The sequence below is a fragment of the Physcomitrium patens genome, chromosome 1 (assembly GCF_059467195.1).
Source record: "Physcomitrium patens ecotype Gransden chromosome 1, ASM5946719v1, whole genome shotgun sequence".
Taxonomy (NCBI): Eukaryota; Viridiplantae; Streptophyta; class Bryopsida; order Funariales; family Funariaceae; genus Physcomitrium; species Physcomitrium patens.
Window position 1 is genome coordinate 17,312,846 of NC_143410.1, and position 124,444 is coordinate 17,437,289.

Here is a 124,444-nt window from a genome sequence, read left to right on the forward strand (position 1 = left end):
TATTCACCAAACCAAAAACACAGACATCTAAAATCCATGTTTCAAAATCAGCCCTTCCAAAATAATGAACTAAGAATACTAAATACAACACATTCACATAACACACATGATTCCCTACTAATAAAGAAAATCATCCCCATGCCCCTTTGTTCCATATCCCCCATCACCATGAGCTTTGTCTCCCCTACCCCGACAAAATAAATAAATAAATAAATAATCAATATTAGTAAATTTTAAATATAAAAAATTCAACCCCGTAGAAGGACACGAGACAAGACAACATCAATACAACATTCAATTCATGAATTTATTATTAATTGAAATCATATTTACATACAAAAAGGATCTTATAATGTTCATACAAGAAAAGTGGCACTTTTGGAATATGCCTCAAAACCCAAACTCATGAATGTAGGAGCTTGACATGAGTCGCACACCAACATCCATTTCTGCTGGCTTTGTCATCATCATCCCCATGCACTCTTTCATAGATCCTTTCCTTTGCTTCCCTTTGTCCCAGTCTCTTGTACACGTCACCCTGAATGAATGAAGGAGAGGGAGAGGAAGATTCCACATCCTTCTTGGTCTTCCAGTTCCATACAATGGAGATTTATTTCTTCCTTTCAAAACGAAATCTCCATTCAAACTGTTGAGATCATTAAATGTAGCCAGTGCTCTCCATAACATTTATTGTGGACTACAGTAAATACCATAGCTACAATATTTAAAGTCTAGTGGAGAAGTACTGTTTATCCTCTCCCCTTTTTCTTCTTGTATACGAGTACAGCCAGATCAATAGAATTTTACGTGTGAAGCTCGCTCTCCTTAAAAACCCTCTTGTGTGTATGACTTACTACTACTCTTGTGAGTGTGTATTACTTACTATTACTCGTGTCTTTCTAAACATTCTCAACACAAACTAACAATGACAAATGGGGGCTTTCCTGTTTTGTGTTCCCAAAGGTTCCTGCCACTATGAGATCTCATGGGAACTTGTTCCACTTATATTATTCCAAGCCTTTGTTTTCCAAGCCTTGAATGTGTCATGGGACATGGGCAGGTGAGGAACAAACGTTTCATTCATTCTGGGTGGCACATGGATCACCTGGAGCTTACAACTGACAGCATGAAATACCATATATATACATATATTTATATTAAATATACATGGTAGATGCATACTTAATATAAAAAAAAATGTTAAAAAATTGTGTATTTAAAATTTAAAAAATTACAAAACTATACATGTGTATATACAAGGTTGTGTATTTAAAATTAACTTGAAAGTTTCATGGTCCTAAGTTTATTTAATTTTATTTAAAATGTTTAACATGATATATCTGATATTTAAATTGCAGGTTTTATAAAACATGCAATTTACTCATATGTGGTAATGTAGCTGAAATTCGTATTACTATACAAAAAAGTAAGTTGTATGTTCACAAAAATCAAAATTGGCAGTAAATAGTATAATTCAAAATTAAAGTACCATTAAAATCATGCTAAAAATGAATAAGAGAAGGATATAATAATCCTACAACAGATTATATACTATTTTCAAATATGGTCCTAGAAAAATTTCTGGGATGCGAAGCGTTTTATTTATTTATTTATTTATTTTGGCAATATATACTAATGAAAACACATTATGTCTAAAGAATGAATATATATATATATATATGCACATATAGAATGCTAGGGCTGCACAGCACTGTTCAAACAGAGGTTTCTGGTTTCGACACATCGACCGCCCAAGTAAGAAGTTCTAAAGTGAACTTTCCTCTTTCTTGTCTCTCTTTCTTTCCCATTCCTCAAATGACGTGTCAGGGCCTTCCAAGTCAGCACCAAGTGTGTCCCGGAACCCATTCCTCCTGCCTTTTACTTTCTTACCATTTTTCCAAATTCTCACTTACTTTACTTTGACAAGGTGAGTGGGTCTCTCTCTAGCTAGCTTTCTTTACTCGGTGCTCAGGCAATTGCTCCACTCCCCAACTACGATGCCCTACAATTTCTACCAACCTCAGAAACGCTCACACATACACACACCCCCACCATGAGAGTGAAAAGAGAGCGACAGAGAGAGTGGGCAGCAGCAACAGAGGATCATGGCCACCAATATATGAGCAGCAGCAGCTCAAAGGAAGAGGGCGACAAAATTGCGTGTGCCCAAATCAGCCTCCTCGGATTTCCCGCAGTAAATCCCACGTCGGCCACCGTGACATCCTTGCTCACCTCACTCTCACCGCAAAGAACGTTGACTTTGGAACCAACCCTGCGGGAGGATTTCCCAGAATGGAGTGAGACCTACCTATGTATCTACGTATTTTACCGTATATATATTAACACGTGTGTTAATGTTACTGCCGCGGGGACTGCTCTTCCTCTCCTCTGTTCCTCCTCCTTTGGCCGCCTCCACGGATTATCCCACGGCTGAGATTTCACGATCCATCCTTGACTGCGATCCCCCTGTTCCCACACTTTGTTCCCATCCTACTGTTCCCATATCGTGACCACGTCAGCCGCGAATCAGAGGCGATGAAGGTTTGTGTTGTTCTGTGCAATTGGAATTGGAATAATATATGGTTCCCAATCTGACGTGATTTAGATGAATTCTTTGCATTAGCACTGGGATATTTTAGGAGGATTTGATGTAACCATGAAACATAGAAAGTGATGTCAGTGATAATAATAATCAATCTACTTGTTATTAGGGCTAGTTAAATGGGGGGACCACTAAGACAATTGAAGTCGTAGAGTTTTCTGTTCTTGGCCTTGAACCAGCAAGCTAATATAATTTTTCGGAGGATTGAGCTAAATGTAATATTTCCATGGTGTTTGAAAATTTGGCATTCAAATGGCATTGGTCGTTATTGTGCATGCAATGAATGAATAAATACATTTAATAATTCGTTGTAAAATTCAAGAATTATAACTTATAAGAATAGAAATAAAATCTGTTATGAAATTGAAAACGACTTTTTAAAATCATAGATATAATAAAATTTTCATTCAAATACAGTTATAAGAATATATATATATATATATATATATATTGAATCTTTTGTGGTAATATTTTTTTTTTAATACTTACATTCTTTATTTTCAATATTTTTTTACTAAATGTTGGGAAGAAATAATTTTCATCCATGAAAGTAGGTTTTAATAATCAAATAATATAAACCATGGTATTGCAGCATAATGATTCATATGATGATTATTGTTTTTTTGGATTTTAAAATGATCCTCATAGAGAGTATAAAAGAATAAAAATAAGATTTTAGTTTTATTTTTTATGATGTGGATTTATAAAGTCACAATATGAATATTTATTAGATGGTGTGTGTAATGATGGACCTTTGTTTTCCTAAGTTCAAATGGATCTCACATGAAATATGACTTAATTCTATTTAAATACTATTCAACAATTCTTTGTAGAATTCAAATGCAAATAGTCTTTTAGTATGAGTAATTTAAATTGAACTTAACTAATGCAAGAATTATATAATCATGGTGTCAATTTTTTTTTTTATGTGGATAGAATTTAGATGGCATTAATGACACTTGGATTTGAAAAAAATTCCCTGTAGTTTTGAACAAGCACTATGGTGAATCATGAAATTGTCATATAGATTGATTACTTATGGAAGTTCAATATAATATTTTTAGAATGTATAATGTTGATACAATGTGATTTTTGGCTGTGCAAATTGGTTTTTGTACACAATATTATCAATTCAATCTTCAATCCATACAATATTGTTGTATTATGTGTATTCTTATTTGAGAATGCACTAGGCTTCTAGTTATGGATGATTAGTAGAAATACAAAAACAATCCTATCAAGTCTAATAGAATCTTAAATAACCTTAAGTAGACCTTAATAATCCTAAAAAAAATTTAACCAATCCAAAATAAATTTAAAAGAAGTTATAAAAGATATACAAAGGAGTCTCAAACTAATTCCAAAGAAAAATAATAAGAAATCTTAAAGAAATATAAAAATAAATCTTTAAAGAAATAAAAATAATCTTAAAGAAATATTAGAAATAAAAATCTTTAAAGAAATAATAAAGAATCCTAAAGAAATACTAAAAATAAAATATTAATATAATCTTAATTAAAATTTTAATTGAACCTTAATCAAATCTTAGTTCTAATCCTAATTGAAATCTCAATCGAACCTTAATGAAATCTTATGTCAAATTTTAATGAAATCCTAATAAAATTCTAAATCCTAGACAAATCCTATTCAATCCCTAGTCAAGTTCTAAATCAAACTCCAAGCAAAGCCTAATCCTAATCAAATCCTAGACCAAATCCTAAGCCCTAACCAAACCATAGACAAACCCTAAATCAAATCCTATAGCAATTTGGAACCTCAACAACTAATAATCAAATCATTGATATCAACTCAAAATTCGTATACTTCTTAATATCTTAGTTAGAAACAAGCACTAGAAAGATGAAATCAATTACAATTATGAATTGAAAGAAATGCAAGATAATCCAATTGAGTATTGAGTGGCATCCTACTCCTACCTAAATGCTGAAATTTAAGCACCAATACCTCTATTTTCAAGTCTTCAATTGCTTTCAAATTTCACCTAAATATTAGAAATCAAGTCTAGTATTTACACAAATTCACTTCAATTCAATTGAATTTTTTTTGAAGATCTTAAAAATACTCATTGAACTTCAATCTCTAATTTTTGAAACTTCAACCTACAAAAACCTTTATATACTATGATCGAATTGTTTGATTGACTTCAAAATTTGCATACACATTTATAACTAACATACCAATATACTTCCTAAAATTCATTTATATTCACCTTACAAAACTCAAAAAATTATCAAATTTAAAAACATATTTTTATTTTTTAAAATCTAAACCAATCAAAAACATTACAAACCTTGAAAATCCCTCAAAAACTCAATATTGATTCAATTGACATAAAACTAATCCTCAAAAATATCCCTTCAAGTTTTTCTTCAAAAATTGATCTTTGGTCTACTAAAGAACTCTAAAGTCACCATATGTATATGGTTTTGTCCCTTGAGATCTAATTTTGATCTAGGTTGATAATCAATTCTCTCTAAGTATCAATTTTTGGCTTCTTGATGTAAAATACAATAAAATCTATTCTTAATTCTTTCCTACATATTTTTATATTATTTAATTTTCTAATCTATTTTATTTTACCTATAAAGTAAGTAAAAGCATATTTTATAAAAAGAAATATTAACACCTTTTAATTTTATTATCTTTTTGAATATTATCTATATTTTTAAGATAATTTGTTATAATATTTTAAAATTAAATCTTCTATAATATAATGTTTTCTTCTCTCTTTCATTCAGTAGTCATATTACATCACAATATCCACCTCCCTTGAACATGTCCTTCTTGCAACATGTGCCAAGTTTTTTTTTCATTATATTGATATAGGGTATTTTGCATCTCCATGAAATTCTTAATCTTTAATTTGTTCATCTTCTTCCATTTCAATGTCCCATAATAGATTTTATTCTTCATTAAAAAAAATATCTTCACCTCTTTGTTCAAATAACTTTATTTATTTGTCTACTATAGGTATCTTCAATTTTATACCATCAAGTTCTTGTAACAAGTATGTTCTATTATTATATACTTATTTGACAACATAATGTCCAAACAATCTCTTTGCAAATTTTTTTGTTGTGCAATATTGATTGTCTAAGCTATTATCATAAATTAACATCCAATCGCCAACTTCAATTGTCTTAGGTTATAATTGATGTTTCTCTTATCAAATATTTCTTTATTATTTTTCCTTTCTTCTTTCAACCTCTTTATTATTGCTTCAATATCATTAGATCTTCTTTTTAATCATTGAATCCATAATGCTAAAAATTCCTTTTCATTGAAATCATCCTTTTAAGGTAATATATTCCATGTATGTACTATCTCTTCTATTGGCATCTTCAATTTTTATCTATGTATTAATTTAGAAGGCATAAAACATGTTACTGAGCTATAAGTTATTCAATCAACTCATAATACAAGTAGTAGTAGTCTGGGCCATTCATATGCTTTGCCATTGCATGTCTTTACTAATGCCTTAATAATAGATGAATGTCTACGCTCACGCTTACCATTACCTTACGAATTATATGTTTTTTTTAATAAAAAGTTTAATTCTCATTTCGCTAAAACATTCTTGTATTTTTCTTCCATCCAATTCACTCCTTTCAACTATTATTTTTTTTAATACAACTATAGCAATAAATAATATCTTTCAATAAAAATCAGCATACACCTTTAGTATTCTTTGTTTTTAATGCTTGTCTTTCAACCATATTGGATAAATCTTCTTGTGCAAGTATCAAATACTTCATTTGTCCAAGTTTCATAGGCATGTGCATTTTATATTAAACTAAGGTACTAAATCTACCATCTACTTAAAATGTAAAGCTAAAAGATAAGTTGGATGTAATCCATCTCAATGCCATATGTTTGAATATATTTGGTAACTTTCACAAGATCATATAAAATTTGCTATACCTTTGTGCATGCCCTTTCACTAATATTTTACTTTCAATTTAATAAATGTTGTCCAAATATCCCCATACCATGTTCATAAACTTTTATAAAATTCCTTAATAATCTTTTATTGAGCTTCTAAACCACATATCTCCTATTGTAGTACTTCTCTTCTTCACTTTAAATGCTTTTATAAATATCCATCATGTAAAAAATATTCATAGGCTTTCTTACGGATTTTCTTAAATTCTTGATTTTTCCATTCTTCTTGTCACTTTAATGTGCTTAAATACTCCTCAACATCTTTCCATTTTCCTTCATGTAAATCTCTTGAAAATATTTCTAATGATGTATTTAAATATATACCTTCTTCTTTTGATAATAAATTAGTATAAAAATTTGTATCCACATCATCTTCTAAATCAATCATATTTTCTTCATTGTAGTACCTTAGTCTTGATAACATATCTACAACTAAATTTTCTTTTCCTAAAATATATTTAAATTCTAGATTCATAGATTTGATAGTTACTATCTATCTAAATATAGTAATATTAAAAATTTAATAATTTGTAATTATGTTCAATAAAGATAGAAAATATATTTTTATAATTACTAATGCATCAATCAAGTATTTTTAAAATTTTTCATAGTTATTATTATATCCCATAATTTTTTTATTGATTTGTACATACGTCCTTTTCTTAACATTCAAAATCTTTGTTTCAAACTTTACTACATATCTATTCTCTTATTCATCATCTTATCCAATTGCTCAACCTATTCCAATTAGACTTGTATCAATTGTTAATATCACTAGCCTTCTATATTTGTAATTAATTTTCTTCAAAGTTAGAGATTAAAAAAAAAAATCTTTTAATTTTTTCATTATTTTTTTATTCTTTTTTTTATTAATTTTTTTATTCTTTCTAAATAATTCATATAATAGATTTATTACATGTGTAAAATAAGGTATTTATATATAATAGAAAATATATGCTCCTAAAAATCTTTTAATTTTTGTTGTATTTGTACATTCTTTCATTTTTTTAATAATATCAATCTTTCCTATATTAGGCTTATATCTATATAATCTATACATATTAAAATAAGATTGAATATTCTAAAAGATCTAAAACCCTTCTAGCCTATAGCAACATAAATTCCATCACAAAATAGGACAAGATGGACCAAAAGAAAATTAAGAAAAACTAAACAAAATAAAATATGAAAGAGAAAGTAAAGCTAAAAGAGATAGAACAAAACATAACAAAAAATACAAAGATCACTTTACCAAGAAAAAGAGACCAAAGTCATACTTAACCAAATATCTCAAATGGTCTCAATCAATCCTATTTAAACTTTGTTGAACTATTCTAGAATTTTCTAGAATATCCCTAATGATAGGTCCTACCAAGTTAACCACCCTTTTAGAAGATTCTAGAGGTGGATCCTATCTTGATAACCACCCTCCTAAAAGGTTCTAGAAATGGACTCCACCTAAATAACTACCCTTACTTCTTTTAGGATGTTCCATAGTAGATCCTACATGGACCATCAACCAAATCCCAATTCTAAAACTTCTAAAAACTTTCCAAAAACAGCCCTAATTACCTCCCTCTATATCTCAATAATACAATTATCTTATCCATGCTCCATTATGGTTAATCCTCCTCTACAAAAGCAAAACGTCCTTGTTTTGCTCCCGATGGTACCTCTAGATTGTTTCTTGGTAATGGATGAAATTCTATATAAGTTTCTATGTTGCATCTTGAATAGAATAGCCTTTCTAGAAGATCTTTTATTGAAGTTGTAGACATCTATGACCACAAAGAAGATAGCGATGCTACAAAATGTTGTCTACTTCATACTCTTATTGGTTATCAATCACAATTAGTGGTTGTGGTGGTTGATGTCCCTCTGAGAAGTACCTTAGTTTAATATAAAATTCTTTTAGTTGCAAAATATGGAAGATTAGATGGATCCAAATATGTGGCAAAAGTTGAAGGCAATATATAATATCAAAAATCATTGCAAAAATGTAGAAAGATATAAGCCATTGAGATGCCAACTTATGGACTTAGATTGATGTAGCAAGTAGAAAATTAGCATTAAAAAATAATAATTGATCACCATTTTAGAAGGTCTTATATTGTCGATTGTTATCCGCATATGGCTTCAATTAATTCTATGTGATTAGGAGGTAGTATCGTGCTTCCTACAAGGCAGTTGTAAGTCATTGTATAAACTTTTTTGTTGTTAAGTTATTGGTGTAGATGAGGCAATAAAGAGTTGCTAGCATAATTGGATATTGACCAATGTTAAGGAAGATTGGTGAATAATTGGTACTTGCTTCAATACTATCATTGTAAAAAAATTTCAATAGCATCAAATATTCATTCCAGTCATTATGATGAATTGCCACAAATGTCCATAGCATATCATCTAAGGTTTCAATTGTATGCTCTATTTGTCTATCCATTTGAGGATAGAAGGCCGTAGATATGGCAAGTTGTGTATCCAATAGCTTAGATAATGTCTGCCAAAAATTCTCTATAAAATACAAATTTTGATTTAAAATGATGATACGACATAATTCATGGTGAAAAAAAATAGTATCAAAGAAGATCCATATAAGTGTATTGGTATCAATATCAAATTTTACCATAGCCAAATAAAGTTGCTTCAAGAGTTGGTCCATAAAGAGAGCAATCGTTGTGTAATTATGAGGCGTTTGTGGCAAACACATATTGAGTTCTATGATCACTTGCTCTTAATATGCCATAAATAGTAGAATTAGCTCTAATAGCTTAAGAGATGTCATGTTGCATGCTTTATTACATTGACTTGATTTGCAAGAGTCCACAAATGCTTGAATATTACAGTCCAAACTTTTCTAAAATCACTTCTTTGAGATTTGTTTTAGAGTCTTTCTATGCCTTAAATACTAAGATATTGGAATTTTGTATCTCTCTTAAAGTATCCATATTTAGAATATAGCATCGTTACATATATATATATATATATATATCTATTTTTTAAAATAAAATAAGCCATTAATAAGATTATGATTTTAATACTATAATCAATTGTTAATCATCTTGAAATAAGCATCCTAATATGTAACTTCCTTCTATTTTATCTCTTTGATTAGGTTTAAAATTATACTATTAATAGTAAAAACTTTTATCTTGTTCTCTAATTTGGCCTTTAAGTCTAGTCTTCACAATAAGTTATTGCATAATATGTTATTGCTCTTATTTGGATTCAAGCTAAATATTAAAAAGTTGCAATTGTTCTTCCTAACAATAATATCATGATTTCATATTTTCTAAATATAAATCATATAGCAAGAATTGATTGTCAGTCCAAACAATCACTAGCTTTTTCAGTAAATAATATGGTTACATTTTTGTAGCATGTATAAGTACTAATTTTTCTTAATTACATATAGAAAAATTAAGCTTTGTCTTTTTGAGCTTGCATGATTCAAATGCCACAAGTTGAAGGCCCTTATCAAAGTCTTATTGAAAGACTGCTCTAATAGCAAAGTTGAAAGTATTAATATCAAGTGTACATAGAAGATTGGGATCATACAATTGTAATATTGGAATAATAATCAGTGTCTCCTTTAATCTATCAAAGACACTTTGCTGCTCCAATTTCCATTCAAATGAGGAACTTTTTTCCAATAGGCTTATCAATGAGGTAGTAATGTATACAAATTTCTAAATAAAATGATAATAATATCCAATAAAACCTAAAAATGAGTAGACTTCAAAAGCATCCTAAGAAATTGGCCAATCTTTTATTATTTTTATCTTATCCTATTCTATGCGCATGCCCTCAAAAGACACTATATGCCCTAATAACATGACCTTTGACTTTCAAATTTTATACTTTGACTAGTTGTAATAGAAGTAACTATCTTATAGTTGATACAACACTTCTTGTAGGTATTACTCATACTCATTAAGAATTTTTCTATAGACTAAGATATCATCAATAAATACAATTATATACTCATCTAAAAAGTCTCAAAAGAATCTATTCATGTGATCCATGAAAGAAGCCAGAGTATTGGTGAGGCCAAAAGGTAAACAAGCCATTCAAAATGTCCATAGAACATATTGAATGCCATCTTTTTTATATCCTTGTTTACAAAAAGTGTTTGCCAATAGCCAATGCAAGTTCCAATTTCCTAAAGATGGTTGTATTTTGAAGTTGGTCAAGAAGATCATCCATCCTTAAAAGTGGATGTTTATTCTTAATAGTTTGCTTATTGAGGCCTCGACAACCGATGCAAAGCCAAAGTCTACCATCTTTTTTAGGTGCAAAGAATATAGGTACTTTCCATAGTGACGTGCATTTTAAAATAAGGTCCTTCTCTAAGAGTTCTTCTAATATCTTTTGTAGCTCTTTAAGTTCATTTAATGCTAGGCGATAAATTGGCTGACTTCTTTGTTTAGGTTGATGCAATAATTATATATGAAAAGAGACACCTCAATCAGGTAGCATACTATAAGGTAAGTCAATTAGAAAAATATCTTGATATTCACTTATGATTTGTTCTACACGTTCTATTCTTTTGATTGTCTTTCCTACCATTGAGGTAAGATTTGGAACCATCATATATATATATATATATATATATATATATATATTGATTGATTGCTTATATTATAATTTCTTCTTCATAAAGATCATTCTTATAAATAAGCTTTTAGCCTCAAATCATTTTATTACTTTACTCCATATAGAGATACAAAGAATCACCTTGCATCTATTGTCTTTGAAAGAGATCATTCTTGCTATCCAATTAGCTTGCTTATTTTTGACCTTTAGCTATGGCATACCAAAGATAATGTCATATCTGAGCTTTATTACCATGAACTTCTCTCTTAACGCATAGATATTATTCAACCTTAAGATTTTTTCTTCACATGATTTATTTTATACAATCTCTTGATCATCAATTAGATGTATATTTCTTCCTTTCATCACCGTGATTTTAATCCCAAATCAATTAGCAATCTCAATCTCATTTGAGCCTGTATTTGGGATGATTCTACCATATCTCTCATGCTGCAATTTCTTTGCCAAATTTTGTTATCATAATGCCTTCTATCCTTCCAATTGATTTCTTAAGAGTAGCTTGTAGTAGCCCCAAAATAATAATCAATATGACTACAACAACTAATCTCTAACTACACAATGATTATTAATATATTACTAAAGAATAGACTATCATTTGCTTTAATACAAGTGAAATGGGATTAAATTCTCTTAAAGATATAAAACCCTTTTAGTATATAGCAATATAAATTCTATCAAAAAATAGGACAAAATGGACGAGAAAAAAATTAAGCAGAATTAAAAATAAAGATAAAACAAAGTAAAAATAAATAAAACAAAATAAAACAAAATAAAATAAAAAATGTAAACCAACCTTTACTAAGACAAAGGAATTAAAGCCATACTTGACTAAATGCCCTAAATTATCTTGATTAATCCTATTTATACTTTATCCAACCATCTTCGAACTTTTTAGAATGTCCTTAATGATGGATCCTACCAAGATAATCGTCCTTCTAGAAGATTCTAGAAATGGATTCTATCTAGATAATTGCCTTTAATTCTTCTTATATTTTCTATGGTGGATCCTATATAAACCACCAACTTAGCCCCAATTCTAAAAAAATTTCAAAAATGGCCCTAATTATGTATTTTTACATGTCAATAATATAATTATTTTATCCATGCCTTGTTACATATGTGTTCTACTACCAAATCTTCTTTTACTTGAAATAATAATTTTGTCCTTGATAAGGTTAAAATAACTTCTCCTAACCTTATCAAAATCTTCTCACAATCATCAATATGATCCACCACAAACTTCTTACATCTCTTTGAATCCAATGTCTCATCTTTTCTTTCTTCTTTACATTATTTAATTAGCTTATCATTTAGGAAAGATATTTTTATATTTAGAATAAATTTTCTTAATATCTTATTCATTCCATTCATCATATGTGCTACAAAATTTATAACCCTTTGTAATAAGGTATACATTTTGCCCAATCTTAATAGTATCTTCATAGTTATTAAATCTCTACTATGCATTTTCAATTGAAATTGATCATATCTCAAATAAAGATCTCTCATAGAATAAAATTTTCTCTCAATTCAACCACAGATGCCATTACAAATTCATCCACAATTGGACTTGAATCCATATTATGTCATTTATTGGTTGCATATCTTGAATAATCTTCAATATTCTATTCTTATTACATACTAAAAACCATCAATTAAAATATGATGTAATAAACTATTCTATAATTTCTATTATAATATTTTCATTGAGTAATTTGACTAGAATTGCCCTCAAATTCTATGGTTCATGTGGAATTGTGAAAACAACCATAGGTACTACAATACTTAGATCAATGCACCCTATTTCATGTGATTCAAATAAAAATATCTTATCATATCATAAAAGCATATCTTTGAAACATTTCCCTTTATTTCTTATCAAAAATTCTTCACATCCAACTTTTAAATCATCTAATGTTAATTCATCTTTGAATTCATGACCTATTTTTTTGGGATTCCTTGAATTATGTTGCATAAAAGCCTTCTCAATCTATTATTTAAAATCCAATGGTAGTAGAAATACCACTATTTTAATCTTTTTTGAAACAATTTTATATTTTGCATTCATTATCATTTCATACTTATTCATATATTCTTTCATTACATCATAAAATTGCTTAGAATGGATGTTTATTATCTTATCACCACCTTCAAAATCCAAATCTAATAACATTTAAAAATTATCTATAGTATCATTAAAGCAAGATTCTTCAAATATTCCTAATATGTATTCATCTTCATCAATTATTCTATATTTCTTCAACTCATATTTTATATTTTTTACATTTTTTTTTCTATCTTTTTCAAATTATTTATATTTTTTAATAAAATATATCCATTCCATAATAATCCTATAATGGCCTCATTTCTTTTACTAGATAGAAAGCCATCACCCTTTGCACTATTGCAAGTCCACTTTATAATGGCCTTTAGTCAAAAAATCCTTTGAGTCATTAAGATCTTTAAATTCTTTGTGTATCCTTGATAAAGGATGCTCTCTCAAACTATCTCAATTTCTTTTGTAATTTGCACAAACGGTTAAAAATTACATGACCTTCTTTCAAGCTTAACTTCTTACATAGGCCAAACCATCATCTAAAACTTTTGTTTCCATTCACGTGGCAATAATATAACGGTTGTCCTAATATAACAGGATATGTAGACATATCTTGTGCTAAGAAATTTTATTCATAAATAACATCTCCTATTGTCACTTTGATATTAGGACAAGGTCCATACAAATCCTTCTTTGAATTTTTTATTTTTCTTATAATCTTTCTATGTTCAATATCAATAAGTCATTTTTTTTCTTTTATGTAATTCTTTTGAAATTAAATTAATTTCAAAACCATGATCAATTAATGCCACAATTGGTTCTTCTAAATCTTCTAATTTTACCAAACTTTCTATAGTAGTCATAGTTCAATGACTTCAAGAATAATGAATAAAAGCTTGAATCACATCATCTTTTTTTTATAAATCTTACTAGCAAGATGTCTCCAAAAAATTGCATTTCATCTTCTTCATCTTTATTTCTTTCCATTGCTCTTGTTTATTGTACATTTAATGTCATAATATCTTTAATAGATAGTCATTTTTTCTTTATTATATCAATAATAACTTCATAAAATTCACGCTTTGCAATTCCTAGAATTTTACCAATTATGAATTCAATCTTTTTATTTATAATCTAATCCTCTAATACTTTCTTCAAATCAATAGCAACTTCAATATTGGATTGTAATTTATAAGTAAGAGCCTTTGCTTTTTCTTTCATATATATATATATATATATATATATATATATATTTTTTTTTTTGTAGAAATATTCTCTATTCTCTCATAATGTATAGGATTCTTTTCTTATTGTGTTTTTTCTCCCCTTATAGTTTTTTTTGATAGTCCTTCTTTATTTTCATCTCTTCTTTGTTTTTCTTCTATTAATCTTCATGTTGACTCCTTGCAATATAAGCATGTACCTATAATCCATCTACTGGATCATCCAACCTAGTAATTTGCTAAATATTATTGCCAACATGTTTTAAATAATCTCTAATAATTTTTTTCCTTTTCAGCATAATTCATTTCATTTAATCCCAAAGAACTAGATTCTTCAAAAAATTCAAGATTTATGCTTAAATGTTTGCTTAGATTTGCTTAGATTTGCTTCCATCCAATATGTTGATGCTTCATTCTTTGAGATTTTAAATGCTTTCTTTGTAAGCACCTTTATCCTCTTTTTATCAAAGTTTGTCTCTAATTTTTTTCCACTCTCTTTTAAGTATATCATACCATCTTTAAAAAAAAAAAAAAAAAAACTCCTTTACGTAATGCCTTTATAAAAACTTTACATTTTCTTCTTAAATGATCTAAGCTATTACATCACATGAACCTATGTACTACAACTTCCATTGGTCTTGATTTTTATTTTATTGATATTTTTTATGATTGACTCATCTCTTCAAGTTTTGTAAATTTTATTTGTAAATCTCTCATCCATGGTATGATTTCATCAATGTCCATTTTTTTCTTTTTTTGATGTAACCATTGAAGATTGAATCATAGACAAAGAATAATTAATAGGCATTTTTACTTTAGATGTTTGCAATGGTTTTTAAACACTTACTTTTTCTTTTATCCTTTTTATCTTTATAAGCAATCCTATTGCCTCTTCTACTTCCTTCTAATTTGTTATCAATCTTTCTTCTTCTTCTTTATCTTGAAGAAAAATTTGCAACTTCCCTTATAACTCTTCATCAGTCACTTGAAGAAATAATTCCACTTTGCTTAAATCTAATAATTATCTTTTTTTCTTTGATAAATAAGAATATTATCTTTCAAACTCTCTAAATAATTTTGTTTCTTAAAGATCTTTTTCAATCTACTCAAAAAACTTCTATGTAATACAATTACTATTTTCCAAAAAAAATTCATTCTTTAATGCTTGAAAAAAAAATTCCATAAACCTCCAAAATGTCCTATGATGGACTTTACTTGATTTCTTATCTCTGATGCAAAGACTAATTCAAATAATTAAACCATCTCGTTTTCAAAAACATGCATCAATCCCATTTTTTTTACATAATACATTAAATATTTTATAATATTCTTCTCTTCAAATTGATCAATCTTAACCACAACTACTTGTAATACTTTGTTTTCTATAGCCTCTTTGCATTCTTTAACTTGTTGTTGCATGAATAGGAAAAAAGCCTCAAACATACTTATAGAATTGAGATCAAAATATTTACTTTGTCTTCCACTTGAAGTACCAAATAAAGTACCATCTAAAACCTTTCTTTCCATTTCCTTCTCTTTCTTCTTCATAATTCAAATAAATCAAAAAAAATAATCAAAAGAAATAAAAAAAAAATCTAAATACCTTTCACCTCAAGCTTTTCATTTGAGATTCACCAAATTATGTCATATTATATGCATTCTTGCTTAAGAATACACTCAGTACTTTGTTGTGGAAGATAAGCAAAAAGCAACAACAATCCTACTAAACATAATAGTCTTAAATAAACTTTAAGTAATCCTTAAGGTTTACTTTAAGGTTTCAATTTAATTCTAATCAATTTTTAATCAATTGAAAATTTATTTAAAAGATATTATAAAATAAATACAAAGAAGTCTTATTATAACCTTAAAAAAAATAACAAAAGAATCTTAAAGAAATAAAAAAATAAACCTTTAAAGAATTAATAATAAATTTTAAAAAATGTGAAAAATAAAAACTTTAAAGAAATAACAAAGAACATTACAAAAGTACTAAAAAAATTCTAAATAAATCCTAAATAAATCCTAAATAAATCCTAAAAAATCCTAATTTAATCTTAATTAAAACCTTAATAAATATTAATCAAACCTTAAATCAAATCTTAATTGAAACCCTAAATGAATCTTAATAAAGCTTAACCAATTCCTATGTCAAGTCCTCATTGAAATCCTAATTAAAATCCTAATGAAACTCTAATGAACCATAACCAAATTTTAAATCAAATCCAAATTAAAATCCTAATTGAAATCCTAATGAACCTTAATCAAATCATAGATCAAATACTAATTGAAATCCTAATTAAATCTTAATAAAACTTAATCAAATCCTAGTAATTGCCATCACATGGTACATATCACCAGTGTACTAATTGAAGTTCCTTTGCTTGATTCTTCTAAAGTAAAACATTTTCCATCAAACTCCAATGTTGCACTTTCTTCATAGTTTCATAAGACACGGAGGCAGCTGATGAAGACAAGCTATCAAAATTCTCAAACATTGATATCTTTTCCTACCATATCTGTCTATCATCCTCATGTAGCTAGATAGTTGAGCTTCTCTTATCCTTCTACTTGTCAAGGTCTGCTCAATTTTCATCCATAAATTAATGTTTGAAGAAACACACCAATTCAAATAATCTTTTTTAATACAAAATGCTAGTTTTGATCATTTCAATGTATTTATTTTTAATGAGTTGACCTTATGAAATGTGGATGGTGCTGCCATCAGGGTTATTTAAATACATCTTAATGTGGGGCATTACCTCTTCTACATGTGTTTCTTTCCCTCTGAAATTATCGTATATTGCAATTGATTACTTATTGAGATCAACGCTTTGTCATTGGGCATTTTCAGGGTTGGAGTTGTAGGAGAACCAGAAATAACCAAAGCCCAAGAACCAAGAGACTGCAATCAAAAATCACATCAAATTTTAGAACTTCAAAAGAAACCAACATGTTGCCATCAACGCCAATTGGTATTAGGTTTGCACATTTAAAACCTTGATAGTATGGTTAGTTGACCTTTGTGATTGTTTAATTTAACAAATGTATGGAAGTATATTAGGCCAAGAGTACATTAGATGGATTACAGGGTGGGATTGTTTATTAGTACAAAATGTTTGATGTGTCAAATTTAAATATATACATATATATATATATATATATATATATATTCTGTTATCTTTCTGGAGCTAATGTATTGTACGACTCATTGTGTGATACTAGTGTTTTTTTTGTATCTGATTCAATTTTTGAAGTTGACTTATCTTCTAATCATTGGTTCTTAGTTTATCTTTAAAGTTTATGGAGAGGACACTGTAATTTTTTTTTAAATACTCATTTCGTTAATTATTTTGATACTAAATAATAGATAGCAATTTCTTATGTAAATAAAGTTAGTTTGATTGAATGATTTATTTTTATACTTCTATTCTACTACAGACAGCACAAAATCTAATTCAAAAATGTGATTGTAATGCTCATTTTTGTAGCATTGCATAAAAATGCTCTTTATCAACAAAAGTGATTAGCAGGGAATAATTGTTAAATTTTTTCTAACAAGCTGACACATAACTAAGGAGAAACTAAGATTCTAACAAAAATGATAATAATCCTAAAATTAATGACACGTGACTTCCACAGTCAGAAGCATCATGGCCCTGCTAAAATTTCCTCAACTCCAGGCCTACGATCCAAAGTTTGCACATAGGGTTAGGTACTCATTGTGCCATTGGTATCCAAATCCAGTGCATAAACCAATAGGGTGTTGTACACTGCAGAATCGTTAATCCAATTCAATCATAGACTCAAGATTTGCATCAAATCAAGAGCTTAAGTAATACAATACAGTTCCAATGACCCTGATTACTTCAATTTGGACGATGTCAGTCATGCTGTATTCTATGCAAAGTAATTAATGGTATCATGACTTGTGCATAAAATTTCTTATTACATCTACAATCCCTAAGCATGATCTGAGCTGCATTAAAAACCAAAACACCAAATCTGTTGCACGTACCTAACAAAATTTCTCCCATCCTTAACATCTTACAAGCATCAACCGATTCCAAGGTCGAAGAAATCCACACACTGTACTCTGCACAACGGACATTACAATCCAAAATGTGCACACTCTACCTGGCCCAGGGGAGGAATTGGGTTCCGTGGATTTCGGCAGAGGATGAGAAGTTACCATAACTACTGTCGTTACTCGCAGAACCTTCCAAAGCTATGGCACCCGTCAGCTCCAGCACCACTTCGTTGATCGTTGGCCTATGTTTGCTTCTGGGCTCCACGCTTTGCAACGCAATCTCAGCAACTTTCCAAAGCGCATCGACATTCGGATGAGACGCTCTCACCGCAGGATCCAGTATAGCCTCGATATTCCCTTGCGCCAGACTCGCCCGAACCTGAACATAACAACATGCCTCAGAATTGCCCCAGTGCATTGTTTCTGCCCCAGAAAGGTCACACTCCGCTTGCATATGCTACAAACGATGCTGCTCATTGCTGCGTCAACTTTGGTGCTCGCGAATAAAATTACCCAGTCACAGATGTTCCATTCCGTCGGCTTCGACCGGTCGACGGGCAGACGTCCTGTGATCAATTCCAGAAGTACCACTCCGAAGCTAAAGACGTCGCTCTTGGCAGAGAGCACATTTGTGGAGAAGTACCTGGACAGTTGCATTGCATGAATTCAGTCCTTCATACTCAAGCCTTCCTCAACAGACTGCTACATCCAACTTCTGGTGCGTCGCCCTCCACTCATTGTCGAATCACAACGGCATCTACGGAGTGAAACAAGAACTGAAACCTGAAAAGTACGATTGCAGATGTATGGCTTACTCTGGATCCAGGTACCCAGCTGTGCCCTTGACAAACGTGACGACCTTTGTTATGTCCTCATCACCAACGAGCCTTGACAGCCCAAAGTCTGTCAGTCTCCCTTCGTATTTGGTGGTGATGAGGATGTTGCTGCTCTTCACATCACGGTGTATCAAACTCGGACTGCACCCTTTGTGTAGGTACTCCAACCCTGCAATCATTCCACGAGGACCAGAGAATTATGCGCAAGCTGTGCACTCCACTTTGGTGCAGCATATCACATCAAAGGAAATTGCTTCAAGTGCATTCCGGCACAATACCTGATGCTGCATGGAGGGCAATGTTAAGTCGGGTCTTCCAGTCCAGCACATCCGGTCCAGAATTGGCAGAGCCCTCTGTTGTCAATCGAGACCTATGAGCCGTTAGCGTTCAAAATGTTCACGAACGTCGAGGTACGTGAAAGCAAGTGGAGTAGGTCAAAGCTTATGGGAGGAATCGGAAAACGTCGCTGGTCATGGCCTATCCTGAACCAGTCGAGACAGGATGTTCAAAGCTCACCAGATGTGACTGTACCACTGAGATGGTCTCGCAGGGAGCCCCTGTGGATATACTCGTAGATCAACATCATCTGCATCCCTGGTACTCTGCAATATCCTACAAGATTTACAAGATGCTTGTGGTGGACTCTGGACAGAATGTCGACTTCGTTGAGGAACTCTGTCTCCCCTTGGCGAGATTCTTTATCGAGGACCTTCACTGCAACTTCTCTGCCATCCGTCAACCTGCCGTAGTACACGGGGCCGAAGCCTCCTCTCCCGATCACCTTCTTGTAGTTGGCCGTTGCAGCAACGATCTCGTCGGGAGAGAATTTTCGGGCACCTGTGGTCATAGATTGTAAGTGCCTGCTTCCATCTTCCAGCTATATTGCTGCGTGAGAGTAAATGAGTCGTTGACCAACAGCTGCACGCGGTACAATTCATCGCTGCTTTAGGGTGTAGGGTGTGAGATAAAGCTAACAACTGACCTCCATGAATGTTTGAAGTTAGGTTGATGTTGATCTCCTTGCTTACAATGTTTGGATTCGAATTTCCAACTATTAGGGTGTCCATATCTTTTGCAGGACGACGATTTCGACGGCAAACTAAGTAGTACACAAGAGCAACCACGATCGCCACAAATGCCACTCCTCCTGCCACTCCACCTACAATGGCTGCAGTATTGGTTGAAGGCGATGCTGGCAGTGTCGCATTCAAGAGCGGATTTCCGTAGTAGCTAACAAAGAGTTGCACAAACGCGCTTGAGTTAGGAAGTATGTACGTTGCTGTTGTGACGTCACACAGCTATGGGCCTGTAAGTTGCTAGATGATGTTGGAACAAGGGACAGTATCTTACGTGAAATTCCAATTCTTGCTCGAGAACGCTGAGGGGATTTTGCCACTGAAGTTGTTGTTCTGCACAATCCTGCAACTCGGAAAGGGACATGACCACAATGATGACAAAAGCTCTGTGATAATCAGCGGGGTTTGTGGTAAATGTTGATTACACTATGGTTTGGTAAGAGTGGGTCAAGAGTGCTCACAACTCGCGAAGCTTTGGTAGAAAAGCAAGCCACTCTGGAAGCGGTCCACTCAGTGCGTTGTCTTGTAAATGTCTGGACATAGACACAAACGCGTAGGTTAGTGCCAATTTGCTGCGGAATGTGAATTGGATTCGTATTTTGGAACCACCAAATAGTTAGGAACTCACAATGTTTTCAAGTTCGTCAAGGCACTCAAGTCAGGTAGTTGCCCCGTCAGAGAGTTGCCATCCAACTTCCTGCACATGGAAAGGACGTCCCAACCTCAGCCATATGGAATGGCGCGGGAAATTGATCGGCATGGAAGGGTGTTCAACTGGCTACAGGAGGGGGCTCAGGACGTTTGTACACTTACAAGGTGGTGAGGTCTAGAAGGTCGTTGAAGCTGGGTGAGATGGCTCCAGTTAAGTTTTCTGCTGATAGTACTCTGGGAAGGTTGATTCAGAATTGGAACCAGGTCAGAATTGAAATGGCTACTTTCCAGCATGATTGGATCAACCTGCAGAGTAAAGTGCAAACGTGAGGAAACGATAAACGCAAACATCTTACACTGTAAGAACGGCTGGATTTTCCGTTTTGTCCACTGAACTACAATTGATCCAATGGTGAGGTTTTGGGAGACAAGGGTCGCCTCGCCAACTTGTCAAATTCATGTCCACCTTGATGCTCTCGATTGCAGCCCAGTCCCGATCGTTTGTAGGTGCAACCAGTGGGTCGCAAATTTTGTAGATCTCCATGGCGGTCAGTATGGGACCTTTCATCGATGTTCGGAACGGATCGGGATAGAAGAAATTTTTCGACCCAGGTCCAATATTGGCGCTATCGTTATAAACACCATATAGCTTTAATGTTTCTCTTGTTCGATTTACCACATTCACCAGGAAAGGCTCAGTTTCTCCAGGTCCAACTAGGTAGAAGCTTCGATCCGTTTTGTTGGTTGTCAAGTCGAGCTCTACAAAGTAATATTGTATATATGCTTTGAAAGATACGCTTGAGTCCAAGTCAATTGTGAGGTTCCCGTTGGTTGTCATCCCACTACGCAAAACGTCTTGAGGGGTTTCACTCAGATAAATTGGAACCGAAGATGTGCCAATTCTCGTGTCACTTTTTGCTTGAATACCAACTGGCGTAGAAGTACATGAAATAATACTGGCATACCTCATCGGATAAGAATTTGTGTAGGATCCATTGGCGGATGGATACCAGTACCGATCGTAAGGATCGCCAAGGTGCCTGGAATGCGGTCGTCACGAAAAGCGTATTCATAAGTTAGAAACATTGACTCAAGGAGAGGCAGACGTTTTCACCAGTGGCAAACCCAAAGCGTCATATTGAAACTTACTTTATGATATTTTTGTTAATTTGTGAGCCGCCAAGATAGAAACGGGTCTGGGTGGTCACTATCTGGTTAGTATCCAACCAACCAGTTATAAACTCAGATACCATCGATTTCTCAATAGCACGGAGTGCAATATTAGAGATGAAGGGGGTACTACCACTTGGATCCTGCACAAGGCAAAGCGATGTTTCGTTCCTAGCCGCAGTCTGAAATGTCACCTCATGTATGAACCTATCAGACACATCTAGAATTGAGACAGTCTCGAAAATTGTGGAATCCAAGCCTAATTGAAAGCTAGGTGGGGACATGGATTTGTCGTAGCCTCCATGATAGAATCCAAGTCTCATAATATAAATACTTCTGGGTTTTACTGGAAGTGTGAAGCAATTCTTGGTACGGGATTCTCCTTTGAAGTAGCGAAGAGCCTTTTCCTCTGGCCAGTCGGTGTTGGGTAGATTGCGCGCGATTTTTCCAGTTGATACGAAAGCATCATCTGGATGCCATGTTATGCCATGCTTATCTGTGTACTCTTTTGAGGCGCCACAGTCGAGGTGCAGGAAGTCTGAGCCAATTTGAAACAACTCACAGCGTTGGTGCCTCCGAGGACTTCACGGCGGATGGAAGAAGTCTAATAGACTCGTAAGGACAGACCAACATCCTATGTGTGATATTGGATCGGGGAGCCGGAAAGGAATGGACACAACAATAAAAACCTCTCGAAAACTAAAGCATCACAAACTTACCAGTTTTAGGATCTACCACACTCCACGCACCAGGAACACTGACCATGCAGAATAGCAGTGCCAACACTCCCCATAGCGAGTCCATCAAGATGAACGCACTAGTTGGTGTGACCCAAAATCTCCTCCGACACTTCACACGCTTAGAACAGCGTCCCTGTGCTCACTTCTGGAACCCGACTTGTAGTCACCCCTTCTCACTCTGCACCTGCCTCCCTGCTGCAGCAATTGAGTTGGGGTGGACACATTGTGCGTGATGAAGTTGGGACATTGTCGGCAAGAGACTGGTGGTTTACCGACCGGGCAAAACGTATACCGATTTCTTGGTCAGTTTGTTTATTGTCAAGATACTTCGGAGAATCAAGGATTGAAATACTCACCCCACATTTTTGTTGGGTAGCTAATTTTAGTAGTGGAAAATGAACATTATGAGCCCTTCATTTAGTCCTTTAATGGTGAACTACACAGGCGAGAAAGTCTAACGTAAAAAGTTAAAACTGGTGTCAACAGGATATTGATTCAATCGACGTGTATAAATAACTCTATTTAACTTTTGTATCTACCTGTTATGTGATCAATCAATTTGTATAAGTATAAATTGTGAGCAGGTGGAAATTTAATTATTTCTTATTACACCAATATCTGTAATTAGTGTTAACCACTCTATTTGCAACATGTAGAAACAAATTTATTAATGTATTGAGTTACTTTCTTAACTTCTTTGTTTCATGTTAATCCAATTGTTGAATCTTTTTGTGGTTGCATTTTGCATAACAATATCTAAACTAATATCCAAATAGTGATATACAATAAATATGGATATTGATGTAGATTGCATAATTTTAATAAGGTGATTACAAGAATTATACAATAAAGTAGAGTAAGGCAATCTTATCTTTGATCATGTAACTAGCTTGATGACGTTCATCTTCTTTTAGCTTTTACTTTTATGATTCTTCTTCTAAAGACTAAATACTTAAAATACTAAATATAGAAATAGTAATTGAATCTTAATCAAATTCTAATCAAATCCTAGATCGAACCTTAATCAAATCCTAATCAAATCTTAATTAAATTCTAACCTAATCTTAGACCAAATCCTAATCAAATCCTAACCAAATTCTTAATAAGCCTTACACTAGTTTGAATTTCAAATAACTGATGATTGAATTGTTGATTTCAACTTAAAATTTGCATAATTTTCAATAACTAATCTGGCAATAAGCACAAAAGTTTTGAAGAAAATCAAACATATCAAATAAAAGTTAATCCCAAAATTCTACTTGAATGTTGGCTTGCCTCTTCTAACCTTGATTTTGATATTCTATTAAAGTCAAGTTCACTATTTGTGCATAGAATTTTATTTCAATTTAAATAGTAGATTGACAAATATCATAGAAATCCTCATTGATCCTCTATATTACAATTCCTAAGAGCTTAATATGTTTGAGCTTCAATAAAATTTAAATAAACCATAAGATCAAGCTCAAACTTGCAATACAAACTACACACAGTAATACTTACAATCACAAAATTTCATCTATAGATCATCTACAAAACTCACATAATTGTCCAAAGTACAATTCTTTGAATTTTTCAAAATCAAAATTAACTTAGAAACAACCCTAATTTTGCAAAGCCTTTACAAAGTTGTTACAAACTCAAATCATTGAAATCTAATGCTCAAAAAACCTCTCTTAAGTCTCTTATCAAAGTCTACTCGCCGATTGACCAAAGAACTCCAAAGTTGCTGTAGGTCTATGGTTTTGTGCCCCATGGTCTAATTTCAACTTTGGTTCACAACTAGTCCTCTTTGGATATCAATTCTTAGTATTTTGAAGGAATTTTGCTAAAATCTACTTTTAATCTTTTCTTAAATATACTTATATCAAATAATTATTTTATTTGCTTTGATTTGGCTCATTTATGGTAATACAAAGTAAATAAAAGTCTCTTATATAAAAAATCAACATTAAGACTAAAGTTTTTATTACCTTCTTATTATTTATCATTATTTTTCTACTATATCTTTCTACTAGGCTCATCTATAATAAAATAATTTCTTTCTTCTTCCACCTAATGGTTGTATTACTACACAACATCTATCTCCTCTATAATTTATACATCCTCTGGCTTGTTTCAATAATTCTTAAATATGTTGATGTATGAGGTTCTTCATCTTAGTCAAATTCTTAGTCTTCAATTTGCTTCTTTACTCCTATTTTTATATCACTTAATAGATTTTGTTCTTCATCAAAATATGTCCATACATCTCTTTGTCTAAATAATTTGACCAACTTGCATGCTATAGGTGTCTTCAATTTTGTTCCATCAAGTTTCTATAAAAAATATGTATCATTGTCATAGACTTCTATTATAATATATGGTCCAAACCAATGTTTAGAAATTTTTTGTAATATACTATTTTGGTTATCCAAACTATTATTATAGACTAAGACCCAATCACTTTCTTCAATTGTTTTAGGCCATAGTCAATGTATTTTATAAAATCTTTTCTGATTCTTTTTTCTTGCTTCTTTCAACTTTTCTATTGTTACTTCAATATCCCAAACAAAGGAGGATTTAGAGCACACATCAATGTCAATATAGAATCAAATACAAAGAATCATTTTATAAGATCAAGTTGAAGTACATCAAAGATGCACGTGAGTTATTTTTGCAATGGCAAGCATATTGCACAAGAGTTAGAGCCTTGCAAAAAGATTTATGTTATTACAAGGAATAGATTATCAATTTGAGATTACTAAAACCGTAGCAAGGAAAGTTTGAACCTTAGAATATCTAATTATATTAGATCATTTAATTTTAGTAGTAGAGACATAATAGTTGGGAAGAAATATCAGGAGTTAAATCTTAAAGAGTGGCTGAAGGAGACAATTGAGGAGGTTTTGCATTGGAGAATGTAGCTATTGTGAAGGAGATGGCACCTAATTTTGCACAAATATTACTTTACATGAAGAGATTGTTTAGATGACTCTCAATTCAAATTGAAGTCATCATTGTTAAGAGACTTTGTCAATTTGCTTTCAACTTCCAACAAGAAAGGAGAGTCATTTGACAATCCATGTACACTACAAAAGTAGAAACCTAGCATTAATCAAACTGTGGTGCTTTCCGACCTTGTTTTGACTTGTAATCAATCTTCTCATTTTGTAAGACATTCAAACTAAGTTACATATAAACCAACTATTATACTTAATTATCATGATCAATTTAAATTGAATTGGATAAATTAAGTTTTGAATTGGATGATAAATTATAGATGAAGTATAATTGAAATAGGACGACTTTTTATTTATGGATGAAAAATTATTTGTGGAAAAATATTCATTCATATATGGAAATTTATCTTAGATGAATTTTGAATTTTGGATGAATTTTGAATTTTTAATACTAGATCAAAATAAAAATTTAAATTTTAAAAACATTATATAGACTTAAATTAATTCATATAAAAAATTGTCTTAATAGTGTGTATTTTTGTTGAGTTATTTGAGCACCTTGTATTATTTTTGTGATGTATGAGAGTGCTTTTTATCAATTAAAAGTATTAAAAATTTAAGACGAAGTAGAAGACAACTTAAGTAATTAAATTAAAAGACAATTAATAGTTGTGAATTAGAGTAGACTTTCAACCAATGGGGGTTAAATTTACTTCAAACAATCTAAATAAAATAAAATTAAATTAAATTAAAGAAAGAAAGAAAGAGAGAAAGAAAAAAAAGAGAAAAAAAGAGGAGGAGATGGAAAAGAAAAACAAAAACAAAAAACAAAAGGAAAAGTAAAAAAAAAAAAAAAATATGATCATGTTGAGAATGTTTAGAAAGACACAAGAGCAATAGTAAGTCATACACACACACAAGAAGGTTTCTAAGGAGAAAGAGCTTCACACATGAAAATCTATTGATCTGGTTGTGTCTCGTATACAAGAAGAGAAAAGAGGAGAGGATAAACAGTATTTCTCCACTAGACTCTAAATATTGTAGCTATGGTATTTACTGTAGTCTACAGTAAATATTATGGAGAGTGCCAACTACATTTAATGATCTCAACACTCCTCCTCGCTCATCATAATATTTACATAATATAAAATTTGTATAGAATTATGATCTATACTTTTTTGTGATCTTGCAAGATCAACAATTGTTGCCTCATTAAAATCTTATCTAAAAAAATCTTATTTTATTTAAGAAAAAAACAAAAGATGAAGGAAAAAGAGTACAACATTATTTTCTTTAATTATTTAAAGAGCTCATCAACTTTCTTATTCAAGAAAAATAAGTCGCCGCATACCAATGCGATAAGTAAGTCGATGATGGTTGCTTAATGAAAGAGCTTTGGTGAAGAGATCAGCAAGGTTATTTCTAGATTCAATTTTTTTAATTATAAGTACTTGATCAGTAATCAAGTCATGGATATAACTAAAATACTTTGGATCAATATGCTTTGTCATGTCTCCTTTAATGAAACCAACTTGCATTTGTGTAATATAAGCACTATTATCTTCATGCAAAATAGTTGGAGAATCATCATATAAAAATCCACAGGTTGTTTGAATGAATTTGTCAATTGATCGCAATCAAATACATTCTCGAGATACTTCATGTAAGGCAATCATTTCTACATGGTTGAATGAAGTTGCAGTTATTGTTTGTTTCACTGATTTCCATGATATTGCAGTTCCATGTCTTAAAAATACATATCATGTTTGAGATTTAGCTATTGCAGTATCAGATTTATATCTTGCATCATAATATCCAACCAATTTTGGATTTGCGGATTGTGTGTAGTATAATCTCAAGTCTTCAGTACCTTTTAAATAACGTAATAAATGTTTGATGCCACTCCAATGTCATAGTAATGGACATGCACTATGTCTTCCAAGAACACTAAGTGCAAATGCAATATCTGGTCTTCTAGATGTAGCTAAATACAAAAGTAATCCAACCATTGCAAGGTATGGATATTGATCTCCCAATATTTCCTCCTCCTCCTCGCATGGATGATATGGATCATGACCATCATGACCACGTCCAACCATTGGTGTGGACAATGGATAAGCATCAATCATATTAAATCTTTACATGATTCATCTAATATACATTAGTTGGTAGAGAAAAATACTACCATCTGTTAGATGCATAATCTGAAGAACAATGCAAAAAGTTATTTTTCCTAGCATTTTCATCTCAAATGCACATATAAGTAGGTTTGTAGCTGTAACACATACAGACGTAATGCCCACTAGGTTAAGATCATCAACATATACAGCGATGATCACAAAACCAGTTTTATCTCGTTTGATAAACAAACAAGGGATTAGTAGATCACTTATAAAATTATTTGTAATTAAATAATCTTAAAGATGTTGATATCACATGCATCTAGATTATTTTAAACCATACAAGGCCTTACATAATTTAATACCACAATATTTTCTTGAAGCGTGTCGATTTGGAGTTCTTGTTTCTAAGCCAAGTGGAACTTTCATATAAATATTTGCATTAAGAGAACCATATAGATATGCAGTTACTACATCCATCAGGTGCATCTCCAGGGTAGTATGAACTATCATTCCAATAATATATCGAAATGTAATTGAATCCATAACTGGAGAATATGTAGATTCATAATCAATGCCAAATCGTTGAGTAAATCCTTGAGCAGCAAGACGAGCTTTGTAGTAGGTTATTTGGCCTTGAGCATCTCGCTTGCATATTAATATTATTTTATATTCCACATGGCGAGATGTAAGAATGTTTACAATTGGACAAAAGACTTTCTTCTTACGCAAAGAGGCATACTCCTCCTCAATAGCAGTTTTCCATTTTGACCAATTTGAGCGATGCATCGCCTCCTCGATGGTTTGAGGTTCAAGATTATCTTCCTTGCAAGAAAGGGCTTCTATAATCATATATGCAAATGATTCATCTACCATAATAGATGGTTTGTCCCAAATATCATGTGTAGTACAATACAGAATAGATAATTTTGTATTCAACTTGTTCTTATTCCTTCCAATTCTAAGATTGTTTTTCATAAGAATTGAAGGTACATTATGCATGGATATATCATCATGAATTGGTAGTCCTACAAGATGAGTGAAAATTTCTTGAGAAATAATACCAAGATTAGTTAATTTTATAGCTTTCTTCTTACGTGGTTGCTTATCTGGTCCACGAGTTTTTTTAGTTGTTGTTGTTATAACTTGAGGTATTATAATCAATGGCACTACAATGTGAGCACGTGCATTCTGAGCCTCATTAATAGGAACTCCTGTAATTCTAGGTGCATCATTGAAGCCATCAGGTGTTTCATCCGCGATCCGTTTTAGATGCAAAATCTTAGAAACTTCAATTTCTGCCAAAGATGTCATAGGATCGGGATTCATTGTAAATGTTTCTGGTGCTATAAATATGAGTACTTTATTTCTTTCTTGATTGGATACTCCTCTTTGAAGAGATGAGAATATATTTTCTTCAAAACGACAATTTTGTAAACATGCACAAAATAATGTTCGAGTTGATGGATCAATAATATGAATAATGCTTGGTGAATCAAAACCAACATATATGTTTTCTTGTCGATGAACTTTAATGGTATGCCATTGAGGTTCTGGTACTAGAATCCAAGCGTTGCAACCAAATACTCTTAAGTGAGATACATTTAGAACACGACCCGAAATGAGCTCATGTGGTAAAACAATTTCAAGAGAAGAAGGGTGGATGTGTATTAATGTTGCAACATGTAAAACTGCATGATCCCACATAGATGCAAGTAATTTTGCTTCAAGAAGGAGTGGCCAAATAACAAGTTGTTTATGCTTTATAAATGACTCTGCAAGTCTATTTTGAACATGTTCATATGGAACACAATATGTCAACTCGATTCCTGTTGTAGTATAATAGTCTTCAAAAGACTTTGATGCAAATTCCTTTGAATTATCTATACGCAATGTTTTTATAGGATAATCAAGAAAATGTGCCTGAAAACGAATAAGCATAGATATAAGATTGGTAAACACCATGTTTTGAGTTGATAATAATGAAACATGTATTTGTTTACTTGATGCATCAACAAGGACCAAAAAATAATGAAATGGTCCTGATATTGGATTAATAGGACCGCAAATATCACCATGCAATCTTTCAAGTATTAGTGGTAATTCTTGTGAAAGTTTTCAAATTGAAGATCAAGTAAACATTTTACCTTCCACGCATGCACGAAATAATTCCATAGAGTCTACATCCACAGGCTTTAAATTGTGATGAGTTATACATGGAATGATCTTTCTAAATAATCTAGATCTTGGATGTCCCAATCGTCCATGCCAGAGAGAAATACGACTCTCTGTGATAGATGATGCAAAATTAAATATAATAGGAGGCCGAATCACAATTCGATGTAAATCATTTTTTGTAGCAAAAGCTTTTTCAATAATTTTATGGTTCTTCGCAAGAATCAAAACCTCTTTTCTATTTAAAGTGGCAATCGCAAGGTAATAACCATTAATATGCACATCTCAATAGCTGATCAGACTCTAAGGTGCTGATGGTGCAAACATTGCATGTTTACATTTTATGATGGAATCCGCAAGTAATTTTACCATTGCTATGTCTTCTTGGAAACAAAACGCATTTGTTCCAGCCATGGTCATTATACTTTTAGTTTGCCAAGTTTAAGATTTTTCAATAAAAAATCGTCTATCTCGTAAGATAGTATGTGTTGTTACAGAATCAATGAGCGCATCATTTGATTCATCATTAGAGGTTTTATCATTCATATAAGCCTCTAAGTCATCAACATCAATCCATGGACGCATCCATGGTATGAATTTCACGAACCTCAACTCACAGTTTCTTATTTTCTTGGAACATTTTAATAAAATATTATGGAGTATGGCATGCATGTACTAAATGTCCAATTATTCCACATTTATGGCAAGAATACATCTCTAATTTTTTTTTTCTACTATAATTAATATTAGAATATTTATTCTTTCCATATGGGTAGAAATGGTCATGACTATGACTACCCTGATACTTATGAGCACATTTCCCATGTTTATATAATTTCTTCTTAGACTTTGAAATATTTAGTGCATGAGATTCTAGAACTGTAGTTCCAATAAGACGAGCTTCCGCATTGCGCAAGAGTAGCTCATTTTGCTTTTCCGCAAGAAGTAGATAGGACATGAGATCAGAATAACTCTGAAATTTCATATTCTTGTATTCTTGTGCAAGCACAACAGATACATGAGGAAATGTAGAGAGAGTTTTCTCAATCATTTCTTCTTCAGAAATGCTTTGTCTACATAATCATAATTGTGAGACAATACTATACATTTCACTATTGAAAGCATTTAAATTTGGAAAATCCAAGACACATAAATGTGTCCAATTATGACGTGCACATAGAAAAAAATAGTCTTTTGATGATCAAACATGGATTTAAGATTCTTCCAAAGTTTTCGAGGATCTTCCATTTCTAAATATTGATGTTGTAATGTAGGTATAAGATGATGACAAAGGAGAAGTAGTGCTTTCCAACGAACAGCTGGAGGTATAGAAATACTTATTATAGGAGATTTTTCAAACATAATGGCATCCGAGAGTTGTTCAGCAAATAAATTTGCTTTTGCTATTTTTTCCCATAATAAATAATTATTTCTATCCATAGTCAATGGTGGAAATAAAAGAGCTTGAAAATGTTGGGATGCACTAGTAATAGTTGAAACCATAGTAGAAGCAAGTGAAGATATTGAAGCACTCATTATAAATAAATATATAAAAAAAATACAAGATCAAATAGAAAAGTTGAATAAAACATACCTTAAAATATAAAGTCAAATAAAATGATAAACTTGAACTTGAAAAAACGAATATATATATATATATATATATATATATATGAAGGAGATTGTGGATTAAGGCAGTAGAACAGTAATAAGATGGTGGCAACAATAGGCAACGATAGGGCGGCAACGACGGTGGGCCGTAGCGTCAATAGTGACAGGGTGGCAACGATGACTGTTTGGCGGCAAGCGCATGGCACAACAGGGAGCAAGGAGCAAGTTGGGGTGGAGTTGAACTCGATGAAGTATTCTAAACAAATATTCTAAACAAGCAAGGCAGAAAGTGGAACAAGTACTCTAAGCAAGCAGCTAATGTGTGAGGGGCCAACAAGAAGAACAAGATCATGAGGCAAACACTGAACAAGAGTAGCAACAGATTTGAAGAGTCAAGACTAGAGCAAAAAAATTGTGATAGTGTATAGAAGAGAGTCGTGTTGATAACATGTTGAGAATGTTTAGAAAGACACAAGAGTAGTAGTAAGTCATACATACAAGAGGGTTTCTAAGGAGAGAGAACTTCACACATGAAAATCTATTGATCTGATTATGTCTCATATACAAGAAGAGAAAAGAGGAAAGGATATATAGTACTTCTCCACTAGACTCTAAATACTGTAGCTATGGTATTTACTATAGTCTACAGTAAATATTATGGAGAGCGTCGGCTACATTTAATGATCTCAACAGATCACAATAGGCTGCCCAGGATCTCCAACAACCTCCTGCCCAATAGGGATCTGGGCCGCCTAGGATTCTCCTTCATGTTTTTTGATGTTTTTTTCTGGGAGGCGTTGGAAAAGCTCCGACTGTTACAGAGGTCTTCTGGGTTTACTTTTTGCTACGGGTGTATGAGACATAGGCACGGACTAGCTCCTGCTAAGGTGCTGTGGCGCAGCCTCTTGTTTTTTCGTGATCAGTAAGTCGGTTTTCCTGTGCGGCGGTTCTTTGGCGCCATGGAGTTGCTAATCTGGTGGCGGCGGCAGCTGTTCAGAAGTGTCGAAGGAGCGGCGTTGTGGAGTGGCGGTGCAGCTCCATCTTTTGTTTTATTGGTGTCAACGTTCTACGTTCGTGGGTTGAGGGCGCCTAGCTACGAGGTCAGATCAGTGCGAGGTTGGCATTCGGGTTCCTTCGACGTGTGAAGTCTTTGCGGAATGGTGTGATCGTGCTGGGGGCCTAGTCAACTTGTGGTGTTGTTTCGTGGAAGACTTCGTCGCCGATTCTTGACCTGTAGCGGTGTGCGGGAGTTACTTCTGTGTTTTTCCTCTTGATTGTGTTTGTTCAATTTCCTTCGGCGGTTGCTAATTCTGATCAGGCATTGCTTTGCTTGGGAAAAGTAGTCGAGGCTTGTAATTGCCCTCGAGGGCCTCCAGTGTCAGCATCCCGAACGATCAAGAACCTCATAAAATATATGGCGTGTTGGATATCCCGCACAACCAATTCGAATAGCTTCTAACACTCCTCCACATCGAAGTTGTTGGATGACATTCAGATTTTCAAATCGACCAGGCTTGTGCACCATGTTAGGTTTCACACATTGAATGTAGTGCAGTTCCGTCGTATTCAAGCTTTCCATTATAGCTCCCAATTGTTGCGTGAAACGAGCATCGATTGAAGTAAACTTGTATGAGGATTTAGAGCCTTGATCGGGAAAGCTGGGGAAGAGGCTTGCAACGAAGGGAAGGTTGTTGGTCGAGCGGCTGTTGGACTCTAGATGATGTCGCTGCTGCGGAATTGGTGTACGCATCGCAGGTTGCTTGACGTCTTCCAGCAGCAAGGCAGCTGGTGCTGGGATTTGGTCATGGAAGACTAGTGGATGATAGCTGAGTGACCAGCCTGGTGATGGATCAAAACGCTCGGTTGAATAAGGACGCAAGGTGGCTATCTAGCGCAGGATCCGATAGGTGGTAAATCTATTTGGGTTTAGATTTTTGTTTGTTTGAGCTTCGTGGTCCTTGATTGTCGACGCATCAGATTCAACGGTTCTTCCCGGTTTGGCCACATTACTGTATGTGCACTCACGAAACATTACAGAGCCGCGCAACATGGGTTCTTGGTGAAGAAGCAAGCGACGGAGACGTAGGAGCTTCGCAACGACGATTATCAAGGGTGTTGTTTCCATCAGGATTGATTTTACTCAGGGTTGAGTATCAAGCGAGAACAAATTCTTCCCGTCTTGTCCACAGTTCAGAGTACAATTGTGCCAAGCTGGTGAAGGCAGTGTAACAATGCGGTGGTGCTGGAGTGTAGCTAAATTTTGGTGTTCGACACCTGATAGTTAGGTCGAGACGTAGTCAAGGGCTGCAGTACGGTGTTACCTCGATAGAGGCTGAACATTAATAAAAACAAAATTGCTGACAGACCGCACGAGATGAACAGTGCAGCTGGAGCATCCAGCATCGCAACAGCATTCCTTCAATTCGATTTTTCCTGGCGAAGAGGTTACAGGGGGAGTCAAGCTGCGATTGGAGTTGGAGCTTGTCGCAGGTAGGTGTAATCAACACTCCTTGCAGTAAAAATTCCAAATTGGATTATTTAGGCGGAGGAATTACAGTGGATTAACTTTGTGGAATGATGTTAGGTTAGGGTTTAAACAATTTAGGGTTTGAACAAATTAAGGCTTGGACAAATTGATTTGGATGAATTATTCAAAGATGAGATATTATTCAATGATGATTTTTTGTTAATGGATGAACTTTAATTAAATTAATAATTAATTAACCAAATTATCTAACTATAAATATAAAAAAAAGAGTTTTGTATGGTATGTTGTTTTTGAGTGATTAATTATTGTGAGTATGAGTAGTGGTAGAGATTTTGCTTAATAACTTGGGTGTTTTAAGAAGAGTACAGAGTGGTTTAATTAGGATTTAAGAATAGTAGCTATAACTTCTTAAATTACATAGTAATTCACTTGTTGTGAATCAAAATAAACTTCTAATTAGTAGAGGGTTTATTTTAGTTTACATCAAAGAATCCCACTTTCTACAACTAAGATTGCTGCTTCTTGGATTGTTGGCAAGGTGGACTCTACTTTGACAAAAATCCAAACCAACATTGCCGCATTAATAGCAATACATTCTACATCATTGGCTTGAGCAATTATCTTAAAAGATTAGTAGCTCAAGACAACTTCCATCATTGTTTTTGTAGTAAAAGATTATTCTTTCTCATGCTATAATAGATCTTATAAAAATCTAGATTAATTTAAAAGACCTATATAAATTTGATTCCATGAACTATTGTTTGACTTTAAAATCTCAGCTTTACAATTATAAAATGATAGAAAAAATTAGCATAGAATCTCATCTTAGAATTATAAGCACCTTATTGGAATAGTTAGTCAACATCAATGTATCTATATATTAAGATTGTTCAATGAGACAAGTAGTGGCTCTCATTCATTACATGTACTGCTCTTGGTTTTCATCAAAAATATTAACATTGTTTGGAATTTGAAAAGAAGCAAAAGCTTGACCTAAACTCAAGCAAAGTTCATATAGAGTTCATAGGGCTTATTTCTTATTTGCAATTTTGCAACTAAATACACTCAAGCGAAGTTCACAAGGAGTTTACATGGTTCATTTAGGTGAACCAATGTTCATAATAACATGTTATGAACTTGTTATGACATCAAGAAAATGTCATAACATTAATATGACATTATAATCTAAAATCTAATGTATAATTGAATCAAATATATAATATGTAATGTTACATTAATGTCTTCATAGTATATTTTGATATATTAATATTATGACATGATAATATTAATATATATCATATAATAATATTATATTATATCATAATATTAATAATATTTATATATCATAATATTAATAATATTTATATATCATAATATTAATAATATTTATATATCATAATATTAATAATATTTATATATCATAATATATGTTATATAATTATTTTATATTATAATATATTAATATATAATATTAAATTTATAATGTATTATATATATATATATATATATATATATTAAGATTGTTCAAAGAGACAAGTAGTGGCTGTCATTCACCGCATGGATTAGTCTTTGTTTTTATCAAAAAAGTTCATATTTTGTAGAGTTTCCATAGCATTTGATAATTCATCATTGCATTTTGCAGTTAATTGAGAAGTTTCCAAGGATTCAAGTAGTAATTCTTAATGGTTGCATGGATGGATCTTCATTTTCATCAAAAAACTTTGCCTTTTTTAAAGTTCATAGGACATTCCATAGGATATTTTACAAATAATAAGGGCATTCTATAGGATGTTTTATAATTGATCAAGGCATATCACAAGAGATCATAAATTAGAAAAAATGGCTTGAAGCTTTGAGAGACACTTCGACTGACGAGCAATAATAACTTTTGATTCACATGGCCTCAGAGTCTCACTAAAATTACCTAAATAAAAAGTATTTAACAAAGATTGGATCTATCAAGCACCTAATCATTTTAGTCTCAAGGCTCACAATACATGTAGCACAATGCAATGCAAACTAAAGATAAAATAGCCAAGACAAATAGTGGTTCTCATTTGTTGCATGAATTCATCATTGCTAAAGTTTAATTGAATGTGTAATATTAGAATTTAACTCAATGTGGAGGAGTTTAGCAATATATATTATTTTTAGCATGCATGCAATGCAATTGAAGGTAAATTTTGGTCCTTGATGAAGAAGAAGGCATAATTATAGTTTTTTTATATTTTCTTAAAGTTGCACTCTACAATCGCAATAAACATCTCCCAAAAGTTTTTATTTTTTATATATTGGATATCTATGCATTATATTTGAGCTTCTGTCAAAGAACTTGTCAAAGAATTTGTGAATGAGAATATAAAACAAAGATAAGTTTATAATTTGACTTGAAAGAAAAACTTGACAGAACTTCAAAGATTTCAAAAACCATGCTCTCCATTCTTTTTAAATCATATTACCAAGCTTTGTATTGCAAAGTAAGTATATTTTTAGATATTTCAAAAGATTCAAAAATTTATATGTATTTTCATTGTATTGCATTTTAAAATTTTTATTATGATTTACATTGTAGAATATTATAAAAAAAATTATACAAAAAAAAAAATATATATATATATATATATATATATATATAATTTTTGAAATACACAAAAATTTCATGGTGCTTTGCATTGCAGAGTAAGTGTATTAAGGTGGAATGGTTTGAATGTTGTGTGCTTTGTTATTTTGATAGTTAATTATTTAGATTTAGAAATAATATATGAACAATCAAGTGAAAGTTGATTATTGAGAGTTACTATGGCAATATATATTATTGTGGCATTGCAGAAAGTTTGGAAATTATTTGATTCTTAATTTAAGATCTTTTAATTTGAGGTATTCAAAGTAGCTTCAAGTCATATACCTTTTGTATTAATTGACTTATATGAAAAGTATAAGATTAGAGGCATTTTAAGACATTGTGTATAGAAGTAATAAGAATGATTTTTACTATTAAAAACTTAGAATTTGTCAATAGTTGGAGAAGAAAGAACCTAACAATTGAAGAGCAAAGCTTATTTTTATTTTTATTTTTGTTTTTTTTTTTCACTTCAACTTCTATGTCATCTTTGTAGAATTGATTGCAAGCTAAATGAATTCATTGTCTTATTGTAAGCAAGAAGCTATTATTCAAGAGTGGAGCAATGAAATTCATTGAAAGTGGGCCAATGCAAGAAACATCATGCAATTCATTCAATTTTGAAGGCACTTTTATTATCCTTGGTAATAACATAGTAAGGTACAATGGAATAAAGAATCATCTAAAATTGCAGCAAGGAGTTGTGATGAAGCAAGTGTTATTTTCTAGCTTGAATTCAATCAAATTTATTTGAATAGACTGCATTCATATCATCTCGATGTTACTTTCATGAAGATAAACTGATTTCCAAACTTCCACTTGTTTCTAAACTATTATGAATTATTCTTCAAGAACCATGAAATCTTAATTGTTTATTCTTGAAGTGGATTCTATGGATAAAAAGACTCTCAATATATTTTTTTATTTTATTTTTTCAATCTTTATAGTTTTATAGTTTATACTTTAATAGTATTATAGTTTTTTCAAATATCTACATAGTTTTATAATTTTATATTTATAGAATGAATTTATACAATGAAGTGATTTATTAACAATATTATAATAAATTACTTCATATCTTTTAAATTTGACTTTAATACATCTTTAAATGTCTTATTACACTTTATAATTTTTTAATGTAATGTAATTTATTTATTTTTTTAATATTTTCACAAATAGTTCCTTGAATAAAATTAACTACTTGTTTTGCATATTATGTATGACAATGGCAGAGGTTTAACCATCCTTCTTCATAGCTAAAAGCTCTATGGTAAATTTTATTTATTTCTTTTCTAAAAAAAAATTAAAAATATTCATTAGATTACAAACATGTATTTTAAAATAAATACTTTATGTGAGTCAACAACAACATAGATTCATCTAATTAATTTTTTGTAACAACATAGATTCATCTAGTTAATTTTTAATGAGGAACTTGTAGAGTATTAATAAGCCTTCGACCTAGCTCAAGTATCTTTTGTGAAATAATTTCTTGTAGAGAATGGTCGCCATCCTTTAAAGAACTAAAGAACTTACCCAAGAAGACGACATCCGCTCAAGAAACAATGAGAGCAAAGATGGTGAGCACTCCCTTGCATTTCACCATGATATAGCCTAGTTTGCAGAATTTGGAGCAAACCGACACTACCCACGACATTTATTCCCACGACATTTTGGCCGCTTCAACTCCAAAGCGCAAGACCATAATTTTTTCCCAAACCAAGGTAGCAATTTATGCCAAAAGCATGCACAGGATACCAACGTTCAAACTTCTACGGCAACAAAACTCTACACACCCAATTCTAGCATGACATCAGAGACTTCAAAAGTTGCTGCCATGTCTGTGGTAGCCCATACCACTATACAGGCAAGTGTGAGATCTGAATTCTTCAAGACAAGATTTGCAATCTTAAACTAAGCTCCGGCTCAAATCCATCACGTTGGCGCCCAAATCATCCCTTGAACCTAGTAGAATTTGAACAAAAAGCCACTAAGCAGAAGTCAATTGAAGATGCAGCCTTGATAGAAGTATTTGAAGTATGTGCAGCAGAGGTACAGAACCAACACCAATCTAAGGAATGGTTCATAGATAGTGGAGCCACAACGCTTGTCACTAGCAATTTGGATTTACTCTCCCATGTAAAAAATGCTCTTAAATCTGCCATGACCACAACAAGTAGAAATCTGCTTCTTATTACAGGAAAGGGTAGCGCAACAATTGATGCTAATAAAGCAATTGACAATGTTTATTACGTACTTGATACGGTAAAAATTCTCTTGTTCGTAGGAAATTTGTCAACTTTAGATATTACTAACTCTTTAGCCCTAGAAATTGTTGAATATTTTTGAGTTCTAATCCTCTTTGAATTATCTACACTGGCACCAGAGAACGCAGTAACAATCTTTAATGGTTGGATACTTCAATTATTGGAAAGGCACAATACACACCATCAAACCCATTAGTCAACATGGCCACCACAAAGCAAATCAAAGCAGCACATTTCTAGCACATGCGTGTAGCAGACCTTAACTTTTAGTCACCCTACAAGTTGTCTCACAGGAAAATAGTAACGGGAATACTTAACCTCCTCTTATTACAATCCAACTGTGAAGCATACATTTTTGGCAAACACCATTGATACCTTATTCCTAGAGTAAGCTTTACTCCCACCTCCAGACCACTTCAGTTAATTTATTCCGACCTCTGCGGACCACTTCTATGCTCACTTTCCGTTTCATACCATATACTAACCTTCATAGATGACTTCAGCCAACGCTCTTGGATTTATTTTTTCAACCAAAGATCTGAAACATTTGACACCTTCAAGATCTTCTATGGTTGAAAAGGAGACAGGTCGCAAGATATCATGTCTCAGGACAGACAGTGGAGGAGAATACCAATTAACCAGATTCAATCTGTATTGCAAACAAATAGGAATTAGATGGCATCTCACAATTGCCTGTACTCCTCAAGAAAACGGCATTTCAAAATATAAGAATTGCTCCTCTTCAAAACCAGACGGAGTCTCCTATTTGAATTTGATCTACCAAGCTATCTCTGGGAAGAAGTTGTCTAAACAACAAATTACATATCTAACAGAGTATCTCACTGAGCACTATATAGAATTACACCATTACAATTCTACTCTGGACAGGTACCGGATCTTTTTATCTTTGGATGTGTGGTTGCTCTGCATTCACACATATCTAAAACACAAAGATATTAAAACCAAAAGCTAGAAAAATAATCTTGGTTGGATACAATGACCAATCCAAGGCCTATAAGTATTTTGACTATACAACTAAAAAATTCATTGTCTCCAGGGATGTTTACTTTTTAGAAATCCAACTAGGAATTCCAGATCAGACACAATCCTCATCAACTAACAATGACATTCTCAAGTCCTTTTTAAATTTGAATGCTCTCTCTCCTACTTATCCAACTTCAGATCCCTCTACTGACCAATCCAATATCTTTCCCACCACTTCCTCACCTCATATTCAACCACCCTCTTTCTCCACCACAACTAACACTCTACCAAGCCTTTTAGCTCGGAGTTCAAATCCCTCAACACAACTAGCCAATTCTACAAACTTACACCCCTTACTTGACATCTTTGACCCTCTTGCACCTATTAGACGCTTCTCTTGGTTTCGTTAAGAGAATGTCAGATTAAAGGATTATATACTCACTATTACCTCGGCGAACTTTGACAAATGTCTATCTAAAATTAGCACAAATATCCAAGGGTACAACGTTGGTTTAGAAAATGCACTCACCAAACCAAAATTGACTGCAGCCACGCAAGACACTAAATTCTATAGCAAAAAATAAAACCTGAGATTTAGTCACGTTACCTCTTGGAAAAAAACCATCAGCGCATGGTAGGTGTTTAAAGTGAAACCAGGATTAAACTGACATCATCCACACCACAAAGCTCGTCTCGTAGCTAGAGATTACGAATAAAAGTTTGGCATTGACTTTGAAGAAGTTTTTGCCCCAGTAGTTAAGTGGTCCACTATCCAATCTCTAGCTGCAAAAGTAGCACACAAAGGACATCAAATTCATCACCTTAACATTGAAACAACATTCTTATATGACAATTTCAAGGAAGTATATATGAAACAACCCCAAGGTTACGCACAAACTGGTAAGGAGCACCTAGTCTGTAAACTCAACAAATTCCTCTACGGCTTGGGGCAGAGCTCACAAATGTGGCACAAACGTATTGATGCATATCTCAGGTCCCTCGAAATGACAAGGAGCAAAAGTGATCACAATCTTTACTACACATGAAACAGAGAAGGATGCGTAAATTTTCTTGTTTACGTTGATGACTTCTTTCTGACATGAGGGAACGAAGAAAAAATCCACTGGCTCAAACAGCAACTCAAACAAGAACTTGACCTGACTGATTTAAGACCCGTCACAAAGTACTTAGGAGTAGAATTTATAAAAACAAACCAAGGACTTTTTCTCACTCAGTACTGATATGCCCTTGACACACTAAAGGAATTCAGAATAGGAAACTCCAAGACTAAAAACGTTCTCCTATCAGCCGGTCTAGTATTAATCTTACACTGAACTCAATTCCAGTTGACATATATCATTATTGTAGGAAGATTAGAAAACTCATTTTCTTAACTACAACTTGCCTCGATCTAGCCTTTGCTATAAGCTTTGTGTCTTGATTTATGGCCAAACCACATCTTAACCTTAAAGTCGTCCACCACATTCTCAAATATGTCAACAAAATAGATGATTTTGGACTCCTCTACGCATCAGGCCAATATTATAACAACAGAGGCTTCACCGATGCCAGCTGGGCAGCTTGTCCTAAAACTCAGAGATCAACAGAACGGTATTGTTTTATAATGACGGGAGCTACCATCACCAGGCAATCTAAACGATAAAAAAAACTGTAGCTAAATCTTCTGTAGAATCTTACATGAGCCTCTCCACAGGAACATCAAAGGTAGTTTGGTTGTACCGACTTTTGCAAAAAAACAAGTGTGTTCAGTCCCAGAACACCATCTTTTCTTCTCACCACAAATAGCATTGTTATCAAATCAAACGTAGAGCCATCCATCCTAAGCATCCACTGCAATAATCAATCTGCAATCAAGTTAGCAAAGAACCATGTATTCCACGCACATACCAAACATATAGCAGTTCACCACCACTTTATCAGAGAGAAAGTCAAATTAGGAGAAATCAAATTACATTGTGTCTCCACAGATGCACAATCTATGGATATTTTTATAAAAAACTTGAGATGACTCAAATTTGAACTACACCGATCAGAACTAGGTCTCACTAGCTTGTCCTCATTAGCTTGTTAACACTCTCAAATTTACCCCACTTTGTCAAGGTTTGAAGCTCGGTAAAACTGTATATCTCTCTACCTTTGTCTATCTACCTTCTTCTTTTCCATAAATTCAATAGCCTCCTCAACCTTGTCCTAAACCTTTTAAACTTTGCTCCCAAAAAATACCTGACCACGTCTTTGCACTCTTTTCAAGTAGAATAAATTCCAGTTTTTACTTCTTTCTTCATTGCATAGAACGTCACCTCCTTAGCCAATCCTTTCCCCGAAACCAAACCTCAATCACAAATTACTTCATCGCAATTCCTGCACCTTGCCTAAAGCCATACTGCATCACCAATTACAACCAGGCGTTACAACCTGTAGTCTCTAGCGAGGATAGCAATGCAATTTGGTGAAGGAAGATACACAAATGCACCAACAACCTTTACCTCTGTTGCAAAAAGGACAGGAGAAATAACCTACCACCAACTCCAGCCTTGACTCTAACTTGTTTGCTTGACTACGAACCACTGTCGCATTCACCAAATCAAATAACAACGCAATTGCTCTTACGCACTCCCACAACGCAATTGCTCTTACGCACTCCCACACCGCAACAACTTGCGTCCAAGAACACAACCAATCAAGCACATACCTAAAGATAATCAAATACATGGCTTTACAAAGGATCTCCTCACTCACCAGAGTTGTCGAATGGCGCATCGCTGCCGGCTTTGCTTTTCCATATTCAATCTACTGCTGCATCAGCAGCTTATTTCAACACTCTGAACCTGCCACCACGCTGCAGCAGTAATGTTGGAGTGGACACATTGTGCTTAATGAATTTGTGACATTGTGTAAGAGACTGGTGGTTTACCGACGGAGACAAAGCATTACCGATTTTGGTCTGTTTGTTCATTGTCAGCGTGCTCTGGACAATGCAGGCTTAGAATCCCCACCCCACATCTTTGTCTGATGAACGTTTCTAAAAGAAGAAATTGGACACTAAAAAATGCCATTCAGAGAAAGTGGACAATACATGTGGGAAAGTATTTAAATTTTATTAAATAATAAAGTCATGGGTGGATATCTTTTCTATCTAGTGAAGGAAAAGGAAAAAATAAATATAAATAAATAAATAAATAAATAAATAAATAACTTCAAACTGAAAATTTTAAAGTATACTTTCTAAACATGCAAAATATAAAATCTTATTTTGGTATTAATTGGAAGATATATCCTTGTAAAATAGATGTATATTAAAACATTTGTTTATTTGTGATGATGGTGCAAATATTTTTCAAATCAAATATGAAAAATTCAACAAAACATTAATAAGCACACTTCAAAACATGTTTGAGGATTATTAATAGATAACAATAAATCTACTCATTGCTTTTAGCCTTGTAAATCAGGGTAAGAATCTAATATTGTACCCAATTCTATTGTCTTTTTCTATACAATAAAAGCTTAATATTTTAAATATTAAAATGCTTTGTTTATTATTTAAAAAAATAATAAATCCAATAACAATAATTATTATTATTATACAGAAAAACCTTAATTTTTACTTGATAATTTGGTATATTTATAAAGATTTAAGACTAGATTGAAGTCTAACCCTATAAATAAATAAAACACTTCTTTAGTAATAAAAAGAAATCACTTGTTATCAAATGAATATGGTTTGAATAAAAATGTAGATTTAAACATTGTAAAGACAATATCTAACAAAAGAAAGTTGGAGATAAATTAATTTATTTGAAAGAAAAGTAAAATAATATAATCCATAGATATAGATATATATATATATATATATATATCATCATCATCATTGTCATCAATTAAACAATGTATGATAGTGAATGATTTAGCTAATTGATGTGATATAAATTGAAAGCTACAAAAATTTAAATTTAAAATTTAGCAACCATTCTATAATTAAATACACTAATATCATGGACATTACCATTAATACTAATGTATTGAATGCTAATAAAAAATAAAAAATAATATCAACTTGATAAATTTAATTAAATTTATTTGAGTAATATAGGAAGAAAAGATAAATATCCTCTTATAAATTTAGATCTTAAGTTGTATTCTTTGAAATACAAACAAGCCAAAAAAATAAATAAGATAAGATAAAGAAGAAATGGGCAACAAATCTATTAGAAGTAGAGTTGAGCAATTGAGATAGAAAAATACAATATAATATAAAAGAACTACATAAAAACTCAAAGAAAAATTTTAAAAACTAAAAGTATTATATTTGAAAAAATAAAATAAAATAAAATAAAAAACTTGTAAAATACTATTGAAAATAGAATATGGATGATTGATAAAGTCTTAAGTAATCGTGTTAAAAAGGTGTTGATTTGATGTGCAATGAAAATTCAAATTTGACAAGTCAACAGAGCTGATGTAAATTAAACAACTTACTTAGAAAAATATAAATCATGCTATTATTTTTATGCTTTCAAAAGAATTCAATCAAAAAATTCAATTGATAAATGTGCTCTTTGATAAATATTTATTAATTAATAAATTTATATTATTATTGCTAGAAGTAAAAAATAATAATAATGATTTTTTCTGGCTAAATTTTCATACTAATATTTTATCCATAAAGTTTTATACCTTATAAAACACATTGACCAAATCTGGTATAAAGAATAATTTTAATCTATAAAAAATATAAAATTTAAAAAAACTAATATAATGTATTTAATTAAATAAAATATAAATAATATCATATTATATTATTTCAATATAATAAAAGAAATATTTATAATTTATTATTATTTAAAAGTTTTTAAAGAAACATTATAAGTCACTGTATTTTTTCTAAAGAACTAACAATTTTTTTCTTATCTTCAAAATAATATTATTCTCATTATCTTTTATCTTATTTATTTATTTATTTATTTATTTACTATTGCTACAAAAACAACCAGCAATCTCATTTAATAAGCAAAAGTAATTGTATTTTTTAGCTTATTAATGTTTGTGGCCATAATAATATTTACAACTTTCAGCAATTCAAAGTGACAAAGTCAAATCTTTATAATTGCCTCTTTTTTATGTTTATCTTATTTGGTACTATCTAGTCATTTATCATCATGTATAATACTTTATTATTAGAAATACGAATAATTTACTTGGTTGCATGTTATCATTTTTTTAAATACAAACCATTTCTTAGATGCTAATTACATTCACAAGTTTTTTGATGGACTTGTCACTCTAAATTTTAGAATTTTGACGTGTTTTTCAAACTTCAATATTTAATGAGTAAGTTGTGTTTTTTCCTATTTTAATATGTTATTTCAATCTTTTCTTGTAAACAATAGATGCTTCAAATGTAAATCTTGAATGAAAAAACTCCAATTCTTAAATAAAGTAAATCAACTACAAGTTTATTTTACATAATAATAACAAAAATAAAAACAAAAAAAATAAATATAAAATTTATTATTATCATACCAATTCAAAGATAAGAATATATTTTAATTAATAACCAAGTTATAATAATTTTAATTTTTTGAAAAAAAGAAGATTAGAGATCTAAAAACCACAATGATAAAAAAAATACTAAAAAAAATATTTATATTTATAAAATCAAAATACAATTGAATTTAGTAAGCAATGAAGGTTCATAGATCACAACTAATAACCACAATAGGCTTTAATAATAAAATATCTCTATCTTATTTAAAATTTTAACTATGTTAAAAAAAATTACTACTAGAACATTTTCTCCTTTTCACTTCTTATATTATTAGTTTCTCATATATGTCACAATTTTCATATCTTAAGCCTCTTTTTTAGTAAACGTTAAAAAATAATATCCATGCTAGCTAGACATTATTTTCTATTTACATTGGCTAGATTTTGTTCCACCTAACTTAAATATTTTAAAGTGAGCAAAATAAATTTATGTAAAGAAACTTTGTATAATATATATGCAAATTAGTGACATGTTTTGAATGCTTCTAATATATATTAATATATTAATATATATTAATATATTAATATATATTAATATATGTAAATTTAACGATATATTTCTTATATAAAATAGCTTGGGAAGGGACAAATATACAAGATAAATTGGGGAGACAAAACAACCTACTAATTGATTGTATGTCTCATTTTTTTCATCAAAAAAGTAAACCAAATTTGAAGTTTACAAGGCCCATTAATGTTGATCATATCAAAAAAATACATTCAAAAAAATCCTAAGTAATAATCCTTGGTTGCTGCAATTATAAGCATATTATAAACCTTGCACAATTGTAACTTGGTCTGATTGTTGTAGGGAGGTTACATATGGAGACCAACTTCTCAAAGGTCTATGTGAAGAGGTTAATATGTCAAGACTCATTGTAGTACTCATGTACATAGCTTTGTAGTAGAACAAAGTGTTTTTGTCTACAATTACTAGATTTGATACTTGAGCTTTTGCATGCTTTTAATAATGTTATTCTTCCTACAATTATATTTGTTGTTGCTTTGTAAATTTAACTTTAATTAGGTGGTTTATTTCTAAGGTGGTTTTGACAAGGCTTAGTTAATGGAAATTCTTGATACAACTTAATACAAGCATAAAGTTGGAACTCTTCTATAAGTGAAAATTTTATTTTTTTCCAAATTTCTATTGAAAAATGTCAATAGTAAGACAAATATCTTGGCATGCAAATACAATCTAGACTTTTCAATTTGCTGACAAACTTAGTCTATGCAAGTTGAGGATGTGAATTACATTGAAGCAAGTGATGAATATTAAAAAGCACCACAAAATTTATATAAATCAATGATGCAATTGAATGAGAGTATTTCTTAGATGGAAATTGTATTTCTAAAATAGTTTTTGATTCTAAAATCGCCTTAAAAGTTTTCTTTGAGTAATACTTTTAGGCATATTTCAATATTTTATTTACTTTCTTATAGCAAATAGAAAAAGATATAGTATATTAAACACCATAGAAAGTTTTGAAACCTTCTATGCAATGTTATATGGTGAAGAATATCTTAAATATCTCTTGATTTTGTTTAGTTTTATATATTTTGTACTTCTAAAATAATTAAATATGAGTTAAAAACCTAGTCAAAATAAAATATAAATTAAATTGTAATAATAAATTGTGATAATAAATTGTGATAATAAATTTAAACAATTCAAGAATTTATATTTATGTGTTTGTATGTTAATTCAATTAAAATTTTCATTTATTTGAAATAAAATTTTAAAATAAATTTATTTAAAAAATAAAAAATAGACATATGATAATAAATACGAATCATAAAAATTCAAAATTTATCTATGTTTGAGATAAAAGTCAAATTCTTTTCCTAATACTATGTGAAATTGTCATTGATACATGAAAATTGGGAAATATTTATCATACATCATGTGGTTGGTATTCTATATAATTGATAAAGTTAATTTTTAACTATCAAAAACTTTTAATTTATAAAATGATAAAATTTCTTTATAAGAAATATAAATATCTATAATGTATAGTATTTTTATATATAGGTTTGAAAATCTATTGAAAAATCAACATATATCTATATTAGTTTGATATGCTTAAAAAGCTTAATTTTTGAAATTTAATTTAGAAATGTTTTATTTTTAAAAAGTAGTATAAATGTGAATACTTAAGTATTTTTGATAGAAGAAATCTTTCTTATTGACACCAACAATGAAATAAATAATAAAAAAAAAAATGTGTTATTGATTCATGTTATTGATTTTACGTTAAGCCCATGACCTGATTTGTAAAAGGTGAATTTTCTCCTATAATATTTTTTCAATCTACCAATTTTTTTTGTTTCTAGACTTTGTTATTATATTAATGTAAAATTAATTCTAAAGAACTTAATTGTAGAATTTTCCTACTAATTCACAAGGCAAAATGCTTAAGAAGTGAGATCTTGATACCAACAAACTAAACTTTTTGGTGAAAACAATGAAGCAAAAGTTTCATTGAAAACTTGATTGAGTGATGTACCAAAGCATTTTCAATCATGATTCTTTTTGTTCTTAATTACTTTGCTATAGTAGCTTTGTGCCTCCTTTTGAACTTTGAGCCATGGTAGGCAAACACTACAATGCATAGTTTTGTTCTTTTTAGCACTTTCACTGCATATCTTCAAGAGATTTGGCATACCTAGGGTTCAATAATGATGAGGTGGATATCTTCTTTTTATTAGAGTTTTTCTGAAACCATCTCACATGTAGTTTATCATAAATCAATTGTTCTAAATATGATACCATGGCGATTCTAAAATAACACAAGTATGTATTGTCATTAATTAACAACAACATTCATTAAGTATATGTTTAAAAGTATGTATACATATACATATCTAAAAGCTCAATTTTACAACATTGCTTCATTATTATTGTTATTGGAGATGTCCCCAATCTCTATTATAAAACATTTTTGCATATTTTTTGTGACAATGACAGGGATTCAGCTAGCATATTTCTATATATATATTTCTAAATAAACACATAATTATTTTTAGATGGATAACACATATAAAGAATGTAAATAATTTATTTTTAGATGGCATTTAATCTCTATGTTGACATACCAGGACGACGAAAGTAAATGGATGGTGACACAAGGCTGGGAACGCGAGATCCAAAAGTCATAAACCAAGTTCCCCATCGAGAAAAAAGCTAAAGGCACCACTATCTGAAAGGAATGGTGTCGAAGGGCGGAAAGCATATGCGGTGGGTGTCCTTTTAATCAACCGAACTGGGAACACGGGAACTTTCAACGGAGTTCATGAGAACTTTTCTCATCCATTTGCATCATTCATCACCAGAAGTTAGTTCAGGGGAACGTTTTCACAAGGGAGAGTGTGATCAGGAGGAGAAGCGCGCTTGGGAACTTCAAGCTCGTTCAGGATCGAGGCAGTCATTGTTTCATAGAAGCCGTGATGGCGCTCCTCAATGGCTTCAGCGAAGTGTGTCATCGTGGTGTAATTGTCATTGTTGGCATGTTGAGGCTTCTTTATTAAGTGCTTACTGGTTTCACGCAAAATGCGATCAAGCAGAAGAACGGGAGATGTTTGGAACGAAGCGGAGGTTTAGAAGGTAGGTCGATTGGTTTTCGGTGGCGAAGGCGATTGTGGAGAGGTGGTGGAAATTTATATGGTTAGGGGCATTGTGCTACTGTCGTGATCTGATGCGGGGTGCAGATTGTAGGTCTAGGGACTATGCCGTTGAGTGAGGACGCAAATTCTTTACACTTTATGTCGGGTGTTGTGTAATCGCATTCTTGGGGATGCTAGTGAGGCGAGTTGTATTCGTATTGGTTGCGTTTTAGTTCTGTTGATGGAGCGTTGTGTGGTGAGGAGTTGGTTGTAGTGGCAGCAGATCAGTTTGAAAGCCGCACTTGGTTACGACCCTTGTCTTCCTTTGTCTGATTTCTTTTGGACGTGGGGAATTCACGTCATTGGCTTGCATTCGGGGTCCTTGAGTGCGAATTAGTAGGTTTAGTCCTTTTAATTTCGAAACATATTGAGGGCATTATTTGCAGGCTGATGCTGCCCTGCCGCAGAACTATTTCATCATGAGATTTGTAGGGCTAATCCCTCGATTCTCCTTTCAATCTGTATCTTTCATTGGTTTATATCGACAGAGCCGAGTGTGATGTTCGTCTAGAGTAACAGAATCCTTGCTGGATCGGTCCAGGCATCAGTTAGATCCTGCGTAGCGATTGCGAGGCTGCCCCCCGCCATTTCTTTAGCGTTTGCGAGATTTTGGTTGATATCATAGGCTGCTTACGTCGCATTGGAAAAACATTATCTTGGTAATGCACTACTACATTAACGTCGAGGCATGGCTTGGCCACATGCCTACATGGTTACGATTGTGAAAATTTCCTGTTCATCTTGTTTTTCCATACTTCAATTGGCTGAGATTCTTCACAATCCTGAAGAGTCTAGTTATTTTATTGCCGTACTTTACCAAATTGATAGATATTGTTGATCTATCTTAGAATTATGGCTCTAAATAGTTTTGTCACCTCTTATCCTATCGCAGCCTATCTTTTATTGCCTGGACAAGCTTAAGCAAGGGTATGTCAGGAATTGGGGTATTTAGTTAAGCCCTCTGTTTTGTGGCTGTGAAGGGTTCGTTGCTTGACAGATCTTGGCTTGCTTTCTCATTTCTTGTCCTAAGTTACACTGTAGTATTTCACGCTACACTAATGTGCAGCTACTATGTGCCTTAGGTTTCCATGTTAGCGTAGTGAGCAACTGCTTTTTTGTTAGACCAAGTTATCTATTAAGCCCTGCTTACTCCTCAGAATAGTTTTTAAGAGAGAAGAGGGAATATGTAGATTTTAGCGAAGGTCTAATAGAAAAAGTTCCTTGGATTTTCGGACTCAGGTCTACCTAACCTTAGTTCCCTCCTTTCTATTAACCAGAGGAATTTAGCGGGTTGAGTTCACTCATGCTAGGGTGTATGGTTTTGATGTGTAACTATATTAACCCAAGCACATTTTTCTTTGTATTTTTTGAGTGTACTCGTATTTCCTTACGTTGTTTGAGAGCTTAAGCTCTTTGCCCCTCATGCGTTGGTTTCATGCATCTTTCATTTGTCATCTCCATTCTGTGTGCTCACTTTTGAAAGCAGTTGCACTACCGGAATTGATAGTCTCGTTCTTTGAGCAGCGTGAACAACTTTGAATAAGCTTTCACCGGACGTGGTCCTGCTTGAAGTATGTGGCGCAGAGCTTATTTAGCCGTGTGTAGGAAATCATGACGTATTGATGACGGTTTCGTTTAGGAATTGTCTACTAGAACACTAGGTTGAAAGCCATATTCAGACACTTTCATCCAAAGAGACATACAATGTGCCTGTTGAGTGAAGGCCATTCGGGATTTTATTGAATTGAGCTATTTTGAATGAATTAACTATGCTCATGTGATCCTTTCTCTCGACATATTCTTTGTAGTTCAGCAAGTTTGTACGCTACACTAACACATTTTTCTTCGTTTTCTTCTTTTTCTTCTATAGGGCGTTTCTATAGTGGACTTCTCAGACTCTGAGAACTTCATCTCCCTTGGCTATTCCCTGCCATTTGATGTACCATCTCCTGGCGGATTCTTGTCATGACCATGGCTCCTACGGTATGCCCGTCTCTTCATGTGCTGGAAGGTCATTGCGAATATTGTGGTGAACTGTGTGACAGTACGCAGGGTGAACTCAATGCTCTTGTTTGCACATTTGAAGGGTGCCCATCACCAACAATCTACCACCAGCACTGCATTGAAGCGTATTTTAAAACCATACGGCTTGACAAGTATGTTGATCCTTAGCTTGCGGAAATTGCAGTTTTATTGTTAAAATGTGTGTTAATTGCTATATGTTTTGTTACTGGTATGGTCTTTTCTGGTTTGAACCTGACATTTGATCTGTACATGGATTATTTTCTGTATAGTTGGATGTCTTTCTAAACAGGGTTTTAACTTATCTGCCTTATTTGGTCCGTGCATGTCCTTTTGTGTTGTTTTTAGAGATTGGTATAAGGACTCTTTTTGTAACTAAGTACAATTGTCTAAAGACTGGAAATTCGTAATCGATGTCCGATCAACTAATCACTCTGCACTTGATTATGAGTTGAGAAAATATGGTTGTTGGGAATTAACTTCTTTCTGTTGATAGTTCTTGTGAATGTTTTAACGATTTACGTCTCACAATCGCACTTGAACTTCTTGGGTGGCCTCAACGGTTGCGGGGTGCATTTATTGGTGGAAATATGGAAGTTTTTATTCTTCTATTAGCGTGATCTGTGGTGTAGTCTCACTCCATGCCTTGGGACTGCAATCCTGTTTGAGATACTTCCACTCTATAATTTCGGGAACGTTGTTGTTTGTCGTCAGAAAGCAGCGCAAAAATAGATTTCAATGCCCAAGAGGGCGTGGCAAAGGCTCCAAAACTGACAAACCTTGTCTTGGTCGAGTAAGCAACTTGCACTTATCAATTTCATTGGTTGTAAGACTCATGACACGAACTTGGGTTCCCCTCATTGCGTAATGTGTGAAATATTTGTAAAACTTGTTGAGGTCAAGTAGTTCCTTGTGGGCTTTTTGATATTTATTGGCATAGGTGGTGAAATAGATATTCATTCAGTGAAATAGATATTCATTGCATTGTACAGGTGACTAAATCACATTCATTTCATTCTCGCATTGATAGTAGGTATGTAACATCTCATTGAAAACATCTTATTTACAATATGCTACATGAAGCTCTTTGTTTAGTGTGGCGTCCTTTGCTATCTCATAAGAGCCATTGCGGATTAAGCAAGTGGTGAACATTGGATCTTCTCCTAGGTAGAACTTTTGACTAGGGTTTAGGGTTTAGGGCTAGATTTAGATGAGACTCACTGAACAAGAAATTGCCGTGCTCCAGTAAGAAGTGGAGGAATTGCAAACTTCCTGAAATATCTCCTCCAACGATTACTCCGACCACTCTTACTAAGAAGGAGAAAGAGGATAACCCTCAACCATTGAGCGCATCGAAGTCTGTCAAAATAGAGGAGAATGATGAATTTGATACTACACCAAAGCTTCTAATCTTGAATCGAGCATCAGCGTTTCCTTCATTAAGTGGGAATAATGGAAACACTTCTGAAAGCATTAGTGTGAGTGGCAGTTCTAGTAACACGTCTAGTGGGGTTAAAGTATTGTCAAGAGAATCAACTTTAGCAGCCATTGCGGCAGCTAGGTCTGAGATAGCTGCTAATAAAAGGGGTCCGAGTGTGAAGAATAATACCGAGACTTATGCGAGTGGACGATTAGATCATAGTATCACATCTCTTAACAATCGTTTAGCTCAGAATTCAAAAAGTGATGATGATAGTTCACGACAATTTATGAACTCAAAAGATTTCAGAAAAGTTCTTTCAGTTGGCAGGGGAGAAGTGGAGAAGACCCTTGTTACTAATGCATGGGCACGTGGACGTTGCAACGAGCTCCTGAATGGATTCAAGGTATTTTCCAGCTGCGCATTTAGCTATCAACATCAAAATATGCGATATATATACTACTTTTCAATATGGACATCAGCAATGTGGTGCATGTGTTTTTGCATAGACTAAATTAACCTGACTTGATTTTCATTTTGTGCTCGAATACTGGGTATTGATGCTAATGTTCACGAAAATACGGTTGAGACTGACTCAAACAGTAGTTTATCAATCAAGATGCATACCAAAAGCTACTCTTTTGTTCAGTTCCTCGGGTTGGTACCTCAAATTTGAATTTTTCATTTGATCTTTAACCTTGCAATGTATCCTGTGCAGCAAAATGTCTCAAAGATACCTCCGCTATTAGACTCACTCAATTCATCACAAGACGTGAATGTGTCAACATCTTCTACCTCAGTTGCACGGCCTCCAGTCAGACAACCAACAGTTACTGAACGTCTAGGACTTGGTGAAGGAGAGGATGATGATTTGGAAGCTCGTCGACTAAAGTATGTTGCACATTTCTACTTTATTCTGTAGTGCATCATCCTTTCATATTCTTTGCGGGCACGTAATTTATATTGACTTTCTCTAAAAGTATGTTTGATAAGGACTGACTTTATCATGATGCATCCTTAGGGCACGCACAAAAAATGAAAAGAAGCACTTGCAACGTGCAGCTAGGGCACGAGAGAAACGAGAAGCAGAGGAGGCTACCTTAGTTGTCAGCACTGCGATACACAGTACATGTCAATCTAAGCAACATGGTTCCGAGGCTAACTTTAAGCCATGGAATGAAAGCCTCACAAGTGTTATTCGTCACAACAAGTTTCACTCTCTTGTCAAACAACTACAAGAGTGAGTATTTCGGGAATGTTTTGAAGTATTAATGAGTTTGATTCTCCCATGTTGTGGCAGAGCACTACCTAAACTGCGGTCGATTGCCTGTGTTCATCTGAATTTTCTTAACATGTTACATGATCGCGACCAACTAGAGATTTTTGTGAAGAGTTTGTTTTGGCAGCACACGACTATGTTGTAGTAATTGCACCTTTTTCTAAGTTGACACGGCTGTTGAAAGACTACTAGCTTAGTGGACTCCTGTTGTGATGGGGGGATGATCTGCTACGCTTTGTTAATAATCGCAAGGTTGCCTTCCAATTCCTTTTGCAGAAGATTTATTCATATGTTGCATATTTTCTCGTTATTGCACTGGTTCTGTGGAGCATAATATTTAGAACGTTGTTGGTTGACTTTGCTTCTATTATCTGTAGGTATGGATTTGCTGACTGGCAATCCAATTTGGCTGTACGCATATGTGGTAATGATGTGGAGCAATGCTTAGACTGGCTTCTTCGGAATAGCTCCTCCATGCAAGCAGATATGCGTGCTAAGCGGGAAGAGATAATGGTGGGAATTATTGATCTCACATGTGATTTGTCAATGTGGTTGATATTCATTGACATTGTTTTCTCTTTATAGTCAAGACACTTGATGTGTAAGCAAGCTGAAAGTTGAGGATGTGCCGGTAATAGTTGAGATATTGAAAACCTGATTCTTAAATGTCTTCTGCTATTCAGCGGAAGGTATGCTTTTTCATTTTTCTCTCACTCTTGGCATGAAAGCTCTTCTAAATAGCGCGTACCTGAGTATACAGGACATAACTCTGGAGTTGAATGTATTGAAAGGGGTTCTTATTTCTGAAGGTTTTTCACAGGTTTGTGGATTTGTCATAATTTTAAGACCGGAAATTTCGCTATCCTTGTTTTACAAACTTGTGAAGGACGTGATATTTAGTTGGCAGTGTTGGCGAGATTCCCTGTTTCTTTTAAATCTTATGAAGGATAACTTTATGGCATATCATCTTTCACTTATTGGAGGACATGTCTGTGCAGGAGCAAGTAGAAGTGGCGGTTATAAGTACTGATGGTGACATTAATGAAGCTGTGAAAGTGTTAAGATCTTCACGTTCATATTTGAACTCACCACAAGAATCAAGCCAGGTTGTTGATTCGGTTGCAGTGACTGCCACCGTATCTTTTTGTAATTCAAAGTCAAAAATGAATATGAATGTGGTCTTGGTAATTGTCAAACCCTATGCAGAGGTTCTGTACTGTTCTGTTGACTTCCTAACCGATTTATTTTTCGTCATCACTATAACGGAAATTTCAAACCAAACTTACCTCTTGCTCCAAAGGGAGGTAAAGAATATCAGAAATAGAATCTGACTACTCTGTCTTTTTCAGGATTCCTATCATGTTGTGGTTTCCCCGCGCCGTTCGTTTGGTCAACCAATTCCCCAAAGCTCTAGTGACCTGGCTGCTGGATGGGACGGAGTGCTGAATGACACCACAGATGACCGAAAGCTTTCACCACTGTCCGGCACTATCAATGGTGCTGATCCTCAGCAAAATCTTGGTCTATTTTCTGAAGAATTTATTTCAGACGTTGCAAGGTGCAATTCAAAACTGGGTCTAGATAATTTTCAACCCCCAAGGGATACCATACCAAACAATGGATCATCAAGTGTGGAGACTCGGGATCAATCACAGGTGCTTCGTGCCACATCCGTATCTCAAAGAAATGCTGGATATTTTGAAGCATTATCTGGGGGACTACAAAGTCATCTACATAACAGCTTTGAATTGACAACGTCGACGGTTACCAGTGTTGCAGCAGCGGTTTTGAGTGACACGTTTGGTTTTGACGAGCAGATGATTTCACGTATGATGGATCTTATAACTGTCAATGAAGCGCCGTTAAACTCGACCGTTAATACTGCTGCCCTATCGCTCAATGGTATATGGAGCTCTCCTTCCTCTATATTCACTAGTTTTGCTGCCAACAAAGAGGTAACAAATAATTCCTTTCCAGAATCCCTTTCTTACATGCCATCCAATAAAACGCTTGATGGACGACCTTTTATTAATTCTCCTCTAGGAGCATTTGGAGAGAGACCCACTGAAGTGAATTCTGATTTAAAAAGAACTCCTTTGAAAAATGGTTATAGTCACGCAGGTCCACTGGATACATTCTTATGGGAACAACAGTCCATGAAATTAAATGATGAGGCAGAGCAGGATCTTCTGATGTCGGAGCTCTTGTCACAATTACTTGTTTGACTTTCTCGTGGTAAAGAAAGAGAATTCAATCGTTGCAGTGTCATTTGGCTCTATGGGTTGGAACGTAAGTAATTTTATTTTGGCTATCATTTAACATGCTGAATTGCCCACTATTGTTTACGTCGTCATGTCTCTTAGTAATGGAATTTGTACAGTGTTTATCGGTTCTGAGTCACCGCTTTCAATCAATATAATCCATACTGTAACATCTCACACACGTATTAACAATCAAGTCTTAAAGAATGAGTTGCAATGTCACATGTAGTTCTTTTATATAACAATTTAGAGTACTTCAGAAACCTCATCTTTCATGTTCCCCGTGAGGGTTGTTCACTAACTAATTCAACTGAAATAAACACAGTTTGAAACTTAAAATAGATGTACATCATACGCATGTGAGTTCCGTGTCATAAAATTCATGTGTTCCATAACCTTAAACTAAATTTGTAAAAGTTCATACTAAAAAATTAAATGCCTTTTTGTCATACATGTGACTGAAACAAATTGACTATGACTCGACTTGATAAATCTAAATAGTGGCTAAAACTACTTGGACTTGATCAAAAAAATTAATTAGTTGAACAAAACTTCTTCATTAAAGATTGTATCACCTGGTTAATTTATTCCATATTGGGTTAATTGTGTGCTTTGGAATTTATTAGTCATTGTGATTGAACCAGATATTTTATAAGTCAACTTGAAATAGGTTTCAAATGAAAGATTATTGAATAGAGAAATGAGGCTCTATCAGCAATCTGGGTAAATCAACAAGCAATAAAAAGTTTCAAATACGAAATACTTACATGATATGATTGCACATGATTTAAACATCAATAAAATCAAATCAAAAGACCAATCTATGAGGCATCGACTATGCACATCCCCAAGTTTTGCTGCCTTGGAATGAAGTTGTTTCAACTTTCAGAATTATTGATGTTGAAAGGATTAACCATGGTATTAAAATATATATGTGTGTGTATATATATAAAAATATATTAACATATATACATACACACATAAAATTTTCTCATTCCTCTTCTTTTTATAATTGGGTTTCTGAACATGGTCAAAATAATTCTTGAATACCCAACCTTCTTTTTTTAAAATTAAATTTTTTCAGGTTGAATTTTGTGATGTGTAGGTGCAAGTCTATATATATATATATATATATAACCTTACAGCTAAACAATTGTAGGTAATGAATTAGTTTATGAACCAATCTATGGAGCATATATTGTCCGGAACATTTAAAGAATAATAGAGTTGAAACATACTTGAATACATAAATAGCTGCAAAATATATAGTATATTGAGTGGCATAAGTATAGTTTGAAAATTGGATTGGTTTTGTGGTCACATCTTCTATAATTGTGTGGAAGAAGTTAAATAGTACTTTTTAAATATTGACATTGGCTTTGAAGAATGCACAGTTTTTCAACAATGATGTCCAATATCACACAAACATAATGAAAACAATGATCCAGTGTATTTGTTTTGTTTTTCCGTTTTTTGTTTGTTTGTTTGTTTGTTCGTTTTTTTTTTTTTTTTTTTTTTTTAACCTAAAGTGAAAGATTTACAAGTCTATATACAGACCACATATCTCGATTAAATTCCTTTCATGACCTATGGCTTAGTAAAGTAACATAAAAATTTATAAAAACAAGTAAACAAATAATCTAAAGTTGAGTTTCTATTATTGCTGTTATTTATGAACATTAGTTCATTAAAAAAAATCAAAGATATTTATAAGGATTGTTAAGGTTTAATTTTCAAAATGCTAGGAGTCAATGGCCACTAATTTACCCCTCCAACCCAAACCCTAAAGCCAAGCACCATAGGTTAAAAAAAACACGAGCTCAAAGCAGTTACTCGCCGGAAAAGTAACGCTCCCAGGGAAAAGGATGAGGAAGGAAAAAGGAAGGCCTCGGAAGGCTCTAGAAGGCAAAAAAGAATAGAGAAAAGGAAAACGAAAAAGGAAAAAGCGGGAAAAGGAGAACATGGAAGGCTGAGAGACGCACAGGGCTGTGCCAGAACGGAGGACAACCCCCAGCACATCTATTGTGGAGCTAAACCACTATAACATGCCCTCCCTGCCCCCGATTTAAACCCTAACGTTGCCGTCTCCGCTCGCGCGTCTTCTCCAGAGCCCGGTGTGCTGCCCGCGTCTGTGCTCATTCGCCACCACTCCTAAACCCTCGCCCTCATTTCATTCGCGAACCTAAGGATTGTGTTTCTACGCTGAAGCAGTGGCGGCGTCGTTGGTGTGGTGGCTCTTACACTTCTTGCCGGGGAAGGGGCTCGTGGCGGGTTGCAGTGTGGTTTTGGTTTTGGTGGCGACCGTGGAACCCTAAGACTTTAGCTGAAGCGGCGGGTGATTGGGAGTTTTCTGTGAAGAGTGGGGTGAAGCAGACAAAGAGTTGAGAGAATGGGTGATCAGGCGGAGACAAGTGTTGCTGCGCTTGCCCCTGTTGACGAGGTGATGCACGAAGCCGCGACTGGAGAGGTGAAGGATGTTTTCGCTGCCGTCGAGGGGAATGCTAACGGCCATGTTGCTGATGTGATGGAGGCCGAGGTGGTGGAACAGGCGCCCGAAGTTGCGGTACCTGTCGTGGATCATGAAGGTATTGGCTAATCGTAGGAATTGCTATGATTCAATTTTCTCAAATCATTTTGTACATGGGAATTGTAATCTTGTATATGTTGACGTATATTTGTGAAATGGAGGAGGAATATGTCTGGAGCTAAATTTGGGATGCACAACATGGACATTGAAATTGAATTGGTTACCCAGGTTGTATTGCTTCCTTCGAAGCGTTCGCTTGCTTAGTTAGAGTATCTTTCATTACAGTATTCCGTGTAACTCGTGTTGCTCTCTGATGTAGACTAACCTTGAATTTTACTCTTCCTTTACTGGTCCACACAGCTCTTACCCCAGAAGAGGAACGATTGTGGAATATCCTCAAGGAGAATGATGCAGACTTTAATAACTGGACCGTGCTGATTCAAGAATCCGAGAAATTGGTGAGTTCTTCCCCAAACTATCGTTCACATGCTTCAGTTGAATTTCGGAGTTGATCTTTGTACCTGCGTTGAAAGGGTTCTCTAGGTTGTAATTTAATTTCACTACAGAATCAGGATTTCTGTTCAAGGATCATACCTTATTGGTACGAGGACCATCTCTTCTGCTGGAATACGGACAAGTACAAGCTAGAGGCGTTTTCATTTAACGCTGAATGTTTTGTTTTGCGTAACACATTTGCAGTGGACATCACTCACTGTTTCTACGCTTTGTGATGGGCCTGGTGTTCGAAGGTATCAGAGCTCTTAATGTACTCAATTTGTCTTTGTCACAGGAGGTGATTTCGAAAATTGAAAAAGCATACGATGCTTTTCTGGCCCAGTTTCCTCTTTGTTACGGATATTGGAAGAAATACGCCGACAACGAAGCAAAGTTGGGGTCATCTGAGAAAGTTGTGGATGTTTATGAGCGAGCTGTGAAGGCAGTGACCTATTCCGTGGATATGTGGATGAACTACTGCATCTATGCGATGGAGAAATTTGAAGACCCTGAAGCTATCCGTGGGTATGTTCGAAGGCTCTAATTAACCCACTCAGTCATTCGATTCCCGCACACCGCGGAGGCCATCCTTGATTCCGGATGTCTTGTCTATTACATCTTCTAGTAAATGAACGAATTGATGTGTGTTGTGTCTTCTGACCCGTGTCTGGTCTTGCTGCAGCTTTTCATCCTGCACTTCTTTTGCTGTCTCTGCAAAGAGATGGTCTCATGTTGGCGGAGCATTCAGTTTCCACTTCGTAGGATGACGTCTCGTAAACTGAAAACCCGTACGCTTTTTGTGAAAAAGAAAGAACAACATATATTCTCGACTGTTAACGTTAACGTGATTTTCACTCAGTTCGCTTTAATGCTGTGTGATTTAATGCTACGTAACTTAAACCATCGAGTTAAACCTAGTGGCTGTGCTGTGTGTTACTATTGCTACATCCTTCACTTCTTGACTATGATTGAGAATGCCGTGACATGCGCGTATACACATATCTTACGTCAGAATGCTGCTGTGGAAGATTACGGGTCCAGTTTGAGGGCAAAGAGAGGGCTTCTGATTGCCGCTTCATGTCCGGACGTAGTGTGGTTGAGCGGGAAGGTAAATGCAGAGCATTGTGCTTCTATTTGGAAGTCTGAAAAGCAAGTTTCACTGAAAGTTCTTACTTGGCAACTCGGCCTATTTCCTGCTCTGATCGCCTAATCTAAATATAAGTGAGTCAGTTTTAAAGGGTTGGGGGTTTAACATTTGGAGATTCTAAGGTTGTATTGTGCTTTCTTCAGGTTGTTCGAGAGGGGAGTGTCGTTTGTGGGGACGGACTATCTTTCGCACCTCCTTTGGGATAAGTATTTGGAGTTCGAGCACGCGCGCTCGGAGTGGAGTCGTGTTGCACAGATCTACACCCGAATCTTGCAGATTCCTCTTCAACAGCTTGACCGATATCACACAAGGTTGATTCGCATAAATATCTCGGATCTTTTGGTCTGTTGATTTCTTGTTGATACTTTTTAGAATGTGAAGTTCGAGCTTTATATTTGCTTTCAATGGAACATGCTGGAACCTTATATTAGTGATGTGAACGAAAGGTGTGACATATGAGGTGAGTCTAGAAGGTAGGTGCCTAATATAGTGTAGTTATTTTGTGGCAGTTTCAAGCACTTTGCCTATAGCCATGCGTTGACCGAATTGATGACGGCTGAGGAGTCTGAGACAGCTGCGAAGCTCAAGGCAGATGAGCCAGTTAAAGAAGCTCCACCTACAGATGGTGAAGAACCTATCGCTGTGGCCGATGCTGATGGCCCAGCTGAGCCTGCGAAGCCAGTAGAGGCAAAAGTAGATTCAGCGGCAGCTGATGATTTAGAGAAATACATCGCTGTTCGGGAAGAGTTTTACCGAGCTTCCAAAGAATGGGATGCGAAGACTAGGGACTTTGAAGCTGCGATCCGCAGGCCGTACTTTCATGTCAGACCATTGGACGAGGCACAGCTTGGAAACTGGCACAAGTATCTGGATTTTGTCGAAAAGGAAGGTGGAGTTGACAAGGTGAGATCTATCATTTTGACCGAAGCTGATATTGTGAGTTTTATATCGAGTGGAGAATAGAGAATCGTATTTTTACCTTTGTTATTGTACTCTTCTGAGAAATTTGACCATCCGGGGGTTTTATGAATGTGCAGACCATCAAGTTGTACGAACGGTGCTTGATAGCGTGCGCAAACTATCCCGAGTATTGGGTTCGTTATGTCCAGCGCATGGATGAAGAAGGGAAAACAGAGATCGCCCTTGATGCTCTCCATCGAGCTACTGTGACCTTTGTCAAGGTTAGCACCTCACATTTCTCATTGCAATGTCCTTGCGACATGTATATCTACATTAATTCTTTCAGTTTGAATTCTACTTTTGCTGTTCATGTTATAGTTCTGTTAGGATGGTGATCACCTTAAATGCTTTCGACCGTGACTTAATGTTCGTGAGCTCTGTGTTGGCATATTCCGGATCTAGTACTTACTTTCCATTGTACTGGATGCAGCGACGACCAGAAATTCACCTCTTTGCAGCACGGTATAGAGAGCAGCAAGGGGATGTCAAGGGTGCGCGCGCTTCTTACGAGGTTTTAAGGAATGATCTTGGACTAGGTCTTCTAGAGGCTATCATTAAGCATGCCAATTTTGAGAAACGCCAGGTATCACTTTCAAACCTGAGCCTTCTGTTAGAATCTTTCTCTTCCTCTTTCATTGTTTCATTTTAGATAGTCAAATTTGCATTAGTGGAATGTCATGTTTGGATCATGCTGTAGCTCTGTGAAACAAAACTTTTAGGTGTGCATTATATTATTTCATCTTTAGGATGCAGTACCTGAAGAGCGGGAATGTGTGCAGGGTAATGACGAAGCTGCGTGTTCTATTTTTGAATCTGCTTCAGAGCTTGAAAAAATTAAGGAGGATTCCCGAGCACGAGCAGTTTTATACATCCAGTACGCTCGGTTTCTTGATCAGGTTGGTAGTCGTTCACGATTACATAGTATATATCTGAATTTAAAATACGCCCAATACGCCCAATACGCCCATGATACTTTTTTGACATTTTAGATTTTTTCTTGTACCGAATTTTCATTTCAGTTCGTTCTTAATTGAAATGTCCCACCAATTAGTAATGAATAAATTGACTGTCTTCATTTTGAAAGGTGCTCAAAAGTACAGAGAAAGCCCGTGAAGTGTACAGCACAGCCTTGGGTAGTCTGCCAACGTCCAAAACGTTGTGGGAGGTATGCTATCTCTTCATTTAAGAATGTGTGCTCCATCTTCCATTTGTATTTTTTTTTTTTTTTTTTTTTTTTTTGTGGATTTTATGTGTCAATTTTTTTCAGAATGTTCCTTAGGAACGTGCGAGATGAATATGGAAGAAACTTTCCGAATTTTTAGTTCCGATTAACGTAGCTCATACAATAGCTTATCATCTCGTACATCTGTTTATTACAGTGTGGATCAACGCCTTCAATTTTTTTTACTCTGATTAAGTGCAAGATTTGTGGGCTCGTGAGGTTCTTTCAAGTTGTTTGCTGATTCTTTGATGTGTAACGACAGGCATTTATTAACTTTGAGGCTTCTCATCAACCTGAAAAGCCTCAAGTCGAGTATGTTAATTCTCTGATCGAGAAAGCAATTGCTCCATCCAAACTTGAAGGGTCGTCTGCTTTGTCAGCATCTGACCGAGAGGAATTATCGAGCATTTACCTTGAGGTACTAAAATTACACTGCGTTAGCATATGTGAGCTAAACTTTTTCTGGCGTCAGTAGTTTTATTTGCAAGTAGTTTGAAGTTATGATTTTGGTCATTTGAGATCATTTCTGTAGCTCCGTGTAGTTTCGAATTGAGAATGACTAATATTTTGTTTTTTGGTGTTAGAAATATAACAAGCCGTGTAATTCTAATAACCAAAGTTGTTGTGCAGTTTGTCGACAGCTTTGGCACTAAAGAAGACATCAAGAAGGCCGAAGCTCGGCATAGAGAACACTTTCCCTCTCCCAAGAGTCCTGTGGAATCTAAGAAGAGACCATCCATGGATATTTCTGCGCCTGATCGTGCGAAAGTGCATAAGCCTTATGTTGGCGTAACCGCTACAGCAGGGCCTGCTGGGCCCCCTGCCTACAACAACGGGCAAGCACAGTGGAATGCGTTCACTCCTCAACCTGCATATTCTCAGCAGCCCCAAGGTTGGCAGCAACCTCCTCTGCAGCAGCTGACTCCACCAGTGCAGCCACAGCAATGGAATCAAAGCTACGGTTCACACCAGGTTAGATTTCAGTCTCACAAGTTCGTTATATTTATAATTCTCTCGTCATGCGATACATTTTTAGGCTTTGTTATGTATTGTTGGCATGTGATGCAACAGAAGACCGGCTTTTCGGGTACCCAATTAACACCAGCATTATTTGCAGAGTGCGTATGCTGGGTACGGAGGGTATGCTTCGTATGGACCTCCACAACAGCAAGCACCTGCGCCACAGCAGCCCCCTTACGGTGGATATGGCCAAGGATATCCCACTCAGGTATGAAGTCTTAAATTTAAAATTGTAACATTACGGTAGTTGGGGTTGTCCGAGATGCGGATTCGCTGCTTGGGGGTTCTAGAATGCAATGGGTTTTCTCTGTTGATTGAGTGTCTGGCTGGCATGATTGATGGATTGTCAGCAGGAGGTGAACGGTTGGAGCTCAGGTGGATGGTGAGGGTGGTCATAGCATCATTACATGCATGTTGGACACGGTATGAGCCTTCGTAGTTTTGTAGAAGTGGTCGATGTATGCATGTATACATCGAGGGGTAATGTCTCTTGGGTGCTTGGGTATTCTCAAATTACATCTTGGATTACGTGTTGAAGCGTGAATTGATGGTTCATCTTTAATTACGACAGGAGGTGGTTCAACCTTATCCTCATGCACCTACTGGGTATACTCAAGATACATCATACAGGATGCCTACGCCCTCTACGGCTCCTCCAGCGCAACCAGCATCGACAGGATATTACTACGGAAACTGCTATTGATCGATGCTTACTGTTGAGACTCAGTGGGAATGACGGAATGCTAATGCCTCGACAAATTTTGCTTTCAGATTGGCATCACGCGCTGCCATGTGGTGAAGCCTCGTGTTATGGGCTCTCTGTTAGAGAGAGCTCCGTAGGTTGCACAGGATAATGTGGTTAGGATAGTTAGCTTGTTGAATGTGTAAGATTTGTCCTGCCTTCTACTTCATTACATGATCCACTCACGAGATGTACTGCTTTGCTGAGAAGGAACTACTAAAAGCTGAAAACGGCATATTCTGGCATTCATTTTGTTAAGAGTGGTGTTTGCACTATGTTCTACAATCTGTAAAATGAAGCAATTATCGGCAAATCACACGTTGTGAGCATTTTGATGACAGATTCCATTTTCATTTTTATAGACATATATTTAGTCACTTATTTACTCTTTTACCATTTTCTCACCATCATAAATGTGCCCACAGTGACGATTTCAGTGCAGAATCCTAATAAAGTGTTCTCATAGTCGAATGTGGCATCTGTATTTTTCATTCCCAAAGAAACTCTTGGTACAGTCCATGGTGATATGAGGCATTTTATCCATCATTTCATAACTTCTACTCAATACTGATATACAAGATATGAAATTAAGTAAAATCATCACTTTCGGGAAAATACATCAGAATCATGTAAGTATGATTGAACTTGTAAACGCTTCACGATGTCTTGTTAGAACATATATTGTGACTGACAGTAAACCAATCCTATCATTACTTTTTTAATATTATTAGATAATATTAAATATAAAAAATAATATTCAAAGAAAAACTTTCACCATTACTCATCAAAAGCTCGGGCTTCTAAGTCCATCAAAAGCCCGAGCTCAAAATCTACGAAAGTGAGTTACAAATTAAGTAGTAAATGCTCTCAATGGATTCACATCGAAACGGATAAACCCTGAATTCTCATGTCCTTTCTTCACTTGCCCTTAGAAGCTCCTTGTGAAAACCCTAATTTTCAGGGCGACGACTTTCTTTAGCTGGTTTGCGACTTGGTAAGTGGAGGCAACGAATCCTGTGTGCTACATGGTCCAGATCTGATGAACTCAGAGCATTAGTATCCGCGTCGACAAGTGAAGGCGAATTAAGCTTTACTAGGCCTTCTGACTCACTTGCAGGATTGTGCTGTCAGAATTGGGGCGCCCTCCGGAGAGGAGACGGTGGGGGAGCAATATGACCTGTCCCAGCTACTTCCTCCAACCCTTAACTCGGCTGCTTTGAATCCTCCAACGCTGAGCACGTGCATCGAACAAGAGTCATGGTCCGAAATGGTGGCGATCAACTACTCTGAACTTACCCATAGGGTGGGTCCTTCGATAGAGACAGAGCCGACCGGCCCCACCGAAGGAGCCAGCGGAGCAATACCTTTGTGAAGGGCAATCAACTGGGTGCCGTTAAATGGTCCAGACTATTGTCTAGCACTAACCGACTAGAACGGGTTCCAAAATAGAACAAAACCGCCACGCATCGTCACAACATTCAATATGTTGGAATTTCCGTATATTCTTTTCCCTAAACTGAAAGGTTGAATAACCTTAATCGCTTTCGTTAGTGATATTCCATACTCGAGAAACTGTCAACGTCGCCTTCGAACCGTAGGTGGTCCCTGAATACCGAAAAGTTTGCATATACAACGTGTGCAGTGCGAGGTGGAGACGGATGGAAATTTTAGTGGGTGGCAACAATCTGTGCAGGTGGCGAGTAGTTGAGAGTTAATGTGGCGATTTTCTTCTATCGAAAATTTTAAGTCGGGTGAAATTTCGTCTGCCACGCGCTGTAAATATGGAAGAGGACGATGAACGCGATAAAAAAACTGAAAAGGAAGGCCAGCTGTGGGCGGAATGGAAGGAACATGGAATGGCAGCCTTCGAACGGAGATTCGAGAGAGCCGCTCTGGCCTTGAGAGCGTGCCGCACTTGGCAATTCCGGTTTGCGAGGCTGGCCTTGACGTACTTTTCGCCGGCAGCGTCCAGGGAACCACGACCAGCGCCTACAATTGTGCCACTCCAACTTATGAATGCTGGTTGGCCAGCCTCCGAGGTGATTCCTTGGAAGTCCTGCACTCAATCTGGGAATCGGACTTACGTGGTTGTTTCATGGATCGTTCCGTATATTTCTCTTTTTCCTCGCTCTGTCTGGCATCTGGAGGGGCCATCGCGGTTTGGTTCCACTGTACAAGATGTGCTTGCCTCGTAACGTCCTTTGCAATGCCAGATTTGTTGTGTGCAGGTCGTGGTGGATTTTGTTTTACCTGGATTTTGTGTCTAAGTAAGAGCTAGTTTTAATGGGAGTTAGCGAAATTCTGTGAGGAATTCTGTTTGAGTGATATCGTCAGGTTCGTATGATGAGTGATTTTCTGAGTTTTTTTTTTTTTTTTTTTTTTTTTTTTTTTTTTTTTTTTTTTCCATTGCTTTCAGGTGCTGGTGATAGGTATTTGTCAAAATTTTGTGAGAGCAGCGATGGAGCTGCGAAGCGCTGTGAATTAGTGGTGATGTGTGCGTTTATGTGTGTGTGCGTGCATACACATGCATACAAACATATAGATATACGCACAAGTAAAACGTATTGGATCTAGACAATTGTCATTTCGATGTTTCTTCATTTTTAAAGTTTGTGTGTGTCGTGTTCCGCATAACGTATCGACTAGATGTGAGCCAAATCCAACTTTTATGGATGTGATGAAGTATCTTAGGCGGATTGGTTTGAAGCTCCAGGGGGATTAACTTTGTTCTCTGGTAAAGAGAGGAATTAGTGACGTTTAAGGGAGCTTGAATTTGAGTTTACGAACAAGATGTGGATGCATAGAATGCCTTTATTCTTAAAAGTGCGCAGAAAGTTGTTTCAGGAAAGGAGATTGCGACTCATTTCCTGGGATGTCGTACTTGGTCGTGTTTGTTTCTCTTTTAAACCGTCGTTTGTTTGATAGAGAGGTCTTGTTGTAGACAAGTAATCATTGACCTCGTATAGTTCTTACGGATCGAATAAATTGCACCTCTATTAATTGATCTTAATCCTCCGAATGGTGATCTATTGGTTCATTCTGCACCAAGTTCGGGACAATGAGATGCTAAGGAGCTATGGTTCGGGTGTATAATCGTTAGCTATGAGGGGCATTTTTTACTACCTTGAGAGGTTGGGCAGCGGCGTGGAAATGGCCTGGAAAAGCCCACGTCCTGACACAACTGTACATTGGAGTTCTAACGGCCTGCTGAATGCTTTCATCGAAGTGTTTGTAGCATTTCTAGTGCTGATGTGCACTATCCTTAACTTCTTCACTTCCTCCTTCATTCGATTATCTGGATTGCACATTCCTTGTTCTTGCTGTACGCATTATCAGAAAGGAGTTTCAGGAAGTTTAGTCGAAGAATCTAAATACTCATTTGCATCGCCGAAGTTGAAGTCAATTGATACTCCTGTTGCAAGTGATGCCTGCTTGAACGGTTTCCATCGAAGTGATGAATGTGTCAGGGAAACCGAGTTGAAAAAGCCCGCATATTTGTCCCTGGGCTGTAATTTAGTAGGGGGCACTCTTGGCGAGTCTTCGTTAGATGATTTCAACTACCGAAGTCAAGAGGATGTGGACAGGGAGCAGTATGCGAAAGCTCAAGAGCTGCTGCGCGCTCTTCAGTCGGAGAGTGAAGTCATGGCTGCTCTCTACAGCGAGCTGGAAGAAGAAAGGAATTCTTCCGCAACAGCTGCGAGTGAAGCGTTAGCTATGATCTCGCGACTTCAAGAAGAGAAAGCAGCTGTCCAGATGGAAGCTCGGCAATTTCAGCGGATGGTAATGGAGAAGGCCATGTACGATCAGGAGGCGATTGAGGTATTATCAGAAATTCTCGCGAAACGCGAGGATGAAAAAATTGCATTAGAAGAGGAGCTCGAATTGTTCAAAGAGAGATTAGACACTGTGCTGACGGAAGAAAGGGATTATGCTGAAAGAGTGGGGAGGGATTATGTCCCAATGCTGTTACTGGAGGGAGCTCCTGCGGATGAGAAGTCAACTTCTCCAAAATCTGAACGAGCAGATCCTCCGGTGTCAGGGAGAACTACTCCAAATGGAAGGATCTCCAAGGATGGAAAAATTACTCCCGATGGAAGACCTGGGAAGGATGGGAAAATCACTCCGGATGGGAGACTCGGGAAGGACGAGAGAATTACGCCAAATGGGAGGCTCGCGAAAGAGGAAGAAGTAGAATTCCTGGATAGACTCTACAAGACCAAGAGCCAGCTGCTGACTGCTTTGTTACAGGAAGGGATTCATGAGACTACGAGCGCTTTGGAAGAGTCAGCGAGCTTCGCTAATGAGATCCATAAAGCGATGGCCAAAGTCCCTGCGAGAGCTGAAAGTCCTCCAATACTGGATCACGAAAGTCATAAATCTCCATTGGGATTGGGTCCGATCAAGACAGGTCGTGAAATCGGTTTGCCGATCCCTCCTGCAGTTACTAAGAAGCAGATTGCGAAAGCACCGTCGAATGATACAGGAAAATCCACAGACGAACCCGTGTATGTTAGCCGTAAGCCCGCTTCTACCATCACCAAGAACCAGATTGAGAAGGTACCAGCGAAGGATGGCGATGATCCTGTCTTAGTCAGTCGCAAGTCAACTCCTGTAATCGGTAAACAGACAGATGAGGTGTTAACAAAGGATGCTGAAAATGCTGCTGCTGGGCTCGTCTCAGTGAGCTGTGATCCAACTCCTCTTATCCCTAATAAGCATGTTGAGAATACGAAGAGCGCTGAAATAGCTGCTGATGAGCCTCGGTGTATTGCTCATGAGACTGCTTTGCCTATAATTCCCTCTGTAGTCGCCAGGAATAAAACTGAATCGTCATTAGGGACGAAGACTGCCGGAAAAGGACCTGATGAGCGTGTGTATATCAATCGCGAGACTAGTCTCTCAATTCTTCCTTCTGCGGCTGTTAAGATGCAGAATGAGAGAATATCAGTGAAGATTGACCGAAGATCTACTGACGAACCTTTGTTCGCCAGTCTGAAGAGAAGGTGGAACGCCCGTAGTTCTCAGGAAATATCTGCAGGAGAGGCTTTAGCGAAAGCGAAGGAGGATAGACGTATAGAAGAGAAGAGGTTGTCAGTGTTGGAGTATGTGAGGACTTTGGAAGAGCAACTTCAACAGCAAGCAGGGAGGCCCGCTGTCCAGATTTCTAGAGCAAGAAGTGTCGACGGGAAGGAGGAAGATGCTAGACTTAGAAGTTCTGGTCAATTTGAAAGATCTGTTTCAGTAAAGTCAGAGAATACAGGCGGAGCTGAAAGAGACGAGTCAGTCCAGCGAAGGCTCTTCGCAGATGGAGATTCTGTGGACAAAAAGTTGCTCGTGAACTCTATACAAGATGGGGGAGTTTACAGGGTTTATTCGCAGCCTAGCAGTTTGAATGCTGGCAACGACAGTAAGCCCACGGTGGACGGAAATGGGTTCCTTGTTAATGCCCGAAAATCCGAAGATAGTGCTGAAGAAGCGTTGTTTGTACACGATGTCTATGAGGTACAGAGCTATCTTCGTGAACCTCCATCAAGGTTTTGCGTCTGAGTTGCAGGAATTATATGAGTCCATAAGTATCCAGTTAGCTGTATCAGACCGCTTAGGGAAGATGGATAAGCTTGATGTTGAGGAAGAAAAAATCAAACCACCCATGAACACAACAAGTTCTGTGAATAATGTCGCAACATTCCCGCATGGTTTATGACTCAGTGGTAATATTCTGAAGAGATAGAAAAGTAAGAAGATGGGTTTCCTCTCGTTTCCGATTTTCTCAGGAATGAAAATACTAGGTCTGTAGTGAGTGGATTGAACAAATGACCCATTGACTGAATGCATTGGACGCTGACAGGTACCTCATGAAGCAGAAAATTGACTTTTGAGAATGGAAAGAAAATCTTCTCGAAGTGATCGCCCAAAATTTGCGGGAGTAACCAGTTATGGAGCAGAGGGATGTGAAGCTTTTGGACTTCTTCCAGCACGCACTGCATTTTGAAGTACCTGCCCTAGCTTTTCATGCCTAATCCATTTTTCATAAAGTCTAAACTTTCTTGTCAAAAGATGTTCAGAATTTGGTGATTTGGAATTCCGAGAGCAGAGTCTGAGCTGCTTTTTTTTCTTTTAGTTCAATATCAACTTTTCTTCGCTTAAAATGTGCTACTCTTTGGAGTTGTTCCCACAATGGAATTAATTCTTTCATGGAATTGTGGCCTCATAATCTGTAGGTTGGAGTTGCATATGCTCGTCCAAGGAAACTTAAGAGGCGTACGATCAACAGTACGTTAAGAATATCTTCATGTAGACTTGGCACACATAGCTCAGAGCTCACTTGTGACTCTTTCTGGTGGATGCGTTAGCTCTACTTTAGATAACCTTCCAGATCCTTTTGCTGGTGTATGTGTATGGAAGATTGAAAGGGTAAGCTGTACAAGTTTTGTATAATGAACAGGATCTCATGATATACCCTCCTGGAAATGTTAACCTAGTTTATCCCCCTTTCACGAACCAAAGCTGGTCCAGGTCTTTTGCATTGCTGGAGTCATTTGTATTGGGGCACTGCATTGCTTTATTCAAGCACACTGAAAAACATTCATCCTCTGGAGATAAACATTTGTTTAGGATGAGTTCAGAAAGTCAGTCTAAATGTATGGATTTGCTTTGGGTCAGTAGCTTGTCACCTATTTGCTGTAGCTTAGCATTATTTTTGTTCTCTAGTTTCATATGTTGATGAAGGCTTCAACATTTCACCACCAATCTGGGCATGTGATAGACCCTTACTGTTCCTATCCAGTAAAAAATAGCCTACCACTTGTGCAGATGCATGTTAAGTTCATAATCAAATCACATTTATGAACATATTCTGGAATATCTTGTGATGTTGACACCATATCACATCACAATTCCCACACTTAAAGCTGCAAAACATGCCATATTATCCCTAAGGTAAACTCATTTACTTTCACTTCCTTGAAACCAGTGTAGTGCACACTTTTTGATGCACTGCTGAAACCAATAGCAGATGGTAACAGCAATGTTAGCCTGTTATTGGTGCGTCAAATCAAATACAAGCCACATCACAATGTCCATCAGCATTTACTGTTGTAATATGAGTGAACAGTAGAGAGCTCTACATTGCTAAAGCTGATCAATCAAGGAAACAATAGCATAACATTATTATTCACATCAAACATGTACCCATATTGAATTGATTTTTGTGCACAAGCACAAAGGGTCTATTGGACACTACAGTGAAAGAGTTATTTCTGATCCTGGGGAAGGATGGCTTTGCAATTTAGAGGCATTTCTAGGCATTTTATGCCTAGAAGCCACTTTGAAAGGTCATGGTTCAAAAGCTTTATTAAGGTCTTGTCCTTGGTAAAAAGAAAAAGAAAAAAATGATGGTAGAAATCTTGTTCTTTTAGATATCATATAAAGTAATATAAATAAATAATTAGGACTTTTAGAACTTTTATGATTTATAAAGATACTTAATGTTTAAAGAGTGATTTGAAAGCACAATATTTAGTGTACAAAACCACAAGCCATGTTTGTTGTTGTTGTTGTTGTTGTTGTTCTTCTATTTCTTTTAAGAAGAAATAAAAAATAAAGATATAATTAAAGTTAATAATTTACAAACATTCAAATATGACTTATGATAAATGTTTGCAATACTATGGAAGAGATACTTTTTAAGTTATAACTTAAATAGTTTGATGGAGATTCTAATAAATTATAGAGTTGAATTTGGAAATTGTAATTTTTTTTTACTTGACCAAAAAGATAGGAAGCCATAGTTAATTATTTTTATTGTAAGTGAGGTCCATCAAAGGATTATTTAAGAAATTGTGCAAGTTATTTTTATTTGTACCAAGCATAGAAATGTAGAAATTCACAAAGATGTGGTATAAGTAGAGATAATATATTTTAATGGTCATTTTATTATTTGCATGTTTTGCAAATAATAAATCACCTACACATTAAAATTTTCAATTGCTCATGCAATTGACTAAAGGCATATGATGACCTTTAATATTAAGTAAAAAACTCAAAATATAAATTGCAGCATATATTTGTATCTTCTAAGTACAGGATGTTAATTTTAATACAAAGCATGTATAGAATTAATAATCACCATTTTATAATCAATCTCTTAGAATGTTAACTTGGGTCATCTTCAAAGGTCTTTAAGACAAATTTCTCAAAGTCTTATTTTAAGTGGCAACCAATATAGATCAAGTTTTAATAGAAAATAAAATAATTTCAACTTAGAAAAAAAAAACCTATTTTTTATTCTTAATTTAAGAAAATGATATAAAATAGGAGTAAAATAAATAAAAACTTATATAAAAAAATAAATTTATCATAATTGAATTTTAAAAACTAAAAATTAAATTAAATTTTTTAAAATAAAATAATATTAAATTAAAGATTGTGAATAAATAGTTACAATGAAGATTAGAGAAAGAATAAATATTTTTAAAAAATAGAATAGACAAGTTGTTTAAGCAACCAAACAAAATGAATGCAAAATAATTCAAACATTTAATTCTTTTAGTAAAGATTTTTTTTTGCTTATAAGATATAAAAAATAATGTTTTAAAGTTATCAAAGATAATATAGTGCAAGAATAATGTTAAGTTTGCAATATATACTTAGATTTAGATACCAAGGTTTGTCCTACTTGACACTTCAAAGAAGCACTTTATATTAAATCATTATGTATGAACTGAAGTAAAATGGTATTTCTTTGTATAAAAATTTGACAATGATTTGTCCCTTCAAATAAATAAAACAATATACCATAGCATCAAATTACGTACCAACTAAAATTAATTAATTCTAAGATAGAATACTTCTTACATAGCTATGTGAAAATATATGCTCTTCAAGAAATAAATTAGGCTAATTAGAAGAATTTATAAGATAAGTAGGAATATTTTAAAGGCATCAAGGACCAATTGAAAGATATGACAATAGATGTGAAGGAAGCTTAAACAATTCATATGAAATAAAAATATCCAAAATATATCACTTTAATTAATTGATCTATTGAATATATTTATGTTAAGCATTGCCAATACTTCTTTTTCTATTAATCTTAATGATTCAGTTATATTAATTTATAGTAAGAGGAAAAATAGATTTAGTAAAAGCAACGAAACTCTCATACTATTTCCAATATCATAGCTTCCAATATTTAATTAATTTGTAGTTTTTAGAAGAGAAGATTTAAAACTTTTTTATAGATTAGAAGATAATAAAACTAGTTTTATAAATTTCAATAATTGCTTTGGTATGAAATTATATATACTTTCATATAACATTAGAATAATAAATTATCATAAAATAAATATTAAATTTATAGGTTGCATTGATAGCATTCAATATAGACCACTCATATAATGTAAACATAAGTTTTATAGTACAAGTATAAAAATTATCAGATATGGCATTGTGAATTGATGAAAGATATAAGAAATTCTTGATGGATGTTTCAAAATTAAGTTCAAAAGAATAGTTTCAAAAGGCCTTGGTATTAAAATGTATACATATTAAATATATAGCAAGAACATAATTAGTTATAGATTGATACTATAAACAACTTCTTTCTCTACTTACAAAGGATTTGTAGAAATAATTAGAATATAAATATAATTATATATATAGAAGGAAAATCTTCTTATTATGAAATAATATTATCATAAAATAATCTAAATTATTTACATCTAAATATAATTCTTAATTTATAAATTTGATCTCAAGAAGAATCTACATAAAGTTTTGGTAGAAAAAAAAATGAAATAGACTTGAGATTTTAGCAAGATTAGAAAAAAAAATAATGTAAGTTTAAAATTTCTATTTTTGAATATGATTTTGAAAATAATGGAGCTTTATTGCTTGATGAATTTTACACTCAACTACTACAAAACAATTTATAAAAAAATAAATTTTATATGAATTCTTATTTTTTAATGGTATAGAAATATTTAATTAGAAATTAACTATACAGATTCGTGCTAACAAATTAAGATATTTTTTAAGTAGACTTTAAAAATTCATTATATTTTATAAAAAATTATGACAAAAAAAAATTTTCTAAAGCAAGAGATCTGATGTTGATCTTAGAAGGGGAGTTTTATAAGGCACATGATACATTGCTAGAAAACCTAAAAAATAAAATAATACAAATGCTCTTAAGAATATCCAATTTAAATTATTTCATATGATAGAATAAAGTTATAAAGACCAAGAGATACCACCTTAATCTTAATAAAAATTAATTGGAGGTAAAATCTCTGGGTAATTCTTTTAAGTTAAAATAAATAAATATTTTAGAATTAATATTACAAAGTTTAATTAGGAAAAAAAAAATTAAAACATAAATAAAATCATTTAATGAGTTCCTTTTCGTTATATTCAAAATCTTATTACAAAATAATAAAATTTAGTTACTAATTTATAATATCAGAAAAAATAAAAAAGAGTAAGGAATATATATATATATATATATATATATATATTGAAAAATTTACTTAATTTATCCACATATTAAAAATTCTACTATAGAAGGATTGCTAATTATGTGCAGATTAAGAGTTCTTTTTAAAGATGATATGTTCGATACTATTAAAAATATAGCTACAAAATATTTCCAATTTCTTGAAGAAATCGGAATTAAATATTTTAAAGACCTTTAGAATGAAATCAGTTAAAACTATAAAAACATGATCAATGATGTAATATTTAAAGAAGGCCTTTCTACTACAAAAAATTGAAGAAGGTATTTTATTACTTTAGAAAGGCAAAGATAGATCTTATTAGGATAATTGGAGACCAAAAACCTTTTTTAATCAAACATGCAAGACATTTACAAGCATGTAAGAAAAAAAAACTACAATCAAGACTTACGGAAATTATAAATCCAAAGTCAAGTTTTTTTTTTGTTTTTTTGTTTTTTTTTTTTTTTTCTCTCTCTCTTTAACTACTTTGTTTTATTCAAGAGAATATATCAGTTCTACAAGAAACCATTAATCAAATTAAGAATTAACATAATACATTCTTCTATTAAATAGAAATGTCTTAAATGCTCACAAAAATGTCACATGAATATTCTTTTATTGAATCATAGAAAAATTGAGGATTTATCAATAATTTATAAGTTTTGTCAAAGTATTGTTACTTTGAAGATGTAAAAAAATTATTATTACAGGAAAACTAACTAAAATTTTAATATTTAATAATAAATAAGAAAATTGTATCTTATAACATTATAAAGGTTTTAAACATAGCTTTACAAGTTACAACTTAAAAAATAAATAATCAAAAAAATAGATCATTAAATAAAGATTTTAAAAAGGTAATAAGACAATATAAATATGACTTAGTTTTAACAATAAAAAAATTAAGAAAATAGAATAAATAAAATAAAGACTCTAAATCAACAGAGCGTAGTATCTAATTTACAAATAGATCAATAACTTTTTTGAATACATTGATTAGATAAGAAAGCACTACAATTAAATTAGAAAATAAAAATTTATTTATATAAGGGGAAAATATTATATTTTATAATTTTATTTATTTATTTATTGATATTTTTTTAATCATTAATTTTTACTTCTAACTTAGAAAAATTCCTAATAGATTTGACCAAAACAAAATTAGATTATTGGTGTCTAACTTGTCTTAACGAGTTAAACAAAAATAATTAATCACATCTTGTAGTGATTGTTATCATACTTTATATCTATCTGATTTGGATGTTTTAAAGCTGTTTTATTATATGGTCTATGTTCTAAAACTTTCATAGTGTAAATCTTAATTTATAATAAGAACTAATTTTGTCAAGTAAACATGTTGTAGATGTAGATTGAGATAGAATTTTGGCTTAATTAATCTAAAAGAAATAAAAATAGCTTTCTAATAAAAGTATATTATTAAAAAAATAATTAGAGGACTCTAATGCTCAAGATTTTATCAAGCACAGACTAATAGTAGCAAAACCAATTGTGAAAAGAAAATAATAGATTGATTTTACATAGATACTTGGAATCAATTATAAATAATATTTTAGATAAAAAGAATTGTTAAAAATAGAGAAGAAAAAATGATAAATAGTACAATTTGTAAATTTGAATTATTCTAGTTCATCGTTCATTGTCTATTGGAACAAAAATAATTAGTAGAGGAATTTGTTTTCTAATAATAAAAAAATCTTTAATATGTAGAACAATATTATACTTAAAGGGCTTTAATGGATACATAATACACACAACTACAATAAAATGATTCATGTAGTTTACAAATATAATTAACAAATCTTAGCTTAAATTCCAAATAATATAATTAAAAAAATAAAAAAACAATAGATTTTTTTTTAATTTCTTAGATTGATATATTCTAATAGAATTGTTTTTAAAAACATAAAAATAAAATCATTATATTTAAAATAAATATACTAAAAATTTATATATACTTTAAAAAGTAATAACCAATCTATTAGCTCTCTACAAAATTAAAAAACTTATGCTATTAGTCCTAAGTAATACCAAACTCTAAGAATTAGAACAACAATTAAAATCATAAGAAAAAATAATGGTCATTTTAAATAAATTTAGGCCCACCAACTTAGAGATTTTTAAAATTTAAAACAAACAATAGAAAGATTTGTAAAAACTATCAAAATAATTTGCATTATCAAAAATAAACAAAAAGTCTAGTAGATTTTAATTTTTTTAAATCAATAAATAAATTCAATTTTGATTTTAATTATATTCTTGGTTTTTGGAAACTTTAATTATACATTATTCATATCAATGAATATAAAAACTCACCTTTATATGTCCTTCCTTGGTCTTCTTTGGTATCTCTTTGTATATGGTGTCTTATGTCTCTCAACTAAGTTGTTAAAATGACATAACAATTAAAAATTTCATTACTTACATACCTAGGCATTAATAAAAATTCAAGTATAGATGAAGTTAAGGTTTTTTAAAAACCTATCTAGGAATTATAGTTATGTTTATTGCCTTTGAAATTATATTGGTCACAAAATCTTCACTTTTCTTGCCTTATTTGAAAGACTTTCTTATATTACAAACTTATAAATCATATATCATTGAAAAATTCTTAAAAATCTCTCTAACCTCACATATAATGGGTATTCACATATATATTAAAAAACAAAATAATGAAATGTGTACACATTGAGAGATCTACTACTGCCCTTAGCAAATTTATCCACATTGTTGCAACAATACATCCAATATATCTTTACATGTATAGCATCTAATGATGCTCTTACTATGGAACTAGGACCCTTTCATAACCTTGACACAGTTAGCTGAAGACACAACTTATCGAAAAAATCCATGGTATTTTCAGCTCCAGCGAAATTGTGAGAGGAATTTATGTAACAGAATACTCATGAGCAGGACATAACAAAAAAACATCTAGGAAAAATGTTGCACCTAACTGACAACAGCTCGGAAGATTGAGTAGATCTTCCAGGAATAAAAAAATGAAAAAAAAACCACAGTAATTGCACAAAATTATCCTCTATCAAAAGCATGGTCAGACAGTGACCAACAGTTATTGGACACTCAGCACATTGGAAATTCTGTCATAGACAAGATTGAGAGTATAATCCACTGGTGGTGCAAACAATAAGTACTAGTATAACAGGTGTGCTCAATAACGCCTTGGTCCCTTCACTTAAAGAAATCAAACCATACGAAGTTGCACGCCAAGTTGAGAGCTGGGGTGTTGATCTCAGCTTTCCACCAGGTCAGTAAATCAAATAGTCGTACTGGACATGCTCTGAAGCTAATGAAACCAGCACCAAGGACTCAAGGAAGCTTTGAGCACCATCATCCCAACGTGGCTAGTCATCCTTACCCTGTTTCTTCCCCTAAATTACATTGCCGCAATTTCCATATCCTTCAATTAGACATGATGCCACTTGAAAAATGGATAAACTCTCCTCTACAGTGGGTAGGCAAAAGGCTTTGAAGTCCACAATCAAATCAAGCTACCAGTTCGTGGATGCACCATCAAATGCCATGACATATCCCCATGAACACTTGAGGTTCATTCATCCAAGGATCCAATGCATACTGAGGAACCAATATCTCTAAGTATCACACCTTAACTCTTAAATGAATGACAAAGGCAGTACGAGTATGATGATGCAATATAAAAACAAGCTTCACAGATGTTGGTCCAGTTGATGAAACACAAACTGAGAATAACGTCTTGATTGAAGCATTCATGCCTTGAACGTCATAAAGAATTCGTTTTGGAAGCAGCAGGATCATGCCCTGCTGCTACCAGCGCATCTGCAACACGAGTGGCCTGTTCAGTCCCTTTCCCCGTGATCCATGTACCTGGCTGATGCTTGAGCGGAAACAAAACATGTAGCTGCTTAATAATAAGCTCAAAACTTGTGAAGGTGATCACTGCTGCAGGTATGGTTCTCATCAGGTTTGTAGCATATCCCCGATAAAACCCAGCGAGACCCTCCTCAACGGATACTTTCTTGATACAATCGACAACCCCTGCATACCTGAGTTGCACTAACTTTGAGTGGCCTTGTTCTTGGAGCCTTGACCTAACTACCTGCAGTGAAGTAAAATCTCTTACATCAATCAAACCGACAAGAAACAACAAGAAGCAACTAGCAGGAACCACGACAGGAGATCACCAAACATGACACTAAGCCCATTTAACATTATGCCACAAGACAAAGTAGCGATTACCTAATGTAAAGGGTAAAAAGTCGCACCTCATGAGGGTAAGTAAGCGTAGAGGCAATAAATTTCGAAAGTGAAGATGCAAATGCTACATTAAGTGGACTTAATTCCTCCACAGATGTCTTATCTAACACAATGACAGGCCATGGTTAAGGAATGTGTAGAAGAAACTACCATGTTTCATCGCAACCACACACTCTTACTTTTTGTAAGAAATATCTACCTCTAGAGGGAATAACCGAAGCAGCTTCTAATCCAAATCTATGTTCCACAAAATGAGAAAAGTGGAAAACACGAAATCACTGAAGCCACAAAATAGAAACATACCTCTGTTAGCAAAAAATTCCTTCAGGTACTCGTATGCAGGGAATTGTATGGCCCCGTGGCTAATTCCTGCCAAGGCCGGCACCAGTCCACTGCTCAAGACAAACACCATGATGTTTATTCATATCAAATGTCTCATACTGCTCATCCCTAAAGAAAAGAGCAGCAACAACAAACTCATGGGCACAGATAGACCCTGGCATTTGAAATTTGAAGATGAGATCCCCTGTTAGAATACGCTCAGATTAAGCACCTAGAAGCATTCAACAGGTATCAACTTGGCACCTGTACAACCCTCGAACGCCCTCCTCAGCAGCTATGCGGCGAAGAGCAGAAAATGTACTCTTGTATGGCACTATGTCTGATCTTAAACGTTGTGTCTGCACATTACGCAATATTATATACTCATCAATCAATATCATCACCTCATCAATCGGCCACTCAAGTACACTATCCACTCATTGTCCTAGAAAGGATTTCGTTCCAATTTCAATCAAGCTGTAACCAAAGGAAGTTCACGATTGCTGAAGTTTAACTTAGAGATCACATTCAAAAGATCTCACCTGCAGACGGGTTTTAACCACCCATAGGGGGTTGGTAACCAAATTAGTAGCTACCCCAGCTCCCGAGGCCGCCACTAAAGTGGTACCTATAGGCATCCTGTGAAGAGTGGTGTGATCTGCACCCATTTATTAACAATGTGAGTAACGATCCACACTAAAACATTAAGGTCCAAAATATTCTAAGAACCACTTCCCAGGTATGCTCCAGTCAAATAGAACATTTGCTTCGTAACATTTTCTTAGATGACATGTTCATCTAGAAATATTTGAGGTGCGAAAAGATGCATCAGTCAAAAGCTTACGACAACAAAAGACCCATCAAATATGGGTTGTGAACAAGCTTCGACACCTCGCGAGGAACAAGAAATTCAATAGAAAATTAGCTACTTGCTGAAACCTCTGAATCAATAAAAGAAGCAAATTCCAATGAAATTGTCAGTCAAGTCAAGTCCTGCAACGATGTCAACCTCGTTAACTGAAAGGCTCACCAGCATCGTGAAGTTCCTCGCTTTGTAGCACCCTTTTGAGATGCTCGTAAACTGTGAAATAAACCTGGACAGCAAGCCTCCTTTGTCACGATTCTTTTAAATTCAAAACTTCTAGAACCTGGTAATGAAAGAAACTGAACGGATAAACCTCACTTCAATCCTACGTGTAGCTGTCGAGCTAAAGCAGGCTCCCAAGCCACAAGGACAATCATAGTATATCAATGATGTATCGTACTCATTCTAAGAGAACGATAAGAGGGAACAGATAGAGACCGTCCAGTTCGTGAGCAAAGCCACCATAGTTGGTGACAGACCAAAATAAAGACCTCTGGGACCCTCATCTCTTAAGATTTTCGACAAGATTCCGATTGTTGTCCAACCTGCGGCATCCAAGTGCTGGAAATCGTAAGTCGCCTTGATGTAGTTAACGCCTAGACTTAAAAACGAAGCAGGGATAACATGCCAATGTACTGTTTTGTTCTATACTCGTCGCCAGAAACCTCTATTTTAAGATGAAAAGCACCAAGCTTTTGAAAATGAATCGGATAATCGTAAGAATAGAAGTGCAACTTTACGATCTACCTTTTAGGGGCCCCTCAGAGTTTAAAATCGGCCGATTAACCTGCAAACGAGTCTTCACCACATCGAGAGGAGATACAAAAGTAGCGGAAATGATTCCTGCACCCATCCAAAGGCAGATGATTACATCCAAGTTGCACTCATTCCCTGCATTGGCGTAATATGAGAACCACCCTCCCTGATCGTAGACCACGCTTTCACAACAGAACCCAGATTCAGATTAGTGACTTAATATTTAAATTATACCGAGTTAAGCCTGGACAGTCCCCGGACGACAATTACTTCATCACTCCAGCCTGAAAAGTGGAAAGGAAGCAACACACAATCCATGAAATCCTCAGTAACCCAGACGGCCAAAGTTATCAACACATCCCACATCCAAGGTATTCCCTTCCTATTCTCCACGTACGAATGCTTCCAGCAACTAAACAACTAAAAGAAAATCATACACAAAAAAATTAAACGCCCAAAGGTATAAACAAAACAATGGGAAAATGAAAGCACCTGCGCCAGCCCCTGCCGCGCTGTTGAAAATGATGGACCGCTGCTCCTCTGGCATGGCGTCCAACAGCAATTTCCTCCCTCGGCAGCTCCTACGCACGATCTACGAGACACCTGTCCAACATATCAGTCACCGCAGCAGGGCATAAGCCACGCTCAGCACAGGAGCGTTGAAGCCGTCGGTGCGACCTCTTCGCAGCACGGCAAAATGCATCCCACCACAACACATATCACCCCGGATTCTTCACAGAGAACCCCTAGTTTGCATCGACACATTTCAACAAACGCCGCGACTCAATTAGTCCCTGTAGCTCCGCTAGAACCGAGCCAGGCGAGAGGAGGTGAGACGATGCTACTGTTTCTTCCAATGCTTCCAGGCATTCACGTAGCTCGCAGAAGTCCGACTCTACAAATACCCACTCGCTCTATGCTACTCCTGCTTATCGTCTTGCTGGAAAACTACGGAAGTTCGACGAACCCACATAAATCTTCTGAATCTTGCTCCGTCGCAATACAGTTCGAGGTAGACGAAAACATTCGGTTGGTGTGGAGGGTTAACGATGCCGACACATGTTGAGGGAAGAACAGGGTGTAGGAACAAGGGAAGTGAGAACAGGGCGGATTGGAATCTCCGCCACGTAGGACTTGAATATGACCTACGTCGAAAAGCAATTGATCTACGTGGACCCTCCCCGCCGTGCAGAATCAGAATCAGAGTGGACGTTCTGTCCGGGATTCAGTCATCATGAGATTCAGCGCCGAGAAGTTTACTTTGTGTCAGATTTAAAGATTGAATAAATGAGAATGCAAATAAAAATGTGTATATATGGATCTACGTACATTTAAAAGATTGCTATTGCCACTACAATAATTCTCATCCATTTCAAATTACTTATTTTTAAACATTTAAATCCTTACTTAAATACTTAGAGGCGCCATAGTAGAGACTAATTACCATTCAAGTAAATACCCAAGCTCAAGATTAAGACATATATAAAGTGCCAAAGTTTAGACCAAGAATTATTTAAGAGGTTGTTTAGAATTTGGATAAGGGGATACTTCTAATGTTGTCTTTTTTTTTTTTTTTTTTAATATGATTCTCTAAATTTTTGTGATAATTCACAACGGAATATCTTTACAGCTGACCTAAACTAAACAGTGAACACCAACATTGTATTGTAATTCTAATTAAAAAGTAATGATGTTTCTTGGGAAATTATAAATATCCTTTTCGAAAATTGATACAGTGCCATTTTTTTACATAATAAAAATCAACCCACCCATCTTCATTTTTCCAGAATCCAACTATATTTTCATTTGATTAAGACCAATACGGATAGAGTAGAGAATTCTTGATGATGGTAGAGATGGGTGGGTCAATTTACTAAAAACTTGGGCAGGTCCACGATTTCCTTCTCATATCGTATAGTATTGTAGGTCAGATGCACATGAACTGATGTCCCTACTCCAAAAGTTGTTCAGGGGAATTCAATGGAAATTACAGCAAAATTGATCCAGATATTGAAATCGCTAATCATCAACCCACAGGCATGGAGGTGCAGGCAGTGTCGGCCACATCCAAAACGACACCCACAAGGACATCCGTGGGGGAAACGCAAGGCCCGCGGGGTTGCAGGGGATGCGAACCCACACAATAATTACAGAAGGTGAAAGAGGGAGGGAAAGACGATGCGCGGGGGTGGGCACTTCGTGCCCCGCAAGACAACCCCCCACCCACCACCGCTCAATCGGACCGTGAATTCCCTCGCTCACATCCAGCGCAGCGCAAGCAAACAAACAAACAAACCTTGGTGGCGTCGAGCAGGGGAACACGAGACGAGAGTGGAACGTCGGGGTTCCCGAGCGGGGCCCCGAAAGAGGAAGGTGCCATCCGCAGTCAGTTGGTCGGTCAGTCAGTCAGGCAGGAGTGAGTAGGAAGGAAGGACCAAGGCTCCTCCCACCGGCGCTCCCCTTCGCCAGTTCGCGTAGTGCCTGCCCCGCCTCGGCTAAAACCCTAACCCCCTCTCCCCTCCTCTGCTACCCCCCCCCGCAATCGTTGTCTCGTCATCCGCCCCAATTGGACCTGAGCCCAAGCCCGAGGCCGCAGGCAGACGGGTTGTCGATGCCATTGCAGATTTGCCCCTGACGCATCCCCCCCAATCTGCGTTGCGTTGGCTTCTGCGTTTCGTGGATAGGCGCTGCCAAGGTTTGTTCGCGAGAGTTTGAGGCGGAATGGCGTCTCGTGTGCCATGGCGTCGCAGTTTGTCGTTGCTCCAGCAGCGATCGGCGCAGGCTCTTGCTGCTCCCTGTCCTCCCGCGCATGGATCGTCTCTGTTGCACCGGTTGACGGGGAGGGCTCTGTACAGCTCCAAGGGAGCGGGCAGCGATGTCATCGGTATTGATTTGGGTACCACGAACTCGTGCGTGGCCGTGATGGAGGGCAAGGTGAGTCTTTTTTTCCCCTTTCTTTCTGCTTCTTCCAGTTAGGGTTGGGTTGGTCTGCGATGGGTGGGAGAATTGGTTTCAGAGTGAATCTTTTCGGTTATTTTGGAGACAGTGCATTAGCATGCGTGAGAATTCGCGTTGACGTGTTGTTGATCCGGTCGTGTGATTTCGAGACCTGTGCTGGATAGGCGTATGTTGGATTCCGAGTCTGATGGCACTCTTGTTGGTTTTCGGTACGTGTGCTGGTCTGTGAATTGGAACTAGCAGATGCCACGCGTGATTGAGAATTCCGAGGGTGCTCGCACGACACCATCCGTGGTCGCGTTTACGCCGAAGGGCGAGAGGCTGGTTGGCACTCCTGCTAAGCGACAAGCCGTGACGAATCCAACGAACACGCTGTTCGGCACCAAGCGCTTGATCGGGCGACCTTTTGACGATCCCCAGACTCAGAAGGAGGCGAAAATGGTGCCGTACAAGATTGTCCGAGCTCCGAACGGAGATGCGTGGGTGGAGGCTGGGGGGCAGAAGTATTCTCCGAGTCAAGTGGGAGCTTTCGTTTTGGGCAAGATGCGGGAGACTGCAGAGTCGTACTTGGGCAGGCCGGTGTCCAAGGCAGTGATCACGGTGCCGGCATACTTCAACGACGCACAGAGGCAGGCGACGAAAGACGCTGGACGGATCGCAGGGCTGGACGTGCTGAGGATCATCAACGAGCCGACTGCTGCGTCGTTGTCGTACGGTATGGATCGCAAGGAAGGGTTGGTCGCGGTGTTCGACTTGGGAGGTGGAACATTCGACATTTCTATTCTGGAGATTTCTGGTGGCGTGTTCGAGGTAGGGTGGTGACTTCTGCATTTGGGAATTTCCGGGTGTCGTGGTTTTTGTCGATGTTGCGGGAATTGCTGGGAATCTGGAATGGTGCGTTTTGCGCGGTGGGCGCAAGTTCGGTAGGTGGAGAGTCTGCGTGCTCACAGAAGAGCGGTGCATTTTAGGTTGATCTGGTGCGAGGGCTGCGTTTTGTGGCAGCATCGTTGTCGTTAGGAGTTTGTGTCGCTGTTGTGTGATTGTTCTGATGGATGGCGAGGTGGAACTGGAATGGCAGGTGAAGGCCACGAACGGAGACACCTTCTTGGGTGGAGAGGACTTCGACAATGCCCTCCTTCATCATCTGGTGGATGATTTTAAGAAGGAGCAAGGCATCGATCTTTCTTCGGACCGGATGGCGCTTCAGCGGCTTCGCGAGGCAGCTGAGAAAGCGAAGGTGGAGCTGTCATCTACCCCGCAGACCGATTTGAACCTGCCTTTCATCACAGCCGATGCGTCCGGGGCGAAGCATTTGAACGTGACGCTGACGCGGTCGAAGTACGAGCAGTTGGTGAACCACCTGATCGAGCGCACGAAGCAGCCTTGCAGGGACTGCCTGAAGGATGCAGGTCTGACCGCCAAGGACGTCGACGAAGTGCTGCTGGTGGGTGGAATGACGAGGATGCCGAAGGTCCAGGAGATCGTGAACAACATCTTCAGCAAGGAGCCAAGCAAGGGGGTGAACCCCGATGAGTGCGTGGCGATGGGAGCCGCCATTCAAGGTGGGGTGTTGCGTGGGGACGTGAAGGACATTCTTCTTTTGGACGTGACACCGCTGTCGTTGGGTATCGAGACGCTGGGAGGCGTGTTCACTCGTCTGATCACCCGAAACACGACAATACCAACAAAGAAGAGCCAAGTGTTTTCGACGGCGGCGGACGGCCAGACGCAGGTGGGCGTGAAGGTCTTGCAAGGCGAGCGCGAGATGGCAGCCGACAACAAGGTGCTGGGGCAGTTCGACCTGGTGGGCATTCCTCCGGCTCCTCGGGGCATGCCCCAGATCGAGGTGACGTTCGACATCGACGCGAACGGGATTGTGAACGTGTCCGCCCGCGACAAGGCGACAGGGAAGGAGCAGGCGATCACGATCCAGTCTTCGGGCGGCCTGTCGGAGGCGGACATCCAGAAGATGGTGAAGGATGCGGAGCTGTACGCACAGAAGGATCAGGAGAGGAAGGCGCTGATCGATGCGAAGAACCACGCGGACACGACGATGTATTCGGTGGAGAAGAGTTTGAACGAGCACAAGGAGAAGCTTCCGCAAGACGTGGTGGATGGAGTCCAATCAGCGTTGGCCGACTTGAAGCAGTCGGTGGAGTCGGAGAACGTGGAGGAGATCAAAGCAAAGACCAGCGCGGCTCAGACAGCGTCGATGAAGATCGGGGAGGCTTTGATGAAGAACCAGTCGGGAGGGAGTTCCGGATCTGGAGCGGCCGGTGGGCAAGCGGCGGAAGCCGAGTACGAGGACGTGAAGGAAGGGAAGAAGTAGGGGACGTGAGAGGCTAGTGCCGTAGGAATACCCTGGTGCGCGTGCCAGGTAGCGAGAACTGGTGTGAGCCGCAAGAGTTTTCTCCCACCGCGTGATCTACATGTGGAGAGCTTTTTGAGCCAAGACGGTGCAATTTTGGCGCGGTGAACGGGCGCACACCAGGGAAGCGCGTGGGGCAGAGAAGCCGGTGGATAGACCAGGATCGAGCGCTTTCGGGTGGCGGGCTTTCAGCACCAGTGTCTGCGTGGATTATGGTTTGGGCCGTTTCAGAGAAGTGCATGGCGTCGTAGACAGCCGAGCAGAGTATTAGAAGAGCCCCTGTTGTGGGGAGGATGTAGTTCCGTGCGCCGGTCGTGTGCAAAACGAGAGTAGAGGTACATGGATGAGTTAATCGACATGGAATCATAGCTTATTTCCTCTCTTCTGTCAAATGCTGGTTCTGAGCAGAGCTGAGTTTTTTCCTTGTGGAATGTGGAGGTTACTGTCGCACATTTTTCGACTGGGTGGTGATATCTCTCGGAGCTGCGAGTTCTTTCGTTGATATGCAATTTTTTATTGGGACTTAATAATTACTCTCATTTTGTTGGGATTCTTCTCCGAATTTGGTTCACCGTCGGCAGTGGTAGCCGTACTGGTTATTATGCGTGTTATGTCTATTCGTCCTACCTTCGCATTTTAGGGGAAAATTTAGTGAGCAGTCAGTTTTGAAGTACTTCGTCAAATGCATTTGTTTGCTACTTTAAGCACGGACATCAATCAACTAGTGCTCAATTCTATACAGTAGGACTTGTTGGTGGGTTTTTTATAGACAATATTTATTGCTATCATGAATTGTCAAAGGATATTATATCGGATAGAATTTATTTAAAAGCTTTTACTTAAAAACAAAGTGTTTAGATTTCAAACTATCTTACAAATTTGACACATTTTATATAGAATGAACTTCCCATCAAATAATGTGGAAAACCAATCAAAATAATATGCGCCATCAAAATAGTGATACAACATTAAATAAGTAAAACAAATCAAAGCTAGCAAAAAAATACGATTGTAGTGAATATAGATAATTTTCAACCCTCACTTGGAGATTAAATTTTATTTGAACAATGTAAAATAAGTTATTGAATATCTCTCACCAAGGCAATAGAATTGTCCAATCATCTTGATGATAATTGATATTATATCGGATAGGGGGACTCAATTTATATTAGATTTTGGAAAACCCTATTCAAAGTTTTAAAGATAGATATAAAGCTTTCTTTGGCTTTTTTATAATTTCATGTTTGTCATATGTTACAAAAATTAAAATATCAATATTACTATGCTAAAATATAAAAGTATTTATTTCATGTTACTCAAGTTAATTTCTTAGGATATATCATTTCAAATGATGAACTTATAATAGATCCTAAAAAAGTTTAAATTATTATAGATTGGAAGATTTCAAAAATAATAAGTGATGTTGAATACTTTTTGAGATTTCTCAACTATTATTAGATCTTCATCAATGACTTCTCTCAAACTATAGCTCTATTTATACGTTTGATTTATAAAGACAAACTTAAATAGAATTAAGAAGCAAAAATAACATTTGAAGCTTTGAAGACAACCTTTTATTTTTATACCAATTATGTCTCATATTGACTTTTTAAAGCCATTTTTTTATAGAAATGGATGTATCAAACTATATTTTTAGTTCTATATTGTTACAAATAGAAACCTATGATAAACTTTACTTAGTGGCTTTTTATTTCAAAAACATTTCAACAGCTAAGATCAATTATAAGATCTATAATAAAAACTTCTTGCAATAATGGATTTGTTTCAAAAATGGTGCTATTATTTAGAAGACATTCCTAGTTTAAAAAACTATGTATATGGATAAAAAGATCCTTAAGTATTTTATGTTAGTACGTATTTTGAATTTTTTTTAAGTATGTTGAAGCATGTTCTTGTTAAGATTCAAATTCAAGATCTTTTATTAATCACAAAAATAATAAGGTTTATTATACATACTCTCTAAATGATCTTACTTTGCATTAAAGAAAAGAAATGTTATTTTTGATAAAAAATGAATGATTTTCTTGAAACCAAAGTATCTTCATCTTTGAGAAATAAAACCAACACTAATTATTGATTCAACTTTCATTAAGAAACCTCAATTAAGTATGTCTTTTGATTCTCTTATTCATGATATTAAGAAAAATCCTATAAAGTTGCATGATACTTTCAAGTTTGAATTTATGAACAATCTACTATATTTTGAAAAGGTGAAGCTCAATTACATGTTTTTTTAAGCTTACCACAACTTTCTAATAGCAAAATATTTTGAATATAATATGACTTTGGAGCTAATATTCAAAGATTTTTGGTATCTCTAAATGTAAAAGATGGTCAAAGATTTTGTACAATCTTGTAATGTTTGCTCAAAATCAAAAACTCCTTGTTATCAATATTATAGACTTCTTTAGCCATTATCCATTCTAAAACAACTATAGTCTTTTAATTCTATTGATTTTATTATAAATCTTCCAATGTCAAGTTCTCATGTCTATATATTTGTGATAGTAAATTGTTTTACTTAGATGGCATATTTTATACCATGTACAAAATCTATCATAAGTGAAGAAATTACCAAGCTTTTTCTTGACAAGATCTATTGCTATCTATCAAAGATATGAATCTCAAAGAAAGAAAATATTCAATATATTATTATATTACTATAATGAATTAAAAAGTCATTCAAAGATAATATAATATTAAAATAGAATGGCTATTGCCAAAAATAAGAAGATTAGAAAGTCTTGAAATAAGACTAAGGACAAAAAATAGTGTTAGGAAGAGTGAAGAAAGCTTCACTCTTGCTTCTACATATATTCTTAACTAAGAGCTACATAGTAATATCCTATAGAACCTCCAAAATGTGTTGATTTTGTAAGACAGATATCTTAACTTGCAAGGCAAGTTTTCTATATATGCGCCATGTAGTTAGCTTGTTCCACAAGTTATCAACACATGATTAACTTGTTGACAAAGTTTGTAACCTATTTATCAATTATAAATATATGTAAAGTCAAATCAACATCTATAAAGCTTTCAAAAAGCTTTTCTAGAAGATATTATAAAATTAATATATTTTTATCTACTTTTATCTACTTTTATCTATTTCTATCTAATCATATAGGTATTTATTATTATATATATATATATATATATATCCGTGATATTACCTCTCTTTTTAGAGACAAGTTCTACAATGAGTGATCATTAAGTGTTGATGAAATCGAAGATGGAACAAATTATATATACCACATATTTAGATCTTTATTCTTTTCAAATATAATTTATCTATCTTTAAAACTTTGAATAGGGTTTTCCAAAATCTAATATAAATTGAGTCCCCCTATCCGATATAATATCAATTATCATCAAGATGATTGGACAATTCTATTGCCTTGGTGAGAGATATTCAATAACTTATTTTACATTGTTCAAATAAAATTTAATCTCCAAGTGAGGGTTGAAAATTATCTATATTCACTACAATCGTATTTTTTTGCTAGCTTTGATTTGTTTTACTTATTTAATGTTGTATCACTATTTTGATGGCGCATATTATTTTGATTGGTTTTCCACATTATTTGATGGGAAGTTCATTCTATATAAAATGTGTCAAATTTGTAAGATAGTTTGAAATCTAAACACTTTGTTTTTAAGTAAAAGCTTTTAAATAAATTCTATCCGATATAATATCCTTTGACAATTCATGATAGCAATAAATATTGTCTATAAAAAACCCACCAACAAGTCCTACTGTATAGAATTGAGCACTAGTTGATTGATGTCCGTGCTTAAAGTAGCAAACAAATGCATTTGACGAAGTACTTCAAAACTGACTGCTCACTAAATTTTCCCCTAAAATGCGAAGGTAGGACGAATAGACATAACACGCATAATAACCAGTACGGCTACCACTGCCGACGGTGAACCAAATTCGGAGAAGAATCCCAACAAAATGAGAGTAATTATTAAGTCCCAATAAAAAATTGCATATCAACGAAAGAACTCGCAGCTCCGAGAGATATCACCACCCAGTCGAAAAATGTGCGACAGTAACCTCCACATTCCACAAGGAAAAAACTCAGCTCTGCTCAGAACCAGCATTTGACAGAAGAGAGGAAATAAGCTATGATTCCATGTCGATTAACTCATCCATGTACCTCTACTCTCGTTTTGCACACGACCGGCGCACGGAACTACATCCTCCCCACAACAGGGGCTCTTCTAATACTCTGCTCGGCTGTCTACGACGCCATGCACTTCTCTGAAACGGCCCAAACCATAATCCACGCAGACACTGGTGCTGAAAGCCCGCCACCCGAAAGCGCTCGATCCTGGTCTATCCACCGGCTTCTCTGCCCCACGCGCTTCCCTGGTGTGCGCCCGTTCACCGCGCCAAAATTGCACCGTCTTGGCTCAAAAAGCTCTCCACATGTAGATCACGCGGTGGGAGAAAACTCTTGCGGCTCACACCAGTTCTCGCTACCTGGCACGCGCACCAGGGTATTCCTACGGCACTAGCCTCTCACGTCCCCTACTTCTTCCCTTCCTTCACGTCCTCGTACTCGGCTTCCGCCGCTTGCCCACCGGCCGCTCCAGATCCGGAACTCCCTCCCGACTGGTTCTTCATCAAAGCCTCCCCGATCTTCATCGACGCTGTCTGAGCCGCGCTGGTCTTTGCTTTGATCTCCTCCACGTTCTCCGACTCCACCGACTGCTTCAAGTCGGCCAACGCTGATTGGACTCCATCCACCACGTCTTGCGGAAGCTTCTCCTTGTGCTCGTTCAAACTCTTCTCCACCGAATACATCGTCGTGTCCGCGTGGTTCTTCGCATCGATCAGCGCCTTCCTCTCCTGATCCTTCTGTGCGTACAGCTCCGCATCCTTCACCATCTTCTGGATGTCCGCCTCCGACAGGCCGCCCGAAGACTGGATCGTGATCGCCTGCTCCTTCCCTGTCGCCTTGTCGCGGGCGGACACGTTCACAATCCCGTTCGCGTCGATGTCGAACGTCACCTCGATCTGGGGCATGCCCCGAGGAGCCGGAGGAATGCCCACCAGGTCGAACTGCCCCAGCACCTTGTTGTCGGCTGCCATCTCGCGCTCGCCTTGCAAGACCTTCACGCCCACCTGCGTCTGGCCGTCCGCCGCCGTCGAAAACACTTGGCTCTTCTTTGTTGGTATTGTCGTGTTTCGGGTGATCAGACGAGTGAACACGCCTCCCAGCGTCTCGATACCCAACGACAGCGGTGTCACGTCCAAAAGAAGAATGTCCTTCACGTCCCCACGCAACACCCCACCTTGAATGGCGGCTCCCATCGCCACGCACTCATCGGGGTTCACCCCCTTGCTTGGCTCCTTGCTGAAGATGTTGTTCACGATCTCCTGGACCTTCGGCATCCTCGTCATTCCACCCACCAGCAGCACTTCGTCGACGTCCTTGGCGGTCAGACCTGCATCCTTCAGGCAGTCCCTGCAAGGCTGCTTCGTGCGCTCGATCAGGTGGTTCACCAACTGCTCGTACTTCGACCGCGTCAGCGTCACGTTCAAATGCTTCGCCCCGGACGCATCGGCTGTGATGAAAGGCAGGTTCAAATCGGTCTGCGGGGTAGATGACAGCTCCACCTTCGCTTTCTCAGCTGCCTCGCGAAGCCGCTGAAGCGCCATCCGGTCCGAAGAAAGATCGATGCCTTGCTCCTTCTTAAAATCATCCACCAGATGATGAAGGAGGGCATTGTCGAAGTCCTCTCCACCCAAGAAGGTGTCTCCGTTCGTGGCCTTCACCTGCCATTCCAGTTCCACCTCGCCATCCATCAGAACAATCACACAACAGCGACACAAACTCCTAACGACAACGATGCTGCCACAAAACGCAGCCCTCGCACCAGATCAACCTAAAATGCACCGCTCTTCTGTGAGCACGCAGACTCTCCACCTACCGAACTTGCGCCCACCGCGCAAAACGCACCATTCCAGATTCCCAGCAATTCCCGCAACATCGACAAAAACCACGACACCCGGAAATTCCCAAATGCAGAAGTCACCACCCTACCTCGAACACGCCACCAGAAATCTCCAGAATAGAAATGTCGAATGTTCCACCTCCCAAGTCGAACACCGCGACCAACCCTTCCTTGCGATCCATACCGTACGACAACGACGCAGCAGTCGGCTCGTTGATGATCCTCAGCACGTCCAGCCCTGCGATCCGTCCAGCGTCTTTCGTCGCCTGCCTCTGTGCGTCGTTGAAGTATGCCGGCACCGTGATCACTGCCTTGGACACCGGCCTGCCCAAGTACGACTCTGCAGTCTCCCGCATCTTGCCCAAAACGAAAGCTCCCACTTGACTCGGAGAATACTTCTGCCCCCCAGCCTCCACCCACGCATCTCCGTTCGGAGCTCGGACAATCTTGTACGGCACCATTTTCGCCTCCTTCTGAGTCTGGGGATCGTCAAAAGGACGCCCGATCAAGCGCTTGGTGCCGAACAGCGTGTTCGTTGGATTCGTCACGGCTTGTCGCTTAGCAGGAGTGCCAACCAGCCTCTCGCCCTTCGGCGTAAACGCGACCACGGATGGTGTCGTGCGAGCACCCTCGGAATTCTCAATCACGCGTGGCATCTGCTAGTTCCAATTCACAGACCAGCACACGTACCGAAAACCAACAAGAGTGCCATCAGACTCGGAATCCAACATACGCCTATCCAGCACAGGTCTCGAAATCACACGACCGGATCAACAACACGTCAACGCGAATTCTCACGCATGCTAATGCACTGTCTCCAAAATAACCGAAAAGATTCACTCTGAAACCAATTCTCCCACCCATCGCAGACCAACCCAACCCTAACTGGAAGAAGCAGAAAGAAAGGGGAAAAAAAGACTCACCTTGCCCTCCATCACGGCCACGCACGAGTTCGTGGTACCCAAATCAATACCGATGACATCGCTGCCCGCTCCCTTGGAGCTGTACAGAGCCCTCCCCGTCAACCGGTGCAACAGAGACGATCCATGCGCGGGAGGACAGGGAGCAGCAAGAGCCTGCGCCGATCGCTGCTGGAGCAACGACAAACTGCGACGCCATGGCACACGAGACGCCATTCCGCCTCAAACTCTCGCGAACAAACCTTGGCAGCGCCTATCCACGAAACGCAGAAGCCAACGCAACGCAGATTGGGGGGGATGCGTCAGGGGCAAATCTGCAATGGCATCGACAACCCGTCTGCCTGCGGCCTCGGGCTTGGGCTCAGGTCCAATTGGGGCGGATGACGAGACAACGATTGCGGGGGGGGGTAGCAGAGGAGGGGAGAGGGGGTTAGGGTTTTAGCCGAGGCGGGGCAGGCACTACGCGAACTGGCGAAGGGGAGCGCCGGTGGGAGGAGCCTTGGTCCTTCCTTCCTACTCACTCCTGCCTGACTGACTGACCGACCAACTGACTGCGGATGGCACCTTCCTCTTTCGGGGCCCCGCTCGGGAACCCCGACGTTCCACTCTCGTCTCGTGTTCCCCTGCTCGACGCCACCAAGGTTTGTTTGTTTGTTTGCTTGCGCTGCGCTGGATGTGAGCGAGGGAATTCACGGTCCGATTGAGCGGTGGTGGGTGGGGGGTTGTCTTGCGGGGCACGAAGTGCCCACCCCCGCGCATCGTCTTTCCCTCCCTCTTTCACCTTCTGTAATTATTGTGTGGGTTCGCATCCCCTGCAACCCCGCGGGCCTTGCGTTTCCCCCACGGATGTCCTTGTGGGTGTCGTTTTGGATGTGGCCGACACTGCCTGCACCTCCATGCCTGTGGGTTGATGATTAGCGATTTCAATATCTGGATCAATTTTGCTGTAATTTCCATTGAATTCCCCTGAACAACTTTTGGAGTAGGGACATCAGTTCATGTGCATCTGACCTACAATACTATACGATATGAGAATAAAAAAAATTTAAATGTATATATATATATATATATATATTTTCACATAGATGTAAAGAATTTGACCAGAACGGAAGGGATTCTTATTTAGAAGAGCAATGCAAGGGAGGTTATGAACTATGGTGTTTAGGTGGGTCGGAAAGATATTCTGTTTTGATTGTTCACCAAATTGTAGAAAATGAAAGATAAATAAAATACAACAAATTAATATTGTATTTGCAAGTTCAAGTTGTAAACATCCTCTCAAAGAATTCACCTTTCAAAGAATCTAGAGCTTGGGTTTCTTCTTGAATAGAAATTAGTTTAGACTATGATGCCGTTAAGTATTTAAGGAATTTTATCTTATAAATTTCACTCATGGGTACATAATTAGGTCTTTAGTACTTTGAAGCTTTTGCCAATTCAGAGTTTGATAATTTAGGTTATAATACTAATGTAATTTGAAATCATTTTTTTAGATAGAATCTATTAAATAGTTTGATTAAACTATTAATTAACTTTAAAGAGTTTTTTAAATGAATAGGAGGCTACGACCAATCAAAAATCTAATACTTCGTAATTAGGAAAATAATCCTAAAATGAAATTAATATAGATTGATAATCTACTTGAAAAAGTTTTTGTACAAGTTGTACCATAACTTACTATTAATTTCAAACAATTCCAACATAATTGACCTCTATGAAATAATTTTGTTTGATGGAGTTTTTGATATGAGAGAATTTTGGAGTGATTGCAATTACAAAGTGGGCTAAGACAAACCTACTTTATAATGTTAACATTTACCAAAGACAATAAGAATTTGATTTTATTTAAGTTTGTTACACATTTATATGACTCTTAATTAGTTACAACAACTAGTTGTTTGGTTTAGATGACTACTTTAATATTTTGTTTTGATATAATTTTTTTTTGATTGTTTGATTTGTTAAGTAAATTAGATATATTTGATTTGTTGTTAGTTGGTACTTGGACTCCAATTATGTATTATTTGGATCCTTCTTGTTCAAATCTATCTTTTATCATAACTTTATTAGTGTGGATATAAAGCATAGTTAATTGGGCCACACAATAGGAAGGTTTTGATTTTTTTTAATCAAATTTTGAACTTATTTATGTATAATTATTATCTTACTAATTATAGATTTACTATATGATATGATTCTTAATTGTAACAAATATTTATATCTTTAGCTCATTTTGTAACAATATATATATATATATATTACCTAAAATAAATATTAGTTGATTTTACTTTTTATTTTAATTTTATTATTAATAAGTATATGTACTTTCATTAAAATTATATTATAAAATATGTTCAAATCTATATTCTATTTTCTATTTTAAAAGATGTATTAACATGGTATAGTTTAAAATATTTTTTTAAGTATAATATTTTTATAATATAAATATTAGTAGAAAATTATAAAATTATATCTATATTTAAATATATTTTTATTAATGAGATTAAAAATAATCATATTCTATAAATTTTTAGATTGAATTTCTTGTGGCATTATTAAAATTTTAAAAATGGTGGTCTTTAATATCAAGCTTACAAGTAAATGTTTTTTTTTTTTTTTTTTTTTTAGTTTTAATATTAAAATATGATTTCAAAAATTATATTTTAGTTATTTATAATTATATACCTTTTTTTATAAATAAAAATTATACTTGCATTAATATCATAGACTTTGTAGTTAAGAATATTTTTAATAAAATTTAATAAGACATTATGATCAATATATATTTTTTAAAATATTTAATTTAAAAATGAAATTGATAAAATATTATTTAAATATAATTTTTATAAAACTTGAAGCTTTATCCATTATATATCAAAGATAGTAATAAGATTTGATTTCTTTGTTTTAAAATGATGACTAATCAACTTTGTGACATATTGGATTATCAAAGACTTTGCTCATTTTGTTATTAAAAAAATCAATTAATTTAATAAGATATTAATTAAAATTACTACTATTAATGAAGATCCATTATATATTCCATGTATCTCTTATCAAGCTTTATAGAACAATCAACATGTTGGAAAGAATGGAATTATTACTGGTTCATGTTGAAATATATAACAACTAAGAGTTTGAAGTAGACGAAATCTTGGATTCAAGGTTGTGCCAAAACTAATGGAATATCTTACACATTGGTATCAATATATTATAAGTGAATGCACATAAGAGCCATGTGAGAATCTAATAAATGTGTCAAAATGTTTCTTTGTTTTTTTATCAATTTCATCCATTGAAATTAAAGACTAATCTTTGAAAACAAGATAGTATAAATCAAGGAGAAACAAACTCAAGAAGAAAATTGTAGAATTTCATTGCAAATTTAAAGAATTAATAGCTAGCAAATTTATCTTAAGAGTTGTCATTTATAAAATTATCAAATGAAATATTTAAATTGCTTCAATCTAAATAACATTATAATTGTGATGAAAATCCTCAAAAAGATATGTTCTTTATTAAATAGATGGCAATATGTAATGTATTTGGTACAACAATTTTAGAAGAGACTCTCAATCTTTAGTGATATTATAGGAAGTGAATACCACATATAATAGAATATAGAATGTATAATTTGAAGATAGTTTTTAAGGCCTTAAAAATGATCAAATAAATATATAGACTTCTTATTTTAGTATATAAAATTATTGATGGTTCAAAGAACCTATCAACTATCTTTGGATAGAATAAAGATTAGAATTTGTTGCTAAAATTATTTTATAGATATTGGACTTCATCCACTTATGAAGCAATAATACAATTCTTTATAGAACTTGTGATTTAGAAGATAGAGTAATGTAATAGATAGTCATATTTATTTAGATAAGTAAAACTAATTTGAATTAGATGAAATCATTGATATCTTCTTTAGAAGCTTCTTAGAACCTATATTGACACATATATCTTCTTGAAAATACTAACATTGCTTCTTAAATGCTTTTCAACAAGATATATTAAAATACATAAATATATAATTAAAAATATTTATAAAATCTATTTTCAAATATATAAATATATGTAGAGGAATGATAAAGAAATCCAAATTTTTACTAAAGCAATTAATCCATCATCATAATCATGAAAAAATATTTACCTCTAAATTTAATTATTTACAATTTAATTTTCAATCAATGAAAAGAAAACATATTCATCTACAATCACGATAATCTAATCTTTATTGCTACAATCTACAATAATAGATATTGTAGTCTTTAATTATAAAATCCTAATTAATCATTTAAAAGAGAGAAGGACTTGCTATCCATATATTTCATTGTTTTTCTTTTGTTGAAATGAGGGCAAGGTTGGCCTCCCTTTCTTCTCTATTTTCAACCTTACTTTTGTTTTCAATGATTCTTGTTGCAAGTTGCAAGTTGCAAGTTGCATCTTGGTCTTAGCTAGTACTTTTGATTGAGAGCTTATATGTTACTAGTTAGACTTGATCCATGAATGAAAGTTCAATCTTCACTTCCTTGTCCTTATTCATATTCTATCACAGATATATATATATATATATATATTATAAATATTATCTAGATAATATAAATAAGTAGAAGTAGATAAAAGTAGATTAATTTCATAATATCTTTTAGAGAAGTTTCCTAAAAGCTTTGTAGATGATGCTTTGACTTTACATATATTTGTAGTATATTGGTAGGTTAGAAATTTGGTCAATAAATTAATCACATGCCACATGTATTAATAACTTGTAGAATAAGCTATCTATGTGGCATCCATATAAAAAACTTGCCTTGCAAGTTAAGATATGTATTGTACAAAGCCAATACATTTTAGAAGTTTTATAGAATGTTGTTACATAATTTTTAAATAGATAATATATTTAGAGGCAAAAATGAAGTATTCTTCATTCTTGTCAACTCTTTTCTTGCTTCTAGTCCAAGTTTAAGAAGTTTCTAATTTTCTAATATTTTGGCAATAGCTATTTTAGTTTCTTTTTAATATACATACTTCTTTAATTTTAATTTGTCATATTTCTTTGCAAAAGTTTCACTTATTTAATTACTTTCATTGAATTTTTATCCTTAATAAATTAACAAGAGTACTTTTATAATATCAAAGCTTTGTCTTTTCTTAATTAAGAGTTGATTATTCCTTTCTATTGATAAAGCATAAGCATGTTAAAATTTATAAATTATCTTCTTCTAAATTAATATTATTTTTAGTATTTTTTAATTTTCAATTTTTTTTTTTTTAATTTATCTTGAATAATATTAGATTTTTCTAAGTATTATTATGGTAGAACTTGCCAAAATAAAGAGTGCAATGGTACAAATACAAGAACAATTGAAGGAATTAATACTTGCGATGCATCAATTTCATTTATTACCACAAAGATGAAAAAGAATGAAAAAAAACAAAGATTTAAAGATGATTGGAGTTGCTTCAACATTTGCATCAAATCATATCATTTTTCTTATAGTGGGATACCATTCAAGTGCTAGAGAACTAAAAATTATCTTATTTAAGAAGTTTAATGGTACAAGGTCAAAGTTTTGAGGATTCATCAATCAAGTACAATTAGCAATTGAACTTCAATCCCAAAGCTATTCAACTCTATGATTACAAGTTAGGTTTATTGAAACACTACTTTTTGATTCTGCATTATTATGATTTTCATCTTTTTCTAAACAATATGACATAATATTGAACAATTTGGAAGTTTTTTTAAGAAAATTTTGTTCTATGTGTAAATAACATAATGCACTTTATATTGTAACAAATAAGATTTGTATTTTATAATAAGAAATAAATCTATAACATTATATGCTTCACAATTTAGATAACTTAAAAATTGATATTAAGTAAAATGATGCTACATTCATTAGCCAATTTTTTATGGAATACAATATGAAGTAAAGAAATTGATGCTCAATTTACCTTATCCTCATATACTGAATTAAATAATTGATTTTGCTATAAAGTGCAATAATTGACTTTTTGAATTTTGGTTTGAAAATCACATAAGTAAGACTCAATGTTATTATAATTCAATGGCAATACTTTTGTTTTTTCAACACATATCTTCGAGAATAGATGATATACTAATTAATATGGTATATTTTAAATCACATATTGAATAAAAAAAGACTCATTATTATCAAGAAGGATTGTGTTTATATAATATATTTTTAATAAAGATAATAAAATATATTCATGTAGAAGTCATAATTACTCGTTTATTATCCTTTGAAGTTGTTATTTTTAAAATATTTCTTTTAAAAGTAGTAATTAATGGTCATAATAGCCTTGTGATATTTAATATAATTAGATCTCTTTTTAATCTAGTCATTTTAAATTTATCATAGTTAAAAAAGTATAATCTTCAAATATATTGGATTTCTTGTAGTTTTGACTTTTCTCAAAGTATAACTAAGAATATAGTTAATTAAGTAAAAAGTCATAAGTTTAATAAAACCAAATTGGTATTTATTAGTGTATGAGTTTTTTTTTGTATAATGCAAAAAAAGGATCACCTTGTGTCATTTATATCACACTTGTTTCTAATAGTGAAAAGACTTCAAATCATATTTTTGGCCAATATCAAGATTTTAAAGATATATTTGAAGAGAAGAATGAAAATATTCTTTTGAAACATTGTTCTTATGATTGCTCAATTGACCTTCAAGAAAAAGCTCAATTGCCATTTGGACTAATCTATGATTTATTACAAAATAAGTTGACTAAATTCAAAGAATATATTGAAGAAAATCTAGCAAAGAACTTTACATGCTATTCCAAATCTCCAGTAAGAGTTCTAGTTTTATTTGTAAAGAATAAAAGTGGATCACCACGGATGTGTATTAATTATTGAAGACTAAACAATATCACCATCAAAATAAGTATTTTCTACCTTTCATATTTAGACTTGATGATTAATTAAATCAAATTAAATTCTATACAAAATAAATCTATAAGGGGCATTTAATTTGATATGCATCAAACAAGAAGATAAATAGAAGTCTATGTTTCAAACCAAGTATAGACATTTTAAATATAATATCATACCTTTTGGACTTATAAATACATCAACAACTTTTCAACATCTAATGGATGATGACTTTTGAGAGTTTTTGGACAATTTTATTATTTATTATATAGATAATATCTTAATCTATTCTAAGAATATAAAAAAAGATGAATTTCATGTTTGTCATATGTTACAAAAATTAAAATATCAATATTACTATGCTAAAATATAAAAGTATTTATTTCATGTTACTCAAGTTAATTTCTTAGGATATATCATTTCAAATGATGAACTTATAATAGATCCTAAAAAAGTTTAAATTATTATAGATTGGAAGATTTCAAAAATAATAAGTGATGTTGAATACTTTTTGAGATTTCTCAACTATTATTAGATCTTCATCAATGACTTCTCTCAAACTATAGCTCTATTTATACGTTTGATTTATAAAGACAAACTTAAATAGAATTAAGAAGCAAAAATAACATTTGAAGCTTTGAAGACAACCTTTTATTTTTATACCAATTATGTCTCATATTGACTTTTTAAAGCCATTTTTTTATAGAAATGGATGTATCAAACTATATTTTTAGTTCTGTATTGTTACAAATAGAAACCTATGATAAACTTTACTTAGTGGCTTTTTATTTCAAAAACATTTCAACAGCTAAGATCAATTATAAGATCTATAATAAAAACTTCTTGCAATAATGGATTTGTTTCAAAAATGGTGCTATTATTTAGAAGACATTCCTAGTTTAAAAAACTATGTATATGGATAAAAAGATCCTTAAGTATTTTATGTTAGTACGTATTTTGAATTTTTTTTAAGTATGTTGAAGCATGTTCTTGTTAAGATTCAAATTCAAGATCTTTTATTAATCACAAAAATAATAAGGTTTATTATACATACTCTCTAAATGATCTTACTTTGCATTAAAGAAAAGAAATGTTATTTTTGATAAAAAATGAATGATTTTCTTGAAACCAAAGTATCTTCATCTTTGAGAAATAAAACCAACACTAATTATTGATTCAACTTTCATTAAGAAACCTCAATTAAGTATGTCTTTTGATTCTCTTATTCATGATATTAAGAAAAATCCTATAAAGTTGCATGATACTTTCAAGTTTGAATTTATGAACAATCTACTATATTTTGAAAAGGTGAAGCTCAATTACATGTTTTTTTAAGCTTACCACAACTTTCTAATAGCAAAATATTTTGAATATAATATGACTTTGGAGCTAATATTCAAAGATTTTTGGTATCTCTAAATGTAAAAGATGGTCAAAGATTTTGTACAATCTTGTAATGTTTGCTCAAAATCAAAAACTCCTTGTTATCAATATTATAGACTTCTTTAGCCATTATCCATTCTAAAACAACTATAGTCTTTTAATTCTATTGATTTTATTATAAATCTTCCAATGTCAAGTTCTCATGTCTATATATTTGTGATAGTAAATTGTTTTACTTAGATGGCATATTTTATACCATGTACAAAATCTATCATAAGTGAAGAAATTACCAAGCTTTTTCTTGACAAGATCTATTGCTATCTATCAAAGATATGAATCTCAAAGAAAGAAAATATTCAATATATTATTATATTACTATAATGAATTAAAAAGTCATTCAAAGATAATATAATATTAAAATAGAATGGCTATTGCCAAAAATAAGAAGATTAGAAAGTCTTGAAATAAGACTAAGGACAAAAAATAGTGTTAGGAAGAGTGAAGAAAGCTTCACTCTTGCTTCTACATATATTCTTAACTAAGAGCTACATAGTAATATCCTATAGAACCTCCAAAATGTGTTGATTTTGTAAGACAGATATCTTAACTTGCAAGGCAAGTTTTCTATATATGCGCCATGTAGTTAGCTTGTTCCACAAGTTATCAATACATGATTAACTTGTTGACAAAGTTTGTAACCTATTTATCAATTATAAATATATGTAAAGTCAAATCAACATCTATAAAGCTTTCAAAAAGCTTTTCTAGAAGATATTATAAAATTAATCTATTTTTATCTACTTTTATCTACTTTTATCTATTTCTATCTAATCATATAGGTATTTATTATTATATATATATATATATATATATATATCCGTGATATTACCTCTCTTTTTAGAGACAAGTTCTACAATGAGTGATCATTAAGTGTTGATGAAATCGAAGATGGAACAAATTATATATACCACATATTTACATCTTTATTCTTTTCAAATATAATTGATAGGTCCTCTCAGCCATTGATAATGTTTCATACCAGGGCAAAAAGACCACCTTGTTATTTGATCATTGTTCTTTATAACTACCTTCAAATATAATATTTAGAATACCATTAGGATTGTTCTTATTTCTAATAAAATCACCAAACATTGAGAGTCTCTTTTAAGGTTGCGATATTAAACTCGTTTTATCTTGCTATCTATTTGAAGAAAGACATGTCATTCTTGATAATCTTCATCTTGATTATGTTGTCTTAAAGGTTGTGACAATTATATTATTTCATCTGATAAATCAAAAAATAAAAGCTCTTGAATTGAATTTATTGGTTATTGGTTTTCCATCTCCTTAGCATTAGAAATATAGAAAAGCTACAAAGAAAGATAGAAAGTAGAATGTTATCTTCTTTAAATCTTATTTCTTTTATAGCAAAGATTTAGTATTCTTTATCTTGATTTTGATGGATGTCATCAATAAAAAGCTTCAAATTTCTTTGCTATATTTGCAAGATTCTTTTGTAACTTCTATGTATGTTCATTAATATCATATCCATGCCAATAAATAAGATATTTTTATGTATTTTGGTGCCAACTTGAATCTAAGACTTCTTCCACCTCAAATTCTTGATTATTATCCATTTTTATAGAAAGATGTGACATTTGTCTTCTTTCCAAGATATTCACTATCTTAAGTGGTTCAAAAAGAGATACATGAAATACAAGATGGATCTTCATAGATTCTAATAGCTATAATTGATAAGCAACATGATTGATTTTTTCATTAATAGGAAAAGATTCAGACCTATGATAGTTTAATTTATCAACAAGAATAAGTAGTCTTGATATTATGATGAAGTAACCGTATGTTGTCACTTATATTGGATTGTGGTTATTTCTTGTAATAAGCAGCTGCATTAATCTTTTGTCATTCTTAAGCTTCCTTTAATAGCTCCTTCATTCTTGCATGTAGCTCTCACAAATAATTTGCCAAATCTCTTATCATAAAATTATCAACTTTTAAAATGTCAAAAATATGAAGTTGTTGATAATAACCATAATTGGTAAAAAAAAGGTATTTTTTGAATAGAAGAATATATCAAATTATTATACATAAACTTTGACAATGATAAAAGAATTATTCAATCATCTCAATGATAATTGATGGTATACTTTAAGTACAACTTCAAAACTTGATTTATCCATTTTCTTTGCCTATTGGTTTGAGGATAAAAAATAAAAGATAGCTTATATTTATCTTTAAAATCTTAAAAAAGATTCTTCAAAATCTTGATATAAATTGAGTCTTTTCTATTTGATATAATATCTTTAAGCAATCATTTAAAGCAATAGATATTATTAAGAAAAAGTTTAGCTATTTTTTTACCTATGATAGATTTTATATATGGTACAAAATATACCATCTTAGTAAAAAAATTTAATACCACAAATATAGAACCATACAAACATCAGACTAAAAGATTTGTAATGAAATCCATAGAACCATAAGACCATGGTTGTTTTGGAATAAGTAATGGCTGAAGAAGTCTATAAGGTCAATGGTAAGGAGTTTTGAATCTTCAACAAATATCACATGATTATACAAAGTCTTTGACTGCCTTCCACATTTGAAGTTACCAAAAATCTCTTGATATTAGCTCCAAAGTCTTATTGTATTCAAAATATCTGGCTATTGAAAAGTCATGATAAGTTTGAAGAACACATAATTGTATTCTATCTTCTAAAATATATAATCGTCCCTCAAAATAGAGTAGGTAGATTTTGAACTTGAACTTAGAAGTATCTTAAAACTTATAAGAATTATTCTTGATATCATAAACAAGATGATTAGAAGACATATTTGATTGAAATTACTTGACAAAAGTTGAATCAATAGTCAATGTTGATTTTATTGCTTAAAGATAAAAATACTTCGACTCTAAGAAAATTATTCTTTATTGATCAAAAGATGCATTTTTTTCTTTTGATAGAAGATAAGAATATCTAAAAAGGATGTTCAAGAAACCTTATTGTTGTCTGGATTGATAAGTGATCTTAAAATCAAATCTTCATAAAAACATATTCCAAAAAGCTTGGCAAAAATTCAAATTATGTATTCATATGAAATACTTGAGGTTCTTGTGATATGTATATATGGTGACTGAACTCAAGGCGTCTTTTAAATAATGATGTCATTCTTGAAATGAATCCAAGATTGCAAGGAAATCTTTGCTGTGGATTTCATAATTAATCTTAGTTGCTAAAGTTTTTTAGGAATAAAAAGCTACTAGATGGAGTTTCTCATTTGCTCCCATTTGTGATAATATTAGAGCTAAGGCAAATTTTGATGCATCTATTTCCATAAAAAATGCCTTGAAGAAGTCAATATGATATTAGATTGGGTACAGAAGTAAATTATTTTTTTAAAGCATCTAACAATGTGTCACGAATATATATATATATATATATATATATATATATATATATATATATATTTATTTGAATAGTTACTTATATGATTAAGTAGAAGTAGATAAATATAGATTAATTTCCTAAAGTCTTATAGAAAAGCTTCTTAAAAGCTTCATAGTCAAGGTTTTGACTATAGGTGTGTTTGTAGGTTGAAAGCTTAGCCAACAAATTAATCACGTATTGTTAGCTTGTAGAACAAGTTAATTTCATATGATATCTTGTAAAACAAGCTAACTATGTGGCGCATACATAGATAACTTGCCTTGTAAGTTAAGACATGTGGCTATCAAAGTCAATACATTTTGGAGGTCCTATTGGACATTGCCACATAGCTCCTAGTTGAGAGTATATATGGAGGCAAGAGTGAAGCCTGCTTCACTCTTGTTAATGTTTTTTTAGTTCTTAGTCTTGTTTCAAGACTTTTTAATCTTCTTATTTTTGGCAATAGCCATTATAGTTTAATATTACATCACCTTTTGCGTGACTCTTTAGTTCTCTTCAGTGATACATGAGTGTCTTGAGGATTTTCTTTATTTGAGATTCATAACTTTGACAGTTTTACAAGAGTACTAATATACTATTTTTTTCTTATTTTAAAAGTGAATAGATTATTCTATTTTTATTGTTGTATTTTGAAGGTTGTGAATTATCTACTTTTAAACAAAAAATCTTATTTTCCAATACTAATCTTTTCCTTAAAGAGAATGGATTATCCCTTTTTGTCGAAATTTTCATTAGATGTTATAGATTACTCTCTTTTAATTTAACTTTTTGGATTCATTTGAATTATTTATGAAAAGAAAGATTGTGGATACTACTCCTAGTAAAAGTGAGAATAGATTTGCAATTATTGTGAATCTTCATGAGCTTCTCAATAATCTTAGGATAGAAATTTTACACATTACCAATGTCAATTATGGGAGCACTATTCCTTTACCTATGGAAGAAGTTCAAAGTCTACATCAAGAAGTTATGCAGTTGAGGGAAACAAGTCGATCAGCCTTACAACCAAATTCAAGGGTCTTACTTCTACAAGCTTAAGAAAGACAAGAATTAGTATGCTTGAGAAGTTTGATGGAACAAGATCAAAAAAATTTGGAGGTTTTTACAACAAATTAAGCTCTACTTAAAGTTACACCCTTTCCAATATGCACATGGATTTATTCAAGTTGGCTAGATAGGTGCATTTCTATTTGGAAGTATTCTTTCTTAATTTGTACCTTTGATGGAAAATGATTGACAACTTCTTTATGACTTAAATTCATTCTTAGAAGTATTTACAGCCACCTTCAAAGAAAAAGTTTGAAAACAAGTAGCAAAGACCAAACTCTTATGTTTACAATAAAGATTATAAGGCTATCACATATGCAACTAAATTTCAAAACCTCGCTTGTGACATAGACTAGAATGACAAAGCACTTATCAATCAATTTTGATATGAGTTGAAGGATAGCGTCAAAGATTTCTTATTAATAATGCCAAAAGTAAAATCTTTGGAATAATTTATTGCTTAATCCATTACATGCAAAAATTGATTATTTAAAAGACATCAAAAACAAAGGCTTGGCTGGAGATGAACAAGTCAAGTAATAGAAGTAGCTTCCAAGTTTTTTGAAACATATTTATTAAGGCCGGAACCAATGCAAATTGATACAATATGTTTTGAATCTCTGATAGAGCAGGAAAAGACTTGATGTTGCCAAAAGGATTTATATTTATATTGTGGAGAAGTTAATCACATTATTCAACATTATCCAAAGAAGCAACGTAATTACAAAATGAGGAGCACAATTACAAAAGAAGATAATGTATCAAAAAAGAAGTTTCACGAGTTACAATAGAAACTATGTGGTTGAAATCATGTACAATACATAATAAAGGTCCTATTCTTTCCTCAAATCCCTCAGCTTGTTTTACAATAGATGTTAGTTTAGGACCTAAAAATCACAAAGTCTTTGCTTTATTAGATTCAAGAACCTCAATTTTTTTTATAGACAAAGATTTTGTCAAAAATCGAAAGATATTTTTGATCAAGAAAACTAAACCCGTACATATAGAAGTCATAGATGGTCATTTGTTGTCTTTTGAAAATATTATCTATAAGATTGTTCCTTTAGATGTAGTAATTAAAGATTGGTAGTATTTAATATAAAAGAACTCTCTCCAATTCAAATATTTTAGGATTATCTTGGCTAGAAAAATATAACCCTCAAAAAGATTGAAATTCTTGTAATCTCAATTTTTCTGATAGTATAATTTAAGTTCTTATTAGTGAAATAGAAGTATTTAAGTCTAGTACATACAAACCTTTACAGATATATATAAGAGCTTTTATACATGCTACAAAAGAAAGATCATCTTTTGCTATATATGCTACGTCCATTTTCAATGGTGAAAAAACGTCAAGTAATATTCTTAGCCAATATTAAGAATTCCAAGATGTTTTTGAAAAAAAGAATGCAAATATTCTTTCAAAGCATCAACCTTATGATTGTTCAATTGATTTGCAAGAAAGAGCTCAACTGCCATTTGGACCAATCTATAGCTTATGTAAAATGAATTGGCTACATTAAAAAAATATATTAATAAAAACTTAGTAAAGATCTTCAAATGCCATTATAAATTTCCAATTGGGATTTCTATCTTATTTGTAAAGAAGAAAGATAAATCTTTGTGGATGTGTATGGATTATCAGGGACTCAATAAGATCATCATTAAAAATAGGTATCCTTTGCCTTTGATTTCAAGACTTCTTGACCAATTATTAGGGACATAGTCCTTAGAACCTTCTAGAGACAAGTTTCTTGAATCTTCTAGAGACAAACTTCTAGAACCTTCTAGAAGCAAGTCTCTGGAACCTTCTAGAAGCTTCTTAGTTGATAGAAGATGTTAGGGATATAGTCCTTAGAACCTTCTAGAGATAAGTTTCTAGAACCTTCTAGAAGCAAGTCTCTGGAACCTTCTAGAAGCTTCCTAGTTAGTAAGAGTTGCTTGAGAAGCTTCCTAAATAGGAATATATATTGGAATCAAGGCTGAAGAGTTCTTCAGTCTCGATAATACATCTCTTGGAGCTCTAGCTCACCTCTCTGGTGTTGTTCTTGTATTCATCTGATTAATCTAGTTTTTGCCAGTTCTTCTTGAACTTCTTCGTAGATATCAAGTCTGTATTCTGTGTCCGTGACAGTTTGTCAAGACTTCACTCACCTCAGATATTAGAGCTAGTTTCTTCTTTGTTAGAGTGTGGATTACCCCTCTGCTTGGAAGTATACTAGCACTTTAGAGGTTGCGGATTACCATCCTCTAAACTGATACTTCTTTTGTTATAATATTGGAATCTTATTCTTCTTAAAGAGAGTGGATTATCCCTTTTCTTGAAGCTCTTAAGGCATTTTAGAGGTTGCGGAGTACCCTCCTCTAAACCAATATTGTCTTCTTCTAGAGTCATTTCTTTCCTTCTCTTAGAATGGTCAGGGGCCAAGACATTAGTATGACGGAAAGTTCAGAGTCCAAGTTAGATGCTATCATGAATGCCCTCGCTACGTTATTACAAAGAACTGCACAGATTAAAGAAGTCGTGGCAAGGCTTCATAATGATGGAGCATCTGGGATGGCACAATCTAGGTTGCACCAGCCTCAAACTTCTACACTTGGAGAAGCAACTTTGCCTCAGGTTCGACAAGCACCACTGGTTCTACAACATAAGGAACCCCGGATTAGCCTTCAGGACAAGTTCAATGGTACACGTTCCAAATTTTGAGGATTCATCAACCAAATCAGGTTGATAACAGTTTTATAGCCCAAATGCTATCCAACGGAGGAGTCACGTGTTGGGCTTATTGGAACCTTACTTACAGGACAAGCTCTATCATGGTTTGCTCCTTTGTTTGAGAAATGATCGTCCATAGTAAACAACTTTGAAACCTTTTTGGAGGCATTTGCGGAAGCATTTGGTGAATACGACAAGGTTCGATGGGCTATAACAAAGATCTGGTCACTACGACAAGGGATGCATTCTACATCACTCTATGCATCGGACTTCAGGCAATTAGCATGCGACATCAATTGGGACGAAGAAGCGTTGATGAGTCAATTCTATTGGGATTCAAGGGATAATGTGAAGGATTTGCTGTTAACTCTTTCTGATCCGTAAACGCTCAACGAAGCTATTAGCCAAGCTGTGAAGTGCGATAACCGCCTATTCTAACGTCGCCAAGACCAACGTTCAAGACAACATATGGTTCGCCATACCCCAACTATGTCGGCAAGCAGCATGAATTCACATTCAGATGTAGAAGACATGCAAATTGATGTGGTACGTGTCAAATCCCTTACTCTAGAAGAAAAAAAGCGGCGTATGGAGGAAGGTCTATGCTTGTATTGCGGTGAAGAAGGCCACAAAGTTGGAAACTATCCCAAGAAGCAAAATTGACGTATTATCAAGACTAGGGACGCGTTTATTCAGGAAAACGAGGATGTCCAGCCACAATAGGAACCGTGCGGCTGGACAGTAAAATATTGCAACAACAACCAGGTTCCTTTCTTTCCGCTCAACCCGCCTTTTGTTTTACAAATCCGTTGCTTATTGGCCCTGAGAAACTGAGAACCTTAGTATTATTAGATTCAAGAGCATCTGCTTTTTTCTAAGATGAATTTGTAAAGCGTCATAAGATCCCTTTAGTACAAAAATCCAAACCTGTTCACGTTGAGGTCATAGATGGACGACCTTTATTGTCTGGTAGTGTCACCCATGAATCAAAACCTTTAGAAGTGACGTTTAAGGACCATAGTAGTCATATTATTTTCAATATTATTAGAATTCCATCAAATCCTGTTATTCTTGGTCTTTTCTGGTTGGAAAAGCATAATCCATCCATAGATTGGAAGTTGCGAAAGATGACCTTTCCCACAAAACCACCCAAGAGCAAGCATAGTAAAAAACCCCCAATAGAGAAATCTTTATTTATTGGACTAAGAGCGTTTATAAGATAGTCTAAAGGAGGCACACTGTTTCTCATTTATGCGGCTCCAATTACCGGGGAGAAGATCTCGACAGCAAGTATATCAGAGCAATATAAGGATTTTAAAGACGTGTTTTAAAAGAAAAATGCCGACATGCTACCGGAACACATACCATATGATTGCGCCATAGACTTACAGGAAGGAGCACAACCGCCTTTTGGCCTAATCTACAATCTATCGCAGATGGAATTGGCGGAGTTGGGAAAGTACATCGACGAGAATCTAGCCAAGAACTTCATCCGTCATTCAAAATCGTCAGTTAAAGCACCCATCTTATTTGTGAAAAAGAAAGATGGCTCATTGCGGATGTGCGTGGACTATCGAGGCCTCAACAAGGTAACAAAGAAGAATCGTTATCCATTACCCTTGATTTTTGGTCTCTTAGAACAACTTCGACGTGCAAGGATCTTTACAAAAATTGATCTCAGGAGAGCTTACAACCTCGTACGAATCAAGGAAGGAGATGAGTGGAAGACAGCGTTCTGTACAAGGTATGGCCATTTTGAATATAATGTCATGCCCTTTGGTCTTACCAATGCTCCAGCGGTCTTTCAACATATGATGAATGACATCTTCCGAGAGTACCTTGACGATTTTGTTGTCATCTATTTGGATGATATTTTGATATTCTCTAAAAATGAGGAAGAGCATGAAAAACACGTTTGTTTGGTATTGGAGAAACTACGCGAGCGAGGACTATATACCAAGTTGGAGAAGTATTTATTTCACTAAATAGAGATGGAGTTTCTGGGATTCGTTGCGACTACGGAAGGCTTGAAGATGGACCCCAAGAAGGTGGAAGCAATCGTGTCCTGGGAGGTATCGAAGACAGTTAGAGACGTACAATGCTTTCTTGGTTTTGCCAACTTCTATCAGATCTTTATCAAGAATTACTCTCAAGTTGCTGCTCCTCTCACTTGGTTGACATGCAATCATAAGTTGGAATGGGGACCTCTGGCAGAGAAGGAGTTTCAAAACCTGAAGACCGCATTTACTACGGCTCCAATCTTGGTACATCCAGACTTTATAAAGGCCTTCTATTTTGAAACTGATGCTTCGGATTTTGCTATGAGGGCTGTACTTTTACAAATAGGAAAAGACAAGAAACTCCACCCGGTTGCATTCTATTCTCGAAAGTTCTCTGTTGTTGAAATCAATTATGAGATCCACGATAAGGAACTTCTTGCTATAGTAGATTCTTTCCAAGAATGGCGTCACTTTCTTGAAGGAGCTACACATCCAGTGACCGTATACACAGATCACAAGAATTTGGAGTATTTCATGTCGGCTCGAGTTCTAAATTGACGTCAAGCTCAGTGGAGTATGTTGCTATCTAGGTTCGATTTTATTATCACTTATCGACTTGGAAAGCAGCAAGGACTATCTGATGCCTTATCAAGGAGATTGTATCTTGTACCAAAGGCTGGAGAAGCAGCGTTTGATCAACAATGTACGACATTGTTGAAGCTAGAGCAATTTCAACTTTGCGCTACTATTATGCCAATCGATGCTGACTTCCTCAATCAGGTACGTGCCATGACCATTGAAGATTCAGTAGCCATTGATATTAAGTAGCGTGCCAATGACGACAAGTTCAAGGTGGAGGGAGATCTTTTATACTTTGAAGAACGGTTATATATCCCAGAAGGACCAGCACGACTCCGAGCTCTTCAATCTCGCCATGATTTTCCAACTGCGGGACATTTTGGATTCAATAAGACCTTGGAGCTTATTTCTCGAGATTTTTGGTTGCCCCAAATGTAGAAGGATGTGAAAGATTTTTTCCTCTCCTGCGACATCTGTTCAAGATCCAAGAATCCTCGGCATCGCCCTTATGGACTCCTATAGCCATTGTCGATTCCACGTCGACCATGGTCTTCAATTTCCATGGACTTCATCACGGACCTGCCATCATCGAACTCATTTGACAGCATCTTTGTCGTCGTAGATCGGCTTACAAAAATGACACACTTTGTCCCTTGCAAGAAGACATCGTCTAGTGAAGTCACAGCAAGGCTCTTTCTCGATAATGTGTATCGATATCATGGACTACAAGATGATATCGTATCAGATCGAGGAACCCAGTTCGTATCAAAGTTTTGAAGATCTCTCTTTGAGATAGTGAAGGTGGATATCAAGCTTTCTTTGGCTTTTCATCCTCAAACTGACGGTCAAATGGAACGGGTGAACCAAGTCTTGGAACAATACTTACGATGCAGCATCAACTATCAGCAAGACAATTGGACCACATATTTGTCGCTAGCCAAGTTTATATATAACAACACCCTCCATGCGTCGACTCAATACACACCATTCTTTTCCAACTATGGGTATCATCCAAAGCTTGATTTATTGAGTCCATCAACAAATAACAATCCAACAGCTGAAGGATTTGCGAAACAACTATCAAAGCTTCAAAATACGTTGAAGCTTCAATTATAATCTGCTCAAGAATCCTACAAGCCGTCTGCAAATAGATTTCGAAATCAAGCACCTACTTTCAAAATTGGAGATAAAGCTTGGCTTCTTCAACGAAATATCAAGACCAAGCGACCATGTGATAATTTGGACTATCGAAGATTGAGACCATTTATCATCTAAAAGCAAATCAATCCAGTGGCGTACTGTCTGGAATTACCGGCTTCTATGAAGGTACATCCAGTCTTTCATGTTTCTTTGTTGGAGCCTTATCGAGAGTCATCTTTTCCTGGAAGAGTGCAATGTCCACCACCTAGTATTGAGATCGAGAACCACGAGGAATACGAGGTTGAAAAGGTGCTAGATTCTCTGTGAAGGTAGGGCAAGTTGGAGTATCTTGTTCATTGGTGCGGCTACGACATTAATGAGCGAACGTGGGAGCCAGCTGAAAATCTCACCAATGCGTCGCAAAAGGTATAGGAGTTTCATCAACAACATCCTCATAAATCTAAGCCGGTTTGATAATAGCTTCTTTCTGAAGCTTGCTCACCCAAGAATATAAGAAAGGGGGAGAGCACCACCAAAATGCGTAGTTGATGTAGTTATTTTCTCTTAGATAAAATAGAATTTTTTCAGTAGCAATAGTTTGGTCTTCTGATATGGATAGCCAAGAGATAGATACTATGCCAGTCAAATTATCTCAACTAACTAGCTCACGAAGGCGACCCCGAGATGAAGAACCACCTACACCACGATGACAATGGAGGATACCAAGTAACTGATCACTGGTGATTGTATTTGAGTCCGAGCCTGCTTACGATGGTCAGCCAGAAGGCGCATTTGTAGGACAATTTCACAATGAAGACACGAAAGTTCATGCTTGGTCAGAAGTTGAAGGAGTGGGCCACTACCGTTGGCTTCAAGGGCCGATTAACCACTTACCTCGTGCACAACAGTTGGAGTTCATAGCAGACGTTATGTGACAGATCTTCATTTTCTTGCGTTGGTACTGATTGACAATAACATTGCTTCTCAGAGACCTCGAAGCTAAAGAAGGGGGTGATGTTAGGGACATAGTCCTTAGAACCTTCTAGAGACAAGTTTCTTGAATCTTCTAGAGACAAACTTCTAGAACCTTCTAGAAGCAAGTCTCTGGAACCTTCTAGAAGCTTCTTAGTTGGTAGAAGATATTAGGGACATAGTCCTTAGAACCTTCTAGAGATAAGTTTCTAGAACCTTCTAGAAGTAAGTCTCTGGAACCTTCTAGAAGCTTCCTAGTTAGTAGAAGTTGCTTGAGAAGCTCCCTAAATAGGAGTATATATTGGAATCGAGGCTGAAGAGTTCTTCAGTCTCGACAACACATCTCTTGGAGCTCTAGCTCACCTCTCTGGTGTTGTTCTTGTATTCATCTGATTAATCTAGTTTTTGCTAGTTCTTCTTGAACTTCTTCGTAGATATCAAGTCTGTATTCTGTGTCTGTGATACCAATTCAATTAAATAAAGATCTATATTAAAATAGATCTATGAAGAGTATACAACTTAGTTTGTATCAAAGAAAGAGATAAATGGAAGAATGCTTTTCGAAATAGTTATAGATATTTTGAATATAATATCATGCCTTTTTGGACTTACAAATGCACCTGTCGCTTTTCAATATGTTATGAATGATATTTTTTTATAAATTTCTAGATATTTTTATCATTTTTTGTTTAGACAACATTCTAATTTACTCTAAGAACATAGAAGAACATAAATTTTATGTTCATTGCATGTTACAAAAACTTAGAGATGTAGGATTATATGCCAAGTTGGAAAAGTATGTATTCCACACTACTCAAGTTGACTTTTTAGGATACATCATTTCCAATGAAGGCCTTATGATGAATCTCAAGAAGGTTAAAACTATTATAGATTAGAAGATTCTAAAGACAATACAAGATGTGTAATGCTTTTTGGGATTTGCTAATAATTATTGAATCTTTATCTAGAACTTTTTTCAAGTTGCAGCTCCACTTACATGTTTGACTTATAAAGACAAACTTGAGTGGAACAAAGAAGCAAAAGTATCATTTTATGTTTTAAAAAAAGAATTTATTTTTGTACCAATCTTATATTGCGTCAACTTCTCCAAAGTATATTTTTATAGAAATAGATGCATCAAACTTTGCTATAGGTGTCGTGTTATCACAAATAGAAATAGATGATAAATTCTACCTAGTAGCTTTTTATTCCAGGAAATTTTCAACAACCAAGATTAATTATGAGATCTATCACAAAAAGCTCTTTGGAATTGTGGATTCATTTCAAGAATAGCATCATTATTTAGAAGGTATTTTAAGTCCAATCACTGTATATACGGATCATAAGAACCTTCAATACTTCATGTCAATACATGTTTTGAATCGTCGTCAAGCTCGTTGGAGCATGTCTTTATCCACATTCAATTTCAAGATCATTCATTGACCTGAAAAAAAACAAGGTCTATCAGACATCTTTTTTAGATATTCTTATCTGTATCAAAAGAAAGAGATGCATCTTTTGATCAACAAACAACGATTCTTTTGAAGCCCAAGCATTTTCATCTTTGAGCAATAAAATTAACATTGATTGTTGATTCAACCTCTATCAAGCAAATTCAATCAAATATGTCTTTTGATCCTCTTATGTATGATATCAAGAGTACTTCCTCTAAGTCCTATGATACTTCAAAGTTTGAATTCAAAAACAACTTACTATATTTTGAAGTTTACCTATATATTCTAGAAGGAGAGGCACGATTACGTGTCCTTCAAGCTTATCATGATTTTCCAACAAACGGATATTTTGGATACAATAAGATTTTAGAACTAATATCAAGAGATTTTTGGTAGGTTCAAATGTGGAAGGTAGTCAAAGAATTTGTACAATCATATGATACTTGTTCAAGTTCCAAAACTCCTTGCTATCAACTTTATGGACTTCTTCAATTGTTACCAATTTTAAAACAACCATAGTCTTTTTTTATGGATTTTATCACAAATCTTCCAATCTCAAGTTCATATGACTCTATATTCATAATAGTAGATTACTTCACCAAAATGGCACATTTTATACCATGTATAAAATCTATTTTAGGTAAAAAATAACTAAAATTTTTCTAAATAATATCTATTGCTATCATGGATTGCCAAAGGATATTATATCAAATAGGGGGACTCAATTTGTATCAAGATTTTAAAGATAGATATAAAGCTTTCTTTGGCTTTCTATTCTCAAAGTAATGAGTAAATGGAATGGATGAATCAAATTTTGGAGAAATATTTGAGGTGTACCATCAATTATCATCAAGATGATTGGACAATTCTTTTGCCATTGTTAGAGTTTGCATACAATAATTTGGTACATTCTTCTACTCATTAAATATCTTTCTTTGTCAATTATGGTTATCGTCCACAATTTGATACTTTTGACTTTTCAAAATTTGATAATCTTACAATGGAAGATTTAATAAATCATTTGTCAAAGCTACATGCAATAATAAAGACACAATTAAAAGAAGCTCAAGAATGACAAATAACCAACACTGATGCTTATCACAAGCAATAATCACAATTCAACATAGGTGATATGATATAGTTACTTCGTTACAATATCAAGACTACTTATCCTTGTAAAAGTTGGACTATTTTAGGTTGAAACCTTTTCATATTTCTGAACAAATCAATCTTGTTGCTTATCAATTACATCTATTGGAGTCTATGAAGATCCGCCTTGTATTTCACAAGTCCTTTCTTGAGCCATATAAAATAGTGACTGTCTTCAAAAGAAGACAAATGCCACTTCCTCTTATAGAAGTGTATAATAATTAAGAGTTTGAAGTAGAAGAAGTCTTAGACTCAAGGCGACATTGAAATAAGTTAGAATATCTTATTCATTAGTACTGATATGATATTAACAAATACACATAGGAATCAACAAAGAATCTTATAAATGCAACAAAAAATATTGAGGTCTTTAATCGATTACATCCATCAAAATCAAGATAAAGAATTACAAAGATCCATGAAAGATGATGATTACTCGTCATGGAATTTATTTTCAAAAGGAGGATAATATCATATATATATATATATATATATATATATATATATATATATATATATATATATATATCCCAATAGTTACTTATATGATTAAGTAGAAGTAGGTAAATATAGATTAATTTCTTAAAGTCTTTTAGAGAAGCTTTCTAGAAGCTACATAGATAAGGTTTTGAATTTAGGTGTGTTTGTAAATTAAAAACTTGGCCAACAAGTTAACCACGTGTTGGTAGCTTGTAGAATAAATTAATTTCATGTAATATCTTATAAAATAAGCTAACTATGTGGTACATACATAGATAACTTGCCTTGCAAATTAAGACATGTAGCTAGCAATGTCAATACGTTTTGGAGGTCATATAAGACATTGCCACATAGCTCCTAGTTGAGAGTATATATGGAAGAAAGAGTGAAGCCTTCTTCATTCTTATTAATGCTTTTCTAGTCCTTAATCTTATTTCAAGATTTTCTAATCTTCTTATTTTTGGCAATAGCCATTATAGTTTAATATTATATCACCTTTTGAGCGATTCTCAAATTCTCTTCAGTGATACATGAATGTGTTGAGGATGTCCTTTCTTTGAGATTTATGTCCTTAACACAATTCTTTGGCTTCTTTATTCTATTTAATTTTATTTTTACAAATCAAATATATAAGTAGAGCTACAACTTGAAAAAAGTTCTTCATGAAGATCTAATAATAATTCGCAAAGCTCAAAAAACATTGCACATCTTTCATTCTTCTTAGAATCTTTCAATTATATGATAGTCTGGATGTTCTTTGGATCTATCATTAATGCTTTATTTGAAACGATGTATCCTAGGAAATTATTTTAAGTAGTATAGAATACATATGCTTTTAACGTGGCATATAATCTTGTATTTTTAAGTTTTTGTAACACACAAAAAATATGAACTTCATACTTTTTTGTGCTTTTAGAATAGATTAAGTTGTCGTCCAAATAATAGATGATAAAATCATCATAAATTTTACAAAAGATATTATTCATTAGATGTTGAAAAATAGCTGGTGCAATTGTAAATCCAAAAGACATGACATTGTAAAGAAAATGTCCATACTTGATTTAAAATGTAGTTTTTCATTCATCTCTTTTTTTAATGCATATTAGATAATATGCTCCTTGGAGATCTATTTTTGTATAAGTCTTTGCTTGATTCAGTTGATCAAGAAGTCCTGAAATCAATAATAGGGGATACTTATTCTTGATGGTGATGTTGTTAAATCCTCAATAGTCCACACACATTTGTAGAGATCCATCTTTTTTCTTCTCAAATAAGATAGGAGCTCCAATTGGAAATTAAGAATGGCATATGAAATTCTTAGCAAAGTTCCTATTAATGTATTCCTTAAGTGTAGCTCACTTATTTTGTAATAGCCTATAGATCGGTCTAAATGGTGGTTGAGCTTCTTCATAAAGATCAATGGAACAATTGTACGGAAGATGCTCTAAAAGAATATCGACATTCTTCTTTTTAAGAATATCTTGGAAATCTTGATATTAACTAAGAATATTACTTAATGTCTTTTCACTATAAAAAATGAGCATGATAAAATAAAAAATAATCTTTTTTTTGTAGCATGTATAAAAGCTCTCGCACCTACTAATAAGGATTTGGATGTACTTAACTTATATATTTTTACTTGACTAATATGATTTTGGATTAAAATATTAAAAAATTAAAGTTATAAGAATTTTAATTTTTTTAGGAATTATATTATTTTAATCAAGATAATCCTAAAATAATTGAATTGGATAGAGATCTTATTATATTTAATATAATTATGTAATTATGATCTTTAATTACTACATCTAAAGGAATAGTTTCATATATAACATCTCTAGAAGATAGCAAACAACCATCTATGACTTCTACATATACAAGTTTAATTTTTTTTAATTAACAATATCTCTTATTTTTTGATAAAATCTTTGTCTATAAAACAGGTTGAGGCTTTTAAATCTAAAAAAGTTAAGGCTTTGTGATTTTTTGGTCCTAAATAAACTTCTATTATAAAACAAGCTGAAGGAACTAAAGAGAGAATATGACCTTTACTAGAAGTTATGCAAGATTTCAACTGCACAGTTTCTATTGTATTTGAAATTTTTTTTTTCAACACATCATCTTCTTTGGCAACCATGCTTTTTATTTTGTGGTTGCGATATTTTTTTTGATAATGTTGAACAATGTGTTTAACTTTTCTACAATATAAGTATAAGCCCTCTTGATATTGTCAAGTCTTTTCTTCCTTTATGAAGGATTTAAAACGTATCAAATCAATTTATATTGAGTTTGGCTTTAATGAATGAGTTTCTAAAAACTTAAAAATTATCATCATTATTTGATTTGTTTCTCTTCAATCAAGTCTTTATTCTTAATATTGTAGTATTATATGAAGTCTTGAGTAGGAATGCACTAGGTACTTAGTTATAGAAAGAAGAAAAAAAATTGCAACAACAAGATGCTAACAATTGTAAATAGAATTTTAAATAAATTTTAATTAAACCTTAATAATATTGATCAAGCTTTAATCAAATTCAAATGAAATCTTTAAAAAATTTTAAAAGAAACATGAAAAAATCTTAAAGAATTATTAGAAAAGTCTCAAATAAAACTTAAATAAATCTTAATCAAGTCCTACTTTAATCCTTATTGAAATCGTAATATATCTTAATTAAATCTTAGATCAAATCCTAAATAAAATCCTAAATAAAATCCTACACAAATCTGAGTCCTAAACCATACTTTAGATGAATTCTATATTTTAAATCGAATCCTTAACTAAATCCTAGAAAAATCCTAAATCCTAAAATAAATCCTATCAAAATCTAATCAATTCAAATAAATCCTAAGATAAATTAGAACTCCAATATCTATTAAATAAATTATTTATCTTACTTAATAATTTACACACCTTTCAACCTCTCAGCCAAAAATAAGTATAACAAATTTGAAGATAATCAAACTTATCAAATGGAAGAAAAATCCAAAAATCCACTCAAGTGTTGATGAGCCTCTTATTCTAATCTGAATGTTGAAATTAGAGTGCCAATATCTTCTATTTAAACCAATGTTTTTTTTTTTTTAAAAAAAATTACTTAAATTATTAGAAATCAAGTTTAGTCTCAACACAAAAAAAATAGTTCAATTCAATTAACAAATTGCTAAAGATCTTAAAAAAAAAAAACTGACTTTTAAACTCTAATTTCTAAGACCTCAATCCATAAATACTTTTATATACTTTACTCTAATAATATGATTGATCTTAAATTCACAAAAAATATCAAGGACAACTATATCTACCAATCAAGAAAATTGCTCCTATAGATCTGCTACAAAACTTTTCAAATTGTACAAAATGTCAATCCTAGTTTATTTCACAAAAATCTAAGTCAGCTGAAACAACCTTGATTTTGTAAAGCTCTTACAAAATTATTACAAATCTAAATCATCAAAAATTAATATTCATCAAAATCTTATGAAATTTTCTCTTAAAACTTATTCTTTGATTTACCAAAGAACCCCAAAATCACAGTAGGTGCATGGTTTTATGCCTTGTGATTTGATTTCAACCCAAGTTGACAACCGATCATCTTCATGTATCAATTCTTGGCCTTTTGAAGTATTTTTTTTTAAAATCTACTCTTAATTCTCTTCTATACATGTTTATATGATTTTTTTTAATCTACTTTATTTTGCCTTATTTATGGTCATACAAAATAAATAAAAGCTTAATTTATAAAAAAATTAATAATAATACCATTTAATTCTATTATTCTTTTTAATATTATCAATTTCATAAGATATTTGTTATAATATTTTAAAATAAGATCTTTTAGAATATATATATATATATATATATATATAATTTTTTTTCATTCATTAGCCGTATTACATTACAAAAATGTCTTTCAAATAATCAATTGTTGCATTAATGTCTTGAGCAATTAATTTTTCCAAAGATTTTACCTTTGGTATTATCAAGAACAAATCTTTGTTATTATCCTAAAATCCATGTTGAAATCGATTGATAAAGGCTTTGTCATTCCAGTCTATGTTGCAAGCAAGATTTTTAAATTTAGTAGCATTTATAATGGCTGGCCATGTTTTTTGCCATAAAGATAAAAGCTTGGTCTCTACTATTCTTTTTTAACCAATTTTTCCAAATATAGTTGCAAATACTTCTAGGAATGAATTCAAATTATAAAAGAATTGCAAATTTTTTTCTATTAAAGGTGCAAATGAAAAAAAAAAAAAAAAATTGATAGAAGTGCACTTATAAATCCAACTTGAGTAAATCCATTGGGATATTAGAAGAGATGCAAGCTTAGATAGAACTTGATTTATTGCAAAAATCCTTAAAATTTTGATCTTGTTCCAATTAACTTCTCAAGTATACTAATCCTCATCTTTACCATATTTGTAGAAGTAAAATTTCTTAGATTTGATTATGAGGTCAATCTACTTGCTTCCTTCAAGTACACAACTTCTTACCACAAACTCTGAACTTCTTCCATAGGCATACGAATAGTACCTATATGATTCATGTTGGAAATATATGAGATTTTTGCTCTTAGAGTATTCACAAGCTCATAAAGATCTGTAATAGTTAGAAATCTATTTTTACTTTTGTTGAAAGTAGCATCCATTATTTTTCTTTTGATGAATAACTCAAAAAAATTTAAAATTTAAATTAAAGAAAGATAATTTGCAACCTCTAATATCAAATGAAAATTTCTACAAAAAAAAATAATAATTCACTCTCTTTGAGGAAAAGATTATTTTTAAAAAATAAAATTGTTTGTGTAAAGGTAGGTAGTTCACAACCTTTAAAGCATAATAATAAAAGTGATGTAATTTTCTTATTTTTAAAATAAGATAGAAATTGTAAGTTAGCATTCTTGTCAAACTATCAAGGATATGAATCTTGAAGAAAAAAAATCCTCAAAATATTTTTTGTATGACTGTAATAAACTAAAAAGTCATTCAAAGATATTATATTGAACTAAAATAGTTATTGCCTAAAACAAGAAGATTAAAAAGTCTTAAAATAAGAATAAGAACTAAAAAGATATTGAAGAAGGCTTCACTCTTACCTCCATATATATTCTTAACTAGGAGCTATGTGGAGATGTCCTATAGAACCTCCAAAACATGTTGACTTTGCAAGATACTTATCTTAATTTGCAATATAAGTTTTCTATATATGTGTCACATAATTAGCTTGTTTTACAAGCTATCAATATATAATTAATTTGTTGATCAAATTTCTAACCTATCAACCAACTACAAATACATATAAAGTCAAAGCGGCATTTATAAAGCTTTTCTAGAAGGTATTATAAAATTAATCTATTTTTATCTATTTTTATTTATTTCTATCTAATCATATAGATATTTACTAGATTATGTATATATATCCGTGACACTATCATGGTTTGCTTAAAGATATTATATTGAATAAAAAAACTCAGTTTGTATTGAGATTTTGAAAAATATTTTTTATGATTCTAAAAGTAGATGTAAAACTATCTTTGGCTTTTTATCTTCAAACTAATGCATAAATCAAGCATATAAATCAAATTTTAGAGTAGTATTTAAGGTATACTATCAACAACTAATAAAATGATTAGATAATTCTTTTGCCATCAATAAAGTTTGCTTATAATAATATGATATATTCTTCTATAAAACAAATATCTTTTTTTTATTAATTATCATTATCATTCATGATTTGATACTTTTGACTTTTCAAAATTTAATAATTTTGGAGCAAAAGATTTGGCAAATCATTTATTTGAGCTATATACAACAATGAAGGGATGACTAAAAGAGACTCAAGAACAACAAAAGAATAGCACATATACTTATTACAAAGAACAAGTTTATTTCTGTTGATAGCATTAAATATAGTTATCATTTTTTATACTATTTATTATAATCTATAGTATTTATTGTAGCTATAGTGCTCAGAATGTAGTTGAAAGAAATTATTTATTTTCTTTCTTTCTCTTTGTATAAGAGATATAAGCCTATCAATAAACTCACTTCATATGTAGATGTATTTATATATATATGCATATTACTTCTAGCTTCTCTTGTCTCTCTTTCTCTAAAATATTCTCAACAAATTATCAGCACGATTGTTCTTATGCTCTAATTTTAGTTCTTAAAAACTCTTATAAACATTATCATTTGTTTTCTCCTCAAGTTTTTTTCTTCTTGTGTTACTACTGATGTTGTTATTGTTGTCTTGTGTTGCTATTGTTATGCTGTTGCTGCTATTATTATCTTAAGTTGCTATTGCTACTGTTGTTGTACCACTGATTGTTGCATCCTTCTGCCAGGCTGTCATCTATTGATACACTTTATCACTAAATATTGCCAATTGCCATTGACTGCCACCAACTAATGTATCCTACTGCCAACTGCCATTGACTACCATTAATTGAAACACCTTGCAGCTGAATTACCACACCTTGTTGCAATCCATCACAGGCCCTTTTTTTAATATTTTTTATTTCAACTTTCAACTTTATCATTCTATTTGGCTTTACATTTTAAGATGCATTTTATTCAACATTTTCTACTTGAACTTGTATTTTTGTTCATAGATTTATTTATAATGAGTGCTTCAACATCCTCAACTACCTCTATTGTATTTCCAACAATCACCATTGCATCTCAACATTTTTAAGCTCTTCTATTTCCACCATTGATTGTTGATGGAAATAATTATATATTATGGGCAAAAATGGCAAAAACAAATTTATTTACAAAACAACTATTGGATGTTTGAAGAATCTTCTAGTATAAGTACTTCAATTCCTATTGCTATCCATTGAAAAATACTTCTTCTCCTTTGTTGACATCTTATACTTGTATTAAACATCAATATTTAGAAATAGAAGATTCAACCAAGCATTGGGAGAATCTTAAATCTAGATGTGATCATCAAAAGACTATTTTCCTTCTATATGGATGTCATAATTGGATACATTTACATGGCTTGGATTTTTTAAATTTAAATACCTTTAACAATAAAATGCATCATATTATTTCAAAACTATGGTTATGTAGACAAAGCATCTCTGAAGGAGAAATGATTGAAAAAACTCTCTTTACATTTCTTTTTACATCTGCTATATTTGCACAACAATACAAGAATATGAAATTTCATAGTCATCTTGATCTCATGTCCAATCTATTTTTTACATAGAAATAAAATGATCTATTCTTCCATAATGTAAAAGCTCGTCCTATTAGAACCTCATGCAATTAATATTCCAAAGTCTAAGAAATAATTATACATATATAGAAAAAATGCTTATAAGTATTAGTTTAGTCATGGTTGTGACCATTTCTATCCATATGAAAAGAAAAAATATTTTACAACTAATTATAGTAGAAAACAAAAATCAAAGATGTATTCTTATCATAAATGTGGAATAATTGGATATTTACCACATGCATATTGTACTTCAAAATATTTTATTAAAATATTCAAAAAAAATAAGAAACTTCGAGTTGAAGCTGGTGAAGTTCATACTCTCCTACGAGATAGATATTTTTTTATTGAAAAATCTACAACTTGACAAACTAAAAATTTGATGACTATGGCCAAAATAAATGCGTTTTGTTTTCAAGAGGGAACAACCATGGTAAAATTGCCTACAATATTTGCACCATTAACACCTTGGAGTGTGATCAGCTAC

The 124,444-nt window shown here is 34.1% G+C and overlaps 7 protein-coding genes and 2 long non-coding RNA genes across 23 annotated transcripts; 4 read left to right on the forward strand and 5 right to left on the reverse strand.

Annotated features, from left to right (window-relative positions):
- Nucleotides 1–17,925: 17,925 nt before the first annotated feature.
- LOC112282000 (putative LRR receptor-like serine/threonine-protein kinase At1g67720) lies at nt 17,926–23,241 on the reverse strand. Of its 2 annotated transcripts, XM_024519091.3 has the most exons (14): nt 22,941–23,167; nt 22,201–22,759; nt 21,408–22,091; nt 21,214–21,285; nt 21,029–21,097; nt 20,862–20,933; nt 20,675–20,743; nt 20,307–20,554; nt 19,841–20,161; nt 19,603–19,677; nt 19,304–19,493; nt 19,002–19,131; nt 18,651–18,867; nt 17,926–18,143 (listed from the first exon to the last, which is right to left on the reverse strand). In XM_024519091.3, exons 1-14 carry the CDS (start codon nt 23,023–23,025, stop codon nt 18,121–18,123), a joined length of 2,814 nt encoding a protein of 937 aa, XP_024374859.1. In that variant the 5' UTR covers nt 23,026–23,167; the 3' UTR covers nt 17,926–18,120. The 2 variants fall into 2 exon arrangements, with proteins under 2 accessions (XP_024374859.1, XP_024374849.1); XM_024519081.3 differs by lacking the exon at nt 17,926–18,143 and having other exon boundaries at nt 18,190–18,867; nt 22,941–23,241.
- A 15,036-nt stretch (nt 23,242–38,277) lies between these two features.
- LOC141045613 (uncharacterized) lies at nt 38,278–44,528 on the reverse strand. 5 transcript variants are annotated; one of them, XR_016504086.1, is made up of 5 exons: nt 42,926–44,527; nt 42,410–42,569; nt 40,773–42,016; nt 39,172–39,830; nt 38,278–38,879 (listed from the first exon to the last, which is right to left on the reverse strand). It is a non-coding gene; the product is annotated as an uncharacterized LOC141045613 (long non-coding RNA). The 5 variants fall into 5 exon arrangements; XR_016504094.1 differs by having other exon boundaries at nt 39,667–39,830; nt 42,926–44,526; XR_016504089.1 differs by lacking the exon at nt 38,278–38,879 and having other exon boundaries at nt 39,480–39,830; nt 40,773–40,948; nt 41,126–42,016; nt 42,926–44,525.
- A 4,581-nt stretch (nt 44,529–49,109) lies between these two features.
- On the forward strand, nt 49,110–56,385 carry LOC112275980 (uncharacterized). 7 transcript variants are annotated; one of them, XM_073535365.2, is made up of 12 exons: nt 49,110–49,337; nt 51,267–51,552; nt 52,133–52,211; nt 52,411–52,451; nt 52,665–53,244; nt 53,557–53,729; nt 53,860–54,078; nt 54,495–54,630; nt 54,878–54,937; nt 55,116–55,301; nt 55,467–56,072; nt 56,239–56,385. In XM_073535365.2, exons 2-12 carry the CDS (start codon nt 51,362–51,364, stop codon nt 56,275–56,277), a joined length of 2,310 nt encoding a protein of 769 aa, XP_073391466.1. In that variant the 5' UTR covers nt 49,110–49,337; nt 51,267–51,361; the 3' UTR covers nt 56,278–56,385. The 7 variants fall into 7 exon arrangements, with proteins under 7 accessions (XP_073391466.1, XP_024362849.1, XP_024362679.1 ...); XM_024507081.3 differs by having other exon boundaries at nt 49,111–49,337; nt 51,267–51,379; nt 51,483–51,552; nt 55,467–56,385; XM_024506911.3 differs by having other exon boundaries at nt 49,111–49,337; nt 55,467–56,385.
- LOC149989907 (uncharacterized) lies at nt 53,917–55,540 on the reverse strand. The gene is made up of 2 exons (XR_016504104.1): nt 55,404–55,540; nt 53,917–54,865 (listed from the first exon to the last, which is right to left on the reverse strand). It is a non-coding gene; the product is annotated as an uncharacterized LOC149989907 (long non-coding RNA).
- Nucleotides 56,386–58,464: 2,079 nt separating the features above from the next.
- Nucleotides 58,465–64,736, forward strand: LOC112276445 (pre-mRNA-processing factor 39-1). Of its 3 annotated transcripts, none has more exons than XM_024508123.3 (14): nt 58,465–58,963; nt 59,266–59,363; nt 59,696–59,925; nt 60,691–60,858; nt 61,057–61,450; nt 61,585–61,728; nt 61,938–62,090; nt 62,287–62,403; nt 62,592–62,672; nt 62,992–63,147; nt 63,360–63,701; nt 63,847–63,957; nt 64,100–64,172; nt 64,321–64,736. In XM_024508123.3, the coding sequence occupies exons 1-13, from the start codon at nt 58,768–58,770 to the stop codon at nt 64,133–64,135; spliced, it is 2,226 nt and encodes a 741-aa protein (XP_024363891.1). In that variant the 5' UTR covers nt 58,465–58,767; the 3' UTR covers nt 64,136–64,172; nt 64,321–64,736. The 3 variants fall into 3 exon arrangements, with proteins under 3 accessions (XP_024363891.1, XP_024363975.1, XP_024363811.1); XM_024508207.3 differs by having other exon boundaries at nt 64,103–64,172; XM_024508043.3 differs by lacking the exon at nt 64,100–64,172.
- Nucleotides 64,737–66,056: 1,320 nt separating this feature from the next.
- On the forward strand, nt 66,057–71,095 carry LOC112276710 (uncharacterized). Of its 2 annotated transcripts, XM_073535367.2 has the most exons (4): nt 66,059–66,530; nt 67,959–69,993; nt 70,340–70,484; nt 70,713–71,095. In XM_073535367.2, the coding sequence occupies exons 1-3, from the start codon at nt 66,508–66,510 to the stop codon at nt 70,361–70,363; spliced, it is 2,082 nt and encodes a 693-aa protein (XP_073391468.1). In that variant the 5' UTR covers nt 66,059–66,507; the 3' UTR covers nt 70,364–70,484; nt 70,713–71,095. The 2 variants fall into 2 exon arrangements, with proteins under 2 accessions (XP_024364103.1, XP_073391468.1); XM_024508335.3 differs by having other exon boundaries at nt 66,057–69,993.
- A 7,062-nt stretch (nt 71,096–78,157) lies between these two features.
- LOC112281389 (nicotinamide adenine dinucleotide transporter 1, chloroplastic) lies at nt 78,158–82,253 on the reverse strand. Its single transcript, XM_073535379.2, has 9 exons — nt 81,697–82,253; nt 81,196–81,291; nt 80,887–80,993; nt 80,614–80,677; nt 80,126–80,241; nt 79,848–79,942; nt 79,566–79,654; nt 79,271–79,365; nt 78,158–79,104 (listed from the first exon to the last, which is right to left on the reverse strand). Exons 1-9 carry the CDS (start codon nt 81,749–81,751, stop codon nt 78,769–78,771), a joined length of 1,053 nt encoding a protein of 350 aa, XP_073391480.1. The 5' UTR covers nt 81,752–82,253; the 3' UTR covers nt 78,158–78,768.
- Nucleotides 82,254–83,620: 1,367 nt separating this feature from the next.
- Nucleotides 83,621–86,922, forward strand: LOC112281386 (heat shock 70 kDa protein, mitochondrial). Its single transcript, XM_024517842.3, has 3 exons — nt 83,621–84,138; nt 84,406–84,972; nt 85,241–86,922. Exons 1-3 carry the CDS (start codon nt 83,926–83,928, stop codon nt 86,489–86,491), a joined length of 2,031 nt encoding a protein of 676 aa, XP_024373610.1. The 5' UTR covers nt 83,621–83,925; the 3' UTR covers nt 86,492–86,922.
- A 3,664-nt stretch (nt 86,923–90,586) lies between these two features.
- Nucleotides 90,587–93,960, reverse strand: LOC112284944 (heat shock 70 kDa protein, mitochondrial). Its single transcript, XM_024525346.3, has 3 exons — nt 93,439–93,960; nt 92,605–93,171; nt 90,587–92,336 (listed from the first exon to the last, which is right to left on the reverse strand). The coding sequence occupies exons 1-3, from the start codon at nt 93,649–93,651 to the stop codon at nt 91,086–91,088; spliced, it is 2,031 nt and encodes a 676-aa protein (XP_024381114.1). The 5' UTR covers nt 93,652–93,960; the 3' UTR covers nt 90,587–91,085.
- Between the last annotated feature and the right edge of the window lie 30,484 nt (nt 93,961–124,444).

Coding starts and splice junctions, on each gene's coding strand:
- LOC112281389 (XM_073535379.2), bottom strand. CDS start 81,751: ATGCCAGAGGAGCAGCGGTCCATCATTTTCAACAGCGCGGCAGGGGCT. Junction 80,242..80,613: donor CGAGGAACTTCACGATGCTG/GTGAGCCTTTCA, acceptor AAATGGGTGCAG/ATCACACCACTCTTCACAGG. Junction 79,105..79,270: donor CGCTTACTTACCCTCATGAG/GTGCGACTTTTT, acceptor ACTTCACTGCAG/GTAGTTAGGTCAAGGCTCCA.
- LOC112282000 (XM_024519081.3), bottom strand. CDS start 23,025: ATGGACTCGCTATGGGGAGTGTTGGCACTGCTATTCTGCATGGTCAGT. Junction 20,744..20,861: donor CTACCAAAGCTTCGCGAGTT/GTGAGCACTCTT, acceptor TCCGAGTTGCAG/GATTGTGCAGAACAACAACT. Junction 19,132..19,303: donor GCTGGGTACCTGGATCCAGA/GTAAGCCATACA, acceptor GCAACTGTCCAG/GTACTTCTCCACAAATGTGC.
- LOC112276710 (XM_024508335.3), top strand. CDS start 67,594: ATGAGGGGCATTTTTTACTACCTTGAGAGGTTGGGCAGCGGCGTGGAA. Junction 69,994..70,339: donor TTGTACACGATGTCTATGAG/GTACAGAGCTAT, acceptor GGACGCTGACAG/GTACCTCATGAAGCAGAAAA.
- LOC112276445 (XM_024508043.3), top strand. CDS start 58,768: ATGGGTGATCAGGCGGAGACAAGTGTTGCTGCGCTTGCCCCTGTTGAC. Junction 63,702..63,846: donor AAAGCTACGGTTCACACCAG/GTTAGATTTCAG, acceptor CATTATTTGCAG/AGTGCGTATGCTGGGTACGG. Junction 63,958..64,320: donor GCCAAGGATATCCCACTCAG/GTATGAAGTCTT, acceptor TAATTACGACAG/GAGGTGGTTCAACCTTATCC.
- LOC112275980 (XM_024506911.3), top strand. CDS start 51,362: ATGACCATGGCTCCTACGGTATGCCCGTCTCTTCATGTGCTGGAAGGT. Junction 52,212..52,410: donor ACAAACCTTGTCTTGGTCGA/GTAAGCAACTTG, acceptor TGCATTGTACAG/GTGACTAAATCACATTCATT. Junction 55,302..55,466: donor TGAATATGAATGTGGTCTTG/GTAATTGTCAAA, acceptor TGTCTTTTTCAG/GATTCCTATCATGTTGTGGT.
- LOC112281386 (XM_024517842.3), top strand. CDS start 83,926: ATGGCGTCTCGTGTGCCATGGCGTCGCAGTTTGTCGTTGCTCCAGCAG. Junction 84,139..84,405: donor TGGCCGTGATGGAGGGCAAG/GTGAGTCTTTTT, acceptor TGGAACTAGCAG/ATGCCACGCGTGATTGAGAA. Junction 84,973..85,240: donor TTTCTGGTGGCGTGTTCGAG/GTAGGGTGGTGA, acceptor CTGGAATGGCAG/GTGAAGGCCACGAACGGAGA.
- LOC112284944 (XM_024525346.3), bottom strand. CDS start 93,651: ATGGCGTCTCGTGTGCCATGGCGTCGCAGTTTGTCGTTGCTCCAGCAG. Junction 93,172..93,438: donor TGGCCGTGATGGAGGGCAAG/GTGAGTCTTTTT, acceptor TGGAACTAGCAG/ATGCCACGCGTGATTGAGAA. Junction 92,337..92,604: donor TTTCTGGTGGCGTGTTCGAG/GTAGGGTGGTGA, acceptor CTGGAATGGCAG/GTGAAGGCCACGAACGGAGA.